The sequence below is a fragment of the Nelumbo lutea genome, chromosome 1 (assembly GCF_056320005.1).
Source record: "Nelumbo lutea isolate HS-2025 chromosome 1, American lotus-T2T, whole genome shotgun sequence".
Lineage (NCBI taxonomy): Eukaryota > Viridiplantae > Streptophyta > Magnoliopsida > Proteales > Nelumbonaceae > Nelumbo > Nelumbo lutea.
Window position 1 is genome coordinate 149,834,774 of NC_142684.1, and position 144,179 is coordinate 149,978,952.

Consider the following 144,179-nt stretch of genomic DNA (forward strand, 5'->3'; position numbering starts at 1 on the left):
CCTTGAAAATATGATTTTCTAAATAGGGAATTCGATTCCCAGTTGAAGGGAAAGAAAAATTTTTGAAATTTGCCCCCTTTATTCCCCAATCTTGGGCGTCCATGTAATGGATTTCCTATCCCTTCAGATGGAAAAGTTTGTCACCTGAAGAAGTCCTTGTGTGGGCTCAAACAGTCCCCGAGAGCCTGGTTTGACAAGTTCAGAAATGCTATCTTAAAGATTGAGTTTGCTCAATCACAGGCTGACCACACCTTATTCATTAGAAGAGTTGATGATAGAGTAACAATGTTGATGGTATATGTTGATGCCATTGTTGTGACAGGTGATGATATCACAAGTATCTCTCAATTAAAGTCCTTCATCGTTTCTGAATTTGAGATTAAGGACCTTGGTGATATCTGATTTTTTCTCGGCATTCAAGTTGTAAGATCCAATAAGGGAATTTTTCTGTCACAAAGGAAGTATGTACTTGATTTGCTTCATGAAGTTGGGAAATTAGGGTGTAAGCCTGCAAAAACTCCAATTGATCTTAACCACAAGTTGAGTTCCATTGAAGGAGAAGTTCTTCCAGACAGGGGGATATATTAGAGATTGGAAGGCTGCTTTCTGTATCTCTACTTGACTAGACCTGACATATCCTATGTTATTGGAGTGGTTAGCCAATATATGCACGAACCCAGGACATCTCATATGCAAGCAGTTAACAAAATTTTAGCCTACTTGAAAGGATGCCCTGGTAAAGGGATGTTGTATTCCAATCACGACCATCTAAAGATTGAGACTTACACAGATGCTGATTGGGCAAGGTCCATTGATGATAGAAGATTTACATCTGGTTATTGTGCCTTAGTGGGAGGCAATGTGGTTTCATGGAGAAATAAGAAACAATCTATGGTTGATCGTTCTAGTGCTAAGGTAGAGTATAGGGCAATGGCTCATGGAGTGTCTGAACTACTCTAGTTGAAGACCTTGTTGACTGAGATGGTTATCTAAGCAGACATCCCAATGAGACTATATTGTGACAATCAAGCAGCCATAAATATTGCCCTCAATCCTGTCCAACATGATTGTACAAAGCATATTGAAGTGGATAGACACTTCTTTAGAGAAAAGGTTGCTAGCGGAAAGATTTGCCTTCCTTTCGTAAGGTCGGAAGACCAACTAGCTGATTGCCTTACTAAAGGTGTCCACCATCCAAAGTTTGCTAAGAACCTTGACAAGTTGGTCATGATTGAAATATATGCTTAGCTTGAGGGGGAGTGTTGAGATTGCTTAGACAGGGGTGTTTTTGGAACTTTTTCTCTTCCTTGTACTCTTTTTGTATTTGGGCGCCCAAGTAGGGGCTTCCTTGTACTTTACTATTTTCCAAGTAGAAAGATTTTTTAGGGTATGAACAGTAACTTGAACACACCTCTCGACACATCTCTTCTTCTTCTTCTTCTTCTTCTTCTCTCCTCTTGCTTCCTCTCTTCTAAACCCTAGATTCAATTTTGTTTGTCAATTAAGAGAAAATATATAAGCACTAAACCACGATCATTTGGTTTAGAATTTGATCAAACTAGATAAAATATGCCTTCTTTGAAGGCTGGATTTGTTTATAATCATACTGGGTTTTATTACTATTACCTTTTGAATAGTTTAAAACTATTGCAATAAGCAAGTAGTCTAAAACTATTGCTATATACCTTTTGAATAGTTTAAGCATAGATCTCTCACTATCTCTGGTTATAAGGGCAATTCTAATTGATCATACCCCAAATAACCAGAAGCCGAGGAAATGTACTGCAGATACTGCAATAATATCTCAATTGATAACAGGAATGCAGAGGAGATGTTGATAAAACTATCATATCCAACACTTGAGTCATGTTTGGTTGGAGGTCTGATTGGACTTGTAATTGGAATATTCATAAGGGGAAAAATTGGTAGCCATTCATAATTGATGGTTGATAACCTAACGGAATTAGCTATGATCCCTGGTTTTGTAATGGACTGTTTAGGTTCATGCTTCCAACTTGGTTGTCTAGTAAACAGGGCTTCAAAAATATTATAGAAGATGTTTTTTAACTATGTTTTTGGGGTATACTTTGCTTACTCTCTTAAGCTGTGTCTTATATATATATATATAACTTGGTTGGGTATGTATTAGACTGTTTGAGTGCATGCTTATATCTTGGTTATGTCTAGTAAATATATGGTATATGGCTCTATCAGGGATTCAAAACATATTAGGATATGCTTCAGTGTGTTAAACTTTGGTAGAGTATGAGCAAAGCCATTGGCCAATCTTGGGCTCCAGTTGAAGAGATATTCATTCTGATTATTATACCAGTATTAGACTTTTCATAATGGAAGGTGTGAGAGAGGAGAATTGTTACAAAAATCAGTTACCTTCCATGGGTGTGGGTATGATACATAGTTTGAGTTAAACCATTTCTTTCTATACAGGAAGGCCCTTCAACCAGTTACCTTACATGAGTGTGGGTATGACTTCTAATATAGTAGCTTTCCATGGTCGGGTTCCCTCTACACTGTTCCTAACTAGTTACTGGATTTACCATTCTTTTTTCCCCTTGTTCTACTTTACTATCATACCCCAACCTGTATCTTGATGACTTTCATAGATTCAGAATTTCAGACCAGGTTATGACAGACGATGATGAACATCTTGTCTTCAGGAGGCTTAGAGGTAGAAATCAGTGAAATTAAACCTGCTGATATTAGTGGTAGGATGCAATTTAGGCCCTTCTTGGTGCGTCTTTCCGTGTGGTCTGTCGGCTATTTACAAGCCCAGCAGACCGCGATTTGGTCTTTTCCCGTTTGGCTCGCGGTAGATCTAGCCGCCAAAAGCCGACGCACCGGAAAGACATGAGAAGCCCAAAACGGGTGATTTTTGGGAAGCTCCAAATGGAGCTTTTGCATTTTTTTTTTCTATTCGTCTTCGCGCGGAAAGACATGCCTTACCAAACGGGCTTCAGGTTGCTCAGATCTTAATGCAAAAGCTCAATGCATCTTTTGACTGTCATAGCTACCAGAAGATCTTCCTAAAAAGATTTTCCAAACAGCCCCTTTGTTAATGCAGGAGCTGTTTGTTAAGGCAAATTTTTTTCCCAGGAAGTTGACTCATGCATTTGGACTTTGGAGTTGTAAAAATAGCTAGATTTCTTATTATAAGTAATATATTTAAAGTAGCTGGGATTTTTTTCCCAAGGAGCACTTAATTATGTGAAGAAAAAGGTATATTAGGTGGTCAGGACTAAATCAATTGGGGTCAGAATTTGGTGATGGTTTTGTTTGGAATCAGGTGTTCAGGACTAATATTTCTTTTCATGGGTCTTTTCGCTTTCATATATGAAACTTTATGCTTTTGGTGTGTATTACTATTACCCACTATGCAATAAATTTCAAGAGAGTAAACTGAAACTCTTAGGCCATGTGAGATGAAAAACCAAGAAGAGCAGTATAGAACCAATGGAGGATGTGAATTTTTATAGGTTAAAAGCTATGTCAATTGGTCTGTTTTAGTGGGCATTAACAAATAAGTTGAGAGTCATGTTACTTGGTTGATATCATGAAGGGAATTTAGTTTGTGATGTTGTTACTTGTGTCAACAAGCAGATTCATAGAAGAACAATGATGTGTAAATATGTAATGGGTGGTAATTAGAAACATAGAAGGTTAAGTAATATTGTGCATTTTTAGTGGAGGGGGAAGTTAAGAAGGTGATCTGTGTTTCAATCGGTAACACTGATGTGTTACTGCTCTTGTGATTTAAACTTTAATCATCGACAAGAATTTGTTTTTGGTAAGAACATATGCTGAGATCTGTTGGTCTTATGATTTAAGTTTGATATTTTATACTCGGGAATTTGTTCATAGGAAAAAAAAAAACCAATATTACATGTTGAGATCGTGCTGCTCTCGTAGCTTTTAAGGTCTTGACATGGGAGATTTCAATCTCATTTGTACCAATTTATATGAAATCATAAATTTTCTAGCCGCCATAATTACTTATTCTCTAATTTGTGACTATATGTAGCAACCAATATCTGATTATTTAACTTGTGCAGCCACTTGATATTTTCTAGCCAACAATGGTTTTGAGGGTAAAAACCATCCCATGCGTTTGTAACGACACTTCTGAAACAAACGACAGCAAACATGTATCGTGTTTTTGCATCTTCTTCCCAAACATGGATGATACAAATGCAATCCTCTGCATGTCTATGTTTTGCATTTTCCTGGACGGAAATAATTTGTATTTGTACCCTATAAATTTGTATTTACAATCTTCGTCTCAAATGGAGCCTCACACCAGAGGCTTATAGCATTGAGTCCTTAGAAGTATATTACAAAAAAGTCGAATTACAAGGGGGGCGTTATCTGCAGAGATCAAGCTACGTAAATGTCAAAATCAATCAATCCTAAAATTTTTTTTTTTTTGGTATTTGATGATACGCACCATTGTTTTTGAACCGTTGTTGACTCAGACGATTGGACCATTCGGTCTGGGATCGTTCAAACAACCAGTTTTGTTTCACCCTTAACCTGTTTCTTGGCAAAAAACCATTGACTTGGTCAGCGACCCACTAGCTTGGGTGGTTGAACCATCGATCTATTTGATTTGGACAACAGTTTTGACCATTTTTTTTATTTTTTTTTAAAATTGGGACAGGCCGTCTATTCAAATCAGATGATCGAACCACTGACTTGGAAACCAGTGGCTAAAGTGGTTCCAATTCCACTGACTTGGAAACCACTGACTTGGAAACCCTTGCAGTGGTTGCAAGAATTGAATCTGCATCTATACTGGAGTAAACCAGCTAATATACTAGTTAAGCCACCCCTCAGTTGGTATTAGGGTTGAGCAAAAAACCAAAAAACTGAACCAAAAAATCAATTAACTGAATCAATGGTTCGATTTCGGTTCAGTGTTTTTAAAAAGCCGAAGGTACTAGTTAGGTTTCGGTTAACCAATATAGAAAGCCAGCGATTAACTGAACTGACCAATATACATATATTTTCATATATTTTATATATTTATGTATATTATATATTTTATATATACTTTTTATATATTATAAATTAATAAATATGCATTATATATATTTATAATATATGATATATTATTTATTATTTAAAATATAATATTTTATATGTTTATAATTTTTATATATTTTTATAATATATATTGTAAAAATTAAAAATCTGAAAAACCGACGAACCAAATCGATGATTAACTGAACCGATCAATTGGTTAACTGATAGGTTTCGGTTATTGGTTTTCCAAAAACCACTACTACCGGTTCAGTTACAAAATATGCCCCATGATTCGGTTAACCGAACCGTGAGCACCCCTAGTTGATATCTAGGGGGTATTGAGAGTGAGAGGTCTAGTGGAGATAACCAACCAAATCAGATTAGACTAAGTTGGACTGGAGTGAATCCCTTCTAGCTCTAGTCCATGCTTTTGTTTCCCTTGTTTCTTATTGGGTAAAAGCAAGGTTCAAAAAATTGTTACGTATCAATCAATACGCATCGTATCACGCCCTTTCCAAGATGCCCCTATAGGGGTTGTATCAAGTCAGGGCCTGGTTTAGAGGGTTGTCGGGACTTAAACGGGCCCCTCTAAACCAAAATCGAAAAAAAAGGTAAAAGTTAAAAAAAGGACTGATATTGGCAATGTATCAACCAGTATCAATATTTTGAACCTTGGGTAGAAGACTTCCACATACCTTAAGTTTTCAGCAATTGACTTAAACATACCCTGCCCTATCCATGCTTGTTAGCTTTTGGCTCCCTTTAATAAAAAAATCCTATCTCGGCCCCTGGCAGCCCTAAAATACATCAAAGATGACGAACTGTGCATACTTAAATTGAAACCTCACAAATCAGCTATCTAAATTCATGGACATCCAAGATAAGGATCGCTTGACTTTGATCAGCATTGACATTTCTCTATGTTTAAGTCAATTTCTGAAAACTTACGTATGTTTAAGTTATTTAATTTATTTTTCTACAGCAATTAAAAATAAGAGTAAATTATTAAAATCTCCTTCCAAGTTTAAGTTTGGCAATTACAATCATCTCCTCTAAATTTTATGATACAGTTGCAAATAGACCCCTTTTCTTAGAATTATCCAACAAAAATATCTAAAATACCCATATAATTATTGAGGTTGGTTTCAATAAAAAAGCAATATAAACTTTTATAAACAAAAGAGGAGAATTTAAAGTTACAACTTTACCTTTTTTGAATTATTAATATCAAGGGCAAATTTAAAAATGGAAGTGATTAGGGGGAGATTTAAGCAATTTACCAAAAAAAATAAAAAGAATGTTCCAAGAAAGCGCTTTTGTTGCTAAAACCAAAACCCGAAAAGGACGACACAGATGAAAATGTCTGATCATCAACTGAAATTTCGAGGAATTTAAACTTTCAGTTAATTAGCTAAGTAAATTTTAAAATCTAGAGAAGAAAATTTGAGAAGTTGGGTCAACTCCACTGTGTTAAAGCTGAGAAGCCTGTGTCTCTGCTTATTTGCTTGTTTCTCGGTTTATCATTTGAGTTCCATCATCTGATGATTAGTCGTAGATTCGAAATTCTAGAGTTGGACTTCAAAGGGTTCCAAATTTCTATCTCTGAAACATGATTGCCGCAGGGACGAGAATACTTGAAATAGGGTTGGGTTTAGTGATTATGGTGGTTATCTTTTTTTGTGTTGGAGCAGAAGGCAGGTGCAAAAGTGGCTGCGATCTCGCGTTGGCCTCTTATTACGTTTGGGAAGGAACGAACCTCACATTCATTTCCAACGTCATGGGTGTTTCAATTAACGATACTCTTAGGTATAATCCTCAGGTACCCAATCAGGATAGTATTCTATCTGGCATCAGAATAAACATTCCATTCTCCTGCCAATGCTTGAATGGAGAATTCTCGGGTCATATGTTTAACTACTCTGTCATTCCTGCCGATACTTATGACAAGGTTGCTAAGAAACATTTTTCCAATCTCACAACTGCGGAGTGGCTGGAAAACCATAACAGCTACTCTGCCATCGATATCCCTGACACTGATGCCCAGCTCAATGTCACCGTAAATTGCTCCTGCGGGGATAGCAGTGTCTCCAAAGATTATGGGTTGTTTGTGACGTACCCACTTCGTCCGAATGATAGCTTGCCGTCTATTGCATCTCAGTTCAATCTCTCTTCCAGTTTGGTGCAGAGCTACAACCCCAATACCAATTTCAGCCTTGGGAGTGGCTTGGTGTTTGTTCCAGCCAAAGGTGATTCATTTGTTTGCTTAAATCACTTTGTTATCGAGTTCGTATCTAGACAATCATAATAACTGTACGTTGTTAGCTAAACTGAAAACACGTAAACAATCAATTAAAGTGAACATAGTTTTCGAATCATGATGAATATTCTGCCTAAAGGCAAATGTATACATGATAAACAAAGAGAAACAAGCAACTAAAACTCATGTTTATTGAAATTGCTCTACTCATTATATATATAAAGTTCTCTATTATAGGATGTTAATTCCATATGTTAGAATAATCTAGAGAAATAAGATTTTGAGGTACGATCTTATCAGTTTCTTATTAAAATTTTAATATTGCTCTGTAGTTGTTAAAACTTAAAATCCCCAAATGAAACACTCATTCTTATTATGGAATAATGATCATATTTTTTGGAAACCCCTGGAATTTAAGAATATGATGAAAAGGACGTTCTAAGAGCATTCAAAAGGTGTCGTCTTATTAGAGAGATTAGCATCATGTTTTTGCAACTACTACTGCCCTGCTTATACAAATCAGTCAATGCATTGGTTGGGTTGCTTTTTCTCTAAAACGGCAAGTAGGTCTCAATTCTCAAAGGTTTCACTTAATTAAAAGCAATAAAGTAACATGACAAGTTATTTACCTTGCTAATACCATTTCTCTCCCTCTCTTTTCTGTTTTGTTTTGCCCAGATCAAAATGGAAGCTACCGTCCCCTAAATTTGAGGTAACCTACAATACCATCGGATCCTCAAAAAAAGTGTTAATCTCTTACCTTTCTATCTTACCTCATCATCCTCTGGAGTTATCTAACATGGGTGTGAAATCCTCTTTTTCTGCAGTGCAGGTGGTTGTCTCTTCCTACTATTTTGGCTTTATTATGGTTGCTGATTTGTCATTTTGGGATACAAATGCGAATGTCAGGGTCACTACTTCATAAATATTTTAAGCAATTAAACTTACGATGTATTGTTGTGAAACTTAAGCAGGAACTTCTAGTGGAGTAATTGCTCGCATATTGATTCCTATAGCAGCTGTAGCTTTGTCTTTGGCGGCAGTGTTTACATATCTTTATAGAAGAAAGAAGGTAAAGAAGGCAATGTTGCTAGCCGCAGCAACAGATGATGATTATTCTCAACATAGACGTGGTAAGCCTTCTTGTTTAATTAACATATATTTAATAATCCATGAATTTTCTCTTCTAAAGGATGCTGCTTCAGGAATTTCTAGACATATACTGTTCTACCTTATTGAAGAGAAAGAGATTTATTTGCCATAGATTTCCCATCTGAGGGTATGTCTTCAGAATATTCTGAGACTAGGAGATTCCATTATTTTCTTTTTTGTTGGAGACAATAGAGACCTAACATAGATGAGGGAACCTCTTTTGCATTGATTAGGATATAAAAGCCCTATTTTTCTTTCATTGGTTTCTAAAATTCTCGTTCTTAATTTTAGTCTGTCTTCTTGATTGTTTTGATTCAAGATGGCATGCCATTTAAGTATCTCCTTTTCAATATTAAGCAACCTTCAGCTTGTTTGTGATGTCAGTTTGCTCTCAACTCTTTCATGGTCTTTACTGTTTTGGCTGTGATAGTAATGATTCCTAAGTTAAGAACTTGAAACCAACATTTAGAATACAAGGTACCAGTGCTGTTTGTGCCTTTACCCTGAAAATAATTTCATGGCACAGAACTTTACAGATACCTATTTTAACATTGTTCAGTAAAAGTCTTCAGTGAGTTTTGGGTTTTGGTTTATTGTGACGTGAAAGGCCATTCTGTTTCTATGTTATGTTATTCCACCCCACTATCATATACTGAAATTAAGATACATTATGGTGTCATTGTTATGGGACCTGTATGATAATATATGATGCATATGAAGGGGGCATTTGGGATACCTTCTAGTCCATAAGTCAGCCTGGTCTTCTGATTTTTAATCACCTGGTACATGGCTTCTTTTCCTTCTTATTATCATGCAGTATACAATTACATATGCAACTTACATATATAAATATATAATCTAAGAAATAAAACATAATAATGGTTTCTATTGTCCTATAGGTGGGTATGCTTAAACCATCTACATAAATGTACTGTACCCCCTCACTTGGTACCACAAGCTAGTTATAATATCCCATCATTTGCCTATTCAATTATGGGTACCATGCTGTAACTTTACATGGGTGGGTGTGAGGGGGTGGGATGGGGATTTTGTAAAATAGAAATTTCTTTCTTATTGAATATCATAACACAATATAACTTAAGAAAGCCTTATCCTCTAAGTATATGGGGTAGGCTACACATATCCTGTTTTACCAGTGCACTTTATTAAAGCACTTCCTGAACACTCTAATCTTCTTGATCAGACTTGTTCTACTTATATTTCCTTTTTTTTTTCTGAAGTTACTATGAGAAAAGAGACATGGTTTACAGTAGTTCATTTTTTGGGTTTAGGTTCTTTGGGTATCTTGGATAATACCCCCGAATCTGTTGCTTTTGTTGGTGGTCCTTCTCCAAGGCTGACAGATATCACTGTGGATAAATCAGTGGAGTTCTCATATAAAGAGCTCGCAAAGGCTACAAACAATTTCAGTTTGGCTAATAAAATTGGTCAAGGTGGTTACGGATCAGTTTATCATGCAGAATTAAGAGGCAAGGTCTGTATTTCTGCATTTTTCCAAATATTGAAGGAAAACTCAGATTGGGTCCTACTATCATATTGTCTTCCACAAACTCTTTCTCTCATGCATAAAATAAGGCTGTTTATATTTTTCTTTACATCTTTATTTTTCTATGAAGGACATAAAATAATAGGGAAATTCTAGTTCTGTGATAAGCTTCTTACAGTAGCTTCTATGTATGCCACATAAAGAATATATGAGGTATATTACTGGTTTCACAGTATTCCTAGTGCATGGTTTTGGTCATTCAAAATAGCTGTTCTAAGAAGCTCCGATAATTACAAGGTTACACTGCTTAGATTAAATTGGTAGTATGCTGTGTTAAATAAAGGAATATATCAGCTGATCTTGATGATATTTCCTTTTCTACTGTGACCATTTTTTGATCATCAGAAAATAAATTCATTAAATTAATTAAAAAGTAGTTAATACAACTTGATGATCAGAGATTCCCAAATTTCACATTCAGGTTACATAGAATCCCCAAAATGCATCAGGTTACAGCTTTGCCCAAAATAAATTAGGCCTGTTAACTCCTTGCTTTGCAAAAACATCTGCCAACCCATTTGCAGTCCTTCCCATCCAGCTAAAAGAAGAACTGAATCTCTTTGCTAGGATATCAATTTCCCTGAAAGCATGTCTGTATTTCCATAGACTGAACTGAGATTTTTGGTCCATGAGATGACTAATTGTGAATCTCCTCTGATTTTCAACTCTCTTACTTCTAGCTGTACCGTGAGTCTCAAACCTTGTAAGAGAGCCAGGGTTTCATCTTGAATTGAATCTCCAAAACCAATTGGTCCTGAGAATAGGGCCAACGCCACTCCTTGTTGGTTTCTAAAAACTCCTATTCCTGCCCTTCCTAGATTACCCAATGAGCTGCCATCAAAGTTCAACTTTAACTTATTTAAAGCTGGAGGTTGCCATACCAATCATACACTTTCAACAGGTCCTGTTTGTGCCACTTCAGTCCAGGATCTTAATGTCATTTGTTGAAAATTCTCGAAAAATATCCAAAGCTTTTACCCAATGTGTCATTCTTACTGTTATGGCTTCAGTTAAATCCTCTTTAGGTTTTCTCTTCTCATCAAAGATTCTCTGATTCCTTTCTTCCCATACAGTCCATATCATCACTGCTTTTGCTGCCCTCCACAAGATTCTTCCTTTTCTATTGTCTTAAGAAACTAGAGTTGAACAAGCCTACCACATTCTATGGGGGTACCCTTCTGCAACCAAAGATAGAACAGAGGTGTTTCCAAATACAAGATACGAAGGAGCAGGAGATTAACAAATGAGGGAGGGTCTCACCACTTTCCTTGCAAAAGACACACATATGAGGAGAGAGGCACATATTTGCCTTCTTTTCTGTAGCAAGTTACAGGTGTTGATCTTCCCAAGGAACACTTCCCAACACAAAGCTTGTACTTTGGGAGGCATAGGTTTGCACTAGATTTCTTTTACTGGGAAGTTCACCCCCAAAGGTTCTCTATTATTTCTTTCCAAGGGGAGCTTGAAGAAACACGGAGTTCCACATTTGCATCCCAACCATTTTCTGCGAAACCATGAATGACCTTGTGCTACAAACTATCTCTTTCTAGAGGAAATCTCCTAAACATTTACCTAGCAAAGCTGTATTCCTCTTGGTTAGATTCCCAATACCAAGGCCTCCTAGTTCTTTAGACTTGCATACCTATTCCCATTTGATTAGATGATCTCTTCTTTCATCGCTTGGTTCCCACAAAAATTCTCTCATAATTCTTCTAGATGGCCTCCTAGTATTTCACTGTGACCATTGCCCAATAATTTGATTGGTTCTTACTACTAAAAAACCAGATGATTTCTCTTTCCAAATTGTAACAAAAGGTGATTCTCTAGAAGGATAAACTAGTTCCACTAAAACAACTATGCATGTATGTAATCATTCATGAAGAGAGAGAGAGAGAGAGAGAGAGAGAGAGAGAGAGAGAGAAAGGGAGATATGATTGAGAAGGAAAAAAGATGCTACTGGCTGCTGCCAGTCTCTATTTATATTAACTTAATAAAAAGAATGGAAATTACAAGTATGCCCCTGGTGGCACACCCTAGAACCAAACTAATAAGAAAAAAAGACAAGTACCTAACTGACAGTATCTTAAGAAGTCAGCCTACTAACATAAACTATAAAGTAACAATTAAATAAGCCTTACAATACTCCCCCTCAAGTTGGGCTGAATATGTCTATCATGCCCAGCTTGTCACATAACTCATTGTGCCGCGAGTATAGAAGCCCTTTTGTGAGGACATCAGCAAGTTGTTCCTTGGAGTTGACATAAGGGATGCAAATTTCCCTTTTTTCCAATTTTTCCCTTATGAAGTGTTTGTCCACCTCAACGTGCTTGGTTCTCTCATGTAGGACAGGGTTGCTGGCGTTGTTTATTGCAGCCTTGTTGTCACAGTAAAGAGACATAGGACTGAATAACAACTCCAAGCTCCCCTAGAAGATTCTTTAGCCAAAGGACTTCAGCCACCCCATGTGCCATAGCTCTATATTCAGCTTCAGCGCTTGACCTCACTACCACACTTTGTTTCTTGCTCTTCCAGGTCACTAGATTTCCTCCCACAAATGTGCAATACCCACTTGTGGACTTTCTGTCATCCACAGTTCCTGCCTTATCAGCATCTGTAAAGACTTCCACCTTTAGGTGATTGCGTATACTGAATAGTAGACCTGTTCTGGGATATTTCTTCAAGTATCTAAGGACTCTCTCCGCTACCTCCATGTGTGGTTTCTTAGAAGAGTGCATGAACTGGCTTAGGACCCCAACGGAATAGGCAATGTCTGGATGGGTCATGGACAAATAAATCAGCTTTCCCACTAACCTTTGGAACTGTTTCACATCTTTCAGAGGTTCACCCACACAGTCACCTAACTTGTGGTCAACATCCATGAGAGTATCTATTGGCCTTGCACCTAATTTTCCTGTATCCTGTAATAGATAAAGGGTGTATTTCCTTTGAGAGATAAAGATACCATTTTCTGAGCGGGCAACTTCAATCCCAAGGAAATACTTCAGGGGACCTAGATCTTTCACTTCAAACTTAGATGCAAGGAATTGTTTCAATTTTTGTATCTCTGAGCTCCAACTTCCTGTAATGATGATATCATCCGCATACACTATCAATACAACAACCTGTTCTTGACATCTCTTCACAAAGAGTGTATGATCAGATTGACACTATTTGAAGCCCATCTATTGAACCGCCATGTGAAACTTACTGAACCAGGCTCTGGGAGACTGTTTTAAGCCATAAAGAGACTTTCGCAGCTTGCACACCTTATTTTCACTTCCCTTGGCACAGAATCCAGGGGGTTGAACCATTTATACTTCCTCCTCTAAGTCACCATTCAGAAAAGCATTCTTTATGTCCAGTTGATGCAATTCCCAGTCAAAATTAGTAGCTAAGGACAGGAGAACCCTAATTGAGTTCATCTTAGCTACTAGAGCAAAAGTCTCATCATAGTCAACCCCGTATACTTGTGTGTACCCTTTAGCTACTGTTAGCGTAGGGGTATTTCTGTCTTTATACCTTGGTTGATGTTGATGATTTGTAGTGTTGTGTTGGAACATGTGCTCTTAACTTAACTAAGGGCACATAGGTCTTTTCAGTCTTGTTTTAATAATAATATAAATACTTACTGGCCGACTGGGAGAAGTCAGGTTGACTCTGTCAGTTCGAACCAGAATTCTCTCTTCTCTTCTCTCTCTCTCTCTCTCTCTCTCTCTCTCTCTCTCTTTCTCTATCACCTTTTCTTCTTCTACATAACTGAACTCAGTCAGGCCGAACTCTAAGGCAGACCTGAATTATAACATGGTATCAGAGCAGGTTAAATCTGCCTAGATTTCTGCTTGCCTAGGGTTCAATCTCAGCGCACCCTATCTAGGGTTTTCCTCTTTTTTTTTTTTTATTTTCTGTGTTCGATTGGAGATAAGGGAAAGGGCTAAAAAGGAGTGATCGCCCTCTTCCCTTGGGGGTCTCTATGCCTCCAGTCAAGTCGTATGTGGTCGGTTGCTGTGATTTCTGGGATCGCCCTCTCCTAGTAGAGGAAGAATAGAGGGCTGAACTGTGTGGGCAGTGGCTGTTGTGTGTGGCGGTTGTGTGTGAAGCGGCTGTTGTGTGTGGACTGCTCTCCTGCTCGTATGGGTGTTACTTCAGCGATAAGGTAAGAGATTTCAGTGCATGATATCTGTTATGGATTAAATAGGAGGTGTGTTTCAGACCATATGCTAGGGTTTCGGCCAGTAAGAGCTAGGGTTTATGCTGGTTTGTTTGTGCTTTTTGAAGGAAAAGATATGATCATATAGTGTTGAGATTTCAGGTAGTTGTAGGAGTAGGGTTTGTGGTGTGAGCACACTTTTCAGCGAACAACAAGTGCTGAAATCAGTGTGACAGGTGTGATCTAGGGTTTGTGGTGTAAAGAGCACACATTCCAGCAACAATTAGTGTTGCAATCAGTGTGACCTAGTGGTGTGTAGTGTGCAAATCTCAGTGATAATAGAATTCAGCAAGTGTGCAGAATTGGTGATAACATAATGGGAGACAATAATGATTATGAACCTAGTGTGATAGTGCCTATAGACTACCTGAATGTTCAGATGACCTCCATTAAGTTAAATGGAGAGAATTATGTGCCTTGGGCTAAATCCGTTGAAGTCTTTCTGAAGGCAAAGAAGAAGGTAAAACACATCAGAGAGGAGAAACCCTCCTTTGACTCTCACGAGTATGAAGACTGGGAGCAAGAGGATGCGCAGATCATCACATGGTTGTGGAACAGTATGGAACCCAGGATTAGTGTGAACTTCATGTTCCTTGATACTGCCAAAGATGTGTGGGACCATGCGAAGAAATTGTATTCGGGGCAGGACAATACAACCAGAGTTTATCAGCTTTATCAAGAGTACTTTAATCTGCAACAGGGCAATTAGAGTCTTGAGGAGTACTATGCCAACATGAGGAACATACGTAATGAGCTGAATGTCTATCATCCTCTCACTTCTGATGTCAATATTCAGCAACAACAGATAGAACAGCTTGATGTGACTAGATTTTTGGTGGGACTAAAGTCTAAATATGAACCAGTACGGGCTCAGATATTAGGGGGATCGGCTCTTCCGTCCCTAGAAGAGGTATTTGCTCGACTTCGAAGGATTTCTATCGGATCTATTGAGAATTCTAATATCTCAGATAGATTTGCCTTTGCTGCATCGAGAGGCCGTGGTGGTAGAGGTGGAGCTCGGGGAGCTCAGTCTGGCCGTAGTGGTGGTAGTGGTTCTGCATATGGCCGAAGTGGCAATGGTGGATCTACTCATAATCGTGGTGGTGGTCGTACTGGGAGTAGAGATTCAAGGGGAGCCTGCGGTAGAGGACGTAGCTCAGGCCCGAGGAAGTGCACTCATTGTGGTATGGATGGACATACCATCAACTATTGTTATGATCTACATGGCCCTCCCTCAACCTGGGCCAATCATGCCGCGACCGGTGACTCAAGTTCCAGATTTAGACAGGAGAATCATTCATTTGACCAGTTGCCTCCTACATCCACAGATGGTCCCATGAAGGAGATGGTGCGTGTTCCCCGTGATGAATATGAGAGGTTTATCCAATCACAGCAGAACACGACGACTTTTGCTCACTCAGGTATGGCTTGTCTGGCATCTACACCCAATCCCTGGATCATTGACTCTGGAGAACCAACAATCTGAATGAACTAAAGAAAAAGGACTAGACACACGGTCTAATCTTATTTAGTTTGTATGTTTATCTTTGTTGGGTCTTAAGTCTTTAGTTATTGGGCCTTAGTTACTGGGCCTAATCTTATTTAGTGTTTATTTTGACTAGGTGTCCCATCACTAATCAAGGGCAGTCTTGTCCATTTATGTAACATTATGTAATGTCCTTATATATAATAGATTAGGGCTGGCCGAACACATTACTGCCGCCCATTTCATTTCTGTTCTTCTTCTTCTTCCTCTTCTTCTCTCATTCGACAGCCCTATTTCAGCAAACATGGTATCAGAGCACTGATCTTTCGACTGGTTACAGCAGCCGCATCTTCTTCTACTCGCAGGTAACTCTCCCATCTTTCTTGTTGGTTGCTGCAAAGAAACCCTAGGGTTGGTCGTAGAACACAGCTAGACCTACATCTAGGGTTTCCCTTGGTTGTAGGGCCCAAGGGGAGTTAGACCCAGAGGCTGATGCCCTAATAGACACAGTACAACAGACTGTAGCCATTTGGCTAAGATAGATCTGTGTAGAACAGATCTAGGCGGAAGGACTGATCTCAGCAGTCCTAGAACTGCTCGTGGGTGAGGTTATAACCTGCGATAGCAGTGCTTAGCACACAGTAGAAGCCAACACAGCAAGTTGCAGTGTAGTACTCGGTGACAGCAGTAATTTGGGTATGGTGTGCAGTGTTTCAGCTCTGTGACTGGTTCTCAGGACTGAGTTTACAGTGTGGTAAGTTCCGTAAGTGTGAAACAGTTCTCTATACATTGCGGTTACAATCTTGACACTTACAAGTAAGTGAAGATGTCTTCGATATCCGGGGAAGTGTCTTCTAGAGATGTTAGGGCTTGTGGGAAGTCTCCTAATCTTGAGAATCCAAATCTGCACAACCTACAAATCACAAGTGTGTTGTTGGATGAGTACAACTTCAGGGAATGGTCTATCTCAACCATGCTTTTCATCACATCCCGTGAACTCACTGGTTACTTAGACGGGCAGAAGAAGGAACCAGAAGTGGGAAGTGCTGAATATGGAACTTGGCGCAAAGAGAATGCTACAGTTATGTCCTGGCTACTTGCCTCAATGACTCTAAGAGTAGCCAGGACTGTTCAACATTTTTCCATGGCTGCCAAGATATGGGAAAAGGTTTCTAAAACCTATGGGCAGAAAAAGAATAATGCCAGAGTTTACAGACTGAATCAAGATATTGTTGCCTTGAGGCAAGGAGATATGAGTGTTGCAACATATTTTGCTACACTAGAAGGACTATGGGAAGAGTTAGATCACCACCTTATCATTGATTGGGAGAGTGCCGGAGACAAAGAAAAGCATGACAAACAAATTGAAGAGGGTAGAGCATTTAAGTTTCTGGCTGGCCTAGATCCTATATATGAGAGCATAAGATCCCAAATTCTGGGAAGGGATGAAATGCCAGACTTACATCATGTTTACTACCTTGTGAGGAATGAAGAGGTGAGGAAAAAAGAGATGCAGGTTGATACTCAAACAAAACTAGCTGAACAGTCTGTGGAGCATTAGGCCCTAATCTCTACAAATCAAAGGGGAAACAGGTACTCTGACAAGAGACATCTGAAGTACACCCACTGTAGAGGGGAAAGGCATGTGAAAGAGACCTGTTGGGTTCTCCATCCGCATCTGAAGCCAGCTGCATTAAGGAAAGATAAGAAGCATCAGAAGGGTCAATCTGCAAGTGTGAATTTGGCTATGGGTCAAAGTGATGATGGTTCAAAACACACATCTACAGTTACTTCCTCTTCCATGGGACGGACTTCTAATTCCCCTCGAACCGGGTCCTTGGGTTTTATTGCCGATGAGGTAGAGGTACTTAGCCGGGCCCTAGCCCGTCTAAGGACCAATTCTCTTCCATCCTCCTCCCTTGCCAGATCAGGTATTGTCTCTGCCTTTAGTGCAACTAGTTCTATTGATCCTGCCTCTTGGATTATTGATTCTGGTGCAACTGACCACATGACACACATGTCTTCTCTATTTTCTTCCTATCATTTAATGTCTGACCAAGATAAAATGAGGGATGCTGATGGTTCTCTCTCTACCATCTCTGGAAGGGAGTGGTTGACCTAAGCAAGGACCTCTCACTAAAATCTGTCTTGCATGTTTCCAATCTTTCTTCAAATCTCTTATCTGTTTCAAAGCTTACCAAAAATTTGAATTGTAGCATAACCTTTTTTCCTACTCATTGTGTCTTTCAGGACAAATTGACGAAGAGAATGATTAGGAGCGGTCATGAGTGTGGAGGTCTCTACTACCTTGATGCAGACATCAGTTCGGCCTTGCAAACATCTGCTACTTGTAGTCAGTCCAATGTGGAGTCATTAGCTAGGTTACATCTATGGCATGCTAGGCTAGGTCATGCAGACATCTGTGTTGCTCCGGTGGAAAAACTCAACACAAAAGAGGTGTTCATGGATCCTCCACCAGGTTATGTCTTTGGCAAGAAGGTATGTAGACTAAGAAAGGCCCTATACGGCCTTAAGCAGTCCCCTCGAGCTTGGTTTGCGAAGCTATGTGGAGTCATGAAGAAAGGGGGTTACACTCAAAGTGGAGCAGATCATACCCTATTCATAAGGAAGAGAAATGGCAAACTTACGGCACTTATTGTCTATGTGGATGATATGGTAATTACAGGGGATGATCAGGAAGAGATTAAAAGACTAAAGGAGTTTTTGGTTGCTGAATTTGAGATCAAAGATCTGGGCCAACTGAGATACTTTCTTGGGATTGAAGTTGCAAGATCCAAAGAGGGCATCTATATATGTCAGCAGAAATACATCCTTGATCTTCTTCAAGAGACAGGCATAATGGGGTGTAGGCCAGCCGATACTCCAATAGAACAGAATCATGGTCTACAGATGTCAGTAGGAGAGGACTACCTTGATAAGGAAAGATACCAAAAGCTGGCGGGGAAGTTGATTTACCTGTCCCTTACTCGCCCTGACATTGCTTATGCTGTACATGTTGTCAGTCAGTTCATGCACACTCCTAAGATCCCTCACATGAAAGCTGTGGAAAGGATCCTCAGATATTTGAAGTCTTGCCCGGGGAAAGGGGTTCTGTTAAGGAAAAACAGTAAAATTGAAGTTGAAGGATATACTGATGCAGATTGGGTTGGCTCTGTTGGGGACAGGAAGTCTACTTCTGGGTACTGTACCTTTGTTGGAGGAAATTTAGTTACATGGAGGAGTAAAAAACAGAATGTGGTTGCAAAATCTAGTGTAGAGGCTGAGTACCGAGCTATGGTTCATGGTGTAGCTGAACTCTTATGGCTGAAGATCCTGCTTGGTGAACTTGGAATAAAGATTGAGTGCCCTCTCAGGTTGTACTGTGACAACAAGGCAGCCATCAACATTGCAAATAACCCAGTGCAACATGATAGAACAAAACATATTGAGATAGACCGTCACTTTGTTAGAGAAAGAATTGTCTCAGGAGAACTCTGCATTCCTTATACTCCCTCCGAGATGCAGATTGCAGATGTTCTGACTAAAGGGCTAGTTACAGTGAAATTCGTGGACTTACTTGGCAAGCTAAACATGATTGACATCCATGCTTAGCTTGAGGGGGAGTGTTGGTTCGGCTGTCTTAGTTTGTATGTTTATCTTTGTTGGGTCTTAAGTCATTAGTTATTGGGCCTTAGTTACTGGGCCTAATCTTATTTAGTGTTTATTTTGACTAGGTGTCCCATCAGTAATCAGGGGCAGTCTTGTCCATTTATGTAACATTATGTAATGTCCTTATATATAATAGATTAGGGCTGGCCGAACACATTACTGCCGCCCATTTCATTTCTGTTCTTCTTCTTCTTCCTCTTCTCTCATTCGACAACCCTATTTCAGCAAACACAGATGTTTGGGGTCCTTATAAAGTGATGTCATATAATGGATACAGATATTGTCATTTTTGTGGATGATTTTTCAAGGATGACGTGGCTCTATTTAATGAAAGAAAGAAGTGAATTGTTTACCATTTTTCAAAAATTTTATGCTGAGATTCGTAACCAATTTGGTACCCATATCAAAGTTTTTCGTTTTGATAATGGCCACGAATATTTATCCTCATCATTTCAGGAATGCCTGGACCAACATGGCATTATACATCAGACCTCGTGTACCTACACCCCACAACAAAACGGGGTGGCCTAGAGAAAGAATCGCCATCTCCTTGAAACAACAAGATCCCTAATGCATCACAAGCATGCTCCCAAACCTTTTTGGAGTGATGCAGTGCTTACTTCTTGTTTTCTGATTAATCGGATGCCCACGTTCATCCTTTATGGTCATTCTCCGTTTCAGGTCTTGTTTCCCACTTTGTCTCTGTTCCCTCTTACGCCGAGAGTTTTTGGGTGTGTGTTTTGTCTATAATTTGGGTCCCGGGAACGACAAGTTTGATGCCCGTTCTCTCAAGTGCATCTTCCTTGGCTATTCTTGGACCCAGAAAGGGTATAGGTGTTACCATCCCGGTTCTCGACAGTCCTTTGTGTGTGCTGATGTCAGTTTCTTTGAGTCTACTCCGTTCTTTTTGGGGTCTGGTGATGCTTCTTCCTCCTCATCACCTCCTCTTCCACTTCCCTTTGTCGATCCTCCTCCCTTTGTTCCAGTCGTGACCAAATCCTTGCCTCCAGTGCCACCACCTGTTGAACGCCCACCTATCCGTCATGTGTATACACATCGCCCACGTACACCAGCTACTACTCCTCCGGCTACATCTCCGTCGACGAATCCGGCACCAGACCCGCACTTAGCATCTGAGATTGATCTATCCATTGCTTTGCGGAAAGGTAAACGTACTTGCACCCTTCATCCCATTTCTAATTATGTTTCTCTTACTCACCTTTCCGCTCCCCATCGCCAGTTTGTTACCTTGTTATTATCAGTTATTGTTCCTAAAGATGTCCAGAAAGCCCTTGCCTCTTCAGGGTGGTGTCGTGCCATGGAAGAAGAACTCTCAGCCCTTCATCATAATCATACTTGGAACCTCACTGCTCTTCCTCCTGGGAAGAAAGTTGTTGGTTGTAAATGGCTTTATACGGTTAAGTATCTGCCTGATGGTAGTGTTGAATGCCTGAAAGCGCGATTAGTTGCAAAAGGGTACTCCCAAACCTATGGCATTGACTACACAGAGACCTTCGCACCGGTTGCTAAGATAGGGTCTGTTCGTGTGGTGATCTCTCTTGCAACCATGTATGAGTGGCCACTATATCAGCTTGATATCAAGAATGCCTTTTTGCATGGTGACTTACTCAAGGAGGTCTACATGGAGCAACCTCCAGGGTTTGTTGCTCAGGGGGAGGATGGTAAGGTGTGTAGACTAAGGAAGGCTATATATGGACTTAAACAGTCTCCTCGAGCATGGTTTGGTAGGTTCAGTGAGGTGGTAAAGAAGTTTGGTATGAAACAGTGCAAAGTTGACCATTCTGTATTTAGTTATGACTCTCCGGGAGGAAAAATACTGTTGGTGGTGTATGTAGATGATATTGTTATTACTGGGAATGATAACATTGGTATTGACAGGCTGAAGACTTATCTGCAGGATCACTTTCAAACAAAGGATCTGGGTAAACTGAAATATTTCTTGGGGATAGAGGTAGCGAGATCCAAGTATGGGATTAACCTATGCCAGAGGAAATATGTGCTTGATTTGCTGGAAGAAATAGGCTTGTTGGGTGCCAAACTAGCTGAAACACCCATGGGCACAAATACCAAGCTAAGCAATGATATGGGTGAAGTGTTTGAAGACCCTGACAAATACCGACGACTTGTGGGCAAACTGAACTACCTAGCCATTACCAGACTAGATATCTCATTTGCAGTTAGTGTGGTAAGCCAGTTTATGCAAAAACCTCTGATTCCTCATTGGAATGCGGTTCTGAGAATTCTGAAGTATCCAAAAGGGGCTCCGGGTCGCGGTCTGATATACAAGAGTGGGGGAAAACTTGAAATAGAAGGGTATTCTGATGCTGATTGGGCCGGTTCTATGTCTGATAGGCGGTCTACTACAGGCTATTGCACGTTTCTGGGAGGTAACCCGGAGACATGGAAAAGTAAGAAGCAAACGGTTGTGGCAAGAAGCAGTGCAGAAGCAGAATATAGGGCTATGGTGCACATCGCTTGTGAATTAGTGTGGCTAAGGAACCTTCTACAGGAAGTAGGGTACAACATTAACATTCCAATGAAGCTCTATTATGATAACCAGGCTGCAGTTCATACCTCCTCTAATCCAATGTTTCATGAAAGAACCAAGCACATTGAGGTTGACTGTCACTTTGTGAGGGAGAAGGTGCTGAATGGAGAGCTAGACACTACACATGTTAATACAGGAAATCAGTGGGCTGACTTATTTACAAAAGGCTTGAGTCGGGGAAGAGTGGACTACATATGTAACAAGTTGGGAGTATATGATATATACTCACCAGCTCGAGGGGGAGTGTTAGCGTAGGGGTATTTCTGTCTTTATACCTTGGTTGATGTTGATGATTTGTAGTGTTGTGTTGGAACATGTGCTCCTAACTTAAGTAAGGGCACATAGGTCTTTTCAGTCTTGTTTTAATAATAATATAAATACTTACTGGCTGACTGGGAGAAGTCAGGTTGACTCTGTCAGTTCGAACCAGAATTCTCTCTTCTCTCTTTCTCTCTCTCTCTCTCTCTCTCTCTCTCTCTTTCTCTGTCACCTTTTCTTCTTCTACATAACTGAAATCAGTCAGACCGAACTCTAAGGCAGACCTGAATTATAACAACTACTAATCTTGCTTTGTACCTTTCAACAGTTCCATCTGCCTTGTGCTTAACCGTGAACACCCATTTACACCCCACGGGGTCTTTCCCCTTTGGAAGATCCACCAATTCCCAAGTTTGATTTTTGTGAAGAGCATTAATCTCCTCCTTCATGGCATCTGTCCATTCAGGGTATTTTAAGGCTTCCGCAACATTTCTGGGAACAGGGATGCAATCAACTGCAGATAGGAAGGCTCGGTATGAGGGGGAAATGTGATCATAGGAGACAAAATGGGTAATGGGGTGTTTGATAGTGCATGACCTGACTCCCTTTCGTTGAGCAATAGGAATGTCAAGGTTATCCACAGTAGGAGTAGGGTTAGGGAGTGGACTTACCTCCTGGGAGTCTAACGGTGTCGGTTGCTCAGTGTTTGGCTGCTCCACATCTCTATCACATAGCTGATCTCTACGACGTGTACGTTGGAAGACACGAAAGGGAGCAAGGTCCGGAATAGAAGGAAGAGATACTTGAACCTGCTTCTCCTCTTCCACACTACTACTCTCCCCCTGAGGAGAAGCAGGGAAGAAAGGCTCAGACTCAAAGAAGGACACATCCATAGACACAAAAAACTTACGACTAACGGGATCAAAGCACCGATACCCTTTTTAAGAGGAGGGATACCCCAGAACGACACAAGGAATGGACCGGGGGTCTAACTTACCTTGAGATGGAGACAAATCATGGACAAAGGCATGACAACCAAAAACTCTCATGGGAATGGAAAATAAAGGAGACTGGGGGTACAATAACTGATGAGGGGCCATGTAGCTCAACACTTTGGAGGGCATGCGATTGATGACATAAGCAGTTGCAAGTATAGCATCCACCCAAAACCTTTTTGGAACATTCATATGTAGCATCATCCCGCGAGCTACCAAAAGGAGGTGTCTATTTTTTCTTTCGGCAACACCATTTTGTTGTGGTGTTCTGGTGCATGAGCTTCTATGAATAGATCCGTGGGAGACAAAGAACTCATTGAGCTCCCCATGGAAGTATTTGTTTGCATTGTTGGATTGGAAGATCTATATTTCAACATGGAACTGCGTAAATACCATCCTCTGGAAGTCTTTCACAATCTTTGGAACTTCGCTTCTACTACGCATAGGAATTGTCCATGTATAGCGAGAATAATCATCGATCAATGTGATAAAGTACTTATATCCGCCCTCAGAGATTACATTAGTAGGCCTCTATACATCAGAATACACAACATGAAAAGGAACATATGATCTTTTATTACTTGAGTGAAAAGTTGTTCTACATTGTTTGCTTAACTGACACGTTTGACACTGGAAATCTGACGCTGAACATGACTTAAATAAAACCAGAAACAAAGACTCTATTATTTCGAAAGAACCATGACCTAAACGACTATGCCACAAAAAAAATTGACTCTTATTTGACTGACTATGTGACTTTGAGGATGAACCGAGAGACCAGCTTTGTTGTTGAGAATGTAGAGACCATCCACTAGGCTCCCTCTACCAATTGTCCTCCCAGAAGTTAGGTTCTGAAAAACACATGAGTTAGCAAAAAATGTTACACTACAGTTTAAAGAGCTTGTAATGCTACTAATTGAAAGCAAATTTATAGGAAGTTGAGAGACATGCAATACACAATTCTGGTTAAGTCCATGTGGAAGAGATATTGATCCTTGGCCTGCAATGGAGGAAAAAGAACCATCTGCAAGTCTCACTCTATCCCTTCCTGACAAAAGGTTATAAGTCTGAAACAAGTTCGGCTTACCGGTCATGTGGTTGGAGGCCCCTTAGTCAATGATCCAAGGGGAATCCGTGGGAGTGACATGGAATGCATAAGCTGTATTACCTAAAGTAGATGCAAATGAAGTAGAGGAAGTACCAGTGACTGAGCTGTCCATTTGTCGCAAAGCCCTACCATAAGATTCCAGGTGCTCTCTGAAGGAATTCATTATCTCTTCCTTGGGGTCAGACTTATTAGGGTGGTCCCGGGTACTACCGGCAACCTGAGTTTCTTGGGTTGCCACATGTGCTGCATCCTGTGCTGTGTTCACCATCTTCTGACCTTGACTTTTACCCTGTTCTTGATTCTTCACTGCCCACTTGGGTTTCCCGTGGATATCCCAACAAGTGTCACGTGTATGTCGTGAACGCCGACAGTGGGTACAGAACAACTTATCTTTATCATCAGTCTTCTTAGTGTCACTTTTCTTCCCTGTGGAGTTATTATTCATTGCAGCCAAAGCAACTTGTTGCTCCCCCTCAACTGTAACCATCACACTCCACCTGCTTTCTTCCGATTGAACAAGGGAGTATACCTCATGAACCGTAGGCAACTCTTTGCTTCCTAGGATCTGAACCCTCAATGGTTCATATGCAGGGTTCAGTCCCAACAAGAAGGCAAACATACGTTGCTGAGAGACCAGCTTCCTGTAGGCCTTAGCAATCATCATCATGTTTCCAATCTATAGCCTTATAATGATCCAATTCTTTCCATATGGAGGTAAGGGCTGAATAATATGAAGACAAACTACGGTTTCCCTGTTTACAGGTTGAAGATTCAGCTTGTAATTGGTAAACCTTGGCATAATGCCTTTACTCGGAATATGTAGTTTTGGCCTGTTCCCAGATCTCACTAGCAGTGTTTGCCCACATAAAGTTCTTCTTCACATCAGGTTCCATGGCTGTGAGGAGCCAAGACATCACCATACTGTTTTCTTGGTCCCACCTATCATGTTCAGCTATCTCACCCTTGGGTTCTTTCACCCTTCCATTAATGTAACCAGCTTTACCCCTTGTCATTACATAGAGTTTTACACTTTTAGCCCACTCCAGGTAGTTCAAACCATTTAAAGGGGTAATTGGCATGGGAAAAATCATGTTTTCACCTCCCATACCAACTGTGTTGCGGGTTGGTGTAACCCCCGATGAGGTTGATTCATAACTCACCATAGGATACTGCTGAAAACTAGTCCAAACACCACACAACTACACAACAGCCACAAACAGAAAACCAACCCTCAAGGAATTTACTTCTAGGATGTGAGGAAGAGAACAAGACACTGCTGAAATCAACTCTGAGATGGTTCAGTCATTAAACCAGCCCGATAATCAGTTCAACACAACCAAGGCAGACATTGCTATCAATCCGACTGCAGTACATATAGTCCAACAATCCAACATCCAAACAAGTATATATAACCAAGGAATAAGCCCTTCATACCACTGGCCAAAGAAGACAAACAAGAGCACACCTGTCCAGCACCTGTATGAAGATGCCAACCCGAAATCAACTTCGCAACATCGAACAGAGACGGAAGAGAGTCTCTATCAACATCGCCCTTCTCTGACTAGGGTTTCCATGGTATTACGACCAAGGAAAAAAACCACAGGAGGTGCCGCCATAAATCTGCTAGGGTTTTCGCTGAAAAAAACTACAAGGGTTTCTCTGTCTTCCACATCCAAGAATTTAAAGAAGGAAACCTTGCTCAAAATAGGAGGGATTGTAGGTCTTTTGCAGCCCAGAAAATCTACTCTGATACCATGTAATCATTCATGGAGAGTGGGAGACGAGAGAGAGAGAGAAAGAGAAGAAGAGGGAGATACGATTGAGAAGGAAAAACGATGCTACTGACTGCCGCCAGTTCTCTATTTATATTAACTTAATAAAAAGAATAGAAATTACAAGTATGCCCCTAGCGGCACACCATAGAACCAAACTAATAAGAAAAAAAGGCAAGTACCTAACTGACAGTATCTTATGAAGTCAGCCTACTAACAACAACTATAAAGTAACAATTAAATAAGCCTTACAACAATGTACATGCTAATAATCTAACTAAAAAGCAGATAACTTGTTGTGTAATATAAAAAAAACAGAAAATTTATTCATGTTTGTTGTAACATGTAATGTACTAGCATAGGGGTACTTTTGGTTTTTTCTCATTTATTTTGTTTCTCAACAGCGATTGTTTTCTTTCTTGTTGGGGATGAATCCTGTTTATGAACCTCCTTGGGTGTAGATTTTAGGAAGTAGGGAACTTCCTTCAGTTTAGGAGGTATATGCCTTAGTTCAATTTGAAGAGAGCAGAAAGAAACTAATGAATACTTCTAAGGGGGAGCAACCTATTGCCCTGGTTGCAAGAGGAGGCAACATTGGAATGAAAAAGGGAGAATTAAAGAAAAATGAGGACAGGGACAAACTGTGGTGCACTCACTGCCAAAAGCCTAGATACACTCGGGAGACTTGTTGGGAGTTAGTGGGAGTAGGAAAATCCGGACTGTAATCAGTTCAATTCTTAATACAAATTAAAAAGAAAAAATTACTGAAGAGAAAGATGAGAGAAGCAAGTATAGTACCTGTCTTGCCCTTCCCTGGGGTTAACTTATATGAGGTAAAATGTGAAGGAATACCAGTCATATGGGCACTGGCCCCAGAATCTAAAATCCATGGGCTAAAGGAGGTGGAACAAGCAAGTGCAGTACCTGTCTTGGCATATGAACTAGATAGATTACTAAGTCCAGAACCAGATGATAAGGATGTACCACCCTTCTCTAGCTGCGACAATATATTCCTGAGTTTGTCCATCACATCAGCGGAGTCAAGCACATCCGAGGGCTGAGCATCATTACCAACTGTAGCCAAGTGAGCATTGCCCGTCTTCCCGGTTTTGTACTTCTTCGGTTTTAGATGAGGATTGAGCTTCTAGCACCTTTCTTTAGTGTGCCTTGGCTTCTTGTAGTACTCACAAATAACATCTTCGACCTTCTCTACAATGGGATGTTTGCTAGTATTTTGCTTGGGTCGAGATGACATAAAGGTAGAATGATCACTCACAGAGGATTGCATAGTGGCGGTTCTTTGGCTTTCTTCCCTTTGTACAAGAGAGTAAGCAGTAGCAAGAGAAACAACGCCTACACTAAGAATGTGTTGTCTAGTGAAATCAAACTCTGGGTTCAAGCCAGCCAAAAAATCAAAGACTCTATTCTCCTCTATGTACTTCTGATACTGCTCACCATCTTCAAGGTTCTTCCAAGCTAGAGCTTTCGAGTGATCAATTTCTTCCCAGATAGACTGTAGAGAAAAGAAATACATAGCAACAGACCTCTCCCCTTGACGCATACTGCAAGCTTCCCTCCAAAGCTAATACACTCTAGCAGTATTGTTAACTTGGGAATAAGTAGCAACTACTCTATCCCAGATATCCTTGGCAGATGGAAGAAACATGTAATTTCTGGCAATATGAGGTTGTATTGAGCAAATCAGCCATGACATAACAAAGGAGTTGTCCTGTTCCCACCTTGCAAATTTCGGGTCTTCAGGACTTGGCTTCACTTCCCTTCCTGTGATGAATCCCAGTTTACCTCTCCTAGTAATGGTAAGTTTAGTAGACTGAGACCACTCTAAAAAATTAGTTCCATCTAGCCTAATAGTAGTTATCATACCACTGGAAATATCTATAGTTCCCGGGAGCACACCGGGAATCATACAAAAATCCTTAGATGATTCCATATTCTAACAAGACACCTTTTTACCAACCAAAAAGGACCCCCAACACTTTAACTGAGGTTCCAAACCCAATAACACATTACCCCACAATTAAGAACCAAAGGAAGACCCAAAAAACTAGGTTGGCGGCAAAAAAATCATAGAAGTTTCATATAACGACAAGAGTCGTACCAAAATTTTTCTAAAATCAGGGCGAATCAAATTGTGTTGGTTTCATTGACTGCCGTTGGCACTTGTACGGACTGCTGACGTCATCAGGCGGTGGTTTGACATCAGCAATTCTCCTCTGGGTAGGAGATCAGCAGAAAACTAATTCCCAGATGCTTCTACCCGCTCTGATACCAAGTTGCAAAAACTAGGGTTTCAACAGAGAGAAAGAAAAAAGAAAAGAAAAGAAGAAGAAAGGAAACTGTCGAGAGGTGTTGAATTCACTGTTCACACCCTCAAAAGTTCACTTTATAATTGAAAATTAATAATTACAAGAAGGCCCCTATTTGGGTGCCCAAATACAGAGAAAGCATAAGAAAGGAGAAAATGACCAAAAACACCACTGTCTAACCATTCTCAACAGAATTTTCATGTCTAGGACCCGAGAAGGAACCCTGTTGATGAGGTATACGGCTGTATGGATAGAATCCCCCCAGAAACGTATAGGAAAATTGGAGTTTAGCATAACGCTTCCAGTTACCTCCAATATATGCCTATTCTTTCTCTCAACAACTCCATTTTGCTGAGGTGTGCGGGGATAAGTGCTCTGATGAATAACCCCATGGTTAAGGAAATATGAGGTCAAGGGTTTTGCAAAGTACTCTTTGCATTATCTGATATAAAAACTTTGATTTTGACTCTAAACTAGGTTAGGACCATTTGATGGAAGTTCCGAGTCAGAGTAGGGACCTCATCTTGAGAGTGCATAAGATAAACCCATAAAAAACGAGTATAGTCATCAACAAACAGTAGAAAGTATCGGTATTCCCCCATAGCAATGACATGATATGGCCCCCAAACATCAGTATGCACAATTTCAAAAGGAATAGTACTTCTTTTATTGCTCAAAGAATAGGTTATTCTACAATGCTTTGCAAGTTCACAACTTTCATATTTTAAACTAAACATTTGGACCGACTCAAACAAACCGGGAAACAAACTCCTTAAAGACTTAAAAGACAAATGACCCAATCAATTATGCCAAAGCATAATTTGACTCATAGACTAAGAAAGAAAAGACTTTCCAACTTCTTTATCTTCCCCATGTAGACACCCTCCAATCAAGTAGATTCCATTCGTCTCACGACCAATTCCAATCACCTTAGTTGGCACCAGATCTTGAAAAACACATCGATCAGGGAAAAAAGTCACTGAAAAATTTTGATTTTAGTGATGCTACTAATTGACAACAGGTTAGTACTATGTTTAGGAACATGCAAAATTGAGGACAAGGAGATGGCTTCCGATAGTCTAATGTTTCCCTTCCCAGAGATGGTAACAAGAGATCCATTAGCAATGGATACTCTATCTCTGCTAGAGGATAAGCAATAAGTAGTAAACAGAGAAGATAAGCCTGCCATGTGGTCAGATGCACCGAATCTTTGACCCAACAAGGTCCATTATTACTTGGGCCTGAAACATGATATGTTGATGTCCGTGTACCTGAATGAGCAAATGCTGAAGTAGGAGTAGAAGATGTAATCAATGGCTGAGATGAGGGAGCTGAAGTACCAACTTCACTTTCCAACTGAGTTAGAGCAGCCCTGACAATAGCTAAAGTGTCTAGGGATGTGGCTCTTGTGCTGGAAGAGGATGCACCATTAGTAGTAATAGCCAGATTGGCATTCCCCCTTTTATTTCTGATCTTTGCTGGCATTAAATGTGGATATAACTTCCAACAAGTGTCCTTGGTGTGCTTCGGCTTCTTACAGTGGTCACAAAATAGGTCCTTCTTATCCTCCTTCTTTATGTCCCTTTCCTTGTCACCGCCGAATTTTGGTTTCACGGCTATCAGGGTTGATTCCATAGGATGAAACTGCAACATAACCTTTCTCTTACTTTCCTCACCATGCACTAAAGAATACTCTTGAGATAAGGTCACACTCTCCCTTGTGTGTAATTGTTGTCTCACAATATCATACTCTGAATTTAGACCAGCTAGGAATTCAAAAACCCTATTGGTCTCAACTTGTTTTCTATAGGTTTTTGTATCCTTCTGACTTTCCCACTCAATAGTTTCCAGATGATCAATTTCATGCCATAAGGATTTTAAGGTGGAAAAGTAAACTGAAACTGGCTTCTCCCCTTGTTTGAGATTATTTACTTCACATTTCAGTTCATAGGCCTTAACAACATTGAGTGGCTGAGAGTAGGCTTCCTTCATCACTTTCCAAATTTGCTTGGCTGTTTTTGCCCACAAATAATTGCGGCTAATATGAGGCTGGGTAGATTTACACAGCCAAGTCATGACCAAATAGTTCTCTTGAACCTATTTGGCATATGAAGGGTCTTCCTTGGCTGGTGTCTTTATATCTCCATTCACATTACCTAACTTCCCTCTGCCCCCAATCACCATCATGGCTGACTGAGCCCATTCCAAGTAATTAGAACCATCAAATTTAACAGTAGTGGTCTGAAAATTGTTTTCTCCCATGTTTCCATCCCCTAAAACATCTTCCTCTTGAGTCTTAAACTCAGCTCCTGCCATTTCTGTAATAGGTGTATCAAGAGAAACCAGTTCTCAGCAAAGGGATTCCCCCTATAAAGGTTCTCAACCCCCAAAAAACAGGTTTGGAAGCTGAAACAAGTCTAGATTTAGGAATCACCCAAAAGGTGATAATAATCAGGTCTGGTTGTAGGGTTAAGAAAAAGTGGGAGAAATATTTGTGTGAACAAAAGCAATTCTCAGTCACACCTTCCAAATTGGTTCACAGTCAAGTCTGGTCGTAGGGTTAATAACAAACCCTTGAAAAAACTTTGAGAAGGTAAAGATCAGCCGCTCCTTCTAGATAAATCCAACCTATCTTTGATTGATGCTGGTCTCAAGAAAAGGTAAAAACTTACCCAGAAAACTCTGCTCGCCACCTCCAATCTTGGTCTGAACCCTAACCTTGATTCTTTTAACCTTCTCTGATTCTTCCTGATGACCAAAATACTTTCTAAGCCTCTACAAGCCTTTGGACAGCTGCTAAACCCTTCTGGTAACCTCCAAGAATCAGCCGACGAATAATTCTTTCTAAGCTTCCAGCCCTAGGCAATTCTTATGTGGTCGGCTGGATTAGACACACATGAGAAACCCTAGATTGGCTATGATACCAAATAGGCAAATCTGGACTGTAATCGGTCCAATTCTTGATGCAAATTAAAAAGAAAAAAATACTGGAGAAGAGAAGAAGAAGAAGAAGAAGAAGAAGAAGAAGAAGAAAAAAGGAAGAAAGAAGAGAGACTCAAAGAAGAGAAAGATGAGAGAAAAGAGTGATTAGCCTTAGTTTTCGCCCCACTCATTTATTTATAATAACATCAAAAAATAAGATAGCAATTACATTAATGCTCCTACTGCTTACATAAGAAAATAACTAATAAACTAACATTGTTAACAACAACCTAACAACAAATATAAAGAGAACTAACTAACAGCAGTAGTGGGGGATCACAATAAACAAAATAACGACAATATAACAACACTAGTTATTGCTCTACATCTCTACAGTGGGGAAGCCCAAGTGGGCAACCAAGAATCAAGACACTTCAAAGAAGCCTTAGAAGAAATTTACTTCTGCAAATCTAGTTGCACAAGATTACTAATCAAATAATCTGATTACTGGAATTTCCCAAGAGCATCATAGTGGTTCTCATCCCAAGGAAGACATCATTAACTCCTTTAGAGATCATTTGGAACTGCATGGTAGGACTCTTGGACAAATGGATAGGTCGGCTCCTACCCCTTCTACTTCATTTGCTTCTACATTAGGTAAAGGTATTTCTGCATTTCATGTGTGCACCTCTGCTCCTGAGTCACCCTGGATCATTGACTCAATGACATCAAAGCATATGATTGGTAAGTCAAATTTATTTCAGACCTACACTCTTCTCTCTGGGAGGGATAACGTGAGACTCTCTATCCACTATTGCTGGTCAAGGATCTGTATCCCTTTCTAATGGCCTTGTTTTACCCCATGCCCTTCGTGTTCCCAAACTTCCTATTAATTTGTTATCCATAAGTAGTACTACTCAATCCTTAAATTGTTACATAACTTTTATTCCTCGTTCTTGTGTTTTCTAGGATTTAACCTCGGGGAGGACGATTGGTAAAGGAGATATGGTTGATGGCCTCTATAGCTTGGATAATAAAGCTGGTCTTGCGGCATCACCTCCTGTTACTCTTATGAGTCAGTCATTGAGTCAGTCTACAAAAAGTCAACTGTGGCTGTGGCATAATTGCCTTGGCCATTTGTCCTTTGAGTCTTTGAAAGTTATGTTTCCTGAACTTTTTAAGTCTATGTCTATCACTAGTTTACAATGTCAAAAATGTCAAGTAGGTAAGCATTGTAGAACAACTTTTCCATCAAGTAATAAAAGATCTACTTTGCCTTTCCATGTTGATGCTGTCTTTTTTGATGTTTGGGGCCTTGTGAATATACCTACTGAGGGCGTATACAAGTACTTTATTAGCTTTATTGATGATTATTCGAGATACATTTGGATATATCCTATGCATTCCAGAGAAGAAGTACCCAAATTTGTGAAAGATTTCCACCGCATAGTTTTTACTCAATTTCATGTTGAAGTTCAAATTTTCCAATCAGATAATGCAAATGAATACTTTCATCATGACTTAGTTGAGTCTTTTTCCTCATGGATCTCTTCATAGAAGCTCGTGTGCCCGAATACCACAACATAATGGTGTTGCCGAAAGGAAGAACCAACATCTTCTTGAAGTTGCCTGTAGTAATGCTTCACATGTATGTTCCAAAATGATTTTGGGTTGATGTTGTGATGGTCGTAGCTTATTTATCAATCTTATGCCATCACACCTCTTGCAATACAAGGCCCCACATCAACTTCTTTTCCTTCAATCCCCCTTATTTTCTATTCCTCTACGTGTGTTCGGTACTTTGGTTAACCGGGGTAAGTTGGACTCCAAGTCAGTTCCATGTGTTTTTTTGGGTTATTCATCTTCCCAGAAGGGCTACAAATGCTTTAATCCTGTCACACATAAGTACTTTGTATCAACGGGCATGTAATTTTTTGAATTTGAATCCTTCTTCCAAGCCTCTCCTCAAGGGAGAATAGTGTGGAGGAGGAGAGGCAAGCTCCACAATTTTCTCTTCCCTCTACTCCTGACTCCTCTCTATTCAGTGTCTTCTTGAGGCGCCGCCGTAAGGGACAACTGAATCCAAAGGCTGTGGAGCAGATGGAGACTATACATCCAATACCGTCTAACTCCTTGAAGGAAAATCCATGTACTCTTGTTCCCCTTGACATTACTGAACCTATTGCTATTGATGATTCTACTAATGATCTTGATGTCCCAATTGCTCATAGGAAAGGAGTTAGATTATGTACTACTAAGCATCCTATTGCTTAGTTTTTGTCCTATGAAAACATCACACCCTCATTTCGTACTTTTCTGGTTGCCATTGATTGCGTTTCCATTCCCAAAAGTGTTGCCAAAGCTTTACCTGTACTTGAATGGACAGATGTAATGAAAGAGGAAATTTGTGCTCTACACAAAAACAACACCTAGGAGTTGGTGAATCTTCCTGAAGGGAAGGAGCCAGTGGGGTGCAAGTGGGTAGAGCAAATGGGTTGGTGAATCAACCGTTGAAAATTGTTTTGCAAAATATATTTATATAGAGATATACATAATATATATATATTATGGTTTCAAAATGTTTGCAAAATGTTTTAACTCTCGAGATCCATGTGAGTAGAGAGTGCAACACTGTACCTAGCAGCTGAGGGAGGGGTCCTCTCTTGTCAGGCAATGTTTGATCATTATGGGCTGAGAGGTTAAGTGTAAGACCATTGAGAGTAATACTTGATCGACTAATCTTGCATCTGCCCACAGTCCTTGGGTTTTTATAAGATGGCTTGACCCAATGACCATTTAGTGTAAATGTTGGGCCCATTAAGAGCCCATGGTGATGGACTCAGGTGTTCACTGTTTCCTACAGTGAATTCGACCAAGCCCTATTATGTTTTTATGATGATAATGTTTGGGTCCCACGCGATACAAGGATAGCCAACTTGGCAGCAGTTTGGAGGTTAAGTGAGCACATAGACTTAATGGGCCTAAAGCCCAATTCGAACTGACTTAATGAGATTAATTAAAAGGGGGCGGTTTTGGGATTTAGATCAGCAGATAGGATAAGGGATTATCCCTATCCACTCAGAGAGCCCAGATCCAAATAAAGATTTGGATCAGGAAACTCCTAGTTTGATTAGGAAGGCTGATCTTTATCTATAGATAAGATAAGGGATTATCCTTATCTCCTAAAGAGAGTCCAGATCCAAATACAAGATTTGGATTAGGAAACTCCTAATAGGATTAGGAGATGCTCTCTTTAAAGCCTATAAATAGAGGAGTAGGGCGAACCTCCAGGACACAATTCTTAGTTCAGAGATTACAAAGAGAGAAGAATCTACAGTTCAATTGCTTTTGTCTTCTGCTCTTTCCTGCTCTTGCCGCCATATCAGTTCGATCTCCACCCGTGGGAGCAATTAAGAAGGGTTCTTGATATTACCTTTTGGCAGAAAAGGTAATTTGAAGTCATGCTCACTAGCCCTCCATCAGATTCTTGCTGAAGAATTCAGTTCTTGCTGAAGAACCATCCTGCTGATTCTGCTTCATCCTACACCGTGTCATCTTCGGTGGAAGCAGTCTTTGGATTTTTCCTTGGGTGTGAACACATTCATTGGAGGTTATTACTACTTCGTATCAGATATATCCCTCCAATCCCTTTTAATTTCAGATCTTGTCTGGTTTGGGTTCAAGATTGATCATTGAAAATGCAGTTTTCTAAAATAGAGAATGTGATTCCCACATGGGAGAGAGAAATTTTTGGAATTTCGCCCAACCTTCTTGCAGGGTTCGACCATCCATATGATGGATCTCTCATCCTTTCATATTGTACCCTTGTTGGTGGAAATTTGGTCACTTGGCAGAGCAAAACAAAGTGTAGTGGCCAAATAGGGCCATGGCACATGGAGTTTCTGAAGTGCTATGGGTAAAATATTTGATTGGATAGTTGGGCTTCTTTGTTGATGGTCCAATGTCTCTCTATTGTGACAACAAGGCAGCCATTAATGTTGCAGCCAATCCAGTTCTTCATGACAAGATAGTAGAAATCTACTGAATTAAAAAATATGAAAGAAAGTAGTTTCTTGAAGAGAGAAGGAAGAGAGAAGGAGAAGAAGAGAAGAAGAGAAGTTGAAAGAAAAGAGAGCAATAATCTGGCTGGCCCCTTCACTTATTATTTATACTAAAATAATATAACAGTACAAAGACAACTATGCCCTTATAGGGTGGCAAAACATAAAACAACATATATAACACTCAAAAGACATAATAAAATTTGGACTCACATAACTACTGTGGTCCCCACCTCTTATCTAACAACTAACATAAAACATATACTTAGAAAAACATCATAAAACTATTTAATCTTCAACACTCCCCCTCAAGTTGGGAGTAAATGTCACACATTCCCAACTTGCGTAGATCATGTTCAATCTTGTTCCTTGCCACCCCTTTAGTGAGAACATCAGCCAGCTGCAACTCTGAAGAGACATAAGGCAAACAAACTTCTCCGGTTGTTACCCTTTTCTTATAAAGTGTCTATCAACTTCAATGTGTTTTGTCCTATCATGCTGAATTGGATTGTGGGCAATATTAATTGCAGCCTGATTGTCACAGTATAACATCATAGGTTCCTCTGCTTTTACCCCAATCTCACTCAAAAGAGATCTAACCCAAAGAAGCTATGAGACACAATGAGCCATGGATCTATACTCAGCCTCTGCACTTGACCTTGCCACAACCGCTTGCTTCTTTCTCTTCCAGGAGATCAAGTTTCCACCTACAAAGGTACACACTCCTGATGTAGACCTCCTGTCATCTAAGCATCCTACCCAGTTTACATCTGTATAGGATTCTAGCTTCAGATTCTCATGATTTAAGAAAAGAATGCCTCTACCATGGTGCATGCATGTACCGACTCACAACACTGACAGCATAAGAAATATCTGGTTGTGTCATACACGAATACAGTAGTCGGCCCACCATTCTTTGATATCTTCTCACATCCTTTACCAATTCACCATCCACATCATTAATTCTGTGATTTGGATCAATAGGAGTGTCTGCGGTTTTGGTCCCCAACTTCCTAGTCTCTCGCAGTAGGTCAAGTACATACTTTCTCTGTGAAATGAAGATCCCATGCTTGGATCTTGCAACTTCAATCCCTAAGAAGTATTTGAGCTCACCAAGATCTTTGATCTCAAATTCTTGCTACAATGATTTTTTGAGATCATTAATCTCCTCCAGATCATTTCCTGTTGAAGGGATGAGAGATCCATCCCATGGACGCCCAAAGATTGCGGAATAAGGGGCGAATTTCAAAAATTTTTTTCTCCCTTCAACTGGGAATCACATTCCCTATTTAGAAAATCATATTTTCAAGGATCATTCTTGAACCTTAAACTGAACCAGATCTGAACCAAAAGGAATAGGAGAGAGTTATACCTGATACGGAGAAGTAATATCTCCCAACGAAGGTGTTCACGCCCAAGGAAGGATCCAAAGACTGCTCCCACTGAAGATGGCGCAGTGTAGGATGGAGCAGAATCAGCAGTGTTCTTCCCCAAGAACTCAGTCCTTCGCAAGAATTAGTAGAATGGTACGTGAGCACAGCTTCCTTCTCAATCCTTTCTCAAAGAACTGATGTCAAGATCCAATCTTGACTTCTCCCACAACTGGAGATCGAACTGGCAAACAGGGCGACAAGAACAGGGAGGCGACAAGAAAGTATTCGCAGGGTGCAGAATTCTCTCTTCTTGATTTCAGCACTAAAGAGGATCTGATGTATTTCTTCCAAAGGCTGTCGCCCCCTCCTTCTTTTTGTTAACTTAAAAGATCAGCTCCTAATCCCATTAGGAGCTGCTTATCCAAATCATATTTGGATCAGCCTTCTCTTCTAGTGATAAGGATAAACCCTTATCTTATCTACAGATTATATTAGTTTTCTCCTAATCCCATTAGGAGGTTTCTAGATCTGAATCACATTCAGATCTGGACTCTCTGAGTGGATAGGATTAAGACCCTATCCTATCTGCTAATCCATCTCAGAATTCACCCCATTAATTAACTAAATAAATAGCCCAGTTTGAAATGGGCTTTAGGCCCATTAAGCTTATGCGCTCACTTAACCTTCCTAACTGCTGCCCAGTTGGGCTTCCTTATATTGCGTGGGACCCAAGCATTGATCTACACATCAGCCATATGGGTTCGGCCTAGCCTCTGTTACAAGGCCTCGTCGAATACACTATTAAAGACAGCGCACCCCCTGAAACCCATCGAATGGGCTCTATGGGCCCAACACTTACCCTAAGTGGTCCCTGGGCCAAGCCACCTTGTAACACCCAGGGACTGTGGGCAGATGCAAGATTAGCCCATCAGGTATTATCCTTAATGGTCTTACACTTAACCTCTCAGCCCTTAAAGATCATACACTGCCCGACAAGAGAGGACCTTTCCCTCGGCTGCAAGGAACAGTGTTGCACTCTCCACTTATATGAATCCCGGGAATTAAAACCTTTTGCAAACATTTTAGAAACCATAATATATATACTTTTATATCTCATATAAAATATATTTTGCAAAACAAATCTCAACGGTTGAAATCGGCTGCCGGCAGTCTTGGTTTCCAACAGTGAGAGTGCATCCCCGATCATTACCTTTGTCCGACAAAGGGGCTGATCCTGTCACTATGATCACCCACTCAGATGAATTCTTGGATTGTCCCAACATACCCAGGTTTTGACCCCCGCTAAAGATCTCACTGATTGGTACATCAAAGACAGCCCGATCTGACACCTAGTGCAGTATCATAATCGAGTCTAGGGGTCGGGTGTAACTTTTCAGTTTTGCCCATCAATCTCCAAGGTCTAGGGCAATACTGGAAATCTGGTCCAGTTCAAAGATTCAATTAATCCCACACTGTATGTGCCTAGGGTCTCACCCCGGTAGCTGAGACAAGCCACCCCAACCGACTTGGTGGCACCACAGTGTCAGCCTTGTCAGGATAGGTCTCCCCAGACCGACCCACTGGTTGTGAACATTCTAAACTAACATAAGTGTCAATAAGTGTCCAGTTTAAGGGTATTACACAGAAACATACCAAGGGAACGTGAATCAAATATGCACTTTTATTCATTTACAATAAACTCATAAAGTACATCAATTTTGATTGAAGCTAAGGGCATACAAAACTGCCTAACAGCTCCCACTTGCACTTAGGTCCAATCAGGTACTAGCCGGAGTCCCATGCTTTCCACGTGTTTCTCAAACACTTTCTGTGATAGTGGCTTTGTCAATGGGTCTGCTACATTTTCCGCTGACGCTAACCTTCTGAATCAGGACGTCCCCTCTTCCAACAATCTCCCGCAGTACGTGGTACTTCCTCTCGATGTGCTTCGACTTCGAGTGGGCTCGTGGCTCCTTAGCCTGAGCAGTGTCTCCATTGTTGTCACACAACAATGGGATGGGTGATGTGTCAGACGGAACTAGTCCCAACTCATGAATGAACTTCTTCATCCATACGGCTTCTTTGGCAGCCTCACTTGCGGCAATGTACTCGGCCTCGGTCGTGGAGTCTGCAGTGGACCCCTGTTTGCTGCTTTTCTAGCAAACAACACACGATCCTATCGTGAAAACATATCCAGATGTAGACTTTCTATCATCTGGGTCTGATTGGAAATCGGCATCTGTATACCCTTGGATCTGTAGTGAGCTACCGTCGAATACTAGACAAAACTCTTTTGTCCTTCGAAGGTACTTAAGTATGTTTTTCACAGCAGTCTAATGCTCCTGCCTTGGATTGGCCTGAAATCTACTTACTACACTCACTGCCTGAGCTATGTCAGGACGAGTGCACAGCATGGCATACATGATGCTCCCTACGGCAGAGGCATAGGGAACGTCTTTCATGCCATCAATCTCCTCAGAAGTCTTGGGAGACATCTTCTTGGAGAGAGTGACTCCGTGCCTGAAAGGAACATTTCCTTTCTTGGAGTTTTCCATGCTGTATCTTTTGACTATTTTGTCAATGTAGGCAGATTGGGATAATCCTATTATCCGCTTCGATCTATCTCTATAGAGTCGAAGACCCAATATATAGGAGGCTTTTCCAAGATCTTTCATGGAGAATTGCTGTGATAGCCATACTTTCATCGTAGTTAACATACCTACATCATTCCCAATGAGTAGAATGTCATCTACATACAGAACCAAGAAGGTAACCTTATCTCCACTGTACTTCCTGTAAACACAGGGTTCATCCGGATTCTGTTCGAAGTCAAACGATTTAACGGCAGAGTCAAAACGGATGTTCCAACTTCTAGAAGCTTGCTTAAGTCCATAAATGGATCTATTAAGTTTACATACCATGTTTTCCTGACCTGCAGCAATGAAACCTTGCGACTGCTGCATATAGATATTTTCAGTAAGATCTCCATTCAAGAATGCAGTTTTGACATCCATTTGCCAAATCTCATAATCATGGTATGCTGTTATAGCTAGCAGGATCCTAATGGATTTAAGCATGGCCACAGGCGAAAAGGTTTCCTCATAATCGATGCCCTCTTTCTGAGTGTACCCTTTTGCCACCAGACGAGCCTTGAAGGTCTCAACCTTACCATCGGGGCCCTTCTTCCTCTTGTAAATCCATTTGCAACCGATTGCTTTTACCCTGGAGGGCGGATCTACTAGAGTCCAGACTCCATTGGTCTCCATTGAGTCCATCTCAGCTCTCATGGCCTCCACCCACTTCTGGGAATTTATGTCCAACATAGCTTCCGTGTAAGTCACGAGATCCTCCTCACTAGTCAAGGTTTCCACCAGGTAACTATCCTGGCCATAACCATAACGGACTGGTGGCCTGGATACCCGAGTGGATCTTCTAGGTTGGTCACTACCCGGAACTTGTGGGACATCTCCCACTGCTCCTGAGCTCTCCTCATCAAGAACAACTTCCTGACGATGGGTGTCCAGGATATAGTCGGTTTCCAAGAATTGCGCATTACGACTGCAGAACACTTTCTGCTCACTTGGGTCATAGAATAGGTAACCTACAGAGCCTTTTGGGTAGCCTACAAATAGGCAACGACTGGTCTTGGATTCCAATTTGTCTGCACTCGTTCTTTTAACGTGTGCTGGACAACCCCAAATCTTCAAGTGTCTGACACTTGGTTTCTTTCTGGTCCAAAGTTCATATGGAGTATTCAGAACCGATTTGGTTGGAACCCGATTCAGCACATAAATCGCAGTCTCTAATGCATAACCCCAAAAGGATGTGGGTAACTCTGAGTGTATGAGAAGCGACCGGACCATATCCAATAAGGTCCTATTCCTCCTCTTCGAAACACCGTTAAGTTGTGGTGTAGCAGGAGGAGCTAATTGTGATATTATCCCATTGTCCTTTAAGTAGTCCCTGAATTCGTCAGAGAGATACTCGCCACCTCGATCTGATCGAAGGGCCTTAATTTCTCTCCCTAACTGTTTCTCGACCTCTTGTCTAAACTCTTTGAACTTTTCAAAGGATTCAGACTTGTGTCTCATTAGGTACACGTAACCGTATCGTGAAAAATCATTTGTGAAGGTGATGAAATACACGTGTTGATTTCGTGTCCTAACACTCAGGCGACCACATACATCAGTATGTATTAGGTCAAGTGTGCCTGTACATCTTTCAGGCTTACCGTTAAATGGTCGTTTCGTCATCTTGCCTTGTAGGCAAGGCTCACAAGTGGGAACATCTTCTATAGTTAGAAAATCCAAAGGACCATCCTTTACCAGCCTTGTGATTCGGTCAACACCGATGTGGCCAAGTCGATAATGCCACAGACACGTGGGATTAACTGTATCACGAGCTCTCTTCTTAGGGATTTCAGCCGACGTAGTTTCGGTTATGTTAGTTTCTAGAGAAGGATGTAGAACATAGAGACCGTTCTCCAGTTCCCCGTATGCGATGTATTAGAGTGAGCTGAATAAGGGTAATTTAGTAATCTTATGTCAGTTAAGTACTTTGCTTATGTGGCTGTTTTATTAGAGTACTCTGCCCCACACTTAAGTGAGGGCAGTTTAGTCTTTGTAAGTGTAATTAGAACCTAATAAACACAAGGGGGTCGACTGAATGGGGGACTAATCAGTTCGACTAAACCCTCCTGTTCTCTCTTTCTCTTGTCTTCTTCCTCATCTTCTTGTTCCTTCTTCACTGGTTCGGACTACTGTAGCTGCTCCAAAACATGGTATCAGAGCCAGGTTTCTGACCTGCTTCCGCTTGCAAAGCATCTCAGCTGTGTTCGTGACACCCTCCTCTTCGTTTCTAGTTGGTTAATGGAGAGAGCTGGTTCGCCCTAGGTCTGAGACATCACAGTTCGTTGCTCTCTGCTGCGCACAGTTTTCTTCATCAAGGAAGGTGATTTCAGCAGTGAATGGTTGGCTGATACTTTCAAAGGAAGGTTGGTTATTTAGTCCTCTTGTGTTGCTGGTATTTCTGGGTAGGAAACCTTCAAGAATCAGTTAGTACTGATTAGAACCTAGAGAACTAGGTTCATTGTTGCCCTAAAAAGGGCTGTGTGTGCAGTAGCCAAATGGTGTAGGGCTGCTGTGAGTTGTTGAGTGGTGTTAGGGCTGCTGTAGGTGGCCGAGTGGTGTAAGGTGGAATGCAGTGACCTTGCCAAGCTCCTTGTGGTCGTGTAATGCCCTCTTAAGTGTGTTAAACAAATCTGAACTGGGTGTAGCAGTTTGACTGTGTTGTGGTGCTTGTGATGCGCAATTTTTTTTTTATTGAGTGGTTGTAAGAGGGCCTATTGTTGTGTTGTGGTGCTTGTGATGCTTATGTGGGTCGTAGGTGTGTGAAGTCAGCTGTAGTGTAAAGAAGAACAAGTGTGTGTTCCCACTGTTGTGTTTAGGGGCTGCAATAGGTGCTGAAGTATCAAACTGTGAACAACATCAATCAGCTTGTAGCTGAGAAGTAAGGTTAGAGGCAACTGTGAAAGAGTACAATGGCAGCAATAGGAGATGGCTACAATGATCAGAAACCTAATGTGGTAATTTCCTCCGACTACCTAGGGGTACAAATGACCTCAATTAAGCTGAATGGGGAGAACTATGTTCCATGGGCCAAATCAGTGGAAGTGTTTCTCAAGGCAAAGAAGAAAGTAAAGCATGTAAGAGATGAAAAGCCATCGGAGGACTCTCCAGGGTTTGATGTTTGGGAGCAAGAAGATGCTCAAATCATGACTTGGCTGTGGAATAGTATGGAACCTAAAATTAGTGCCAACTTCATGTTTCTTGATACGGCTAAGGATATATGGGAGCATGCTAAGAAGCTATATTCTGGACAAGATAACACAACAAGAGTGTATCAGCTTTATCAGGAGTATTTTGATTTACAACAAGGAACCAAAACACTAGAAGAGTACTATGCCAACATGAAGAATATAAGGAATGAACTCAATGTCTATCACCCCCTTACTCCAGATATTAAAGTTCAGCAACAGCAAAGGGAGCAACTAGATGTTACAAGATTTTTAGTGGGGCTGAAGTCGGAATATGAACCAGTTAGAGCCCAAATATTGGGGGGCTGTACTCTTCCTACACTTGAGGAAGTATTCTCAAGGCTTCGTAGAATCTCTTTGGGACAGACAGAGAACTCCACACAGTCTGATAGATCAGCACTTGTGACAGCTCGAGGGGTTGGATATAGTACAAGAGGGGGAGGTCATGCTCCCCGAGGAGGCCGTGGCAGTTCCATGATTAGTCGGGGTGATCGTGACTCAGGGGGAGGCCGTGGCAGAGGGAAGAATAACTCTACAAGGAAATGCACTCATTGTGGTAGAGAGGGACACACAGTGAATTTCTGTTATGATCTACATGGCCCTCCCTCTAAATGGGCTAATCATGCTGTAGCGGGTGAGGTTGATATCAGTGACAGTAAACCGGCAGACCGAACTCATCCCACATCTACATCTACCTCTAGGAGGGAAATGGTGAGCGTACCGCGTGATGAGTATGAACGGTTCCTTCAAACTACTTCACAGCATACCACTGCCACACTTGCCCAATCAGGTATTGCTTGCATGTCATCTAAAACCTCTCCCTGGATTATTGACTCTGGAGCCTCAGATCATATGACCGGGACTCCAGGTGTGTTCTCTTCTCTCTCTGAAACCTCCACATCACAAACTGTTACACTTGCCAATGGGTCATCATCTCCCATATGTGGTGTTGGTAATATTGACATGGCTCCTGTGCCCTTATCATCTGTTTTATATGTCCCTAAGTTTCCATTCAATCTTATGTCTGTTAGTAAAATAACCAAAGCTCTTAACTGTTCCGTTACCTTCTTTCCTTCCACCTGTGTTTTTCAGGATCTCAAGACGGGGAAGAAGATTGGTGGGGGGCATGAAGCTGGTGGACTGTACTATCTTGACAGTGGTGGATCTTCAATTGCTCTTCAGACTTCGCTTACTCCTCTACAATGGCATTGTCGACTGGGACATCCATCTCTCAAGGCTCTCAAGATTTTGGTCCCGTCATTGAGTCATTTGTCAGTTTTGCAATGTGAGTCATGTCAGTTTGGTAAACATCGTCGTGTGTCCTTCAGTCCAAGAGTTGAGAGTCGTATGTTGAGTCCTTTTTCTTTGGTTCATTCAGATGTTTAGGGTCCAATCAAAATAGAGTCTTATAATGGGTACAAGTATTTTGTCTCCTTTATTGATGATTGTTCAAGAATGACATGGATTTACTTAATGAAAGAAAGAAGTGAATTGTTTTCTATTTTTCAAAAATTCCATGCTGAAATATGCACACAATTTGGTGTTCCAATCAAAATTCTCCGTTCAGATAATGGTCGTGAATACTTTCTTACTTCATTTCAACAGTATTTAGAACAGCATGGCATTATTCATCAGACATCATGTGCATACACCCCTCAACAAAATGGGGTAGCTGAACGGAAGAACCGTCAGCTTCTTGAAACTGCTCGGTCTATTCTTCACCACTTGAATGTTCCTAAACGTTTTTGGAGTGATGCTGTACTCACTGCATGTTTTCTCATTAATCGGATGCCCTCCTTCATTCTTCATGGTCGGTCCCCCTTCTCTATCTTGTTTCCCACTTTATCTCCATTCCCATTAATTCCTCGTGTCTTTGGTTGTGTGTGCTTTGTCCACAATCTGAGCCCTGGAATAGACAAGCTAGATGCACGCTCAATTAAATGTGTCTTCCTTGGCTACTCACGGACTCAGAAAGGGTACAAGTGTTATAATCCCATTACCCGGAAGTGCTATGTCTGTCCTAATGTCACCTTTTTTGGGTCAGTCCCCTTCTTCTCAAGTCCTGAAGCACCCTCGTCTCCACCCGCACTTCCTCTTCCTCTCCCTGTCAGTGATCCAGTTCCAGATGTTGTTGTTGGAGTAGACTCATCACCTCATCCCATGCAGATCACCACCGAACGTCCACCAATCCGGCAAGTGTATACACGTCAAACGACACCGGCCCCTCCTCCAGCTTCTACCTCATCTGTGGATCCTCTCATGGCTCCTATTGTTGAACCCTCAAACCTTGATCTACCCATTGCCTTACGGAAAGGTAAACGCAGTTCTACCCTCCATCCCATTTCCAATTTCGTTTCATTATCTCGTCTTTCTACATCACATCGCCAGTTTGTTTCCCTTTTATCCTCTATTTCCATACCTAACAATGTCCAAGAAGCTCTCAGTTCACCTGATTGGCGGTAGGCAATGGAGGAGGAACTTTCTGCTTTTCAACATACTCAAACGTGGGAACTTACTACTCTCCCACCTGGTAAGCATGCTGTGGGATGTAAATGGGTGTATACTGTGAAATACTTGCCAGATGGTAGTGTAGAGCGTCTGAAGGCCAGACTTGTTGCTAAAGGTTACTCCCAGTTGTATGGAGTAGACTACATGGAGACATTCTCTTCGGTGGCTAAGATTGGTTCTGTTCGTGTACTAATTTCCCTGGCAGTTATGTATGATTGGCCTCTGTTTCAGCTTGATATCAAGAATGCCTTTCTCCATGGTGATCTTGTGGAGGAGGTATATATGGAGCAACCACCTGGGTTTGTTGCTCAGGGGGAGGATGGTAAGGTATGCAGATTGAAAAAGGCAATTTATGGGTTGAAACAATCGCCGCGTGCTTGGTTTGGGAAGTTCAGTGAAGTGGTGAAGAGTTTTGGAATGAAGCAGTGCCAGGTAGATCACTCAGTGTTCAGCTATGACTCAGAAGCTGGGAAGATTCTATTAGTGGTCTATGTGGATGATATTGTCATTACTGGCAGTGATAAATTGGGGATTGGCAAATTAAAGGTATTTTTGCAAAACCATTTCCAAACAAAAGATCTTGGAACATTGAAATATTTCTTGGGAATAGAGGTTGCCAGGTCAAAACAAGGTGTAAATCTGTGCCAAAGAAAATATGTTCTTGATCTATTGGAAGAAACAGGACTGTTAGGTTCAAAACCGGCTGAGACCCCTATGGAACCAAATGTTAAGTTGAGCAGTGATACAGGAGAAGTATTTGAAGATCCTGGAAGGTATAGACGACTAGTGGGGAAGCTGAACTATCTAACTATCACGAAACCCGACATATCCTTTGCAGTCAGTGTGGTGAGCCAATTCATGCAGGACCCTCGTATACCTCACTGGGATGCAATTCTTAGAATTGTGAGGTATCTGAAAGGAGCTCCAGGCCATGGACTATTGTATAAACCAGGAGGAAAACTTGAAGTAGTGGGGTATACAGATGCAGACTGGGCAAGCTCAGTGAATGATAGAAGATCTACTACGGGCTATTGCACATTTCTTGGAGGAAATCTTGTGACGTGGAAGAGTAAAAAGCAGACGGTTGTGGCCAGAAGTAGTGCTGAAGCTGAGTATAGGGCCATGGCACATACTACCTGTGAGTTAGTGTGGTTGAGGAATCTTCTACAAGAAATTGGGTTTCACATGGATAAACCTATGAGACTGTATTGTGACAACCAAGCTGCACTCCATATCTCATCCAATCCTGTATTTCATGAGAGAACAAAGCACACAGAGGTTGATTGCCACTTTGTGAGGGAGAAGGTCCTTGCTGGAGAGATAAACACAGAACATGTGGGCTCGAATGATCAATGGGCAGATTTGTTTACAAAAGCTCTAAACTCAGGGAAAGTGAATCATCTATGTAACAAGCTGGGATTATATGACATATATTCTCCAGCTTGAGGGGGAGTGTTAGAGTGAGCCGAATAAGGGTAATTTAGTAATCTTATGTCAGTTAAGTACTTTGCTTATGTGGCTGTTTTATTAGAGTACTCTGCCCCACACTTAAGTGAGGGCAGTTTAGTCTTTGTAAGTGTAATTAGAACCTAATAAACACAAGGGGGTCGACTGAATGGGGGACTAATCAGTTCGACTAAACCCTCCTGTTCTCTCTTTCTCTTGTCTTCTTCCTCATCTTCTTGTTCCTTCTTCACTGGTTCGAACTACTGTTGCTGCTCCAAAACACGATGAATCTGTTGTTTCTTTTAATAGTAATCGTATTACTAAAGAAGACAGAATAACCATCTGCACACAGTTTTGAGACGGAAATCAAAATTCTCCTTAAATTTTGCACAAAAAGATAGTCTTTCAGTACAATTGTTCCTTCTCTAAAAATTAACTCCACGGTTCCTATTGTCGCGGCTACAACAGTTGCAGTAGTCCCCAAGTAGAGTGTGACTTCTCCTTCACTCAGCCTTCTGCTTACCTTGAACCCCTGCAGTGAGTTACAAGCATGAGTTGAAGCCTCGGAGTCAATACACCAGGATGCAGAAGCTACCAACAAATTGGTTTCTATAACACAAGTTTCGAAGTTACCTTTCTTGGATTCCAGGTAGGCAGGACAGTTCCTTTTCCAGTGGCCGGTCTTCTTGCAGAAGTGACAGGCATCCGATGCTTTGTCTTTTTTCTGCTTCTTGCTCTTAGTGGCTTTCTTCTGATGCCTTCCTCTTTCTCTTGCCTGTCTTGCCAGTTTCAATAAGCATGGCTACAGGCTCATCCTTTCTAATCAGTTCTTCAGCTCTTTGCAACATATTGCTGAGCTCTTGTAAGCTGACACTCAGCTTGTTCATGTTATAGTTCATGATGAACGGTCTAAAGGAAGGAGGCAAAGAGTTAAGGATAGCATCTATCTGGGTTGCAAGGTCCAGCCTGGATCCAAGAGCCTCCGGTTCGTTGATGTATCCCATCATCCGAAGACAATGGTCATGAACTTGTTGACCCTTGGACATTTGTGCGGTCATGAACTGTTTCAAGACCTTTTGTTGAGTAGAACGATTCTGCTCTTCATACATTGTCCTAAGACGGTCCAATATGTCTTTGGCAAGTTCGATCTAATCGAACTGCCTCTGTATCGGGTTGTCCAAGGAGGCAATGATGTAACACCGGGCAAGGGAGTTTTTCTCCTCCCATTCTTGATAGTCTCTCCTTCGGGCCTCAGAAGCCCTATCACCCGGACTCTTCGGGGCAGGATTCTTTGCCACTTTGTCCAGCTTTTCAGAAGCTAGGACCAGCATAAGGTTCCTGTACCAGTCAGCATAGTTTGGGCCCTTCAACTTGTTGTCATCAATCTGTTTTGCAAAAGATCCGTTTGCCATTTTCTGATAAAAGAGCAAACATCAGTCCACAACCTAATTTGATTCATGTTCATTTCATAGATATGGATTTTAATCTACGATCCATTTCCATTTATTCGTCTCTGAGATTTCCCTCCTTTCTCAGTGACGGAGACTACGGGTTGTCTCTGGAAATGTGGGAAATCACATAGGGTGCATGGAGCCAACTGTTTCAGCTGCATAACCCCACCACCTTTCTGTGAAGGATCATATCCACTCATCATATGAGTTTTCCCTTTGGCCTCTATCAGACAAGGTTCAGAGCCGTTTTCAAGTAAACCTTTCTGTCCAGTGAGTGCTTACCCATCATATTCGTGAACGCCAAGGTACCGTGAGAGAGTTCCCATTTTCTGGTGAAGCCCCTCCCACATCGGTCTATGACGCCCTTATCATCTTATGAAACACTCAGACAAGCCCAACAGCAAATGGATAGACCATTTTCTGGTGCGTTTCTTCATTACTGAAGGACCCATCCTCATGCTAATGATGGAAGGCCTTTAGAGAGTTCATCATATGAATCTCCCTATCACATGCACTCATATTAGCTGGAGGGAACAAAATTACGCCCTAGTTTGATTTAGGTCAAACCAAAGTGGCTCCCACTGACTTTCATAAAGCCAGATGTCGGTGGGCCTTGAATCGGCTAGGGTTCCGCACGCAACCTCTTGATGAGGTGTGGGGCCCACCACTGAGGGAAGTCATCCAATGACCAAAAGGGACACCATGGCAATGATGTGCATTCAGCCATGGTGTGCGCAAGAACCACTGTCGAATGAGCATGGGCCAAGTACTTATGGCTCATGTACGCAGCACATCACACATCCATACATCACATGCAGGGATAAATTAATTCAATCAATTAATTATCTGTAAGGCCCGTTGGAAGCCCGTTAAAATTCCATAATATTATCTAGGTATATGGGGTGAATTAGGGTTACCCAGTTCGGCCCATATAGCTTTATCCTTTAAAATGGGCTTTTGCAGTTTTAACTATTTAAAACTGGGCCTTTACAGGCTGGGCCGAATTAACCATTTAATTAAATATCAATCCTTAGGCCCATTAGTGGGAAAATAGGGCTAACTTTCAGCCTTGATTAAACCCTAGAATTGGTCCAAACAGTTTTGAACCAATCTCGGTTCGAATAGGTCTAGGGTTTGATTTTTAATTAAATCCTTAATTCAAGAAAATAATATGAAATTAAATACTGATAAAAGGAAAAACAAGAATCAGTCAATCAGGGCTGTTCGCACAATCCTTCCTGCAAAACAGAGGTTAGATCACAGAATGCAGTTTCACAAACTGCAAATCGCAGATAGCATTTCTCTTATCTGCGAAATCTCCTTTTCTGCGCCGCCATCTTGATCCAAAATAAAATTAAATAGAAATCCTATTTCTATTAATAATTACATCAGATCGAATACCTATACATTGAGTCTAGAAAATAAAAAAAATATTTACAGACCCAAAATAATTCAACAACTGCAAAATCGCAGGCTCCCTACGCAAACCAAGAATTCGATCTCCTCTTGTACGAACAACCCATAAATCAAGAAAATTATAAAGAACAATTCTAAATAATAGTCATATTTATTTAAAATTAATTTCAGATTATTTGCCCATCTGTTTTGGGAACAAATTTCCCAAAAAAAACATATCTGCGCAAATTGGGTAGAATGCCTTCTCCCTAATTGCGCAGGTTCAGATCTGAAACAGAATGGTTCAAGATTTGAACCATGGCTCTGATACCACTGAAGGGATGAGAGATCCATCCCATGGACGCCCAAAGATTGCAGAATAAGGGGCGAATTTCAAAAAAAATTTTCTCCCTTCAACTGGGAATCACATTCCCTATTTAGAAAATCATATTTTCAAGGATCATTATTGAACCTTAACTGAACCAGATCTGAACCAAAAGGAATATGAGAGAATTATACCTGATACGGAGAAGTAATATCTCCCAACAATGGTGTTCACGCCCAAGGAAGGATCCAAAGATTGCTCCCACTGAAGATGGCGCAGTGCAGGATGGAGCAGAATCAGCAGTGTTCTTCCCCAAGAACTCTGTCCTTCGCAAGAATCAGTAGAATGGTACGTGAGCACAACTTCCTTCTCAATCCTTTCTCAAAGAACTGATGTCAAGATCCAATCTTGACTTCTCCCACAACTGGAGATCGAACTGGCAAACAGGGCGACAAGAACAGGGAGGCGACAAGAATGTATTCGCAGGGTGTAGAATTCTCTCTTCTTGATTTCAGCACTAAAGAGGATCTGATGTATTTCTTCCAAAGGCTGCCGCCCCCTCCTTCTTTTTGTTAACTTAAAAGATCAGCTCCTAATCCCATTAGGAGCTACTTATCCAAATCATATTTGGATCAGCCTTCTCTTCTAGTGATAAGGATAAACCCTTATTTTATCTGCAGATTAGATTAGCTTTCTCCTAATCCCATTAGGAGGTTTCTAGATCTGAATCACATTCAGATCTGGACTCTCTGAGTGGATAGGATTAAGACCCTATCCTATCTGCTAATCCATCTCAGAATTCACCCCTTTAATTAACTAAATAAATAGCCCAGTTCGAAATGGGCTTTAGGCCCATTAAGCTTATGTGCTCACTTAACCTTCCTAACTACTGCCCAACTGGGCTTGATCTACACATCAGCCACATGGGTTCGGCCAAGCCTTTGTTACAAGTCCTGGTCGAATACACTGTTATAGACAGTGCACCCCCTGAAACCCACCGAATGGGCTCTATGGGCCCAACACTTACCTAAGTGGTCCCTGGGCCAAGCCACCTTGTAACACCCAGGGACTGTGGGCAGATGCAAGATTAGCCCATCAGGTATTATCCTCAATGGTCTTACACTTAACCTCTCAGCCCTTAAAGATCATACACTGCCCGACAAGAGATGACCTCTCCCTCGGCTACAAGGAACAGTGTTGCACTCTGCACTTATATGGATCCTGGGAATTAAAACCTTTTGCAAACATTTTAGAAACCATAATATATATACTTTTATATCTCATATAAAATATATTTTGCAAAACAAATCTCAACGGTTGAAATCGGCTGCCGGCAGTCTTGGTTTCCAACAGTGAGAGCACATCCCCGATCATTACCTTTGTCTGACAAAGGGGCTGATCCTGTCACTATGATCACCCACTCAGATGAATTCTCGGATTGTCCCAACATACCCAGGTTTTGACCCCCGCTAAGGATCTCACTGATTGGTACGTCAAAGACAGCCCGATCCAACACCTAGTGCAGTATCATAATCGAGTCTAGGGGTTGGGTGTAACTTTTCAGTTTTGCCCATCAATCTCCAAGGTCCAGGGCAATACTGGAAATCTGGTCCAGTTCAAAGATTCAATTAATCCCACACTGTATGTGCATAGGGTCTCACCCCGGTAGCTGAGACAAGCCACCCCAACCAACTTGGTGGCACCACAGTGTCAGCCTTGTCAGGATAGGTCTCCCCAGACCGACCCACTAGCTGTGAACATTCTAAACTAACACGAGTCTCAATAAGTGTCCAGTTTAAGGGTATTACACAGAAACATACCAAGGGAACATGAATCAAATATGCACTTTTATTCATGTACAATAAACTCATAAAGTACATCAATTTTGATTGAAGCTAAGGGCATACAAAACTGTCTAACACCTGTCACCACTATATCATCCACATACACAATCAGAATTGACACCAAAGCATCTCTCCTCTTCACAAAGTGGGTGTGATCAGACTGTGTCTGTGTACATCCAAAACGGATGAGTGACCCTCTAAACCTACCAAACCAAGCCCTAGGTGACTATTTCAGTCCATACAGAGATTTTCTGAGTTTGCACACCTTTCTTTTACCAACATTTTCATAAAATCCTGCTGGAATGTCCATATATACCTCCTCCTGTACATCACCATTGAGGAAAGCATTTTTGACATCAAGCAGGAACAAGGGCCATGAATAGGTGGCTTCTGAGATAAAAGTATATGAACTGAACTCATCTCAGCTACTATGCAAAGGTTTCCAGATAATCAACACCATAGGTTTGAGTATACCCTTTTGCTACCAACCTTGCCTTGTACCTCTCTATCTTGCCATCGGCCTTATACTTCACTGTGAATACCCATTGACATCCGACTTTCCTTGTCTGGGGGGAGATCAACTATTTCCCAAGTTTGGTTTTTGACCAAAGCATCATTCTAATCTTGCATGGCTGTTTTCCAGTCAGGTTTAGAGAGAACCTCAATAACATTCCTGGGTATAGACACAGAATCCAGGGAAGAAAGAAAAGCACGGTAGGAGGGTGATAAGGTACTATAGGAAAGATGGTGCAAAATGCAGTGGGTTTTACACTTTCTCTTCCCCTTACGAAGTGCAATGGGAAGATCAAGGTCAGTGGGATCAACTGCAACAATGGTGTTAGGGACAGAAACATTATCATCAAAAAAATAACAGGCTCAGGCTCAAGAGGAATACCTGGAACTGTATCTTCCGAATCTGGAGTTTCAGAAGGACTGACAAAGAGTGATGTGGGCCGAGGATGTGTGGAGTCAACCATCATCTGCCGGCACTGATATTGCTGTGAGGCTACCCGTAGTGGCTCAGGTAATGAAACTGGAGGTGTAGGTGCTGGCTGAACTGATGATGCAAGTGGTGGCTGAACTGTTGGAGGCACCACAGAAACAAGAAGAGGAACAGATTATGAGTTCTCCTCCCTAAAACTCTTCCCCTGAGGAGAACCACTCGAGAAGAAGAATGTGGATTCAAAAAAGGTAACATCCATAGTGACAAATCTACTCCTCGACACCGGGTCATAATGGCAATACCCCTTTTGGTTCTGAGCATACCCAAGAAAAACACATTTCTTGGCCTTAGGATCCAATTTCTTGCGATGAGGGCCAAGAATGTGAACAAAAGAAACACAACCAAAAACCCTCAGAGGTATATGAAATATCTCTCCATCTGGAAAAACAAGGCTAAATGGATAAAGTTTGTATCTTGAGGGGAAGAGTCTGTATCAGGTTTCTTCTCCTCCCTAGTGAGATACCTGCTTGCTAAAAGGTTGTAGCTGAAGTAGTAGAAGAGAGGTGAAGGCAAACAAGTGTTGAGAATGTCGAACTGAGTAACCCAGTTGACAGTACTATTATTTATAGTAGATTACAATACAGTGTTACATGAAATATCTGGAATGCCCCTGATTAGTGATGGGACACCCAGACTGCTTAAAACACTAAACAGACATAGGCCCAATCACAAAGGCTCAGTACCTAACAGCTTAAAACCCAATACTAACTAACATGTACACTTATCAACCGAACCAACAATACATAAAAACAGTTAACTTAACACTCCCCCTCAAACTAAGCATGTGTGTCAATCATGTTTAGCTTGCCAAGAAGGTCCAAGAACTTTGTTGCAGCCAACCCTTTAGTCAACACATCTGCAATCTGCATCTCATATGGAGTATAAGGAATGCGGAGTTCTCCCGAGACTATTCTCTCTCTAACAAAATGTCGATCAATCTCAATATGTTTCATCCTGTCATGTTGCACTTGGTTATTTGCAATGTTGATGGCAGCCTTGTTGTCACAATACAGTCTGAGAGGACCCTCAGCTTTAATGCCAATCTCATTAAGAAGGGTCCTGAGCCATAGGAGTTCAGCAACCCCGTGAGCCATAGCTCGATATTCTGCTTCCGCACTTGATCTAGCAACTGCATTCTGCTTCTTACTCCGCCATGTAACCAGGTTCCCTCCAACAAATGTACAATATCCTGAAGTTGATTTTCTGTCCCCAGCAGAACCGACCCAATGTGCATTAGTATAAGCTTCAATTTCAATTTTATTGTGTTTTTTGAATAGAATTCCCTTTCTTGGGCAAGTCTTCAAGTACTTGAGAATCTTTCCAACTGCTCTCATATGAGGGATCTTTGGAGAGTGCATGAACTGACTGACAACATGCACAACATAAGCAATATCTGGTCGGGTGAGAGATAGATATATCAGCTTCCCTACCAATTTTTGGTATCTCTCTTTATCACAGTAGTCCTCCCCTACTGATTCCTGTAGACCATGGTTCTATTCTATTGGAGTATCTGCTGGTCTACACCCTATCATGCCTGTCTCTTCTAGGAGGTCAAGTACATACTTCCGCTGACATATATAGATCTCTCTTGACCTAGCAACTTCAATCCTAAGAAAGTATCTCAAATGGCCTAAGTCTTTGATCTCAAATTTAGAAACTAAAAGCTCCTTTATTCTTTTGATTTCTTCCAAGTCATTCCCAGTAATCGCCATATCATCCACATAAACAATGAGTGCTGTAAGTTTGCTATCCTGTCTCTTTGTGAACAAGGTATGGTCTGCACCACTCTGAGTGTACCCCACTTTCTTCATGGCCCCACAAAGCCTCTCGAACCATGCACGAGGAGACTACTTTAAGCCATATAATGCTTTCCTCAGTTTACGCACCTTTCTATCAAAGTCGTAGCCTGGTGGAGGGTCCATAAATACCTCTTCATGAACATCACCATTTAGGAAGGCATTCTTCACATACAGCTGATGGAGTTCCCATGAAAAATTTGCTGCTAATGACAGTAAAACCCGAATTGTGTTGAGCTTCGCTACTGGAGCAAAGGTTTCTTTGTAGTCAATCCCTTCTTTTTGAGTAAACCCCTTTGCTGTGCAGTATTCTTTTGGGGCCATCAGTCCTCTTGCCTCTCCTCTCCTCTCTTCCTCTCTTCCTCCTCTCCTCTCTTCTTGCTCAACATTTTGAGTTCTATTTTTTTAACGTCTTACTAATTCTTTGGTGGACAGTAAGTTGTCTACTTGCCTTTTCATCCATATTCTTTATCTTTAATCATATGAATCCCCTCCTTCACCCCACAAAACTCACCACCAGGTCTGAATTTTGTAGGACCCCCATCCTACCTTACATCAACGCCACCCCCACCCACCCCCCCCCCCCAAAAAAAAAAAAAAAAATAAACTGCATTAAGAGAGGGAAGTAGTTATTATATGGGATCATTTGGGAGGAGAGATATCAGGATTTTTTTTCCTAACAATTTCTTCAAAGATTGTTGATCTAAGGCCTTGTACCTTTCAATGGACCCATCCTCCCTATGCTTTACAGTGAACACCCACTTGCATCCGACAATGCTCTTCCCTTCTTGCAGATCCACTAATTCCCAAGTCCTTGCTTTCATTAAAGCTTTCATCTCTTCATTCATAGCTTCTTTCCACCTTGGGTCAAACACAGCCTTTGAGTACCTAGAAGGAATATGTACAGAGGAAAGAACAGACACGAAGGAGTGATAGGATGGAGATAAACGTGAGTAAGAAACAAAATCAGCAATGAGGTGCCGAGTAGTATAAGAGTGGATAGACTTACGAAGAGCAATAGGAAGATCCAAATCAAAAGTATGTGTGTTGGGATTACCTTGGATTGCGGAGACAGATTGATCTGAGTCCAACTGGTTGCTATCATGAGTTTGAGGGCCCTTTTTTCTTTTGTTGTAGGTGATTCTTATATCTTTCTGTTGCCTACTAGAGCCCTTAGGAACATCTGCAGTATCAGGAGAGGTAGTAGGCACAGTGGGAGCCTCACTAGGTTCACCCGGGATGCCACAACTAGGAGGAGTAGAAGGAGAGGATGGAAGGCCCGAGGCAGATAGAGGAACAAAAAAGAAGGGAGAATAAGAATCCTCTTCCATTCCACTAGTCTCCCCCTGAAGAGGATTCTGGGAAGACTGAAAGTAGGGTTGAGACTCAAAAAAGACCACATCTCTGGTGACATACTTTCTCTTGGTGACAGGATTATAACACTTGTAACCCTTTTGTGTAGGAGAGTACCCCAAAATAATTCCTTTCGTAGCCCTAGGATCCAGCTAGTTATTCTTTGGATCCTTTACATGTATAAAACATACACAACCAAAGACCTTAGGAGGAAGAGGAAAGTGTGGAAGGGTAGGACACAAAACAGAGAAAGGGGTTTTCGTACCCAACACCTTAGATGGCATCCGATTTATCAGATATGATGCAGTAAGTACTGCATGAGACCAGTAGTGCTTGGGAACCTTGTGCTGGAATAGTAAGGCTCGATCTGTCTCCAATAGATGTCTATTCTTGCGCTCAGCAACCCCATTCTGTTGAGGGGTATTAGCACAAGATGATTGATGTAGCATGCCAACATCTTCCATGAACAAGCTCAAGGATTTTTCAAAATATTCAACAGCATTATCTGGCCAGAATTGCTTAATCTTCTTGTCAAATTGTGTTTCAATCACTTTGCAAAATGCCATGGTTATCCGTGGCACTTCATCTCGTCCTTTTAATAGGTAGATTCATGTGCATCGAGAGTAGTGGTCAATAAAACTGATAAAGTAACAAAAGCCATCAATAAAACATAAGAATGAACCAAGTCAAAAGGAGCTTGGATTTCATTACTGGAAACTGGATAAACAGTTCTACATTGTTTTGACAGTTGACATACTTCACAGGCTAAACTCTAACTTGAAATGTTGAAGTGATGTAGCTGAAGTAGTAGAAGAGAGGAGAAGACCAAGAGATGTTGAGAATGTCGAACTGAACTAACTCAGTCGACAGTACTATTATTTATATTAAAGTACAGTACATAACAACTTAAAACACTAAACAGACTTAGGCCCAGTACATAACAACTTAAACTCAAATATAGGCTAATAAGAACTCTTAATAGTCGAACCATCAATACATACAAAACCTTCAACCTAACACTCCCCCTCAAGCTAAGCATGTGTGTCAATCATGTTTAGCTTGCCAAGAAGGTCCATGAACTTTGCTGCAGCCAACCCTTTAGTCAATACATTTGCAATTTGCATCTCATATGGAGTATAAGGAATGCAGAGTTCTCCCGAGACTATTCTCTCTCTAACAAAATGTCGATCAATCTCAATATGTTTTGTCATGTCATGTTGCACAAGGTTATATGCAATGTTGATGGCAGCCTTGTTGTCACAATACAGTCTGAGAGGACCCTCAGCTTTAATGCCAAGCTCATTAAGAAGGGTCCTGAGCCATAGAAGTTCAGCAACCCCATGAGCCATAGCTCGATATTCTGCTTCCGCACTTGATCTAGCAACTGCATTCTGCTTCTTACTGCGCCATGTGACTAGGTTCCCTCTCACAAATGTACAATATCCTGAAGTTGATTTTCTATCTCCAACAGAACCAGCCCAATTTGCATCAATATAAGCTTCAATTTCAATTCTATTGTTTTTCCTGAATTGAATTCCATTTCCTGGACAAGTCTTCAAGTACCTAAGAATCCTTTCAACTGCTTTCATATGAGGGACCTTTGGAGAGTCCATGAATTGACTGACAACATGTACAACATAAGCAATATCTGGCCGAGTAAGAGATAAGTATATCAGCTTCCCTACCAATTTTTGGCATCTCTCTCTGTCACAGTAGTCCTCCCCTACTGATTCTTGTAGGCCATGATTCTGTTCTATTGGAGTATCTACTGGCCTACACCCCATCATGCCTGTTTCCTCTAGGAGATCAAGAACATACTTCCGCTGACATATGTAGAGTCCTTCTCTTGACTTAGCAACTTCAATCCCAAGAAAATATCTCAAATGGTCCAAGTCTTTGATCTCAAATTCCGAAGCTAAAAACTCCTTCAGTCTTTTTATCTCTTCCAAGTCATTCCCGGTAATCACCATATCATCCACATAAACAATGAGTGTTGTAAGTTTGCTATCCTGTCTCCTTATGAACAAGGTATGATCTGCACCGCTCTGAGTGTACCCCACTTTCTTCATAGTCCCACAAAGCCTCTCAAACCATGCACGAGGAGACTGCTTCAAACCATATAATGCTTTTCTCAGTTTATACACCTTTCTACCAAAGTCAGCCTGGTGGAGGTTCCATAAATACCTCTTCATGAAGATCACCATTTAGGAAGGCATTCTTCACATCCAGCTGATGAAGTTCCCATGAAAAATTTGCTGCTAGTGACAATAGAACCCGAATTGTGTTGAGCTTTGCTACTGGGGCAAAGGTTTCTTTGTAGTCAATTCCTTCTTTTTGAGTAAACCCCTTTGCCACAAGTTTGGCCTTGTACCTTTTAATAGACCCGTCCTCCCTGTGCTTTACAATAAACATCCACTTGCACCCGACAGTGCCCTTCCCCTCTGGTAGATCCACTAATTCCCAAGTTCTTGCTTTCATTAGGGCTTTCATCTCTTCATTCATAGCTTCTTTCCACCTTGGATCAGACACTGCCTCTAAGTACCTAGAAGGAACACGTACAAAGGAAAGAGCAGATACAAAGGAGTGATAGTCAGGAGATAAATGTGAGTAAGAAACAAAATCAGCAATGAGGTGCAGGGTGGTACAAGAACGGATAGGCTTACGGAGAGCGATAGGAAGATCCAAATCAGAAGTATGTAAGTCAGAATTACCTTGGATTGCAGAGACAAATTGATCTGAGTCCAACTGGTTGTTGTCATGAGGTTGAGGGCCCTTTTTCCTTCTGTTGTATGTGAGTATCTCTTTCTGTTGCCTACTGGAGCCTTTAGGGACATCTGCAGCATCAGGAGAAGTAACCGGCACAGTGGGAGCCTCACTTGGTTGACCCAGAATGCCACAACTAGGAGTAGCAGAAGAGGATGGAAGGCCTGAGGCAAATAGAGGAACAAAAAAGGATGGAGAATGAGAATCCTCTTCCATTCCACTAGTCTCCCCCTGAAGAGGATTCTGAGAAGACTGAAAATAGGGTTGAGACTCAAAAAAGACCACATCTCTGGTGATATACTTTCTCTTGGACATAGGATCATAACACTTCCCATTCTGTGTAGGAGAGTACCCCAAAAATATTCCCTTCGCAGCCTTAGGATCCAGCTTGGTCTTCTTTGGATCCTTCACATGTAGGAAACATATACAGCCAAAGACCCATGGAGGGAGAGGAAAGTCTGGAAGAGTGGGACACAAAATAGAGAAAGGGGTTTTCATACCCAATACCTTAGATGGCATCCGATTTATCAGATATGATGCAATAAGTACAACTTGAGACCAGTATTGCTAGAATAGTAAGGCTCAAGCTATCTCCAATAGATGTCTGTTCTTGCGCTCAGCAACCCCATTCTGCTAAGGGGTATTAGCACAAGATGATTGATGTAACATGTCAGCATCTTCCATGACTAAGTTCATGGATTTTTCAAAATATTCAGCAGCATTATCTGACCGGAATTGCTTAATCTTCTTATCAAACTGTGCTTCAATCATCTTGCAAAAAGCCATAGTTATCTGTGGTACTTCATCCCGTCCTTTTAACAGATAGATCCATGTGCATCAAGAATAGTGGTCAATAAAATTGATAAAGTAACGGAAGCCATCAATGGAAACAATGGGTGAAGGGCCCCAAACATAAGAATGAACCAAATAAAAAGGAGCTTGAATTTCATTACTGGAAATTGGATAAACAGTTCTACATTGTTTTGACATTTGACATACTTCACAAATTAAACTCTGACTTGAAATGTCCTTAAACAATTCGGGAAACAACATTTCTAATGAAGAGAAAGACAAATGACCTAGCCTAGCATGCCACAAATGCAACCTAGCTATTGACTCCACACTCTCTGGACTACTAGCAGCAGATGCTTGTAAGGCTGAACCGATGTCTGCATCAAAATAGTAGAGGCCTCGATACTCATGACTGCTCCCAATCGTTCTCCTCGTCAATCTATCCTGAAAGACACAATGAGTAGGAAAAAATGTTATACTACAGTTCAAATTTTTGGTAAGTTTTGAAATAGACAAAAGATTTGAGGTAAGATTGGGAACATGTAGAACTGATTTAAGAGAGAGGTCCTTGCTTAGGTCGACCATTCCTTTGCCAGAGATGGTGGAGAAAGACCCGTCACCAACTCTCATCTTATCGTGACCAGACAACAAATGATATGAAGAGAATAAGGAGGACATATGTGTCATGTGGTCAATTGCACCGGAATCAATAACCCAAGAAGTAGAATCAATAGAGCTAGTTGCACTAAAGGCAGAGACTGTACCTGATCTGGCAAGAGAGGTGGAAGCAAAAGAATTATTCCTTAGACGGGCTAATGCCCGGCTAAGGACCTCTACCTCACTAGCAGTGAAGCTCAAAGCACCAGCTCTAGAGGAATCAGCAACCTGCCCCATAGGAGAAGAAGACATTGTTGGTATATTTTGTGAGTTGTCACCATTGTTGTTGGTGACAAGATTCCCACTTGCCGCATGACCCTTTTGTTGTTTCTTCTCCTTTCTCAATGCAGCTGGCTTCAGGTGAGGATACAGGACCCAACACTTTTCTTTTACATGTTTCTCACCACCACAATGATTGCACTTAAGGTGCTTCTTGTCTAGATGTCTGTTTCCCTTAGTGGAGACCAAGGCTGAATGTTCTCCAAATTGTTCAGTTGGTTGAGTCTAAGAGTCAACTTGCATCTCCTTTCTCCTGACTTCTTCATTCCTCACTAGATAATAAACATGATGTAACTCGGGCAATTCATCTCTCCCTAGAATTTGTGACCTTATACCCTCATACACTGGGTCCAAGCCAGCCAAGAACTTAAAGGCTCTGCTCTCTTCAATCTACTTATCATGTCTCTCCTTGTCCTTGGAATTTTCCCAATCCAATATCAAGTGATGGTCAAGCTTCTTCCCAAAGGCCTTCCAGGGTTGCAAAGCATGTTGCAACTGTCATATCACCTTACCTTAAGGCCGCAATGTCTTGATTCAATTTGTGGATTCTAGCATTGTTTTTCTTCTATCCATAGGTCTTAGATACCTTTTCCCAAATCTTGGCTATTGTAGGAAAGTGATGAACAGTCCTGGCAACCCGAGGAGTCATAGAGGCAAGCAACCAGGACATAACTGTGGCATTCTCCTTGCGCCACACAGCATACTCAGCACTGCCAACCTCAGGTTCCTTCTTGTTCCCATCTAACTAGCCTGTGAGATCATGGGAAGTAATAAAAAGCATTGCAGACACGGATCACTCCCTGAAGTTGTACTCATCCAGCAACACACATATAAACTGCAAGCTGTGCAGATTAGGGTTTTCCAGATTTGAAGACCTTGCAGCAGGTCTGTTGTCCCTAGAAGAAATCTCTCTGGATACTAGACATCTTGACTGCAGCCTCTGTGTAGATGGCACTGTTTAAGACTAGACGAAGTGATCACAGTGCTGAGAGAGAGACTAGTTGCAGAGCTGAAGAAGGTTCTGACAGCTCGCAACACTGTTTCAGATTTGCCGAGACTGTCACAGTTCTGAAGCAGTTCAGTTAAAGCAGCAAATGAGGTGTTATGGGCTGGTAACCGACCTGAAACTAAGGGCTCTCCACCACTGTGCTATGCAGACTTCACTTGAGCTTCGAGTACTGCAACTGTAAAGGGAGTTCTCCCAACTGTGCTATGCAGACTTCACTTGAGCTTCGAGTACTACAATTGTAAAGAGAGTTCTCCCCCTTACGGCTACTGCTAGGACTGCTGAAATCAGTCCTCAACCAGGTCTGTCCTATACAGACCTCTCTTAGTAGCCGAATAGCTACTATCTACTAGAAACAGTCTAGTAGGACATCAGCGTCTGGGTCTTACTTCCCTTGCGCCCTACAACCAAGGGAAACCCTAGGTTCGAACCTTGTTTTGTTCTCCTACAACCCTAGGGTTTCACAGCAGCAACCCAGAAAAAAAAAGGAAAAGAAAGACAGCAAGAGAGAAGGGATGGCGTCAGCTGTAACCAGGAAGGTGCTTAATGCTCTACTACCATGAAAGCTGAAGTGTTGTAGTTGAAGCAGTAGAAGAGAGGAGAAGACCAAGAGATGCTGAGAATGTCGAACTGAACTAACTCAGTCGACACACTTATCATCCGAACCAACAATACGTAAAAACAATCAACTTAACAATACCCTAATTTTCCACGGGCACCAATAGCCATCTTAGCTGATTGTGCTCACTCCAAATAATTTGTACCATCAAGTTGTATTGTAGTAATGATCTCAAACCCAAAAATATCACTACTACCTCCAACACCCAGTCCCACAGTACCAGTAGATTTCATCTCGGTATTCTAACTCTTCATTTTACTTCAAACAATTCAACAGTAAGAAAAAAATAGATTGGAGACCTTCAAAAAATAATTTAATACCACACACACAGAAACCAACCCTTCTGGAAGAAGAAAACCCTAGCTAGAGGGAAATCTCTCTCCTCCCCACGCCTTCCAACAGAGAGAAAAGTGAATCGATCACTCCGAGAGGCCTAGAAAATTTTAGAAACCAAACCGCTCTCTTCAAAAAATCAAAAGAAAACTAACAATACCTGGGCACCCAAGATCAGATAAAAAACAAAGAGTCCAACTTTTTTGGGACTCTTCCCTGTACTCCAGTTCTTCCTGATTTTGATGTCGAACAGTAGATCACCTTCCTGATGTTTAGATCCCACCAAAAACTCCAAGAACTGGGCAATCTATAGCAGATCGATCAGCCCTTTACTACTTCATGCAGTCGGCTGATCTAGGGCTGCATGAGAATGCTTCAAGAAACCCTAGCCGATGCTCTGATACCAAGTAGAAATCTGCTGAATTAAAAAATATGAAAGAAAGTAGTTTCTTGAAGAGAGAGAGAAGGAGAAGAAGAGAAGAAGAGAAGTTGAAAGAAAAGAGAGCAATAATCTGGCCGCCCCCCTTCACTTATATTTATACTAAAATAATAGAACAATACAAAGACAACTATGCCCTTATAGGGCGGCAAAACATAAAACAGCATATATAACACTCAAAAAGCATAATAAAATTTGGATTCACATAACTACTATGGTCCCCACCTATCTAACAACTAACATAAAATATCTACTTAGAAAAACATCATAAAACAAATTAATCTTCAACAAGGACCAAGCATATTGAAGTTGACAAGCATTTCATAAGGGAAAAACTTGAAAAGGGGGAAGTCTATACTCCTTATATCAGTTCGAAGGAACAATTAGCTGATATTTTTACAAAGGGTCTTCACTGTTTGCGACATAATGAATTGTTTGACAAGTTGGGCATGATTGACATATATGCTCCAACTTGAGGGGGGTGTTGTAACATGTAATGTAATAGCGTAGGGGTATTTTTGGCTTTTTCTCTTCTAATATGTTATAAGTCGTCGCCCTAAGGCCCCATTCAATTTTCGATAAGTTACTTACCCAGGTAGATGCAATTATCTGGAGTTTACTCATGTTCTTTTATTTCCCAGGTAAATAAGGCAATGATCATTTTAGCCATAGAAATTCATTATTAAAAGGGGCATTTTTGTCCCATTCAACTGTTGGCAACTTTCCCCCTATGTGGGAAATTATTTACCCATCTAGGAGATGGGTATCACTTTCCTGGGTAAGGAGTACACAGGAAAATAAACTTTCCCCGGTCCCCACATTAAGCTTAAAAAAGAACATGGGATTCTTGGTCAATGGGAACCAAAATCCCATTGACCAACTTTCCCCCCTCTCAAAATCCAAAAAAGGAATGCCCCCTAAGTATAAAAAAACTTAGGCGCCACCAGCCTAGAACAATAGAATAGAACTCTTCTTCTTCTCTCTTTCTTCTCTCTTCCTTCTTCTATTCTCTCTTTTATCTTTGCTGGACTACAATGTTTTATTGGGCAGTTGCAAGAATTTGTATGATGATGACTGTAACATATGTGAGCTCAAATAGGATTGCTATAGCTGCAAAAGAGGCACAGAAGTAATATAAGAAACCAGGATTTAAAATAACAAATCATAATTTACTATAAATAATAATGGGAATTACTATATATAGTAAATCTCCACTCACAAAAAAGAGATAATAAATTCTAATTCAAAATAAAAATATGTGGAATTGTGTGGGTCCTGCTCTAACTCTAAAATCATGTTGTTTCCTAGTTCAAATTAAAAAAAAAAAAAAATCCAGCAAAAATGCTTTCAAGATGTTCCATTGGTGTGGGTCCCATTCTTCTAGATTATGTTATTAAATCACAAATCAAGCATAATTTAGTCTCCTAAATCAATTAGAAACCCAGGTTACCCAGCCTAAATGCTTACCTCATGGATAGTGGATCCTAAGCAAAATATGCTTGTATTGTTTCCTGTCCTGAGGACTACGTTATTTACTAGTTACTATAAAGTAAGTTCTTAGTAAAAAATAGTAAATCTGTGGAAGACTGAAATTTAGCACTCTGCCAGTACCCTAGGTGTCTAGGACCTTCTAATGAACTTCCTTTTATGGGCTTATGAACTTGTGGACTGCATTGAATCTCTATGGGCCCCAATATGTAAACTCCTGATTTCCCATTAACTTCCCAAAATTGCAAATAGTCCACTTTTCTTCTTTTTAACCTGCATCAACAGTGGAGGAGGAATTCTTTTAGATCTTTCTTTCAATCAGTGCTTTTCTGGTAAGGAGTTGCCACAAAAGCTATGAGTTCCTATCTCTGCCTATCAATCCATCTTTTTACGATTGCAAAACGAAGACTGACTATTTTTTTGTCAATTCTTTTATTGCATATTTGAAGTCTATATTAACTGGTGTTAAGATTACGTTCAGTATCTTAAATTTAGACTGTATCTTTTTTGTGATCAGTTAGTTTAGCACCTATGTATCAACTAGTCATTGCATTAGCTAGGGAGGCAAAATGACTAGTCACCACTTTATTCAATTGACAATGCTGATGGACACTGCTTCATGTTTTCACATTCTCCATGCTATGTCCTTGCCATTTTCTATGTGACATAGTTTGATTCTTTTGTTTTTACTTTAAGAGTATAGAAATATAAGCATTCTTCACATTAAGAAAGGTAAATATACTAGTCATGTTTCTGTCATTGTGATTCTAACCATCAACAGTTAAAGGATCACCAAGATTCAATATGAGAAGGGACATTTTGTTCTAGCACTTGAATTGGATCTAAGGGTGAGCAAATATGATTTTGGGCGGAATCTAATATTCTTATTCATGGTACACGGAGTGCCTTTTGTTGGATGTATTTTTAATTTTCGTTTACACCATTATATAAACTTCATGACTTTGCCTTGTGCCCCTCTGTTTGAATTTTTGGGTTAAAAAAAGAAAAAAGGGAATATGTTTTACCCTCCTAACTCTTTTCATAGTTCATTTTCTCTCTGTCATGTGGGGAAATCTGATAGGTCCAATATTAGATTATCAGCCTCCAAAGGATCTTGCTTGTACTGATTTTTCTTGAAGCTGAATATATTTGCTTCCTGCTCTTTTCTTTTTCTCTGACAACTCTTTTTTGCAGAAAGCTGCAATCAAGAAGATGGATATGAAAGCAACAAGGGAATTCCTTGCTGAATTGAAGGTTCTGACACATGTTCATCACTTGAACCTGGTATAGGATTCCCCCAGTGGTTGTATAAAATATTCTTAATGTTATGCCATTGATGATTTACACAAGAAAATCCCACAAGTCATTGTAGTTATGTTGTGAAAATCTGGCCAAGTCATGCTGCAATGTTACAATAGCTTAGTTCTTAGCAAGGAATCATAGCTGACTGAAAGCAACATACATTCATCTGTAATCATCTGACCTACATGGACACCTAAACTAATTAGTCAATTCATCATTCTGCTTGTATATTTCTTATCTTTCCCACTGAATAATGCATTTGACTTGGTAAAGTTTCCTGTCTTCATGTGTCAGGCATCTATTCTGAAAGATAACCTTTTCCCTTTTGGTTCGCCTCTTTCTTATCATTTAACCTTTGTTGTTGCAAGCCTCTTAATTTATATAGCTGCCCTATTTTAGTACAGTCAATTCAACTTGGAATACTCAACCATGGAGGACCCTTGTCATTCCAAATCAAGAAATCCAATATTTGTCAATACACTGCAAAACTTAGTTCTTCTTTGGTTCATTAAATTTTAACTTACCATTCTATACAAATTCTTTTTTCTGAACAATCAATAGTGTTTGTAACAAAAGGTACAATGTCATTTTGCCAAACTTGATTATTGGACAAGTAGTCAATGGCTAGTTCTTGCTGTCAAGGCAACTAAAGCATTTAGTTTTCTTTTCAGAAGCCAAAATACCATATTTTTTATGTGAAAAATGAAAAACTGGTAAAATGTGAATTTCAGAATTGATAAATAGATGTGCATCTCACATGGTTGAACTTAGTTGAAAAGTTTGATTGATTTGATTTGCATGGTTGTACGGAAGCTATTTTGCATTGATGATCCTTAAGACGTCTAGTATTTATTAATAATTTGTTAAATGATTCAATGCAGGTGTGCTTGATTGGATATTGCACTGAGGGTTCTTTGTGCTTGGTCTATGAGTTCATTGAGAAAGGAAACTTGAGCCAAAATTTGCATGGATTAGGTGAGACTCAATAGTGCACAACATAAAACCATTGCCTCAAATTTATGTTTTCTCAACTGCCCATGGTGCATTATTTTCTCTGCTTTTAGGGAAGGAACCACTATCATGGTCTACTAGAGTGCAAATTTCCCTTGATTCAGCAAGAGGTCTTGAATATATCCATGAGCATACCGTTCCTGTGTATGTCCATCGTGATATTAAATCAGCAAACATTTTGATAGACAAGAACTTCCATGGAAAGGTTTGCATGATCCCTTTCACAATCTAGCTGGATGTTTGATAGTTCATATATTTTATTTTTACCAATACTTGTTTATTTTAGGTTGCGGATTTTGGACTGGCAAAGTTGACTCAAGTTGGAAGTGCTTCATTACAATCACATATAGTGGGAACATTTGGATACATGCCTCCAGAGTGTGTTTTCTCCTGTTTTCTTGTTTAATCTTATTGGTACTTCTATCAGCCAGTTATTATTTTTATCGCCTTGTTTTTTCCTGAGTCTCTTGTTCTATCAACCATCTGAATGTTCTTGGTTGTAATGGCCATCAAGTCCGTTGGTATATCTTTTCTCTCTAAATGGGAGGATATGCCATGATTGTCAATATCTAATGATCTAAAGGTTCATGGTATAGATAAGTATGACTAAGGCTGCAAACAATAAACATTTGTCCAAATATGAATCTGAATCTGATGCAGTTAAGGGTGATCTGAATTTGATCTATCTATAATTGGATCAAAGATAATGTTTAAGTACATGTGCTTATATCTACATGAAGCTTATATTGTATCTATTAGTAAAATTGGTTTGAATTTTGTATGTTTAGTAAAAGAGTCATAAGTTCAAGTCTCATAGAAGTTATTTCTAGTTCATTTTATTGATAATGTATAATATTTTGATAATTTTAGTTTAATTTATTAATGGTATTTAATATAGACCATGTCCCTTAGTGGAGTCCAGCATTGGGTAATGTCCTTTTATGTCAACCAACTTAAAATAGAATAGCAAATCAAGAAGAAAATAAGAAGAAGAAATAGAGAAGACACCAAGATTTAGTGTTGTTCCGCTTGGTAGCCTACATTCACGGGAAAAGAGGAAAAATATCTACTATGACAACAAGAGATACATAGCTTATCCGCAAGCAGAAGGGGGGAGAGGACTCAGGCAGGGCCAAGATGGTGGGTCGGATGATCTTAGCCCAATGGGGAGTTTTGGGGTTAGTGGTACGGGCCAGTGGGGCTCGGGTGACCCGGTAGGAAATGGTAGTCAACATACGCCTACCCAATTTCAGACATAACTTATTAGAAAAAGAAGTTCAGGGGACGGGAGCTCAGAAGGGGCAAGCAGAACAAAGGCGGCAACTCCCAGAAGGGAGAAAGGTCGAATGGAGCTTGGGAAAGAGAGGAAGACGGATCAGGGAGGAAACAGCCAGCTGTGTGCAGCTATCCTTCCTTCTAGTACAACTGAGTTTTCAACGCCCAGGCAAACTGTGGGAGAGGAACAGGGAGAAGTGGCGAAAGAAAAGGAAGTTCTATCCTCAGAAGAATCTGAACTAGAGGAGATCATCCCTTGGCGATAATTGAAGAAAGGGAGTTAGTCACTCTGCCGATGCTACCTCCGGCTAAGACCCCAAGGAACGGGCATGGGATGTACAGAGGAGAGGGAAGGGACAAAAGAGGGCGGGAAAGGAGGGGGAGGAAGGAGTAGAGGGTGGAAAGGAGGTGGAACCAACCTCTGCATGGGTAAACTCAAAATTGCTGGGGTTAGGAAAATTTCTGGGAATTTCGATGTCAGGAATGGAAGAAGAAACCATTAAATTTTTGGAGGAGAGAGAGAATAGAGTTCTGTTTGAGAGAGGAAAAATGAATGCTAAAAAAGGGGGAGTTCGATGAAAAAAAACAGGGAAATACTCCATCTGGCCTGGGGTTTAAATGATAGGGCAGGAAAAGGGGAGGGGGGAAATGGTTAGGAGGAAAGGGAAGAGAAGGGGGTTAGGGAGCTTATTGTGTTAGAGTTATGGAATTAAAAGTTTCGACTTGGAATGTAGGGATTGGGGTCGGGGAGAAGAAGAATGGTAGTGTGCGATTTGTTGAAAAGGTTGAATTCTGATGTGGTGTTCATTCAAGAATCAAAGTTGGAAAGGGTGGAGGCAATGGTAATTAGAAGTCTTTGGGGACAAGGGGAAGTTAGGTGGATAAGCAAGGTGGCAAGAGGTACCGAAGGGGAACTGATAACAATGTGGGATCGATCAAGATGTAAGCAGTGTTTTAAAACGTGGAGGCGTGACGCGAGGCGTTCCACTACCTAGAGGTGTGAGGTGTAATTCAGAATGCAAGAGGCGTAAGCCTCCCAAACACAAGGAGGCGTAAGCTTCCTTAAGAGGAGGGAGGTTATGAGGAGGATGGAAAGGAAGGGGGGATCTCATTTTTTCTTTATTTTTAATAAAAATCTTTTATATTAAGAAGAATAAAGATGCATAAAAATCTATATTTTTATTTGTATTTTTAATAAAAATCTTTCCCTTATCTTTTCTTCCCTTCCCTTACTTTTCTTTTCTTTCCTTTTCTCTTTTTTTCTTCTCTTTCCTTTCCTTTTCTTTCCCTTTCTTTTCTTTTCCTTTCCTTTCCCTTCCTTTTTTTTCTTTTTCCTTTTTTTTTCTATATTTTCATATCAGATGTGCATGAGGTGCAAGAGGCGTATGCCTCTAGCACGCCTCTTGCACCTGAAGCATATGCCTCAGGGCGTTTTGGGAGCACCTCGCCTCCAGGCGTACGCCTCCCACACCTTTTAAAACACGATGTAAGTTTGTTGACTCTCATGTTGGGGCTTTTTCAATATCAGTTGTTTTAGAAATGGAGGGGTTAGGGGTCTATTCACTAATGTCTATGGGTCATCAGAAGAAGCGGAGAGGAGAAAACTTTGGGAGGATCTAGCTGAGGCGAGAGGATCCTCCACCCTACCCTGGGTGCTGGGAGGTGATTTTAATGTCACTAGATTTTTAGAGGAGAGGAATGGGGGCAGAAGAGGGACTAGGGAGATGGAGGAGCTTTTCTGATTTTGTTAACCAACATGATCTGCTGGATTTACCATTATTGAGAGCTCATTTCACTTGGACGAACAACCAAGAGTCCCCAACGTTAGTTAAGTTAGACAAGTTTTTGATGAATACGGAGTGGGATTCGTTGCTCCAGACTTTTTAGTTTAGGAGGCTTTGCCAGACTGGTTTCAGATCACTCTCCTATCCAGCTCAGGTGTGGTGTGTTGGGTCAGAGAAAATCTACATTTAAGTTGGATCATGCCTGGTTTGAGGAAGAAGACTTCCCTTCTTGAAAACTACTTGGATGGAGACGGGTAGAGGGAACAAGCTCCTATGTCTTAGCCAAGAAGTCGGGAGCTTTTGAGGAAGCAGTGAAAATCTGGAAGGAAAGGTGGAAAGAATCAGAGGCAAAAAAGAAAAGGTGTCTAGAGGTTATTAAAGAAATCGATTCAGCTGAAGAGAAGGATCCCATCTCACAGGTTTTGTAGAAGTTGTTGGGATGTGATTAAGGCTGATGTGATGCAAGTTTTCCAAGATTTTCATAGGAATGCATCTCTGGAAAGGAGTCTGAATGTCACATTCATCTCCCTGATTCTGAAGATTGAAGGAGCTACTAATATTAAGGATTTTGGGCCAATTAGCTTGTTGAATAGCTTTTACAAAATATTAGCCAGTCTTAATGAAGAGAATGGAAAAGGTCCTTGCTGATGTGATCTCTCAAAATCAAATTGCGTTTGTCCCAGGGTGCCAAATTTTGGATAGTGTCTTGGTGGCAAATGAGATAATTGATTCTAAGCAAAGAGAGGGCTCTCCAGGGGTGATTTGTAAGTTGGATCTGGAAATGGCTTACGACAATTGTTAATTGCAGGTGTTTGGACTTTGTCCTAGAGAGGATGAGTTTTGGCCAAAAGTGGAGGAATTGGATAAAAGTCTGTATTACCTCTCCTAAATTCTCTATTCTGGTTAATGGACAGTCAGTGGGTTTCTTTAAAAGCTCAAAGGGACTTCAGCAGGGAGACCCTCTCTCCCCCCTACTATTCATGTGTAATGGTCTTACTATGTTCATAAAGTCAGTGGGGGAGGGGGGACTTTGGAAAGGATTTGAGGTGTCTCCAGGTGGGGAAAAGGTACAAGTGTTACAATCAGCAGATGATACATTATGTTTTGTAGAAGCAAAGGAAGATCAAATTGAGATTTTGGCTGGGGTGGTCAGTTGTTTGAGGTAGTATCAGGTTTGAAGGTAAATTGGAACAAAAGCTTGCCTGTCAGGTGGGATACTTATCAACTAAGTACTCAGTCTCCCTTTAGGAGCTAAATGTACTTCTGCTTTGATTTGGGAACCAGTTCTGAAGTGTTCGGAGAAAAAATTGGTCTCTTGTAAAGCTAAGTACTTGTCATTAGGGGGCAGAATTACACTTCTGAAAAGTGCTCTGACTAACCTCCCTGCTTTCTATCTTTCTCTTTTCCCTATCCTGGGGATAATAGCCCAAAAAATTGAGAAGTTACAAAGGGAATTTCTGTGGAGGGGGTGGGAAGATAAGAAGAAAATTCACTTAGTAAGCTGGGAGCAGGTGTGTTTACCAAAAGATAAAGGAGGTTTGGGTATCAGAAAAGTAAGGAACTTTAACACTGCACTTATTGGGAAATGGATCTGGAGGTTTGGATTGGAAAGAAAAGAATGGTGGAGAATATTAATGGCAGCCAAATATAATACCGACAGGGGAGATTGGATCACTAGCCCTCACTTCAACTCTCTGGGCTGTTCAATTTGGAAAAAAATCATGGACACTCTTCCTGCCTTTAGCAGAGGTTTGAGACCCAAATTGGGGAAAGGGGATAGATTGCTCTTTTGGAAGGATCCTTGGTGTGGGCAATTCTCTCAGATCAATTCTCACAGCTTTTCCAGATCGCTGAATCCCATGATGCATTTACAAGGGAGTGTTATGAGGTGAATGAAGGTTCTGTGATCTGGTGCCCTTCCTTCAGAAGGAATTTTCAAGATTGGGAGATTGAAAACTTCACCGAGCTTCTGGAAATAATCTCACTTCAGTCCCTGGATGGGCTTGTAGAGGACAGTTGGGTTTGGAGTTGGAGTTCGGATGGTCAATACTCTGTCAGATCTTTTGTTAGACACTTGTATAACCTTAGACCAGTGGAGTTTCTGGCTGCTAAAGTGTGGAATTCTGTAGCCCCCTCAATGGTTAATGCTTTAGTTTGGACTGCGTCTTTGGACAATGTTTAACTAAAACACATTTGTTAAAAAGAGGTATGCAGATCCAGGATTTAGATTGTGTGCTCTGTGGACTAAAACAAGAGGATAGCAGTCATCTGTTCATCCATTGCCCTATCTCATCAAAAATCTGGAACCACTTTCTTGCAGCTCTGGGTACTAATTGGGTCATGCCAAATACTGTGAAGGAACTGCTGAATTGCTGGGAATTACAAGGACTTCCAAGGCTTGCAAAAATCATATGGGAGGTCATTCCAACTTCTATTATACAAATATATCCTTGTAACCTCCAATGCCCTCTCTGAAAGAAAACCCACATACAACCAAATACAATATATTTTGTCTACATTTTAGACCATGGTCTTCTTGTTCCTACTTGGGCAGGATCTCTTGTTACAATTCATTGAAGGACATCTAATTAATTTTATGAAACAAATTAGCTGACTTATATATTTTTGATACAGACTAGTTGAATCATTAAATAACTGATAAATCAGGTTGGGGGTATTCACATGAATATAGAGAAAATTTGAAGGGTTAGGAAGTAGATAACTCCAATGGGGAAGTCACACTTTTTGAGAAGAACAGATAGAGCTAACTTAATAAAGATTTGTTTAATGAACCCAAAAGGTTTTGCTAGTAAGATAATACTGAGCAATTTAGCCAAAGGGGGTTAATGGTTTGCCAATTCTTCATATTTTTTTATCTTCTTGTCCTTTGTTTTCTCTTTTTTTTTTAAGGAAAGTAACAGATAAATTGTATTAAATATGGTGAAAGATTTGCATGATATGGTTTATAGAGGTATTCAGACAAAGAACTAGAGCCCCATCCCCAAAACAAAAGGCTATTAAGGCATAGAGCTGTCTCTATGCAAAAAGACTCCATCCCCTTGGATAAACCATTTGCAATTGATCTCCATTGATGTTTAAAAACACAAAGGTATGAAGAGAAGCATCAGTATTTTTTGGTGCGTGAAGCATAAGCCTTGAGGCATACCATTTTTTAAGAAAAAACATAGAACTAAAATGAGAAAGATTTGACAACATACAGAAGAGGAGCATATTTTTATTATAGATGATCACATAAAAACGATCTAGAGAAAACCATTATATTCTTACAGTCATTTAATAAATACTTAAAAGCTTGGAATGTAAAATACTACCTTTACAAATATGTTGAATCATGGATACAAGCACAAATATATAGATATACATACACATAAATACAAAAGGCAATTATCCAATGTTAGTCTATCTATTTGGGGTCTTGGGAGGGTTGATTGATGCCGACCTAACCTTGGCTTTTATTTTTCTGGCACAAAGTGTGAGGAATGTGAATGTCCCTTGTACACATATACATGTAAGTTTACACATGAATAGGGCTTCTCAAGGTGTGAGGAATGTGAATGTCCCTTGTACCTTGAGGCATGAACATCAAGGTGTGAGCATCATATGCTTTTCTTAAAATACTGGTATCTAGGAATCCATGTAATTTGGTCAGTAAGGGTCCTTGTTGCCTTCTATGCTGTTTGGATCTTTCTCAAGGAACAAAAGAAAAAGAAGAAAAGAAAGGCATTGTTGTTATCACAAAGAAGAAACCAAAGTTAGTTTTTATTAGAGAACTAAGAAGACAATACTCAGTCTTGTGAAAACAAAACATGATTAATTGATATATAGAGCCCCTAAGCACCAATAGTATCCTCTTGCTTTTCATCACAGATTCAGTATCTTGGGGCCTGTGCACTTTTCTGTGGTGGATATTCTCTGAGAATAAACAAGTTCTTGTTGGTGCAACATAGCTTTTTCTTGTGGGTTGTTTGGTTGCCACATCTTTCTACTTGGAAAGTAGGATAATAGTGATAGATGTAAAGATGTTATGTTTGCTCGGTATAAGCATATGCTGTAGACTAGGCCCAATCTAAGCACCCTGGTGTGGTATAAAATAAACCCAGGATTGATGTTATTTCAACAAAATATGAACTTACCAGTAACTATCTGTGCTTACATGTAGGTATGTTCGATTACGTGATGTTTCTCCCAAGATAGATGTTTATGCTTTTGGAGTCGTCCTTTATGAACTTATTTCAGCTAAGGAAGCAATAGTCAAGCCAGATGGATCCAGTGCTGAACCAAGGACTCTTGTTGCTATGGTTATTTTTCCTACTTTACCCTAATTTATAAACTAATAGCCAATGATTCTACTATTACCTAATGCCAAAAAAAATAATTAAAAAAAATCTACTGAAGCTTGACACTTAATTGTATACTTCGATAATACTATGCAGTTTGAAGATGTTCTTACCCAACCAGATCCAAAAGAAGATCTCCGCAAACTTGTCGATCCAAGGCTTGGGGATGACTATCCACTTGACTCAGTTCATAAGGTGGAAGCATTACTTAAGAAAGGTATTTCCAAAGTTAACTAGTTATAATAAACTATTGTGGCTACTTTGGATGCAGATGGCGCAGCTTGCCAGAGCTTGCACACAAGGGGATCCAAAGCTAAGGCCTCGAATGAAGTCCGTTGTTGTTGTACTGATGACACTTTCATCCTCATCTGAAGACTGGGATGTTGGCACCCTTTATGAGAACCAAGCTCTGGTCAATCTAATGTCAGGAAGGTAGCAGGTGTTCCATCCTTGTTACTGATGCCTCTGCAGGTACGTATATCTAATTGTGGTAGAAATCAAATGTATCTGCCTTGAGTTCATCCCCTTGTAGATGTGTTTCAGCAACAACTTTAGGTGAATTTATAGGTTGATTCATGTGAAAAGTTGCTGGATATAGTCGTGCCTGAAAAGAAACAGATAAGAAAATGGATGAAAAACAAACAATATGCTTATTCTGTATCATGAAGTAAATGGAATAATTCCAGAGGTTTTATTGTGCTGTCATCCATGATGAAGTTTTTATTGTAAAAAGATAAAGCTGTTCTTCCTGTTTATCGATTTATATTCAGGGCTACCAGTAAACAAAATAGTACAATCTGCAATTTTGGTTGGGTATGGTTTTCTAGGAATGCAAATGGGTCGGATTGGATTTTTATAAGGGTATATTCGAATAGGATCCGACACTATTCATGTTGGAGCCTATTCAATCCGAAAATTCGATCGGATCTGATAGGCCTCGATTTGAATTTGAATCCTGTCGGTAAGTCGGATCTTCAGATCTGATCCGATCTGACTTGTTTTTTTTAATTAATAAATTATTAAAATAAAAATAAAATATACCAATTTAAATAAAGAAAAAACAAAAATACAAGCCTTTTTTTAATTATTTTCATCATATATATACATGTTTTTTATAAAAAATAAATAATATAACAAATTTATAAAAATATAATATAAATAATATATTTATAAATAAATAAATAACAAACATATACCGGATTGTATAGGGGTGATCTGAATTCAACCAAGATCAAATTTCGGATCAGATAGGATCATGATCCGATCCATTTGCACCCTTATGGTTTTCTTTGGGGTGTGGACGGATTGGCTTCTGGCCTAAGGAGGATTCTTAGAAACCTCATCTCAAAATTGTTATGGAGAAGTCATATAGTTCGCACCTTCCTTAAGCTTTAAGAGTTGGCGTTGCCAGGATTTCCACCCTCACCGGGCTTCCGGGCCAACATATTACTTTTCAATGTATCATAATTAGATTTTTTTTTAACCAATTGATGCTGCTATATAAACCCCCTTACTCCCGCCAAATAACAAAACTATGCTATTGAATCCCATTTTAATCACAGTTTCGGAATTATAATACATGGTTTTGAAACGTCCCAATAAAAGAATGATTCTGCCCCTCCATTAAATTCAAATCTGTGCCCCGTGTCCATTTGGGAGGGCTGTAGCACAGCGGCTTCTGGCAGTCCGTATGGGAGTCCAAAAGATCGGCTGTCTGTTCAGCGAGTTGAACTGTTGAAGGGTTACCTGCTTCAGCCTCTTTGAATGGCCAAGATTATCTGACTTAAGCAGCTAATCCAGTTGTCAACAAATATGGCTTATGATGGCTTATGTTATTTATGAAGCTGAACCAATGCTTATCTTCAGTTCAGCTATCCCAAACGAGCCCTATATGCATTTAATTGACTTACCTTTACAAATGGATCCATTATCCATGCCCGTGGAATTGCTATGTTTTTCTTTACAATTGGACTCTGTTTCCTCTTTTAGAGAAGACTACACATACTGCAATGGTTTTCAGGCTTTGAGCGAGTTTGTAAAATTCTCATGGAGTAGCTTTTTCTTCTTTTTTTTTGGTTTCACAACTAATTGAAGTTGGCAAGAGAGCAAGTGGGCCTAATTCTACAAGTAGGAATATAACAGTTTAATAGATCTTTAACAAATTCCAGGTGGAGTTAACATTCCCTCTCAAGTTGGTGTGGGAGGAGGCCAAATGTCCAACTTGGGTAATAGGAAAGTAAATTGGTCCCGACCTAAAGCCTTAGTTAAGATATCATCCAGTTGAAGCTTGGATGAGATGTGAGCTGTAGTAATGGCACGGGTTTGAAGATGAGTGTGAATAAAGTAGCAATCAATCTCTATGTGTTTTGTTCATTCATGAAACATTGGATTAACAATAATATGAAGAGCAGCCCGATTATCACAAAAGAGTTTCATGGGCTGAGGATGTTGAAGGTCAAGGTCTGCAAATAAACATTTGAATTATAACAGTTCACTAGTAGTTGCTACCATAGATCTATATTCAGCTTCTGCGGAGGAGCGTGAAACAGTTGATTGCTTCTTGGACTTCCACGATAAAGGTGAAGTCTCCAAGGCTATAATGTATCCGGTAGTAGAGCGGCATGTTGTTGGGCAACTAGCCTAATACGAATCATAGTAAACCCGAAGCATAAGATCAGATGACGAAGGAAAAAATACTCCATGGTCAAGAGAAGACTTGAGAAGAATGTGCATAGCTTCATCTAGATGACATTGTCATGGATCACTTAGGAATTGGTTAAGGATGTGAATTGAGTATGTGCTCTCCAGCCTGGTGATAGTCAAATATATGAGGCGTCCAACTAATCTCTTGTACTGATCAGGCTGAGTTATTGGTGGACCAGAATCAAGTCCAAGGTGATATTGTTGTTCCATAGGAAAAGAACTTGGGCAACAACCGAGCATGTTGACTTCCTTAAGAATGTTGAGTGTATACTTTTGTTGGCTTAAAAAGATGCCTGAGGAAGATCGAGAAATCTCAATGGCCAAGAAATATTTAAGGGGTCCCAAATCTTTGATGGGAAAACAATTGTTGAGATATTGTTTGATAGAAGCAATGTCACCAAAATCACTATTGGCGATGATCAAGTCATCTATGTAGGCGAGAACAATAAAAATGCTAGAAGTCCTTGTAAGAGTGAAAAGAGCATCATCTATAGAAGATTGAGAAAATCTTCGCTGCTTAAGAGCATGGGCCAAAGTTTCTAACCAATTACAAAAAACTTGTTTGAGCTCATATATTGATTTATGGAGTTTACAAACACGCTTATCGCCATTGGGAAGGAGGCCCAGAGAAGGTTGAATATAAACTTATTCATGAAGAGCACCATGGAGGAAGTCGTTGTTTATATCCATTTGGTGTAAATGCCAATTTCATGTTGCAGCTAAAGCCAAGAGGCACTTACATCCAATTGGTGTTTTGTCCGGGGAAGATTTGTCAAAGTCTAAGTCTTAGTGGACTCAAGGGTGGCTAATTTAGTTGCCTTGGCCTCCAATAGGAGTGTTGTTGGGCTTGTTGGTAGGTGATGGGTTCAGAAGGTGCTATATGGTCAATTGGATTTAATGATGGGTCAAGGTGAGAGAAGTTACAAATGGGATGTTGTGTGCTACAAATCAAATATGGTCTAGCATTTGAGCCCATCTTTAAGGTAGGACACACAAAGTCATTTAGTTTGGGTGGTAGTCGACACACTCTGGTAGGCCTGGGCTCAATGATGGTTGTGTCAGTATTGTGGACAACATCTTGCAATGGAGATGGGTCTAGAACATAAGGCTCTATGTTCTGACTCTATGTATCATAGATAGAATTTGTCAAAACATTGTCTAAAATCTAAGAATTAGTTTGAGCCTGAAGTGGGCCCAAAGTGGAGGATGACTGATCATCTATTGGTCCTGTGTCATGTAATGTGGTTGATTCTTAAGGGAGATGACTGGTCATCTATAACTGGTAGAAGGTACCATAGCTGTAGAAGTATTTTCAAAATTCAAAAGAGGGAATTTATCCTCAAAAAACACCACACCGCGAGATACAAATATCTAAGTTGTGTTAAACTTGTAGACACGATAAACTTTTTGGCCTTGTGGATAAACATGTTCATGGGTCGGGTGGCCTGACCCGACCCTCGGATGGGCTTGAACAGGCTTTTTGCCCATGGGCTTAACCTCAGGCCAAAAAGCCTGGCCCGCATAAAATTCGAGCTGGGCTCGGGCTTTGCCAAAATAGCTCGGCCTGACCTATAGTTAAACCTAAGTAAACCCGGCCCAACTTATAGTTAAACCTAAGTAAAAATCCTATGTGATGTCCATTTGAATAAATTTTTTGATTTGAGAAAGTTGTTGATTCACTTGTAGGCCCATTGTTCATTTAAATAGGGGAAAAAACATCTAAATTAAAATAGATAATGTCTATGTGAATAGGGAAAATTTTGAATTTCTTTTATTAGGTCGGGCTTTGGGCTCGGGCTCGGGCTTCGGGCTTTTTATCAGGGCCGGGCTCGGGCCCAAGTTGTAGGCCCATTGGTCAGGCCGAGCTCGGGCTCGGGCCTAACATTTTTCTGTTAATAAAGAGTCAAAGCCCGGTCCGAGTCCGACCTGGCCTGGCCCATGAATAGGTCTACTTGTGGATACCCTACAAAAATGCAATGTTGAGAATGGGAGTTGAATTTGTCCCTTCCATGCTTTTGTGCATAAGATGGAGGTTTCTGAAACAATAATTTGTATGGTGACTTTCTTGAGAGATTTGGGGTAGGTAGGTAATTAATTAGATATGCCACTGTTAGGACACATTCACCCCAAATTTGGATAGGAAGTCCAACATGAAATCGTAAATCTCTAGCCATTTCAAGAAGATGACAATGCTTACGTTCGATCACTCCGTTCTATTATGGAGTGTCAATGCAAGATCATTGATAAACAATGCTATTTTTAGTGAAAAACTACTGCATAGGTCCAAAGAGGAATTCCAACCCATTGTTGGATCGTACACAAATAACTTGGGAACCAAACTGAGTGTGTATCATAGAAAAAAATATGAGCAAATAACCATAAGCATCTGACTTACATTATAACAAATAAACCCATGTGGCATGAGAGTAATCATCTACAATGGTGAGGAAAAAGCGAGCTCGAGAAAGATATGGAGTATGATACCCACTCCAAATATCAATATGCACTTGTTCAAAATAACTACTAGTGTGTGTAAGGCTATGGGGAAAGCATAAATGTGTTGTTTATCTCTCATACAAATGTCACAACAAGCATTATTGGGAATGCTAATATGTAAGTCAGAAGTCAAAGCCAAATGATGATAAGAGGCATGTCCCAGTCTAGAGTAGCATAGCTTAGATTCAATTTCATGCACAATATGTAAGGCCACTGATGATGTACCAACTATGAGATGGTATAGTCCATTATGCTTCTTATCATCAATTGGCTTTGATTTCTGATTTTGGTATAGTCCATTATGCATCGAACCGAGTCCAATCACCTTCTTGTCGCTCAAGTCCTATATTACACAAAAAACTCGAAAAGAATATGACCACACAATAAAGCTCTGAGGTTATCTTACTTATGGATACCAATTTACATTTGAAATTTGGTATGAATAAATCATCCCATAAAGGTAAGCTAGAAGGTAATTTTAGATCATTGCATGATTGGACTGGTAACATGGTACCATTAGGTAAATGAACTAGCTTAATAGATGTGGAAGAAGTATGAGTGATGTGATCTGCAATGGAAGGCGCCATATGATCTGATGCTCCACTATCTAGTATCCAAGATCTTGATTCCAGTATCGAATGTAAGGGAGAAGCCTTACCAACAAAGTTGGATGAAGCTATAGACTTATCCGAGTTGAGAAGACTCAAAAGTTGTTGTATTTGTTGATATTGCTCCATTGATAAACCAGCTATTGGAGACGAATTTGTACGTAGCTACTGTTGAAGTTTGTGAAGAAGAAAATTTCGGTGGATTTGGTTTCTCTAGAGCACCACCGTTCTTGGAATTAGTACTACCTCATATCCTAGCCAGGAGGATAACCAACAATTCCATAGCAGCATTCTTTAGTAAGTCTTGTCTTTTTATAGTGGTTACATCATAATTTTGGTCGATCTTTAGAATTCTTGGTTCCATTCTTGGATTGACCTGTCACATGAAAGGCCATTGCTTCTATTGAAGGGGAATGTTGACCAGCTACCAACTGGTGTTTTTCTTCTTGTAGAATAAGGTTGTATTGAAGGGATGAGAGATCCATCATATGGATGGCCGAACCCTACAGGTAGGTTGGGCAAATTTTCAAAAATTTCTCTCTTCCATGTGGGAATCACATTCCCTGTTTTAGAAAATTTACATTTTCAATGATCAATCTTGAACCTAAAACCAAACCAGATCTGAAACTAAAAGGTAGGAGAGGGATATACCTGATACAGAGTAGCAGTAACTCCCAATGAAGATGTTCACACCCAAAGAAAGTTCAAAGACTGCTCCCATTGAAGATGACACAACGTAGGGTGGAGCAGAATCAGCAAATGGTTCTTCACAAGAACCGAATCCTCCAGCAAGAATTCGATGGAGGGTATTTGAGCATGACTTCAGATCAGTTTTTCTCCAAAAACTGATATCAAGAACCCTTCTTGATCGCTCATACAGTGGAGAACAAACTAGCAATGGCGGTAGCAAGAGGAGGGCGCAAGAGCAGAAGATGGCACAGTCTTACTGTTACTGTCTTCTCTCTTTCTGCGATCTGAGATCTGATTGAGTTGAGTGATTGAAGGTTTGCCCTCCTCCTCCTTTTATAGCCTTAAAGAGATCAGCTCCTAATCCCATTAGGAGTTTCCTAATTCAAGTCCTTATTTGAATCTGGACTCTCTTTAAGAGATAAGGATAAGCCCTTATATTATCTGCCCTCCTAATCTTATTAGGAGCTTCTTGATCCAAATCTCTATTTGGATTTGGACTCTCTGTGTGGATAAGGATAATCCCTTATCCAATCTACTGATCCAAATCCCATATCCGCCCCTGTTTAATTAATCTAACTAAACAAGTTCGAATTGGGCTTTAGGCCCATTAAGTCCATGTGCTCACTAACCTTCCAAACTGCTGCCCAGTTGGGATTCCTTGTATAGTGTGGAACCCAAACATTGATCTACACATCAATCACATGGGTTCAGTCTAGCTTCTGTTACAAGGCTTGGCCGAATTCACTGTAATGGACAGTAAACCCTTGAGCCCATCACCATGGGCTCTTAATGGGCCCAACACTTACACTAAGTGGTCCCTGGGCCAAGCCACCTTATAAAAACCCAAGGACTATAGGCAGATGCAAGATTAGCCCATCAGGTATTACCCTCAATGGTCTTACACTTAACCTCTCAGCCCATAATGATCAAACACTACCCGACAAGAGAGGACCTCTCCCTCGGCTACAAGGAACAGTGTTGCACTCTCTACTCACATGGATCCCAGGAATTAAAACATTTTGCAAACATTTTGAAACCGTAATATATATGTATATCTTAATATAAATATATTTTACAAAAACAAATTTCAACGATTGAAATCGGTTGCCGACAGTTTTGATTTCCATTAGATAGAGTGCATCCCTGATCATTATTTTGTTCGACAAAGGGGTTGATCCTGTCATTATGATCACCCACTCAAATGAATTCTCAGGCTGTCCCAACATACCCAGGTTTTGACCCCCTCTAAGGATCTCATTGGTTGGCATATCAAAGATAGCCCAATCCGACACCTAGTGCAGTATCATAATCGAGTCTAGGGGTCAGGTGTAATATTCCAGTTTTTTCCATCAATCTCCAAGGTCCAGGGCAATACTGTAATTCTGGTCCGGCTCAGGGTTTCAAGAAAATCTACACTACATGTACCTCGGGTCTCACCCTGGCAGCTGAGACAAGCCACCCCAACCAACTTGGCGGCACATCAGTGTCAGTCTTGACAGGATAAATCTCCCTAAACTTACCAACGACTATGAACATTATAAACTAACACGAGTCTCATATGTGTCCAATTTAAGGGTATTACATAAAAACACACCACAATAACATGAATCAAATATGTACTTTATTCATTTACAATAAATGTCATAATGTACATCATTCTGATTGGAGTTAAGGGCATACACTGTCTAACATGTATACCTTGCTAAGTGATGGAAGATGATTCATTCCAATGATGTTAGCGCAAATGGTGTTGAATTGATCACCAAGCCCCATAAAGAATTGTTAGACACGATCCCTTTCACCTTCTGTGACAAGATCTTTAGCCATACGGTAGGAACAACAAGAACAAATTGGTGTTGGTGCACAAGCTTCAAGTTCATCCCAAATAGCTTTCAGCTTGGTGTAGTAAATTGAGACAGAGATTGTTCTGTTTGAGCAGTGCTAGCTCCTATTTTAGTTGAAAGATACGAGGTCCATTTCCTTGTGAGAATCGCTCCTCCAAGACCAATCAGATTGCCCGAGCATCATCCATGTAAGTTACACTATCATGCAATTCCTTAGCCAAAGCGTTGTAAATCCAATAAATGACCATTGAGTTGCATTTCTTCCAAGCAACATGCTCTATTTTCTTGGCTGGATCAGGTTTCAGGATCGTGCCATCAACGAATGCTATTTTATTCTTTGCCCAGAGCGCATTGATTATCGCTCTCCTCCATGTTGGATAGTTCTCACCGGTTAATGGTGACGAAATGAGAAACTCCGGGATTATCAGAGGAATCAAGGAAATACGGAGAAGAAGAATCAGAGACATTATCAGCCGCACTACCAATACTTGCTTCAGCCATCAGCCACCATCTTGCAGAAGTAACGAAAAAAACGAAGAGACCGAGTTAAAGAGAGAAAACACAAGGAGAAACCAAGGATCTAAGCGAACCTGTCGCTTTGTTACCATATGAAATCTTGACGAAGAAGAAAATCCTTTTGTATTTTATTAATGAGTGGAGAGGCATAAATAGAGATTACATAACAGAGACCCAACTCAGATCTTTAACAAACTCCATGGGGAGTTAATAAATATGTTTGCTGCTTTCATCACGGCTTGCTCACTAACCCATATTCTTCAGCGGTTCAGGTGCTGTCACGCGGTTAATTGATAATTTCCCATAGAGATGTATTATTGTTCCTACCTACATGCTTCACAGGTTACACATGTTAATTAATGACTTGCTAATTTATGAATCCATCGGTCGAACACTGGGCCACCTTTTGATTTTAACGGATTAGGTATCTCCAACCAACTATTTTTATGCAACATCAAATTGAATCAACTGAGTCCACCTCCATGGCAGTTCGATGTTTCAACAGTTCAACCTGGTTCTGTCATTCTTGGCTGCAGAATCGTGGCGGCAGCCAAAGACCAAAAGTTGGATGTTTCTCCTTCCACTATGAGAAAACTACAGCAAAAGATGCCAAATTGATAAGAAGAAGAAGAAGAAGAAGAAGAAGAAGAAGAAGCACAAGAAGCATACTAATGATACTAGAACAGATGAAAGCATACAGTTATTTCACACAAACTAAACTGATGTGCAAGACATCCATGACACTCCAAGTACAATAACAACAACGGCCAAGAGCAAACACTGTTTGCTTTATTTAGGGCAGTTTATTGGTTGGCCAAGACACAAGACCATATTCACTTAATCAACGAACAAACTTAACTGCATAAACCATCATCAAACAGCGTCACCCTATTATTCGCAGAAAGATCAACTAGCTAGTGCAGACCGCAGAGCTAGGCATTCTTGCTTCCCAGGAACCATCATGGGGTGGGTGCCACTTTCTCCCTCTGCTTTCTCTCCCATGCCCAGAGCCGTATTTCCATTTGCATCAATCTTGCAAGCAATGGCTTCAAAGATTAAACCCATCACCTCCTGGAACCTCTCTTCAGAGAGAGACACCTCTGCGAGGAGTCTCCGAGCATTTTCCACGGATGCTTCTTCATAGTCCTGTTTCCTTTTCAACACCATGTGCCCACTAATTTCCCATACAGCCGGGTTCACTTGGGTGTCCAGAAGCTCTGCGCTTACTTCCCCAAGAGCCTGTTTCTCGGCATAGCACTGTGTATTTGTTCCAAGCAAGAAGGTAGAACAAAATGACAGATAAAATTTGTTAGAGAAGATATCAATGGAGCAAAAGACACAATTTACGACTGATCATCGACTGAACCAAAGTCATATTAGAAATAAATACAAGGGTGGCAAATTTTGTTACCTGAGGGAAGAGGAAGATCCGCTTCCCGGAATCAGAGATAAGGACATTGTAAGGAATGTTGTTGTCTTGAAGGCAAATGCAGGAGTCTGATACGGCATTTGATAAACCGATCAGAGTATTTCCGCCCTCGAAGACAAGACCCCTGACCGGATAATTTGACAGTTCAGAGATCTTCACGCCCTCATCAGTTGTGGTAATTCTTCGGGTAGGAGCCTTCTCAATGGGAAACGGCACAGCCAAATAGTAAGCCTGTAACCATAGAACAAGAGGGCTTACAGTTAAAGGGTAACATAAACAACCACAACCAAAACTTGAACTACTAATCCAGTGTAAGATGAACAGAGTTGAAGCAAGCAAGGACAAGGACCTGGAAGTGAAGGTGATTGATGGTCGCAAATGCACCCAAACTGTTGTAACCCAACCTGAAGTATGGGTTCCCTGCTTCTGCTGCCATATGGAGGGCAAGCAAGAAGCTCTCGCGATCAATCCTTTGTGGCAAGCAGTCGAGAATCCGCGGGATTAGCAGTACATGCCCATACTCAATTGGGCTCACCTGTTTTAAAATCAAAGTAGAAGTTAGAACAGAAATCAAGGTTATCTCAAACTCTGTAAATCACCATCTAATTATCACAACAAAGGAATGGAAGGAGACTCGGGGTATCTGCTTACGTTAATTGCTACAACGCTGGGGGAGTCGCCAACGTCAATTGGAGCGTAGGGGAAGAAATTAGCCTCATCGTCATCACTGGCTCCGAATTGGAAGAGCACCTCCTCCTGCCCGACTTTTGTGAAGTTGAATTTGTTGGCATCGAAGGGCTGGAGGACCTTGTCGACTCGGAACTCTGTAGGGCGCTTCTTAAGGTGGCGTCCCTCGTTCAGCTGGGCAATGAATCCGTACTCTCCCGGGATCACCTGCAGAGATATTAGCAAAAGAAATCGGGGGTAGAACCCATATCCCCAATTGGACAAAACACTCTGCTGCAACCCTGAGGTCACATGTTTCGATCCTAACTTACCTACAGATAAAACCCAAAACAGAACTAGTGAATGAAGAAAAGAATCAATGGAAAGAACAGAGATGAAACCTTGGTTTCGCAAGCAGTCACGTCATATCGAAAGAGCCCTCTCTGCATGCGATCCTCCCACTGCGATCAAGGAGTAACAGTTGTTGAGGAAACAACGGAAGAGGCAGAAGAAAGATTTTTATGAAGAAAATGTACCTCTCCAAGAACGAGGGAGTCCAGAAAGGCAACGGGTGGCTCTTTCTTCTCATCACCGACCAAGTCCTTCTCATTGACGTTCTTGTTCACGCTCTTGAAAGTATACAAAGGGAGCCTTGCCCCTGATCAGACATTCAGACCCAACCAAAGAAAACCCAGTGAAAAACCAAGCTCGTACACTCCATGGAGAAACACACTTAAGGTTGAAGAAAGACAAAAGTGCAGAACTAAAAAAAAAGTACCTTGAATGCAGCATTTGTTAAGGCAATTCCGGCCGCACCCCCCTCCGTTACGGCGGGCCTTCTCCTCCTCCTCCCTCTGATGATTGGAAACCAAAGTAGGAACCCTTTTTATCCTCAACATCATGATTTAATTCAGAACCTCCCCTAAGCACCGGATGATGGAGCAGCTAACAATCAAAGTAGTCTTCTTTTCTTGGCTAATGGCTAGTCTATCTTCTACTATTATTTGTCTAATTAACAAATACTATCCTAGTAAAGGAAGAAATTAAAGGAAAGAGGAGGAGACGAAGCGAAGACCACCACCAGCGAGGAAGAGGAGATCGGAAGGGCTACCGCCTTCGGAAGGCAAAGCACCACGTCCGCCGTGCAGCGAAGGCTTGCTCTCGGCTACACAGCCGCCCTTGCGTCGCACTGCTCGGACATGAATGAGAGACCGGTTAACTCTATGTATAGCCGTGATGTCTACAACGTGACGACCCTGGGTTTTACCCCTTTCCTCTCTTCCAGTGTATCGCCGGGATCTCCCTCCGATCAGTCAGAGGATATCAACTGTAACGAAGCTGAAAGCAAAACCAAACGCTGCGAAGAAGAAGGGCTTCTGAATTTTTTTTCTTTGTCTAGGACGACAATGAAAGAGTGGTAGGGAGGGTATAAATAGATGATAAGAGGAAGGAAGGACGAGTGGTTGTCGTGGTGCGGAGTTGAGGGACAAGGTGATGACTAGCATCCAGGGTGAAAACTGAAAAGAGTGATGGAATCCAAGAGTCTTGGATTTGAATCTAACGGTCTCAGATGGATGTACTGTTGTTACATCCTTTCAACTTTCCGCGAAATTGGTTGGTTTAGTAGGGACCAACCGTATGTACGGACGGATGAAGTGGACAGAGGAAGAATCAAGTGGCTCGTGTCCACTGCCGACTGGAAGTCCGGCCGAGACAACACCAATGGCTCGTCCCTTTCTATTATAAATAAATAAATAAATAATAAAGTTGCAGTAAAAATTAAAAAAAAAAAAAGAAAAATTGACCGAGCAATGAGGACCTTTTCTCTTTCTTTTTTTATTATTTTATTTTTAATTTATTTTATATTTATGCATATCTCATGTATAGCATGATTGGCAATAGGAACTGTTTTTGATAACGACTAAAGAAAATATTTGAGGGAGAATGCCTGTTCAGCCCACCCAGAATTCTTAGCATCACGGTACAGGTGGGATGAATCCCAACTGTGGATGGATGCTAAGCAGTTTATAAGGAGGCTTATTAGTAGAATATAGGGCTGTAATTTTAGCTTACAGCAGTGGCTTCACAAATATTTTATTGTTTTGTCCTTTAGTAAATAGGTAGGGAGAATGATCAATCAGCCCATGTGAATTGATGCCAAATTCAAGGGGTGGATGTGGTTTATAGGGGAGAGGGGGTTTGGAAGGAGTACAAATGCAAATATATAGTGTGTAAAACCTTATATTTTGTATTATTTTGTATGTATTTGTATTGTATATATTTATATTTGTATTCTTTCCAAATTAAGCTTAAATAGATTAAGGAAGAGTGCAAACATCCATTGCATATACGTGTTTGAGTACTGATTCAGTTTTGCTAGTTTTTGGTAAGAATGTATTTGTGTTTTGACAATGATAACGCATGGATTTTAAGACAAGTTTGCATTTAAAATGAGAGAATTTTGGATCCAAGAATGAATGTATTGAAAAGAGTACAAAGACAAATATGTATGGTACAAATAGATGTAAAATAATATAAAATACAAGGATTTACACTCTACATATTTGTATTTGTACTCCTTCCAAATTGAGCCTAAACTTTGCTTACAAAGTTGATCAATGTTAAAAATGTATATTCCAGTCTTGGGGTTCATGCTTGCATCTATCACAACTAAAAATCGTTTGGTAAGAAAGTAAATTTATCAATATGTTAAATGAGCTTTGCATTTGCACTCTCCATATTTGTATTTGCACCGAAAATGCTGGTATAGTGAATATATGCACTTTGGTTCAGTTTTGGTGATCTTTGGTAAGAATGCATTTATATATTAAAAGTGCAAACTTTCACAAATTTAAAAGCATGTTTGGGAAGAGTGCAAATGTAGATTTAGTGAATATATGCATTGTGGTTGGTTTTGCTGGTGTTTGGTAAGAATGCATTTATGCACCAAAAGTGAAAATTATCACAAATTTCAAAGCATGTTTGCATCCAAAAACTTTGTACTCAAAGTTGGTCAAGGTAAAAAAAAGGGGGAGAAATTCCTTATTAGTACCTTGTACTTTAGGGGTTGTGTCAAGTCATCAGTTCCCAAACTTCAAAATGTATCTTTACAATATCTTGAACTTTCAAATTGTGTCTAATGGGTCCTTATCCATTAACAGGTGTTAACGGATAAGTGAAATGATAGAAATACCTATTAGGTGTCATCTAATTTTCTTTATTTGTTACATCCACATAAGCCAATTCAAGAGATAAATAGCTTGAAATGGTAGTGCTTCAAATGTAACAATTGTGGCGGAGAACCATTGTGTTCATTAATGTTGAGTTCTTACAACCTTCTTTTGCACATCCGAGGAGTGAGAGCTTCAAAAGTTAATCGGTGTCTGATTTCATAACCCTTCTTCATTTCCTTCTTTTAACAATTAACACTTAGACGAAATGGATAAAATGGTTAAAAAATACCATAAAGGAAAATTTTGCCATTTTGAAATTATTTAATGCACACCTAATGTCACGTAACGGTGTTGATTGATAGTCAATTAAAGGCAGAAACCTATTAAACACAATTTTAAAATTCAAGGTACTATAGAAACACATTTTAAAGTTTGGGAACTGAAATAAATCCTAAACTCATGCTCCTTCACATTTGCCACCCATTTTAAAAGGCCACCTGTCTAATTCTTAGACGAAAACATAAATGGTTTTTGACAGGTGGTATTAAGTAATGTGGTCGGAAAAAAGTGTGGTCAGAAAAAAGTGTGGTTCATCTTAGAACACACCACCCCAGCATAGTGCGTAACATGCTTGGTGTTCTACAAATTGTGGTACGGTATTTTTCAGAATTTGAAAAATAATTAAATATGATAAAAAATGACTGTCAATTATAAATATTAATAACAAGTAGAGCTGAAAAGTACAGAATGAAGGATAACACAACTATTGAAGTATGGCTCACTCCAGGCCATGATATTTTACGAAATGCAAAATCCTCGTGGCTTATTCTAAAACCAAACGAATTATATACAACGTTACCAAAACACCCCCAAGTAAATGTTATTAGAAAAAGATAAATATCATATTCACCCATCACATCAAACTTTATAAAAAAACTCTTTCCTCGTAGAAAACATTAACGCCCAGTTTGGTTGCTGAGATTAATTAAAAACCTAAAACCGGAATCAGAATGCATCATTCTAAATTCAACTGTTTGACTGCAGTAGAAGTATAGAACCTAAATCCAACTCCTATTTCTAATGGAATGATTATTCCCTCAAGGAGAGGTGTGCGTTAGGCATATGTTAAAGATGCTAAAATAAGAGGTGTGCATTAGCATGGGGATTGGGGGCCCAGCATGTGAAATGCTGCATACATGAAATATGTCCCTTGTTGAAGATAAAAAAACAAATAAATAAATAAATAAATAAATAAATAAATAGAAAAAATTCTGAATCAATATCCTGTAACTTGGTTTGAGCGATAATTTGGTTTCTAAACTTTAAAATGTGACAATTCAGTATCTGAACTTTTAAAATGTAACAATCCAGTACTTAAAGTTTTAAAATATGATAATCTAGTACATATCGTTAGCTAGTCTGTTAATCAGTCGTGTCAATGTTTGGATGGTTGATATAGAGAATTAGATGGTATTCGAAAGACATTTTTGACTTTTTAAATACCACTTAACGGATTGGTTAACAACAGGTACTGGATTCTCACATTTTGAAAGTTTGGGTACTAAATTGTCACATTTTAAAAGTCTGGATACTGTATTATCGCATTTTAAAGTTCAATGAACAAATTGTCATTAAGCCAAAGTAAGGTACTGATCAGGAATCTTCCCAAAAGTAAATCCAAGAACCTGCATAAATAATGGATGACTTTGATTTTACTTTTTATACAAGATTGAAGCTTGGGTAGTTGAATTCAATATTATCTTTACTCTGAGAGGAACAAATAAAGCCATATCATTACCCATGGTTCAAATTATCACCTAAGAGGGTATATGAATCATGATTTTTAAAACTAGACCGGATCTAATGGTCAGATTGAAAAAACCAAGAATGAGTTAGGTGACTGGTTCCGTTGTATCTTAAAATCATTATTTTCCCAAAAATCATTCATTTGATTAACAAACCACTAACTTAGGCAATTAAATCATTCGAACCATCCAACAATTTGGTCTTTTTTTTTTCTTTATCAGAGTGGGCCATCAGTTCGATTAGAACGATGAGACCGTTCGAAGGAGAAACCAGACCCTAACCGATTCATTATCCAATACAGTTTTAAAAACCTTGATATGAATCTTATCATATCCATGATGGGAAGCTCTTGAGTAAGTGTCATTATCGGCTAGAGAACATGCATGTAATGGGATATCTCTCTTACGTACAGAGGACGAAAAAAGTACATCATATTTCTAAATGGAGGAATGTTGCTAAGCTGCTGTTTGACAATATGACTGAATCTGCTCAACTAAAAGACCTATTGCTTTATCTATTAATTCATAAAATAATTAAAACATCATTTACTAAAATACCTCCTATACTTTGCCAGAAAATTAAAATACCCTTTACTTAATTAAAATACCCCTTTAAATTGCATATAACCTTTTTTTTTCTTTTTTTGGAAAAGGTCACGTGACTCGTAAATGGTGAAAGGTCATTGGCTCTTAATTTTTCATCCCTAAATTGTCCCTATCAGCTACATATTATGATTTTGGCAAAAAACCATCTTCAAATTAGTTCCAGTATGCTACCTGAAAGATGTGATATCTGAAAATTTTGTGATGAATCAACAGGTATCATAAATGTGTTACGCAATAAGGTGAAGTTTATCAAAATTCAGAGGCAGGTTTTGATTCGTCAAAAACTTTGGATACCATGTCTTTCCAATATCATAGATTTTCTCTCAATTAAATAACTCAGTCAGCCGCTCTCATTTCCTCCTATTTCTTTTTCTATTGGGCATCATCTGCACATCGAAGCCACATCTAGTAAAAGCATCGTTACAGTTCCTGTTTTTTTTTTTTTTGTTTTATTTCAGCTTTGTTTTGAATTCAGTGTAGTCACCATGGTTTTCAAAACCGGACCAGACCAGACAGTCAGACCAGAAAAACCGGAAATTGGTCACCTGACCAGTTCCATTTTCCTAAAAAGTTGGATTTTCCCCAAAACCATTGATTTTGATCAGAGAACTGCTGAATCGGGCAATTAACCATTCAAACTGTTCAAGCGGTTTTGACTGCTTTATTTTATTTTTATTTTTGTTTTCTGTTAGAATGGGTCAAACATTCAGTTTAAACGGTCAGATCGTTTGACCCAATAACCAGACCCCTGACCGGTTCGATCACGAGGTTGGTTTTACCATGGTAGTCACTATTAGACCCTCCGAACCTCACTCTATTTAATATTTATAGATGGTTGTTTGTTTCTATAACAGTAGACTATTGTCTTTCTCAATTTCTTCTACTGTTTCTCACTCCCAGGCCCAATCCCCCTCTTTAACTCTAACATTCTGCTCTTCCCCTATTCATCTATTGTTTTCTTACATAATCTCTCATCACATCACCATTTCCCACTTAATTTGTCACCTACTTAACCACCCTCTCAACAGTCTCTCCTCTTTTTATTATCCCCTATTGAATGCTATTCTTCAATGTCTCTCCCATCATCTCTCATCTCACGACTCCCTCAAAACTTTCTCTTCTTAACACCCCGGCCGGTGACATTTTTCACTCACTTTGTCCCACCATTCCCTCTATTATTAACGTTTTCGTCACATGCAACATCTAAGTGGCAGCCCTCCCACGCACACTCTTCTTCAATCCCTTATTTTCCCTCCATTTGTCTAGACCAAACCACTCAACTCCACCGTCTATTCTCCATGTCCGTTTTTAATTTTGTTCTACTCTTAATGCTACCTCATAACCACATCCCACTGTGTATTAGGTACATTTCCCATGAATAATAATATATAGATATGGGAGATGTTTCCAACCTGTGGCTAATACATGCTGTGAGATTGGTGTGAGGAGCAGATCTTTGGATTCTACACTTCCAACAAAAGAACAAGTTGGTGCTTCCTCCTATTCATTCAAAAAGGAATTTAGATTTATTCCTCACACCAACCTCAGCCCATTGCAACCATGCATTGGGAACATCTTTTTATGAATGATAACATAAATAGTAAAAAAGATGTTTTCAATGTACGTTTATGATGCTCAGTAAGGTTGGTGTTAGCTAGGCAGGCTCTCTCACTAATCTCTTCAAAAAGGGGCAAAGTAGGCATTTTAGTTTTTCATTTTTTTGGGCAAATAAGATTGAATAGATAGATGTCTAAGGTTAAAATTGTCAGATTTTACTTCCCTCGAGGCTCAGTTTAGAAGGAATATAAATACAAATATGCATGATTTTAAAAACCGAATCAGAAATGAAACCATTTTAGCCACCAGTTCTTGGGTCAAACAGTTTGATTGCAGTCCAAAGTCATGTTGGATGGTTTTGGGGTCCAAAACCGGACTAAGAGCCATGACCGCTTCCTAGATCAACCAGTCCTACTGTAATACGGTAAATTACAGTGTCTTAGCAAATGACTCATAATTACATATAAAACTTTCATTACCCAATTTCAATTTTAGCTATTAAGAACCCTACAAATTCCTTAAAACTTATTCGCTAAAACACAAAGCAGCAATAAGCTATTTAGTTCAGCATCTTCGGCTATTATTAAACGGCCCTTAACAAGTTAAATTTACTTTGGTATTAATGGGCTTCCACCAACAATACTCAGTTCAGTTGCCTCTCAATGTTATTAGAGTTGAAAATGGCATATATACCTTCTATTGATTTTGATTTCGCCATTAGCGTGCAAGTTGTGTTGCGTGGCGTTATTTCAAATGAAACTCATAATAAATAAAAAAACGATGGTCCCAAAATCATTTGGTGTTTTTGTAACTCTCCATCTTTCGATGGGACTGCAGGAAACAAACAAACAAGGAAATTGCTTCGAAATTTCCTGCTGCAACAACAATTGTTGCATTCATTTCTACAAGAAAACAAGCTGATTCCGGATAGTCATTGTCATTGAAGCTATCGTCCTTCACAATGGATTCATTTCCCCTTCTCTATTAATATAACGCATTTTTTTACAATCCATTTAATCAACAGTGAGTTAAGTTTTACATTAAAAATAAAACTTTATACATATAAAAAATAAAAAAATATATTTTTTATTATAAATATAAAAATTAAATAATATTATATATAATAAAAGTTCAATTAAATTTGCAAGTTTTACTAGTTGAGCTTTATGGGCTCAAAAATGATTTATATTTTGGTTAAAACAGATTGAATGAACTTTTTATGAGCCGAATAACTTATGAAATGCTCAATTCCTGTTCACCCCTAGCAACTGACACAAACACATCATAGTAATTAAGAAATTGAGGTGGTTACTATTACGAGTAAAACCGTAGGCCATTAGTACATGCACTGTTGCATTCAAACGGTCATACTCACAAATCACAGCCCACCAGACCGGCCAACCCCATTGTCCTTGTGTTTATCGTGGCGTGGTGTGGTCGCGTGGAGTGGTGTGGACTGTATACTGAGTAATGACCAAGATATACAAACCGGCAGATCTATGTGCGTGAGCTTGGATCTCTTGTAAGTAGAACTATTCATGTGCCGGGCTGGGCTGGGTTCGGGCCCGTGCCTGAGCTTGCTTTGATCATCGGGATCTAATCTTGAGCTTGAATTCGAACTCGAGCTTGAAATCTGATATGTATATAAAATCTCTTATTTTCAATGTATATTTATAAATTAATATTATATTAATTTAATAAATAATTTATATTTTCTAATATTAAATTAATATTTATTAATAATTTAAAAAATAAATATATATTATATGTTTATTATATATAAGATAAATGTTTTTTTATTATATGTAATATTATCGGGCTGGGCTTATTTGAGAAAACCTGAGCCAATAGACCTGAAGTTTTGTCCATTCCTAAAAAATAATAGATCGAATCGGGTCGGGCCTTCAAACTATCGGACTCATGAACAAGTCTACTTGTAAATAGGGCTGCATGTACTTGGGTGGGCTTAAATCAATCCATTTTATATGGGTTGAGTTTGAATTTTTGGTCCTCGATCAAATTAGGCCCAAAAGTTAGGTTTTTTTTTTGTTTATTTTCATGCTAGGCCCAGGCCTAACCCTTACATATATGCATATACAAAAATATATATGAATTTTTCTTATAAACCATACACATTAACACATATACATACATGCATAAATATAAATATACCATTTATATTAAAATTTAGTGTGAATTGAATGAGCCTGGGTCCAAACCCAATTCAAGTACATTAAATTTCAGATTGGGCTTGACGTTAGGCTTGAGCCTTGGATATAATTAGGCTTGAGCCTTATATATATATATATATATATATTCACAATATGCTGCTGAATTCCCATCATTAATAATTAATAGTGTGTAATATATATATGTATATATATTCACAATATGCTGCTGAATTCCCATCATTAATAATTAATAGTGTGTACTGTGTATAGAACTTTCAGTAGGGAGAATCCCGTCGCATCATCGTGCATATGTGCCTGTTGGCCTCACAATACAATGCTCCTTGCGCCTGGACATCTCCAAAGGCCACATCCACGTTAACTGGGTACCCACCACTCCAAGTGAAAGAAGTCAATCATGGATCGGGTAGGAAGTTCAAATATGTGCGTCCTGATGCTCTTTCACTCGCCCGTTTCAGTGGGCCCACCGCCCATCCAACAAAAAGGACTACCGCCTGTTCTAAATTAAGATTTTGTTTTTTTTTTGGTACAGATAGTTTGTGATGGAAGCTAATGCAACGATTTGGATAATGAAAAACAGAACCGATGAGATGTAGCCTGTAAAAGGATCCAGATGAATCATCAGATGTCCAAATTTAATTGGCTCTTATTTGAATCTTATTCATTGGATTCAGATATGATTTGTACTGAATTCGGATGTTGACTTTTTTGGTATTCGGTGTTATGCTCTATTAATAACCTTTTTTTCTTTATCATCTGTATAAAAATATATTGATAATGTTTTACACTGAACTGTAAAAGTGAGACAGTTACTTTTTAAAAAACACAACGGGTGAAAGAGTGTAAAACTTTATATTGATAAAGTTGATATAACTTTTTATATACAAAACTTTATGTTTAATGTGGTTTTACATGGATTATTAACATAAAACTCTATTCCATCCAAAGGCATGTAAAACTGAATCAAGATAAAATTTTACATCGATTATAATCATACCCTCCTTCCAAATGACTACAAAACTAAACTGTTGTAAAATTTATATCAATTTTTGATTTACATCACATCCAAATGTAGCCCAAGTATTAATTTGATTTGATTTCGTATCAACACTGAAACGAACCAATTAAACACCAACGATCCAACCCTCGATTGAATACTTCGGATGTTGAATTGAATATTTAGAATCTCCCACCCCACTTTTGGTGAAGGCGGGATTCCATGTCAAATCTCCAATGCAACCGGCAAGAGGCCTTATCAACCAACCATATGTTCCGCCAGCTGATAAAACTCTACGCTAATAATAAAATATATGGACCATAATTATTTAGTAGGTTCCACATAATCTATAATTGGGGTGGGCCGTGGGCATTATTTTTGCTACTCTTTTTATAAATAAAGTAATACATCATTTATTATTGAAGAACAAATATGAGGCTGAATTCAGTTATCACATCATGCTCACAGCTTTTTACATTTATGTATTAGGAACATTTTCATATTTATAAATTTTTATTTATGGGGAGATATTTCTAATACACAGCCACAAGTAGCTGTAAACACGGTATGAAGACAGTTTTGTGAGGACTTGATCCAATTTCAACAAACACTAAACAGATACAAAAATAAACAGCTACAAACAAAAGAAAATAAAATAAAGACCACTATAAAGAAACAAACAAAGAAACAGCCAAGCAACGAGTTGAGGATGAAGACATGTACTACCCAACAGCTTCTCTTGATCCTACTTGAGAAGAGCTAGCAACCACTCAAGAGGGTTAGTCAAGACAGCAGAACTGTTAAAACCTCTTCTACTAATTTCAAAACTCAGAAAACTTCCATCAACATTTGCTTTAATAACACTCAAACCTAAACAGCTCCACTTCACTTGATCTTGAACCATGCTATGCTCCTAAACAAGAGCCTACTGTTTTTGGTGGGGAAGCTTTTCCTCACTTCCTTTGTCAACCTGTTCAACATGTAGAATAGATAGACCTAGATTAGGATCAAATCAGTTGAACACAAAATTATTTGGAGTTTTCCATAAACACCACAATTAATAAATTATTAAGATCATTTTATTCCTATTTTAGTTTCCAAGGAATGTTAGCCAACCTCCAATATACATATATACTATAAAGCTATATTGTCTTGACTTTGATGCAAGTCATCAAAAGTTAAATTTGATTATATAATGTAATGTTTTCAAAATTAGACTGAAAATTTTGAGAATTGGTTCTGTTTCACCCCAAAACAGTATTTTTTGCCAAAAACCGTTGATTTGGTTAACAAATCGCTGACCTGAGCGGTCAAATCATCGACCTAGACAATGATTTTGGATCGTATTTTGTTTTTTTTATGTTTTTTATTTTTTAATTTTTTTGTCAAAATGGGTCATTCATTCGGACCTGACAGTCGGACCGTTTGACTTGGGAACGGTCCCCGGAATGGTTCCCTATCTGGTCTGGTTTTAAAAAACTTCGTATAATGTTAACTTATATTTTTATCTATTAATTGCACACATGCCCTTACACTAGCCTTTTAGAATCAGAAATACACTTGTTGCTTGATGTTTAGTAATCAGGTCTTAATATGTTTTCCGCCTTTCTGGTATCGTAGATTTTTTTTCTAATATTTAGACCCTGTTTGGTTCATGGGAATAGTGGTCTGGAATCGGAACTGAAATGGTTCCAATTATTTTCTTGGGCGAAATCGAAATCCTAATCCCATTCCTGTTGTAGTGCCATTCCCCATTTGAGGGAATGTCCATTCCTTGACCCTCTCTTGAGATTTGGGAATGAAATCCCATTCATACTAATTTCAATTCTCATTCTCATTCCTGTTTGAACTAAATAGACTATAAAAATAGAACATTCTGATTCCGATCTCTTGAAGAATTCCAATTCTCTTTATGAATCAAACGAACCCTTATTATTTATTACTGTAAAATAGATATTTACCTTAGTTTTGGTGCATATCATAAAATTTAATTTTGATTATATAATATTACTGATGAAGCGCAATCCGGCCGGTCTTAGCTGTCATCGACCTTGCTTCTGAACTTAATAGCAGGGAACCTGAAAACGGAGGAGATGAGGAAGCTCCGGGGGGAACCCGGTGTAACGACTCCAAAGCTTAAGTTAGAATCCTTCAAAAGCAAGATAAAACCAGATAGCGCAAAGTTTGCATACCTCGTTTGTTGGGGGCAGGGGGCTCTTATAATCACTTCGCGCACTCGCTCCGAGGCCCTTGTCAGGTCGGGTATGATTACCCTTGCGCTTGTCAATTCGGCTGTCGTCCTTTCTGTTGGGACAGAACCGTCACTACCTAACCGTCTCTCTAACTGGAGATGGCGGTGTCAGTGGGGGTGGCAGGTGGCTGTTTAGAGTGCGGCTGCCAAGCGTCAAATCCCAAGTCAGTCAGGTGCGGCGCCCTCGGGCACGGACTTCCTCAGTGTTAGGCATGGTACGACTTGTTTGGTTTTGGTGCCCAAAAGGTGATGCGGAGTGGTGAGCGAGGCGAAGTCTTGAGTTCGGAGGTATCTATAGGGCAGGTCAGTTCGGCGAGGTGTATCCCGAACTGTTACAAGGTTGGCCAGTTCGGCGAGGTATACCCCGAGTTGTTATAAGGTTGGCTAGTTCGGCGAGGTATATCCCGAGCTGTTGCGAGGTTGGCTAGTTCGGAGAGGTATACCCCGAGCTGTTACAAGGTTGGCCAGTTCGGCGAGGTATACCCCGAGCTGTTACAAGGTTGGCCAGTTCGGCGAGGTATATCCCGAGCTGTTGCGAGGTTGGCCAGTTCGGATTACTTTCTGGTTTTGGGCCAAGGGTGAGTTCGGGCCCCCAACAGAGAGTTCGGTCCGCTGGTGTCCCCTTGGTGTTCACGCCTTAGGCTTGCTTTTTTACCGAGCTGTTGTTTTTGCCACGTATTGCATAACTATGAGGTCGGGCCAAATTTTCCTTCATCAATTACCTTTTATTTGCACATGTGGCCTTACTATTGCAATAATGGGGCAATAATGGAGATTCTTTCTCCACTCTCTTCACTTCTTCTGTTTGTTTGTGTTTTTTCATATGTAACCGTTATTATTATCAATCATCATATGTGAAAAGAAATTATCTCATTTTACACATATACAGGTGCCATTCAGAACTCGCCATCAGATGGTCCAACGAGAAAGATCAAATCACATCATTCAAATCGATGGACAAATATTTCTCCTACCTCATCTCAGTTGGGTCCTATTCAATGTATGGTCTTGACTCATCACGAGCTAACTCAGATCCTCCGGCAGTTCACTGGGTGAGTCGAGTTTCATGATGCTTTAAAACACTGCCGACAGTTTGGTTGATGGAGCCACATAAACTGGGCTTAAAAGTTGGTCTTCTGGTCTGTAAGGGATGGTGAGGATATTAAGTTTCTATTTTGGGCGCGTTGGACAAGGAATTAAGAAACTTGGGATGAGTTGGGCCTTGGCCCAAAATGGGTTAACATAGAGAGTGGCAACGGGTATACATGGGCCCTTGTGTCCTTTCAAGTTTCAACTAATCACCCTGGCCCAATAAAGGTTGAACTAAAAATATTGGATCCAATCAACATCCATTTCATTAAACTTTGTGAATCTGATCAAACTCAAGAGTAGCGATCATCCTATGGATTATGGTGATGCTCTCACTGAGTATACTTCTACTGCTTTTGGTTGTGTTTAAATTCGGTGTTGGCATTCATGGTAGAAATATCAAATTTAGCGTTTTTTAGATAAACATCAATGATACTAAATATTGTATTGATATTTTAAAGCATTTATAAAAAAAAAATATTTTCATAAAATTTAGACCAACCTAAAACGTTAGTAAAAATGATAATGGTATCAAATACAACATTTTATGACCGATTGGCCCAAATATCAAAATAAGTAAACTAAATAAAATCTTACTGACTCCCTTGTCGGAAGTTTCAAACCCAAGAATGATTGAGAATAGTATTAGTTCTGATCTAATTGACTCTTATGGATTTTGTGCATTCATTAATTATGGTTTTTTGGTGGCTATGGGTGGTGTAAGATAGGAAAGGTAACGGGGCAAGTTCGGGGTGCATGGGACTCTTATTTTCAAATTCCGATTCTTAAATTAATTCCCAATGCCATTTTTTTCTTTGGTACTAAGACCATTTTTTTCTAATGATGATGATGGGCCTTTACTTGGTTTGGATTTTAGTTACCTCAAGAGATAACTCGCTTTTCAGTGAGTTCCACATCCCTAACACCCACATTAGAAAAGGAAGAGAGGGACATCGCTGAACTTATTTGGAGATGTTGGCACGACCACGTGGCCTTGGTGCAATGTAGACGTTGGAGAAAGTACTTTTTATGTTTTTAAATCAAATAGAATATCGCCTTCTACTTGCTTTGCTTAATAAAGACCCACAATTCAAAAGACTCGCTCTTTTTTCGTATATTGTGTTTGTTCACTACCCCACCCCCATCCCCCTCTACGTGGCTTTGAGTAATTAAAGAGACTCAAAATCCTTACCACTCACAAATGGATCTGCAAATTAAAGCATATCTCTTTTTCATCACTACTATGTAGTGTGTTGATGAAGAGGGTTGTACAACTGAAATGAAAATACCATGAAAGCAGATTGAAGCTTGCTCCAATAAATTGGAAGAGAAATGCAAGAACACCGGTACGTTTCTTTAGATGTAGAGCTGGCCCATCGGCCATTAGATCCTAGACTACTGTTGTGTGACCATTTACACACTGCTTATGAGGCACAAACGCAACCATCTTTGGTGTTGTGCTTTGTCCAGCTAGCTTTACCTTTTCGCAAATGCTAGTTCTTTTCCTGGGTGTGATGTATGAATGTATCTCAACAAAAAAACAATAAAAGAAAAAAAAAAAAAACTAGTTAAAACGTTTTCTTTTGTGCACTACGAAAAAGCCATAAAGCTATCTCACTTCCTTCAATCTTTACTAGAATGCATTTCTGAGTTGTTCACATGGTACACCATATATTGCCTTGTAGGAGTATGGTGGAGATGAGTTGTTTGTTAAATCCTGAAAGTAGGACGCCAGTAAACCATTTTGCCCCCAGATGGGTTGTTGATTGTTGACAAGCCTACAAAGGTGTGTAGGCTATACAGTACACACCTAAATTGAAAATGACAAGTCTACTTGGCTTCTTTTTACCACAAGGTGCCCATGCTCAAGACGGGATCCCAGATGGGCGCCAAATATGTATATCCACCGTGTATTGAAAACATTTCCCAAAAATAATAATTAAAAAATTCGGAAGATGTTTCATGTACGTGTGAGACGCCAAATGTGAAGAACAAATCTGGTCTCGCCCATGCTCTCTTGCAGTTTGGATCCCATACCCACAAAGACGCTATCCATACTTGAGATCTGTTAAATAGCAAATAAATAATTTGAGAAATAAATACTTATTTTATAATTACTTATTAGTGTTTGAAGGTTCCTATCCTAATCACTTGCATACACTTATTTTAAGTAATTATTTGGGCTACAGACCTACAGTGTTTGTTGCACCATGTAACCAATAAATATTTAGTTTTACTGAAATAACAATCGTAGCCTTAACAAATACATATTGTATGTTATTTTATAAATATTATATTAAAATCCTTTGATGAAAATGACAATTCTAACTCTCATGACACATATGGGCCGACATGACACTATTATAATAATAATAATGATATTAATAATACAAAATGGGTTTAGAACCCACCAAACCAGAGATATGTCCACATGGAAAAGAAACATAAAAGAAAATGGGAGGTTTTGCATACCTGGAGCATGAACGGGTTGCGGTTTGCAGAATTTTCACCTGGATTGCACACCACCACCGCCGTTGGAGCTTCTAGTGCAAAAAAGTATCTCTCTAAGCAGGGGAAATGGTAGAATTCTTGAAATATTGTGGGGACAGTTTTGTCTCACAAAAAAAAAGAATTAGCACCTATTGAATAAATGCTTAAAATAAGCTGGTCCAAGCTATTTTTTTAAGCACTTATTTTCAAAATAACTATTTATTCTGGGTTTTTTTACCAAATATGAATAAGTGTTTATTTTCCACTTATTTTATTCAAATAAGTAATTAAAATAAGTGATCCCAAACAGAGCTTAATCCATAGAACACCACAGCAACACATTGGGAACATCTACCGCCCTATATGTTGTTATTCATAGAGAGATATTCCTATAGGTAAGTGTGAGTAGCGTTCTTGTGGGTATCAGATCTGAATACATTTTTTGGGGAATGATTACATTCAATTTTTTGATAAAAAAGGAAATTGGGGTGGCTGTAATTAAGTTTAAATGGTGGCATGTTTCATCTTTTAATTTTTTTAAATAAAACAATGACAAACTTCTAAGGTTGTTGGAAAGCAACGTAAGGAGGAGAGAGAATAAGCCAATCGATGTAGAGTTGTAGACAAATGCATTCTTTGGGAGTGATTATGTTAAAAATAAGTGCTTATTTGAATAAGCACCTATTTGCATTTGGCACCCAATTTTTTCAAGTGCTTATTTTAAAAAATAAGCAATTATTTCATATTGGGTGTCTGGTAGTCTTTTTCTCCAATAAGTACTTAAATAAGCATTTGTGACTATTTTATCCTTCATTTTTTTGTTAAATTTTATGAAAGTACTTTTATGATAGCACTTTAATAAAACCACTTTTATGAAAGCCTTTTACAAAAAGACTTTTATGAACTTTTATTAAAATGCTTTCACAAAAGTACTTTTATAAAAGTGTTTTCATTAAAGTGCTTTCATAAAAGTGATTTTATAAAAGTTCTTTTAAAAAGTTCTTTTACAAAAGTGCTTTTACGAAAGTACTTTTATATAATTCAACTAAGGATAGTTTTATAAGTGGTATTTTATTAATTCAACTAGATTGTGGAAGAAAAAATGAATAAGTGCTTATTATATAAGTACTTAATTGTGGAAGAAAAAATGAATAAGTGTTTATTATATAAGTACTTAAAAAAAGCTGGAAACTTGGGCTTAAAAAATAAGCCCTTATTTTAAAATAAGCACTTACATTGGGCCTATTTCCCAAACACCAATAAGTGCTTAATAGTGTGGTCCTCGCCTAAATAAACACTTATTTCGAATAAGCACTTAGGGTCTGTTTGGTTTGCAGCCAAATTTGGAATTAGATTAGAATCGAAATCTTTCGGAATCGGAATTAGAATGGTCTATTCCCATAGTCTATTTGCTTCAAACAGGAATGGGAATGAAAATTGTAATGAACAAGAATGAGATTTCTCCCAAGGGAAGGGTAGGGAAGGCCATTTCAGCAGGAATGAGAATGGGATTCCGATTCCACTCAACCAAACAGTTGGTTGAAATTGGAATAGCCCATTCCACTGACCTTATTTTTAAGCACTCCCAAACATGACCTAAGTATATAGAATATATTTCAGTTTTTGTGATGTTTAAATTTTTTTTTCCATTTACCTTTATTTCTTTCTTTGTTTTATCTCTACTTCTATTCCTCTTTTTATTTCAGTTTGTTCAATTAATTTGTTAATCTAAACCAATAACCCATAATCCAATGTACATAGCTTGATTCGAGAATATTAACCATCAAATAAATGGATCATTTCAAAGAATATCATTTTTTTTTTCTGCAATCATCCTTCTTGTTTGACCATCAACTTTTAGGTTGTATTTGGTTTGAAGGAAAAAGTAGGAAAAGGGAGAGAATATTAGAAAAACCTTTACAAACCTTAGATTTCCTACCTTTTCCTTTAAACCAAATATAGATTGATTTATTCAAATAGACTGCATAGTTTGATTAATAGATTTCATGATTTTAACGGTGGTATCTGAAGTTTAGTTCCCCAGGCATTACAAGAAGCATGCATCGTGCATACCTTATTATAATAATAATAATAGCGTGTGTTAGGTAACCCGGTTATCTGCACCCACTATGAAAAAATATAGTTAATAATAGCGTGTGTTCTGTATGTATCTTTTTTTTTTTTTTTGAATTTTTAACTATAAGAAGTTGGATGCTGAATTATGCAAAAATACCAAAAAATATGGAAAGTTTTATAAAAAAAAGTGTGTAATACGTGAATAATATAAATTTTAACAAAATATGAGACAAAAATAGAGGAAAGCTTTATTTCTAATATCTTTTTTCAATACTAGTAAGTGTGTACATGCTTTTTACATGGCAATTTTTTATGATAATAGTAAATAATATGTTTCCAATTTTTTTCTATATCTAAAAAAATCAAATGGGATGATACATTTGGCCTAATAGGGTGAATTGTTGACTCGCCACCAAATAGGAAAACAACTACATTTCTAAGTTAATTTTAAATTTGTATTTTATTTATATTGTCAATAAAAATATTTTTTCTTTAATATGGTTAATTAATATAGGATTCTATGAAAGGATGAGAATTAACACCCTAAAAATAAAACTTAATGAGAGAGAATTGAATGAGGAGAAATATAGTAACTCAAATTACATTTTGTGCCCTCACAATTAAAATGGACTAGGGGTGCAAATTAGGCAGGCCTAGCTTGAGCTTGAATCGGCCCAACCCAAAATTTTACATGGGCTAGGCTTGGATTTTTAGTCCTCGGCCCCAACAAGTCAGGCTTTTTAATTTTTTGGGCTTAGGTAGCCCGAACCTGGCCCAATCCCAACCCAACTATACACAGTCATACATACATATACATATACATACATACATATATATATATACATATATATACCCACTATCTAAGGTTTAATTTGGAGGAGCAATGGTAAAAATGTAATTTTACTTTATCATTTAATACTTAATAGGAAATGACTCATTTCTCATTTAATGCTTATCCATATACCTCCGTATATACATATAATAAAAATATCAGTTTCACATTCTTTAGCTTTTCTTCCATGGTCGATTTTTTTATTTCCACTCTTTACCCCTATTAATGGTATAATGATACTTCTTTCAATTAAGGATCTTCTTAAATCCCTAAACACGCTTGAAAAGAAATGAGGCAAGGTACGTTGAACGCTAGCTGCCACATACCTATTTCGGTGATTCCATTTCCATTTATTTATTTTTTATCAATACTAAAAGATAAATAGTATAAATGGTCATTTACTAAAATACTCCTTATAGTTACATGGATTTATTAAAATCTACCCTATAGTTAAAATTTTACTAAAATACCACTTATAATTTACAATAGATTTAATCAATCTTCCAACAGTGGAAAATGACAATGTTGACCCTAATGTTCATTTAAATAAATTTGATCAAAAGAAAATAAAAATAAAAATACCATTTTTGCCCTTTATAAGACATGAGCAACCACTCTATTGGCTATATTTGGTTAATTTTGTTTTTTGTACAAAAAAAAAGTGTTAAGGGTATTTTTGGAGTAAAAAATCATGGGCCTAATGGCAAAACAAACACTCCTTAATGAAATGTTAATTAAGTAAATAAGTTGTAAAATATATGGGATGTTTTAATAAAATGAAAACTATAAGGTAGTTTTAAGTAAATATGTAAAACTATAAGATGTGTTCTAATAAATGACCCTAATAGAATCACATAAGAGTATACAATTGTTTTATATTTTCAACTTTTTAAATAATTAATAATTAATCATATTTTATATACTTATAATAAATTTTTTATTATACAAAAATAACAATAATTAATTTCAGTTAGGTTTATTCATCAAACTGATGAAACCGACCAACCCAATCAACTTGACCCAAGTTGGCCGGTGTTCTAATATTTTAGGTTGGCTTTGGTTAAAAATTTCTCAATTCGACCAAGTTGGATCAATTTTACTTTGGCCATTTGTAAACCAATCAAAATCGAACAACCTAACTATGGATATATATTAATATTTTATATTTTAAATATAATTTTTAATATGGAAAAGTGGGAAATTTCCCATATTTTTTAGTCTAAAATGTTTTATATCATAAATCTAATTTTTAAATTTATATTTTAATAATTTCACTATAGTTTTTAAAATTAAATTAAAATTTTAAGTTTAAATATTTTCAACCGACTGACCAAAAAAAAAATCGACCCAAACCGATACAACTTGAGTGGGTCAATTTTCACAAAAGGCCAGTCAGTTTCAACTGACCAACTCCCCAACCTGACTAGGTCAATTTGGTTGGCCAAATAGCCTACGACCAAACCAAACCAAGTCATGAACACTCATAATTTCAGCTAAATTAATAGTCTCATCTTTGATATATAACAATAGTTTAATCTCCAATAATTATTGAAAATATATTGATAATGAAAAAATACAATAAGTACTAAAAATATATTAACTTAGTCAATAAATATTATAATCTCAAATAATAGTTTAATCTCTAATAAATATTAATCAATGTTATAACAAAAATACAATGAATACAATAAGTACAATAAATTAAATTTAAAATCTTCACTAATAGTAGTTTGATTTCCAATAATTACTGAAAGTTTGAATTAAATAACAAAACAAAAAAATTTATACATAATAATTGAAAATACATTTATTGCAAAAACAATGAATAATTATTGAAATACAATAAATATTAACTTTAGTATATATAATTACATAATAAATATAGATTAAGAGTTTAAATTATTATTAATAAATATTATTTTTTTGAAAGTCATTTTCTCGAATTACTACTTGATATAAGTGAAATTAGTTAGTTACAATATTATGTAAAAATATTAAATTATTATTAATTTCAATATTATGTTCTAATTATTTTTCTACTTTTCAGAAATTTTTAAAATTTATTACATAATTTCTTTATTTTAACTATTTAAAATCTAGTTATGTTAAATATTTTGTTATTTAAAATACCAAGTTATTTAAATACTTAAATAATATGTAAAATATTTAAATTTTAAAATTATAGTTATTTATGGAATTTAATTATCTATAAAATCATAATTTATACTATTATTACATAATTTCATTGTTAATTTTGTAATATATTAAAATATTATTAATTTCAATATTATGTTATAATTATTTTTCTGCTTTAAAGAAGAATTTTAAATTTATTACATAATTTTGTTATTTTAACTATTTAAAATCTAGTTGTGATAAATATCTAGTTATTTAAATATTTAAATCATCTATAAAATATTTAACATTTTTTGTTATTTTAATTTTATTTTTTTAAAGCCATTACATATTATTAAATATTTGAAAAACATTTAAATTTATGATATGGAAAAACATAATTTAAATTGTTAGTACATAATTTCGTGATATATTTTGTAAAAATGTAAAATTATTTATTAGATAATTTTTTTAACTATTTAAAATATAGTTATGATAAATATTTAGTTATTTAAATATTTAAATAATCTATAAAATATTTATTTTTTTGTTATTTGAATTTTATTTATTTAAAGCTATTGCATATTATTAAATATTTGAAGAGCATTTAAATTGATAATACAGAAAAACATAATTTAAATTGTTAGTACATAATTTCATGATATATTTTGTAAAAATGTAAAATTAGTTTTGTGCTTTTAATAAATATTTTAAAGTTATTATATAAAATTTTCAGAATATTTAAATTATTCTTAAATTTTTTAATCCAAACATGTTTAGATAGATATAGATAAAAAGTAGGGGAGAGGATAAATAGGAATCAGAGATAATTTAGGAGAGAAACTCTGTACTAAATTAGAGATAATTGTAGATATAAATAGGAATTAGAGATAACTTAAAAAATAAATAGGAATTAGAGATAATTCTGAAAAAGTGGGGAAGTTAGTTTTGGATAAATTTTAGAAAAATAAATTATTTAGGTTATTGAGAAATTACATTTCATTGATTGTTTAAAAAATGAGATGGAATAAAAAAATTAAAAAATTAAAAAACAGAAAAAAAAATTATTAGATAAATTAATATTTGTGATTGAGAGATCTGTAGAGTGAAACCGAAAGAACTGTGGATTTCTATCTACATGCCCAGAGACGTTTGATTTAAACATTTTAAAATGACGTGTCAAAATCAATGGATACAACAACTTGATGTACGAACACGACCAAAAGCGAGGAGGTCCTATAGAGAGACGTTTATTGGTTTTGTATGAAATATGGATGAAGTGGTTGAACGACACCGTGACTCCAGACTCCTCTAGGTGATTAGATCGATTTTTCTGGTGAGGATGGAATCGATAAATGTAGGTTGATCAAGCCCATCTTCAAAACTGGTGACTTGACCACCGTGGATCTATTGAAATCATGCGGACCCCGGTTTTTTTCATCAAAATTGTAATAAAAAATTATGATATAACATAAATAATATAATATATATATAATATAAATAATATATAATATTTCATAATTAACGGATCAGATTGGTTAATTTTAGATTGGATCGGGGTATATCCGGATTTGATCTATTAATTAAATGGATCAACTTTTCCGTCCAAATTTATTAGGATCAAGGGAGATATTCAAATCTGACTCTAATCGGATAGGATTTGGATTCAAATTAGATCTTATCGGACTTATTTGCAGCCTTACACAGAATTTCCCAAAAACAAAGTCATCCGAATTTTCCAAAAAACATGTTTATTCCATATATCCATGTCTATCTACTTACAATCTATCTATTATTCATGATTTTGGAGTTTAACGCTCTCCCTCCTTTTAGTCAATGTTTTAAAGTTCCCTTAAATTTGTTAATACTCTACTCTGTTATCTCTTTTCTTTTAAGACTATAAATGTATTTGATTCAGCAAAATCCAAATCTGATCGTATTGGATTCAAATTTGAATCCTAAAGAACTTAGATTGAATTTGGATTTAATCTAACTCCATCTTAATTTTAAAAACACAAAAAAAAAAAGTTGAATAATTTTCAACTTTCTGACATGTAATTGGATTTGAAGACTGATTTGAATTCAAGTCGTAATGTAATTGGATCGGATTCAAATTTAATTGGACTCTGCTTTAATTGTTTAAAATACATACGAAAAATAATTTTTTTCATCAATTGTCGACTTTTTATTTCCTTGAAGTGCCCCTTTTGACTTTGTTAGTACTCCACTTTGTTATTTCTTATCTCGTAAGGCTATAGATGAGTTAGATTTGGATCAGATTAAAAAAAAAAACCAAATTCAATCCAATTATTGAATTCGAATTCAAATCCTAACAGATTACTCTGCTTCATTTTTTTTTTAAATACAATAAAATTAAAAAGTTAAAAAAATTAGTTAATTACTTTTCATTTTTCAGCTTTCTAAAATCCAATTGGATTTGAAGACCTTAAAATTCGAATTCTAATCCTAATAGACTTAGATCAGATTTGGATTTAATCCAACCCTACTTTAATTTTTAAAAACACAAAAAATATAAAATTTAATTATTTTTTAATTTTTCAAAATCTGATTGAATTTGAAGACTTCGGGTTCAAATTCAAATCCTGATGGACTCAGATCAGATTTGGATTTAATCTAACTCTGTTTTAATTTTTAAAATACAAAAAAATAAAAAAGTTAACTACTTTTATGTGTAATAAAATAATGCAAATGTAATATATTGAATTTGTTATATGTTTATATTCACATATCTATCTACTATATAAATTCATATATAATACAATATATACAAATGTATTTTTTATTATTTTAAACATAACCATATAAATTTAATCAGATCAAATGGAGTCGAATCCAAATCTCACTCAATTACATAAACACCTCATTCGAATCCAATATAATTGAAAAGTGTGTTTGAATCGAGCAATGCATCTAAATCCATCTAAAATCCAATTGGATTTGAATACCATGGATTCGAATTCGGTTCAGATTGGATTCAAATTTAATCTGACACCCCTTCAATTTTTTAAAATACAAATAATTAAAATATTAATTACTTTTTAACTTTCTGAAATCTGATTGGATTTAAAGACCTCAATTTTGAATTTAAATTAGAATTCACCTAAGTTTTGGACTTTAACAATCCTCGCATTGGGATTGATTATTGGTTTAATGTTTAATAATCCATCTACTTTCTAAAGATGAGAATCTTTTTCACATTTTCTTTTGATATAGAAAATAATTTTATTTAATTTTTTTACATAATAAACTGGTCAAACCTAGAACGCATACAACATCAATATATTTTTAATGTTATGTACACGTGCAAAGCACGTGCTCTTCTGCTAGTACATGTGTGTGTGTGTGTGTGTGCGCGTGTGTGTGTAATTTTAGAGTGGATTCATTGATTAGCCTAACCCAGGCTTGAGCCCAAGTCCAACTCGAGTGCATCAAATTACATTGCAGGCTAGGCTCTGGTTGAGAAGATCAGACTTAACCTCAAACTCAGGCCTTAATCTCAAATTTTAGGGTCGGGCCTAGGTTGACCATAAACTCGGCCCAACCCGCCTGACTTGCACCCCCAAAATGGACCAAATTCAAAAATATAGTATTCTAGTTTAGAATTTAATGAATGTTAATAGGACTTAATACCTTAAACATTAAAGAGTTAATGAGAGGAATTTTAATGAGAAAAAAAAGTAGTCATTCAATTTATATTTTTATCTTTACAATTAGAGAGTAACCAAATTTAAAATTAGGGTATTTTAGTCAAACATAATTTCAATACTCTTATAGATTTTATTGTGTAGACTTTATAATGGCAGGATGAGGTGACTCATATATGTGACTTTTACAATGATGAGTATTACGGCCTTAATCATCTCAATTAAGGTTTCCTTATTAATATACAAAATTACCCTTAAAGAGACCTTGATATGAAGAGGCAAATCTTGTCCAATAAAAATTCTAGAAAAGTAAACCCTATTTGCACTTTATAAATAGTATAGATATAAATAATATGCATACTTTAAACTTGAAAGGATTATACATACATTTCATATAATTCATATAGATACACTATAGTTGAAAATTGAGAGAAATTTAAATTATTAAATATTCAATAATCAGACACGGGGATCCAGATTAAGATGGTGTTCGGAAGCGTGGGCATTTATTGGAACCGATTTTAAAGAAAAAACACCCATGCTTCCAAGACCCGTTTTTCACAAAAAAAAATGTTTTAGTTTTGTTTGGGAGTGTTTCTACCATGTTTGGTAAGGTGAATTTCATAACCGTTTTTCATGTATGTACTAACAGGTAAACACCACATTGGGGGAAATGATTCACCGGTACATGAAACGGTTCCCAATTTATTAGACATGCCCGATTTTTTAATAAACGCCTAAACAAAACAATGAAATATATGGGTATTTGTTGAAATACTTATGTGAATCTGATGTAGCACCATTTTTTTGAAAAACAGCCATGATTCCAAACATCCCTAATATTGTGGGTTTAAGGAACCTACCTCAAACTCACAGTTCAAAGTATTAGACGTACGAAACATAAACCTACCTCACACACTCACATTCAAAGTATTAGACGTACGAAACACAATTTCAAAAGGGCCATATGATACTATTTTTTTAATAATTTGAATATGCAATTTAGAGTTGGACACGTTAGGAGCGACTATTATTAGGCAATGTTTGGTTTGAAGGAAAAAGTAAAGAAAAAGTAGGAAAAATAAAGGAAAGATAAGAAAGTTTTTCTCTTTCTTTACAAACCTCCATATAATTTTGGTTTTGATATCTTTCTCTTCCTTTCCCTACCTTTTTCTACAAATCAAACATAATCTTATTTAAAAAATGATCGTATCACGATATGCATTAATATATTACAATTTTTTGAATTTTATTTCAAAGGTATTAATAAATAGAGTCCAGAAAATATGAAATTCAGTAAATCTCTAAAATGGAATATCAACAAAACACACTTTATATAAATACGTATTATTACATTAATCTTATTAAATGACAAGGGAATATCACGTAGAAATTATTAATTTCTAAATTCATAAAAAAACAAATCAAGAACTTCTTTCTTAACAGCTCTCTCTTGCCCCTTTCAGTGGTATATTGCAAGTAGAATTGCCACCTCGTAGCCCCTAATCACATTTATGGAAGCTTAAATCCTTGAATTAACTAACTCACATACTACAAGGTATTATACTTTTAAGGACCCATAATTATATTTCTCAATCTGCACAAAAAAGAGATTAAAAGCAATTAAACCAATAAGTCAACTTCATACAACCAAACGCGGAACTGACTTATTCTCCAAGTTTCCGCTTGTCAAGTTGTCAGACTCCTATATCTGTTATATCATAAAATAAATTAAGTTATGTTTACTATAGACACCGAAGATTATGTTCCCTAATCTCAAACGTAGTACACGTGTCCATCCAAAGATATTCAGCCACGGAGCCACTGTTGGTAATTAAGTGGGCCATAGTAGTTCAATGATCCATGTGACACAGCGGTGAAAGCACTATAGTTTGATGATCCACAAATTATTTGGATGGTTATTTTCTTTTTTATTTTTATAAATATGAATAATTTAAGACATATTGTAGATGGGAGTGGAGACAAATTGAACCAACCTTATAAAACGCCATTTAAACTTCGGAGTTCAGAGTTCATAAGGAGCGACCACTCGGACCAGTGTTTCCGTGTTTCCATCTCCCTCGCTCTATATTCTCTTTCTTGGAAGCGTCTGAGTACTGTTTAGGAGTTGTTGAGAAAGAAAAGGATAGTTATTAATTGTTTCTTCTCTAATCTCTATCCATTGGTAAAAGCTTGATTCGAGTGAGAAGGATGAGATTAAAAGAGGAAGAAGGAGAAGGAAAAGAGTCGTCTACTTCCCTCTGTTCCCTGTTAGAAGAAATTTGTTTGGGAAGAATGGAAGAAAAGGAAGGAACTGAGTCGGAGTCTCTGCTACCGAGCCTCGATGGTGTGGAAGATATTTTGCGTTACAAGTTTAATAACAGGAGCCTATTAGAAGAAGCATTCATCCACCCTTCGTACCACTATCCAGAGAAGCCGTGTGTATCCTACGAGCGGCTGGAGTATGTGGGAGACTCCGTGCTCAACTTGCTAATGGCGAAAGAGCTGTTTCTGTTGTATCCCGACCTATCGCCGGGGCCGTTAACAAAGCTACGAGCGGCGAACGTCGACAACGAAAAGCTTGCACGGGTGGCGATCAAGCACGGATTTCATCGCTATATACGCCACAAATCGCCTTCTCTCGAGGAACAAGTAAAAATCCTACCACCTGTAACTCTTTCGTCCTCTCGATTTGTGTCTTTAGTTTTCTTTTCAAACCTTATATAATCAGCTAACTACCACCCTGCTTTCTTATGTTTTTTTCTTCAATCCGATCAGTTCAGAAAAAGTAATCAAGATTTCTGGGTTTTCTTTCTCTGGGTCGTGATAAGTGAACTCGTGATGTTTCAGTCGAGAGGGGGGTGTTTGTTTTAGTTACGATTCGATCGATAAAAGTATCCCTCGTCTCAAAAGCTAAAATCTTTCAGAGGGGACCACTGGATGGTGGGCCCTTGGCCATTAATATATGAAACGTGGCAAGTTGGAGACTTTAATCTGTGGGCTTCTGCCTGGGCTGCCTATCTTCGGAACCACCGCCTAGTTTAATTAATCGTCCATTCGTCCTCACTCCTCACGTTCAACCTTCAACCGTCCAGACAGTTCTATAAAGCAACTTGAAAATGCCGTCTCTCCGGTTTGTCAATTTATTAGCGTCAGCCGTAAGCCCATGCCATCAGGCCCATCAGTCCATCCCCCCTCGAATAACGAATTGGCTGAGTTTATTTTCGTTCATTCTAGGAAGGTAGTTCTCGTCCTTAATTGAAGTAGCGATTTTTTTTTATCCTTCTTCTTCTGGGTGGACACCCAATCCATGATCATATAATCCAAGTTTGAGCTTGGAATTTGAAGAATTGTCCAACATCTGTGTCTTAATTAAATGCAACTTTCATCGGTTCCATCCTTGGATCAGTGGGTTCTCACCGACCACATAAAAAAAAAAAGAAACATTTGATGTTGCTTTCCTCTTTCCTTTATCAAATCAATATCAATTGGTATGCATTGAAGTTGAAACTTGAAACGTCTCAGCATGCAGACGTAACTATTATCTTCTCTTCCACATGGAGGTGACTTGTAAGGTGGGCAAAAATCAAATAGTTTTTTCTTTGTTTTTGATAGAAAGCCCAATTCAATTGGTTGCATAGACTGTAGACCCATTTGGTTCATATGTATGAGCTTCTTTTTTTTTATTACTTGGTCATTATCTTGCTGGTTTCATGTAGTATAAAGCTCCAAATTTCCTTTTTGTTATTTACTTTGGTAGGTATCTAGTGGTTTCATACAATAGAAAGCTGCAAACTTAACTATTGTTTGATTTTCGATGGACTTGTTCAGATCCGAGAGTTCAATGAGGCAATTTTGGCATACCCAGTACACTCCAATGGCCTTATTGACACACCCAAGTTCCTTGCAGATATCGTCGAGTCTGCAATTGGGGCTGTTTATCTTGACAGTAATTTCTCCCTGGACAGTGTGTGGAAGGTATCTCTATCTTTCTCTTTCTCTCTCAAATTCATTTGGGTTTTCTTGTATCTATCTGTTCAAATGCGTTGTTGGAGCCTCCCTCTCAAATTCATCTGGATTAAAAACAGGTGTTCAAGGGTTTGCTGGAGCCGATGATTAGTCCACAGACATTAGGTATGCATCCAATGACGGAGCTCATGGAACTATGTCAAAAGAAAGGAATGCGGGTACGGTTCGTGGATGCGTGGCAACAAAATACAACCATCGATGTTTTAGTCGATGGCATTTTGGTCGGGAGTGCCAACTACAGCTTAAAGAAAGAAATTGCCCAAAACCGTGCTGCCAAAGCTGCCCTGCACAACCTCAAACGTACATTATTGAATTAGCTCAAATAACCACCACACTCACCGTATAATATTGCATCCCCCATTTGAATCTTCTTTTGTTTTGTTTTGTTTGTTTGTTTGTTTTTTGTTTTCTTTTTTCATGTACTTTAGGCAACAAAGGAAGAATTTGATGAAATTCTAATCTTATGTATATCCATATTGTAATTACATATGCTTCTCTACAACGGTGACGCGATAAACCCGCATCCATCACGGCATGGTTTTCAAACTGCCATTGATCCGGACGGTCGGATCATTCAGTCTGGAAACTATCTAGGCAATCAGTTTCGTTTTACCCTAAATGTGGTCTTTGGAAAAAACCGCTGAATCGGTCAACGATCCATTGATCTGGGCAATCAAATCGTTGACTTGTTGACCCGTTTAATGGTTTTAGTCATTCATTTTTTATTTTTATTTTTATTGTCAAAACAGATCATCCGTTCGAATTGGACGATCAAACCGTCAACCCGTAAAGCAATGGCCAGAACAGTTCTGTTTCCAGGTTATTTTTTTTAAACCATGCATCACGGAGGCCATCACAAACTTGTCATACACTTGCAATGAGCTTGAAGCCATTGCGGACACCTAGTGGACTAGCAGAAAACGTCATATTAGCTCTGATGCACCCACGCCATGTCGATGCAAGAAACAAACGAAGGGAAGTAGTGCATGTGCACTATGAGAATCCTTGGATGAAAGGAAACTATCCTAGGAAGATCTTGCATGACGCGTGGTGAACCCTCAACAATGTCTACTTAACAACTGACATCAAATTGAAAATCTCCTTTTCAAATAAGAGTCAAACCATTTTTGGCCCCTTCCCTTTAGGGCCTTGGGATCTTCCCTTATAAAAGGAGCATAGATCATAACAAACATACAATTCTAACAATATATAGAAGATCCTTGCCTACCTCTACTACTAAAGACCTCTAGTCTTTTTTCATCCTTCAAGGAGACCATTGCACTCCGCTTTACCACACCACTTATGTTAGAATCTCTGGTTCTTGCCCTTGATCACGAAGAATGGCCACCCGAAGAATCGATCTTTCCCCTATCCCAAAGGAGCAACACATAAACCCCAACAATTCTAACATAGAGCTTGAGGACCAAGACAATCAAGAGATGGCATAGCAGACAAACATCTCCATCCTATCTCATAAGGTCTATAGCATTGAGTCCCACTCTGATCGAATGGAGCAAATGCAAGCAAAGATGCGAAGAACCTTGCAGCTACGATTGCAAAGGTTGACGACTCCCCAACACCCTCCTTTTGTCTCTATAGAACCATCTGCATTCACTCCTTCCAGTCGTCATGTGGCTTCGGCTGAGATATACTCACTCAAAACCGACCACCCATCTATGCCCATCATAGTACAGAGAACCCAGTGCTCTACCGCCAAACAAGCACAAACAACAACATGCAGCCATCATTGTTGCACCGGTTAGCCAGATGGAGATCAGAGAATACATGCAAGGCCTGAGATTCATGAGCGGAGCTCAAAAAGAAGTTTTTATCCAAATGGTTCACCCTAGAGCGAAGGCTAACCATGGCTGACCTTCGCAACATAGAGCAACGTGCCGAGGAGGATCTCTTGGCCAGAATTGACCCGAAAAGGACAGGCTCGGACCCTGCTGGTGCAACTTTCATCAGTCACCAAACCATGGATCTCATGGACTGTTTCACCCTATGACAATTTTTTGTACAAAAGGTCAAGTTAGACAACTACATCAACAAGAAACCCACTCAAATGGAAATCGATCCCCTCCCATCGCACTCACTAGGGCAGCATTAACATGGTCGGGGCAACCACTAACGGAGACAAGGATATGTTGATCCAGCTTTTTGAACAAAGCATAGAACTACAACAGTTCTTCAGCAAGCAAGGGGTGAACAACACAATTCAAAGACTCACTGTTAGGGCACTTTCAAAAGCATTCAAAAGGCCTCTTGAGCCACATCACATGGATAAACTCAAAGTGGAGTTCACACCAGAGGACATGCTTGCGATAGACCCACACTACAATCATCCCCTATACATAACAACCAAGATAGGGGCTACGAGATGGGATGGTCGTTGGTTGACCAGGGAAGCTCCGTCAACATGATCTCTGTCCATACATTGTGACTGATAAGCATACCCCGTGACACTATGAAGGGCCTACCTATAGAAGTCATTGATTTTAACAGAAGCGCGTCTGTCACAGAAGGCTTACTGATGCTGCCAGTAGTCATCGGCCCTTTCTCTACAGAACAGGAATTCCAGGTTGTGTTAGGAAAGACTTTGTATCATGCAATACTCGGCTGGCCACTAATACATGGCCTGGCACTAGTCCCCTCTACTTGCCACCAGTGCGTAAAAGCAAAATACAAAGGAAGAATGTCAGGATCCCTACCACCAGTGTCCCATTTGAAAGGTCCGCAGTGCACCTACAAGACATGACTTATTACACCGAACTCGCTGTGAACAGAGAAATGGAAGTGACTAAAGTTGAAACACTGCAATTACAGGAGCATCAGAGTGGGCCTCACATGACAGTAGAGCGGAAGAAGCGATCCGTATGCATCAAGAAAACCGATGAGTATGGGAAAATCTATTACACAATTATTGAGGAATATGAAGAGGTTGGTCCTTTTGTCACAAAGAAAGCTATCCTGGATGTCTGATTTACAAAGCAATTTGTGTACAATAATTGTTGTTATATCTCTTTTTCCTATCAATGAATCCACCACATTCTTGCACTCAAAACTACTCCATAAACATCATACCAATTGAATCACAATACAACAATGTCACAATGCTCACATCACAAATAGAACACAACAAAACAAGAGGTACATAATGCAATATCTACTCTCACCAAAAACAAACAATCATGAATAAATAACTAAAACCTCACCCACAACAAGAGCAACATGAAGAAACAATAGAATATTATGATGAAATCCATGTGCCTCCTAAGCACATGCAAGACTCACATAGCACAGTAGAAGAATCGTTAGAAGAAATCAACATGGCCACAAGAGAAGGAGATAAATAACCATTATACATATCTACCAAATTAGATCAGAAGGAAAAGACGAATCTGATCAACCTTCTGAAAGGTACTAAACTTGTTCGCCAATTGTAGATTTAGCAATTCTATTAAGAAACTTAGTAAACCATCTCCTCCTCCACGATTGATAGAATTTTAGGATGTACTCGCATGGTCATTTAACCAAATGCCAGGACTAGAACTGACACTGGTCAAGCATTTACTCTGCATCGACCCCAAATCCAGACCAGTAAGGCAGTCACACAGGGTGTTCAAATCAGAAGTTGCCCTAAAAATCAAAGAGAAAGTTGAATGACTCCTAAAAGTAGGCTTCATAAAATCCATCGCACATCCACAATGGTTGGCTAATGTTGTCCTGGTAAAAAAGTAGAATGACTAACTAAGGTTAGTACACACACCTAAACTCTACTCCATTAGCACTACTATATCTAGTACATGACAACTCCTCACCTCCCGAGTTCCCTAGGTACTGTATGGACTTCAAAGACCTCAATAAGGCTTTCCCAAAGGATGAATTCCCGTTGCCCAACATGGAAATTCTCATTAATGCCACAATTGGGAGTCAATTGTTTTCATTCCAAGATGCCTATAGCAGTTACAACTAGATCTACATGGATCTCGTAGGTGCATCCCACATAGCGTTTAGAACGCTGATAAGCAACTTTTACTACAAGATGATACCCTTCATCCTAAAGAACATTGGAGCCACCTACTAGAGAGCCATGATAAGCGACTTCTACGACATGATGCATAAGAAGATATAATGTTACGTGGATGGTATTGTCGTGAAAGCCATGTAAAGAGAGGACCATAGTGAGGTACTGAGGATAGTGTTCATATGGTACCGATCCTTAAACCTGAAACTCAACTCCCTCAAGTGTGCATTTGGAGTGTTATTGGGAAAGTTCCTAGGATATTGGGTCAACCACAATGGAATCCACCTAGATGAAAGCAAGGTGAAGGTTGTCCTAGACCTACCCCCCCAAGAAATGAATCACAACTCAAGACATTCTTAGGGAAGGTGTCCTACCTAAGGAGATTCATTCCTGGTCTCGTTCATGCTGCATCTCCCCTCCTAAAACTAACCAAAAAATCTGTAGAATATAGATGGTCATTACAGCATCAGAACACCTTTAACTAAATAAATCAGGCCCTACCTAAAGTATCAGAAGCCATAGGGTGCCTGCTAGCACAAGAAAATGACGAGAATGTGGAATGCCCCATTTACTATGCTAGTAGGACATTGGAGCCAATAGAAAAGAACTATTCACACATGGAACAATAATGCCTATCACTTGTCTTCACAACCTAGAAGTTCAGCCACTACATACTAGGTCAAAAGGTGGTCTTGATAGCAAGAAATGACCCTATCAGATACTCCATGGACAGACCACCGCTCTCCGGGTGGCTAGCCAAATGGATGATGCAACTGAGTGAATACAGTATTGATTACACCCAGCCCTGAGCAATCAAATGCCAAGCCATTGCTGACCTACTAGCAGCTTTCCCATCCAATAGTGATTTCCCCATATATAATGAAATACCAGGCAACCTTCCCCTGATCACAATAGTAGAAGATTTCGAATGGACTCTTACCTTCAACGGTAGTAGCACCGACTCCTCTGTAGGTGTAGGAGTGACTTTAACCTCACCCATTGGCGAAACCTCAGCATACTCTTTAAAACTACAATTCCCCTGCTCCCACAATATCATAGAATACGAGGCATTGGTGTTAGGTTTAATAGTCATAAGGAAATCTGAAGCGAGGAAAGTGGTGATTAAAGAATTAAAGCTAGTAATAGGACTAATGAGGGAGACACTACAGTGAAGGAGTTGATGATCCTTCCATATAGAACCTTGATCCAAAACTTGACCAAGGACATGGACATGATCTATGAGCACCAAAATAGAGACAAAAAATAGGTATACAAATGCCTTAGCCACACTAGGTTCCAAAATTCAATCAAGTGAAAACCCAGTTAGCATAATCATTCAAACACAAGGCGAACCATCAACAGAAAGACGGGCACACTGAGTCAAATCAAGGGATACTATCGAGAAGGATGATTGAAGATAGGCCATTGTCGAAAAACCAAAAAATCCCACAGTGCAAGATAATAGGGTGCTATTACGATACCAATTAGTAAACGTGGTATTATATGACAAAATGGTAGACAGAGTCAGAGCTAGGTGCTTAGGACCCGTAGAAGCAACTATAGTGCTAAAAGGAATGCACAACACCTACTGCAATGGCATTACAACCCCACTGTATCGTAGACTATAGAGACTAGGGTACTACTAGCCTAATATGAAAAAGGATGCGGCCAAGGCACATAACAACTGTGGTTAGTGTATATCGGAGACTGACAAAAATGCCTTACCATAGTCGATGTAGACTACAAAGAAGCAAATATAGCCTTCCTCAGAGATGGAGTCCTACTTCTTGATCTCCCATCGCGGAAAAAGATCTTGTCCAAAATTATAAGGTTCTATTTATAGGATGACCTGCTTTATAGAAAATCTTACATAGGAAATCCTTTGTGATGCCTAACAAACAATGAAATAGAAGAGGCCCTAGAAGCAACCCACAACTCTGAGCTAGTCGCCCATCAAGGGCAAATGGCCCTGCACAACCACCTACTACATTTGGTGGACACTTAGAAACATGTAAGGCGATGCCATACAGGCCAAATACATGGCCTGAAGATACATTGGCCTGCCAATATGCTCCACCCCATCATTGCACCATAGCCCTTTCACACCTGGGGTGTTGACCTAATAGGAAAAGTTCACCCGCCCTCTAGGGGGTACTACTTCATAATAGTTGCCATAGACTACTTCACCAAGTGGCCAAAAGCCATACCCTTAAAGATGATTTGTACAAAGAATGTGGCCAATTTTCTAAGGCAACACATCATCCATAGGTTCGGAGTCCCAATAAAATTCCTCACGGATAATGGGTTATTAATAAAAACCAGGAAGTTTGTGACTTATTAGGACAATATGGGGCATGTTTGGGAACCTCAACAACTTATTACCCACAAGGAAATGAACAGGTAGAGGCAATTGACAAAACCCTGTTAAAGATGCTTAACAAAATGGTCATCGAGAATAAAAAAGACTAGGCTGACAAGTTATCTGAAACACTATGGGCCTACCGCACATCGCTCAAGAAGAGCACACAGGCAACGCCCTATTTCTTAGTTTACCGATACGAGGCAGTCCTACCAACAGAAATACAGGTAGTTTCAACTAGAGTAGCTTATGCGATGGGAGAAAACCGTTTCATACCAAAGAAATGAATCAACAACTCCGCGATAAGTTGGAATTTGTAGAGGAAGATCAAGAAAAGTCCCTCCAAAGATAGATTGTGTTATGGGATCCATGCACCAACGAACAAGACGAAACAATGAATGGTCACTGGCCCAAACTGTATAATGAATAATGTCTTCTTTTGTACAATGAACCATCATGCAATTATTAATGAAATTTTCTCTCTTCTCCAATGTGTGCATCAAATCACTAGAATTTGCTCCCCTTTAGTCATATGAAACTCCACTATTCATCTGTTATACTTGATTCATTAGGTCATTGTTCTTTTATACTAATTATTTAACATTTTTGGACTTACAACCATCTTACATAACCTAGCAACCCCAAGAGGGCCCTAGCAACCCCAGGCACGATCTTACATACCTTAGCAACCATAGGAAGGCCCTGGAAACCCAAGATGCAATCTTACAAACCCTAGCAACCAAGGAAGGCCCTAGAAACCCAAGATGCAATCTTACAAACCCTAGCAACCAAGGAAGGCCCTAGAAACCCAAGATGCAATCTTATAAACCCTAGCAACCAAGGAAGGCCCTGGCAACCCTAGGAGCGATCTTACATACCTTGGTAACCCTAGGAAGGCCCTAGCAACCCCAGGTGCGATCTTACATACCCTGGTCCAAGGAAAGCCCCGGTAACGCCAGATGCAATCTTAAGCACTCTAACCCCAAGAAGGCCTTGGCAACCCCAAGAACAATTTTACATACCTTGGCAACCGTAGGAGCAATCTTACATACCCTATCAACCCTAAGAGTGATCTTACATACCCTAGCAACCTTAGGAAGACCCTGACAATCCTAGGAGTGTCCTGCATACCTTGGCAACCCCAAGAAGACCCTGACAACCCCAGGAGTAGTCTACATACCTTAGCAACCCCAAGAAGGCCCTAGAAACTCCATGAGCGATTCTACATACCCTAAAAATGCCAAGAAGGCCCCGACAACTCCAAGAGTGGTTTCACATACCTTGGCAACCCCAAGAAGGATTTGGCAATCCCAGGAGCAATGTAACATACCCTAGCAATCCCAAGAATGCCTTGGAAACCCTAGGAGTGGTTCCACATACCCTAGCAACCCCAGAGCGATCTTGCAAAGCCCTGACAATCCAAACACTACACATTACTTATGAAGCTCAAGGTAACTAATCCCAGGTGCTAGTAATCTACCTTATCTTTGTCTATATTGCAAGTAGACACAAAATAGTAGACTGTAAAACTTACTATAATCAAACAGTTGCACAAGAATAAGACACTAGCAAGCTTCGACACCACCCATCTCATGCCAAAACCAACAAAGAAAGCACTCTTTCCGTTGACTGGTAATCTTTTAATACATTAACCAAACTACATGACTATATATCTTGCATGTAGTGCAAATAAAATTGTGACTATATAACTCTGCAATATTACCGTATGTTGTAACAAAACAATTGCAACAAATGCTCAAATCACATCAAAAGAGTAATATTGTGTTCCTTCCAAAATTCTACACACTAAATGAGAGGCTTCCTATCACCACTGTACCTTATACTCATTGATAGTGTTGTGCAACCATTTTGGAGTTCTAGTGATTTTAGGCACGTATCCACGCAATTGAGGTTCTATACATATACACCTCAACAAAACATGCTTACCCAACCCCAGGAAATTTAACTAGGGGCCACAAACCGGACTCAACCTTCCCCTTCATCGTCTGAAGTTTCCTATTTTCAGAAACTCACCAATGACTCTACCAACAACATCGTGAATAGCTACACAACATTTACTTATTCAACGGAGACGTTCAATCATTTAAGTATTGAGACTACTCATGACAAACAGAGTTGTTTACAAATTTTGGAACAAGCGCAACACATCAAGCAGTATAGTCCCATCCTATGCGAATCACCCATCGTAAATATATATATATATATATATATCAAAGCATAATCGATGACATCATATAGGTTACGACTTGACTAGTGGGGGGGCTTAAGTCATAGCCCAAGACAGCGAGTTGATCCGCTTGAGACCACTCTGATCCGACGCTCACGCACCAAGTTTGTCATGGACTTACAACACTACTAAACACTTAGCACAAGGTTCATGCAATGATCACAAACACTAGTACTCTGCATTTCTCAAGTGCATTACCACATGATACCTACCTTAGTTACCCCTTTAACTTATAAAGCACCACTCACATAATCCGAGACTATGACAAGTTCCCATCAAATAACAAACCTAATCAAGGGGAATAACAAAATACATATTAACAGGAGAACAAGATGGTCGCGTAAAATGGATTACATTCATTAATATTATTAATGGTTGAACATTTACATAGCAAAACAATACACAAGCCCTCTATTCATTAAATGACTCTTTACACATTTTGGTGATCTTCTCCAAACTCTCTCTCTACTCTTGAACCCCAATAATCTCCTAACACTCTTCTTGCAGCTATGATAATACCTTCTGCTGACGAACGACTTCATCAAGAAGAGCTGCTACCTTCTCTTCAATCATCGAGATACAGGCGTCTACAACCTTTAAATGCTTGTGAAGATCATCCAAAGCCTATAAAGTTAACGGACTAGTCTCCTTATGTCTAGTCTTCCAAAACATGTAAGCCATGCAAACCATGTGATCTTGAATCATCTCCATCGCAAAACCCATTGCGGCAAATGAACACATGTCTTCAGCTAGTGAGCAAAAGGAGACCACGATAATGTTTTGATAGGTTGGTACATCACAAAATTCATCAAGTTTGCCACGATGTTCAAAGAAGCACTCTTAACCATGGACAGGAACTTGACTGTAAGAAAACACCCTTTCTAGATAATCAAGGACACTATATCCGCGACATTGCAGGAAATAATGAACTACTCTTGCATATGAACACCCTGAATAGTAACAGGATCAAACACCACAAAGCCAATAAGCACCATGCCCTCCTAGTAATAGTTCGTTAGGTCCTAGTGCACTACCGCGAGTTCCACAGAAATATCCAATTCGTCGCAATGAGTCTTAGACACATCATCCCCTACATGCTGAACATTTGCCACAGATCCTTCTGAAATGTTGTCATCTTCCACGACCAACAAGGACTTATGAGAGAGACAAACTTCCCCTTGTGCCAAACCAGAGGGAGTGACAACCTGTGCAGAAGCGTTAGGAGCCACACAATCTACAAAGACACCAGGGGGCCTCGAGGGCTAGATAATAGGATTGTCAACAGACCCAACACCTTCTTGCGGTTTACCAACTTGAGACCTTGACACCTCTAATGGACGTTGTACCGGATGAATGTCACCACCAACTCCATTCTCCTCTATAGCCTCAAGGCAGAGAGCACCCAACTCCACAGCCAATTGTTGGATAAGTGGTGATACAACGACAAATGAGGGGATGGAGCCAAAGGACACCTGAAAGAAACACAAAGTCAGAACAACCATAATACGTAGCAAACACACACTGATAACACAAACATACCTCATCACACTTAACGCAACCTTTGGTCAACCATGGGCCTATGAAATCAAGACACTTGTCCTCCACCTCCACGCTCTTCAAGACAAAAGATTGTAAATAAACAATAACGATCAACTACACAACAAATAATCAAGAAGTGACATACGAAACATAGTAAGAATGAAAGTTTACTAATTTGGAAGTCTTTGACTCCTTCTTCTGGATGTGAGGAGCTATCTTTTTAACCCCCACTACACACACATGGCACCTCGGAACAAATAGGTGACACCTAGAACTGATGAGGGTAGATTTGGCCCTCCAATGATATTGTGACACATGGCACCTCAGAACAAATAGGTGACACCCAGAACCACTTAGGCAACAACTTGCCTTAGCCAAATTGATGGTTTCCCACCTAGCGGCCTGGCCCAGGCGCGACCTGGCGGCCTGGCATGGGCGCGAACTGGCGGCTTGGCATGGGCACGAACTGGCAGCCTGGCCCAGGCATGACTTGGCGGCCTGGCCCTGGCACGACCTGGCGACTTGGCACGAGCGCCGAACTAGCAGCCTGGCATAGGCGCCGACCTGGTGACCTACAAGACGTGCTCGCCAACAAATTCGGCATGCACATCCTAACACTCCTATGATTCTTGGAAGTTGGCCCACGTGTCGAACGATCCGGAGGGTGGTCAGCGTGCATGGCGGTTGCCTTAGGGAATCTCAGACCACTTAGACGACTTCTCAGAAATCTCGGATGAGGTGCATGAAACCCACACCTAACAATGCCTATATACAGGTACCAACCCCAATGGCATAGGGGGCAAGTAAGCATATTCTAGCTCTCATACTTTGTGATTTTTAGTTTGCAGTCTACTATGAGAGTACTGACTTAAGCATCGGAGCGACCTCACCGGGTTAGCCACGCCGGGTCCTCTAACATTGATTCCTTGCATGTCTCTAAAGAACTACCAAGCTCAACAATCAATCCAGCTCACCACCAGGCAGCTCGGCCCTCTGGTCAGCTTGGCAACTAATAAGCAGCTTGACACTCTAGTAAGCTCGGCAACTAATAGGCAGCTCGACAACTAATAGGCAAATCATCCCTCTGGTCAGCTCAACACCTAATAGATAGCTCAACACTCTAGTCAGCTCGTCACCTAACCTGCCTAGCTCGGCCCAGTCAGTTCGACACCTAACCTGCCCAGCTCAGCCTAGTTAACTCGGCACCTAATTTGCCCCCAACTCGACCTAGTCAGCTCAGCATCCAGGTCCTCATCCAGCAAAAGTTCACTTCGGCCTCTAAGTCATCGGCCACTTGGAAGCAAACCAAATGACGAGGTACTTAGCACAAAAAATTGATTCATCAATTGGTGCCGTTTGTGGGAAACGCTACAAAAAGCTAAGTTCTCATCCTCCGAAAGGCTAAGTCCTCTTCTTCCAGAAAGCTAAGTTCTCACCTTTTAGAAAGTAAAAGCTCTCACTTTCTAGTTTTCATTTTTTATGAACTCAAAGACTATGCAGAAAGTTGATGGCCAACAAACTAAGCAGCTTTACCAACTTTATTTCAACTCGGATAAAACCTCATCAATCCTCTTTGCGAGGTGCCCTCTACAAAGATGAGCTCTTCATGGCTTCCGCGGGAGTAGGCAGCCAATAGACTACATGGACGCCCCTGTCGGTCGAGCCTTCCAAGGCTCCTGTGCGAGCTGGTGACCTAAAGTCAGTAATGCTTCCCTCATAGGTTGAGCTCCTAGTAGCTTCTTATAGGAGTGGGTAACTGACGTCACTAACGAGGCTGATGCAGTACAACCGTAGCTCTAAGGTGCCAAGCTGATAAAAGACCTCGGCACCACATAAGACCCAGTCGCCTCTTTGGCATGGGCAAAACCAAAATCAAGGAGAGTGGACTACGAGTCGCTCCCAAAGCCTAAGGGCTAAAGTGTCAAACTGGCAAAGATTTCGGCACCACATAACACCCAGTTGCCTCTTCTGCATGGGTAAAATCAAGGGTAAGAAGAGTAGACTACGAGTTGCTCCCAAAGCCTAAGGAATTGAATTGATGCTTACGAGCTCATCGAATTAGTCATTTCAGGCCAAAAGGAGCAATCTACTCCCTTTGCCGAGTTACTTTCAGCTCGGGAGTGGGGGGCAAATGATGAGGGCAGATTTGGCCCTCCAATGATATTGTGACACATGGCACCTCGGAATAACTAGGTGACACCCGGAACCACTTAGGCAACAACTTGCCTTAGCTAAGTTGATGGTGTCCCACCTAGCGGCCTGGCCCAGGCACGACCTAGCGGCCTGGCACGGGCGCGAATTGGCGGCCTGGCCCAGGTGTGACCTGGCGGCCTGGCCCAGGCGTCGAACTAGTGCCCTAGCCCAGGCGTCGAACTGGCAGCCTGGCACAAGCGCCGACCTGGTGGCCTGGCACAGGCGCCAACCTGGCAACCTGCAAGATGTGCTCGTCGATAAATTCGGCATGCATATCCTAACAATTCCACAATCCTTGGAAGTTAGCCCATATGCCAAATGATCCGGAGGGTGGTCAACGTGCATGGTAGTTGCCTCAGGGAATCTCAAACCACTTAGACGACTTCTCGAAAATCTCAGATGCAATCCGTGAAGCCCACGCTAAACAATGCCTATATAAAGGCACCAACCGCAATAGCATAGAGGGGGCAAGTAAGCATATTTTAGCTCTCATACTTTATGATTTTTAGTTCGCAGTCTACTATGATAGTACTGACTTAAGCATCGAAGCTACCTCATCGAGTTAGCCACCCTGAGTCCTCTAACATTGATTCCTTGCAGGTCTCTAAAGAACTACGAAGCTCAACAATCTATCCAGCTCGCCACCAGGCAACTTGGCAACTAATAGTCAGCTCGGCAACTAATAGGCAGCTCGACCCTCTGGTCAGCTCGGCACCTAATAGGCAGCTTGGCACTTTAGTCATCTTGTCACCTAACCTGCTTAGCTTGGCCCAGTTAGCTCATCACCAAACCTGCCTAGCTCGGTCCAGTCAGTTCAACACCTAACCTGCCCAGCTTGGCCCAGTTAACTCAGCACCTAATCTGTCCCCAGCTCGGCCTGATCAGCTCAGCACCCAGGTCTTCATCCAGCAAAAGTTCATTTCGGCCTCTGAGTCATTGGCCACTTGGAAGCAGACCAAATGACGAGGTACTTAGCACAAAAAATTGATACATCACCAAAAATTGATTCATCAAAAACCACCCTCAGTAGATTTCCTCAAGATAGAGCATACACATGCAAGTCATTAGAAGGAGAAAATACCTCACCAAGATAGAAGGGGGTTGAAACTACTGTCCCCAGATACATAGACACTCAAGGCATTTCCCAATAGAAAGCACTTTGCCAAAACATAGGGGGGCTGAAAATCCAAATGTAACCCAATTTGTCTTTGGACAAAATGCTTCTTATCGAGAAGTAGGGGGCTAATAATAACCATACAAAAATCAATCGATCCTAATAGCAACTAACCCTGAATCATGCACCCTAACAACAACATCCTTTCCCAAGACATGATCAAAATTTCACGACCCCCCTGAACAACTATAGTCAACAGAAGCATGCATGCAACACCAAACCCCAAGAGATAACCAGCGAATAGACGAAAATGAGCTCAAAGTCACCTTCCCCCATGTGTTGACCATAATAATCTAACTAATACTAAAACGTGCGATGAAAAAAGCAACACGCGATAAAGAGAGCAAAGAAATTACACCAATCACAAAAATGCTTATTGATAAGATACTCTTACCAATAAGCAAGGGTTCTAATTGTAAGTACATATGTTTCTCTACAATGGTGACTGGAATAAGGGCATCAAAATTGCCTTGCGATGGACCTACAACCATCACGAAGGCCATTGCGAACCTGCGATGAACCCGTAACTCAACATACACTCGTGATGAGCTTGAAGTCATCGCAAACATGCAACGGACGAAAGGACCACCACACAACAGCAATGAGTCAAGATCACCCATGGCAAGACACCTACCAGACTAAGTGGAACACATCAGATTAGCTTTAACGTCACCTACGCCACGTCGATGCAAGAACCCCACAAAGGGAAATAGCATACGTGCTCTATAAGAATCCTCGGATGAAAAGAAACTTCGTCCTGAGAAGATCTCGCATGACACATGGTGAGCCCCCAGCAATGCCTTCTTGACAACTAACATCAAATCGAAGATTCCCTTTCTAAATAGGAGTCAAATCCCTTGTGGCTCCTTCCCTTTATGGCCTCGGGGTCTCTCCTTATAGAAGGGACATAGACCATAACAAACACATGATTCTATCAATATATAGAAAATCCTTGCCTACCTCTACTATCATAGATATCTAACCTTTCTTCGTCATTCAAAGAGGCCACCACACTCGGCCTTACCATACCACTTACACATACATACTATATAAAGCGGATCCTTGTCTTGGTTTTTATTCATATTATAATATGACAAATGTTTGAAAACTGAACCATTCAACAAATTACTCACATGAAATTCCAAATAATGAATCAGAAAGTTAGGTGCTATAGAGGTGAATTACAAGATAAAAGCAAACTAGGCGAATCGATGAACAACCCGATTACAAAGACGGGAGTAAAGAAAACTAAATAGTATGTAAAACTCTCTTGCAATCCATAGTAAGTGTGTAAACACTCCAAGGAAAAAAAAGGGTTATCATCAAACAAGCGATAAGTCAAGACTTGAGCATGGCTTTCATTAACACACAAGTAACTCCAAGAGATGAGGCAAATAGTAAGGTTTCAGTGATATATATATAATATATATATATATATATATATATATATATTGCAATATAAACTCAAATTACCATTACGCCCAATATTTCAATTGGACGTATTGTAAATGGCAACACATGAAGCTTATGGCGTTAGTTTCTTGAAGATGGCATCAAGTACTTTGAAAATGATCAAATACCATGGACCAATGGGATCATGCCACATGGTGCACTCCAGAGGGCATTTTTGACAATTCAGACCTTGGAGGGCACTCGTAGGATTTTCTTTGGGTAATTGAGGATGATAATTTACTCCCGCAAGGTTTAGTTGAAGTGTTCAACGCTTTAACTGTTCAGGGAACCGATGATGAGGTTACACGTCAGTATTAAATATATGGGGCTCGAAAACACCTGGAAACAGGTATTTCAGACTGTATCTTTTTCAAAAGATACGATACGATATGCTATCAATATTTTGAACCATGCCTTTAACTGACTCGAGTGTTGGAATGACTGCCCCTGGGATCACACTTCACACCATGAGGCCTTTAACGTGTTTTTTGTATTTAAAGGTTGTGGACCAACCTCAACTTTGAATTCCAATTTTACCCTTGTTACAAGATATAATACTAACAATAAAACTTGTAACATTTCTAGAGCATTTTATGGAAAAGACTTGAAAATTTGGTTTGGTTTTGATGGGATGATCTAAATCATAAAATAAAATATAAATTGGAGATGCATGCACTCATGAATCAGCTACGTGTACAGATTAGTTCCATTCCATTGGTTTGATACTATCAAAAGCCAGCTTGCTAATCCTACCATTATTAAATATAAACTTCTCCAATTTTAGGGACTATAGGATGAATCTGTGCTTCTGCAACATCATATATAATATGTTTCTAATTTTAGGATAATATTCAATTTTTTAAGAATTAAACAATGTGCCGCATTATTTCAGACAATTTCCTAAACTCCAGTGTACTCCAGTTTAATGTATTTGCAACTGTCAATGTTATAAATTTTTTCTAGAGTCCCAAAGTGCATTAATTCTCAACATGTGATGTGATACATACTTGTTAGTGTAACCAACACTTGTTTTTTTAAGCCAACTCACACAATTATTTTGCTATAGGCATTAATTATCAACTAAAATCAGAAAATCTTCGTGGGATATCAGACAACAAGACATAAACAAATGGTAATTAATTAGCTAATGCATGCCACACGTCCCGACTTCCGACAAATAGTTTGGCATCGCACAGGTTCAATTTTGCACTACAAAATATAAACAAATGGCTCGAATGTCAAAGCCTCCTAGTTTAATTTTAGTTAATAAAGTACATGCATCGCACACACACGATTTCTGATTTTAACAGTTCTCTAAAAAAATTCCCAAAAGTTTACATAGGTTGGGCCAAAGCCACTTATACCATATACAATCTACAATCATACATATATAACCCAGGCTTGAGAAAAATCTAAATACATCAAATTGTAATGATTACAGGCTGAACTCCGATTAAGAAGATAGGGCCTGATCCCGGGCTTAATTCCGAGTTCGGATTGACTATAACCTGATTCAATCCACCCAATTTGCACCCTTAGTCTTAATGCATACGTTAGAATTCAAGCGTATATCCAAATTTCAAAAGGGCTTGGTTAACAGCCCAATATATTTAATATATTATGGGTAGGGGTGGATTTGAGTCGAGCCAAGCTAAATACTTGGATATTTGAGCTTAGAAATAGAGTTAGATTCAAGTTCAGTTCGGTTTGAGTTCAACTGTAAGATAAGATTTTTCTAAGAAATAAAAATTATACATATAAAATAATTTTTATTTAGCATATAAAAAATTAAGAATAATAAGAATTATTTATTATTTTACATACAAAAAATAATTATAAAAATTATTTACTATTATACACAAAAACTAAATACATAAAATATTATATATATATATATAATAAAAATGATTTATTTATTATATTAGGCTCGATTAAGCTAGCGAGTCTCACAACCCAAGCTTCACTGGGCTTGAGTTTGGCTCAAGCCTATATATCAGACTCGATCTTAGCTTAAAAGTCAATTTAAACCAAGTCAAATTGAACTCAAATAACTCATGAAAAGCTTAACTTGTGACCACCCCTAATTATGGACTAGGGTAAAACTATTGGACCAGGTATAGTCCAGGGCAGGATGGACCAGTCCCAAACTGATTGGTAAGGAGTTCTTAAAATAGATTCATAACTGAACCCATTATTAATGAGCATGATTGTTGGGTCTGGCTCATTTCACACAATTATGTTTTATACCTAAACTTGCCTATGATACTAATAATTTAGAACTTCATTTTTCTTAATATAATTTTAATAAAAATGGAGTAAATGCTAAATTGTTTAGAAGTTGATAAAACAAGTATTTTCAAGCAAAATTATCTTAAATACTATTTATTAAATTTACCCTTTTAAATATAAAATGGCCTCAATCCAATGATTAATTGGATCATTCGGACACAAACCGCATAATCATAGTCAACATAATCCGTTTGGTCAGTTTGGCTCTATGGGCACACCAAATCCAGTTACTCTCGAAGTAAGGGTATACACATGACATACAAAAAAAAAAGTGATATTAGATAATTATTCACAGTTTTTATGTACTCATTATCAGGCAGAATAATTATTGTATATTATTAGGACGAGCCACCCCTACACTCTATAACTAACAAGAAAGGAAAAAATGGAAAAACAAAAAATAATGTTGCAAAAATGCAGATTTTTCTTTTTTTGTCCGATCCAACGGGACTATATAATGGATTCGATCCCAAGTCTTCGTTACAACTAGCCTGAAACCTAACGGCTAAGGCTGTATTTAGTTTGATGGAAAATAAGAGAAATAAACAGCTGAGGCTTAAACTTTAAACTATGGGCCCTCAGTAATGCTTGTATTTAGGCAGTAGACGAACATCAACCAAAATATCTTAGTACATTTTTGGGGTATCAACGGTATTTAAAATTTTGATTTTGAATACGAGATTTGATATAATTGAATTGAATTTGGATAATTTAAATATCGAATCAGTCAATTTCGGATATGATCTGGTTCAATTCAATAAATATCCGAATTCAGCCGATTACTTAATTCTTATATAAAATATTTAAATGTTTTATATAATTTATATATATAATAATTAAATTATATAAATAATTTATATTCATATACTTTATGTAATTAAAATATTTATTACCTAAAATGATTAATTGATCAAATTCGAATCAAATCGAATATTAATTTGGGTATTGCCTTATTCTATTCGAATTCAATCTGTTTACACCGCTAAGCCCAGCCCACATCCATATTGAAATTGAATCAAATCAAATAATGGGTCGGTTAAGTCGGATGCAATAGAACCAAAAATAAGGCCAACGTAGAACAAGGAAATAACATTGAACAAAATGCTAGGTTCAGGCATTGAGTCCAGATCTCCTGTCAACAAAATGCATTTCAACATCCTATCAAAACGATCTCATACCATACATTCTATATACAATGGGTCCCATTTTCATAGTGAGATGTTTTTACTAGCAGGAAATCACAACTCTCTCCAATTATGTTTCATTGTTTTTTTTTTTTAAATCCATATTAGTACCTAGTACTTTATGAATAGTCTCACTTTAGTATCCCAACTTTAAAGTGGGTCACTGCATACCTGAACTTTCAAAAACTATCAATTTAGTACGTATCATTAGCAATCCGTTAGTTATCTAATGCATGTAATGTCACATGCAATTTGAAATATTTCAAAATTCCAAAAGTGCCATTTAGAAGAATACACTGTTCATTGTCTTATTCTTTGAGATTAAACCAAAGCACCAAACTAATGGTGAATAGAAACCAAATTATAATCTCTAAGGCTGCGTTTTAGAAATGATGCAAATATGTAGAGTGTAAACCCATATAAATTGCAAAGTTGGGTTAGTTTTGCACTGACAAATTTATCTTCGTACCAAACAGACTTTTAACTGTAATGGATGAAAACACAAATTCCAATAAAACATATGCCTTTTTTTTATCAAAAATTCACTTGAATGCAAATTTACTTCTTTTGTTGATGTACTTTTACATTTTATTATCAATGAAAATATCAAATATGTATTAAAAAATGTGTTTTTTTGTCATTTATCAATATATAAATGTAATATTGCCAAATACATACAAAAATGAACCAGAATACAAATTTACGCTGAACCAGAATTTACACTCCGTTTGCACAGTTTCCAAACGCAGCCTAACGAAAAATCAGGCCCTAAATACGAATGTTAAATTCTCGAGCAATAGAGGAACAGGAAATCAATCCCACACATCCTCCACCGATATTGACTTGCATAAACGTCTGAATCTGACGACGATAATTTTTTGCACCTGGTTATTTGAGATATTGTTTGATATTATTGTCATGGCATGGCTACTTTTTCTAAGCAACAACGTCGAACTCAAGTGGAGAAGATGATTTCCAGTGGTTGTCATTTGAGGCTTTCTCATGTTATTCTTAGATACTTTTTTGTTGATTATAATGTGATTTTCAACATGAAAATAGAATCCAATGCTGATTTCTCCATGATTCCCAATCCATGTTGGGGACTTCAAGGTTCAGGAATTTGCTCAGAGCATCTTTATTATACCAGCCCACCACCTGTTTAGCTTTATTACTGGACAAAAACATAGCAGAAACATTTCTCTAGGAATTAAGCCTGATTGATGGGTTGGTTCTATCAGATCATAAGAGGATTAAAAGGATTCTTAGTTGAACGAAGACACAAAGGAGACCAAAATGAAGAAGGAAACTGGTATGAAAGAGTGTGCCAGGAGAAAAAGGAGGAAAATAGGAATGAAAGAAAACCGGTACCTTGGGGAACTCATCCCTACTTTATGATTCTTTCGCTTACTTGCTTCTTGCTATGTTACGATTTAGGAAAGACGAATTTCAAACTTGAGGGAAGGCGGTGGTATATTTATAGAAGGTGTTGCTGCTAACGATGGGGCTGAGGGAAACACGGTAAATCTGTTTCTCCTTAGCCGAGTCCGATGTATCCAATCTGTGAATAAGAGAGTATGCGTCAGAGGCCCCGGGTGTCATTTCAGGGACGGAGACTCCGACAGTCAAGTTAGTTAAGCGTTTTGAGAGGGGTGGGATGAGGCCTGAGACAAGGGCTCAGACGAAGTCACTTGAAAGCTAATAAGTAGGAGAGCAAGAGTAAGCAAGATGGTTTTACCTGGAGAGGGGCACCCCTATTTATATTTGACCTTGCTTTGAGAGTAGTTGGAGGTGGTTAGCAGTGGGCGGCCAGGATTGCATCTGGCTGATGCCATGTGATGCCATCTTGGGTCTTGCCACGTGCACTTATATCAAAAGGAAAAACCTAGGAGAAAGAGATCAAGTGTAAGAAAACTTACTTTTGTATTTGGGAAAGAGAGGAGAGTTAGGATCAAAGTTTAAAGTATCGGAAATGTCAAGTGTATCGAAAAGGCAATTTTAAGAGATGTATCGAGATACGCCTTGGATATGCGTGTATCGGAGAAAAACTAAGATACGTTTGAAAACACTATAAATACTTCAATAAATCACAAAAATGCATCAATAACACTAAATATAAGACCTCAATGAGGTGTACATAATTAAATTAATATATTTTAATGGTTTTATGAAGAAATATATTTGATGGTGTGCAATCCGGTCACTCCTAGCTGGCACTCGCATGGCTCCCGAGAGGTACCTAAGATGAGGAAGGAGAAGAATCCCCCGGGGGTTCGCCTGGTGGGAACGCTCCGGCGATTAAGTCAGTATTCTGAGTAAGAAGCAAAGAGAAGATAAAAGCTAAGAGTGAGGTAGCGCAAGAGATTTCAAGATACCCGTCTTCTGAGAATAGGCTCCTTATAACAGAATTCCGTTGCACCGGGCCTACTGGCCTCTGACAGGGCAGGTACAACCACCATTGTCAGCCTACCACAGCCGTTACAGGCAAGGCTGAGGTGGCACGCGCGGAGTTGTTACTGATGGGTCTGTGCCTGTCAGGTGTACGATACCCTCTAAAGGTGGCAGGCACGACCCTCTCTGGCAAGGGACATGGCAGCTGTCCCAGATTTGTTGGGTACGGTGGTTGGGTAGGAGATCTTCCTGCGGTACGCCGTACTACCCCTTCGCAGGTTACCTTGTGTCAGGTTATCCTGTAAGTAGTGAGTTTCCTGTGGCAAGCTATGCCGAGCTGTCTAGCCCGAAGTGTTTTCACCCCAGGGCATTTAGAGATGGGTCGGTGTGTTCCCGTCTAGGGGTGGCCCGAGGTCCATCAGGAGGAGCTCGAGCATCAAGAAAGGTCAGGGTACCCCGAACTTGGGGCACCCCGAAGTGCCTTAACCCCAAGGAGGAGGTGCAGGTAAGGTGGCTCCCGACGAGTAGTTTATTCGCCCAGTTGCTGAGCTGAACTCGATGGGACCTTCCCTCCGAGTTGTGGTTGCATCCGTTGCACTGTCACGCTGAGTCACTGTTTGAGCAAGGTCACGCCCATGTGTACCCGTGCTGCGAGGTCGGGCCAAATCCACGCGTTGGGTGGATTTGGCGTCGGTACTTATGCCATTCCATTGCGCGCTCCATCCAGTTGGACCGATCTAGTGCCCGGTTCGATCAAGAGAGACCCGAGTCGCATCCAGTTTATGCGTAGACCTCACGCGGTTTGGACTTCGTGGACGTCAAAAACATGTTAAACCGTTTTCACCTTGAGGAGCCCGCAACTGTGGCTATAAATAGGGGGACCCTTGGCCATTTCTTCGCCACAAAGCTTTCGTCGTTAGTGTTTGAGCTCACGCCAGAGGTCTCTTAGCTCGGGTCTTCCAGTTCGTCCCGTTCTCCCAGTCCGGTCACGTTCCTTTGGTGAGTTCTCCCGAGCTTCCTTTTCCCTTCCAATTTGTTTCTTCCCTTCAGCTCGTTATGTCGTCTAGTGTAGATAGTCTCATCGACAAGCCCGAGGTGGGTACCTCGGCTTAGGGTGGCTCTTCTGCCGCCCATCCGTCCGATGTACGGGTGGCTTCGGGTCATCTGGCATCCACCTCCTACCGAGGTCGGGTGCCAAATCAGTTTGACCCTTCCACCATGACTCTGGAGAGACTCTAGGACTTCATATAGTGGTTTCACCTTCCTGAGGAGTACTCTTACAGTCTTCCTACCGGCAGCTTTCCATGGGAGAATGGTCCCGATGAAATCGTGGTCTTCAGGGAGCAGTTAGTAGCCGGACTCCGACTCCCTCTCCATCACTTGATTACCGAGGTGCTGGTGCACTTCAACATTACTTTGGACCAACTTCACGCGAATTCCATACAGAATATAGTTGGAACCATTTCTCTTTGCTTTGACCGATCTCTCCCTATCGACCTGGACATTCTTAGCACCATTTTGGCCATAAAGAAGAGTGCTTCGGGCACTCTCCCCGGGCACAGACGGTCTTACTACCTGTCTCCCCGCCCGGGTTTCAAGCTTATGCACAGACTCCCGAGTAATGTCTCAGCCTGGAATCAGGATTACTTCATAGTTCGGAGTAGCACGGGGTGGCCCTTCCCTACTGACTGAAGGGTGATTGTTCAAGACCCCGGTGTCATCTTAGATGGGAAGACCAAGAAGGCACTCCAGATGTTGGCTCAGCTCGGGTTAAATTATAAAGACTTCACATCCGAAGAGAAGCTCGTCCAGGCCGGTTTGAGCTCGGGTAGGTTTTGCTTTACTTTGGCTTTTTGTATGTATGTTTACTTCAGGATTGCTAATGCCATGCTTTACTGCAGGTCCCATGGAGGCGGAGAGGATAGACAACCAGAGACTCTTCTACCAGATGAAGAGAAAGAAATGTGTAGCCAAGAAGGCACATGTTGAGTCTCCACAAGCCTCAGCCGAGACTCAACCTCCGCAGGCTTCAACTCCGGAGCCCGAGATCCTAGGCACTCCACCTAGAAGGAGAGATGGTGCCTCAGGGGCCCAAGGTGGTAGCGGAGCCCTCTGCTAAGCCCATCGAACTTGTTGCTAAGAGCGCTGCCGAGGCTTGTGCTATAGAGGCTGCTACTAGGGCTCATCCTACTGAAGCTGCCGCTGAGGCTTCTGAGGAGTCCACTCATGATGTAGAGATGACAGCGTCCAGCTCGAATGGGTCAGGGGAGCCAAACTGTCTTGAATCCCCAGTGCAGCCTGAAGAAGAGCAAGCTGGCTACATACCCAGGGGAGGTCAATGAGTGGGCTGATCTCACTCCTGGTCAGCTCGGGGCTTGAGCTGCCACCCATACTATGGTGGTGAGTGTTTTTTTTAACTGGTTTCCCTTTTGCAGGTAAACTCCGCCATTCACGCCTTGACCCTTCAATCAGATTGGCATCTGAGGCGGGCTCTGGAGGTTGAGAAGTCATCCTGCGCAACCTATACCGAACTGAGGGCAGTTCGCGGTCAGGTCCACCGCCTAGAGAGTGACACCTTGGCTTAGAAGAGTTTCATCGAGGTGCTAATGGCGGAGAAGGGCAAGTTGGCCCGAGATAAGGACAAGTTGAGGGCCGAGGTGAATGGGCTCAAGGTCGGCCAAGAGGCCTTGGGGCTCGAGGTGGACAGCCTCAAGGCTGATTTGTGTTTATGCATAGTTTTGATGCTGATTTGTGTGAATTCTTACCCCAATTTAGCTTGATTTCAAGAAATTGTCAAAGGGGACAAGTCTAGGGAAAAAGAGAATAAAACCATACTAAAGGAGGCCAAATAGAAGGTGATACAGCCCAGCTAGGAGCAAGGCCCAGCCGAGAGGTCAAAGGAGGGCCATTCGGCCCATGCAGCACATGCTGCACTCTTTGGGAGAGCCCAAAGAGAGAGCACAGCCGAAGCTCTCTAATGGAGCCTATTCGGCCCAGCAATGAGGAGGCCCATTTGCAGCTCAAGAGCAGCCCAAAGTGCAACCCAAGGAGCCTAAAGGTGGGAAACTTTCTAGAAGAGAGAAAGGAGACGTTAAGTAAAAAACAAGGCTAATTGGATAATTTTGGACAATTTCGGCACTGCATAGTAATTTGGGCATAACTCTCTCATCCGAACTCCGATTGAGATGATTCAAGATGACTTGAAAAGAGAAGGAAAAGTTCTATAACTTTCATGCTTTGAGTTTTGCTAGACACAGACTGAATCAGGGTCAAAATCGATCCCAAATTATCTAAAACCGCATTGTAGAACTTTCTAGATTAGAGAACTTTCTAGAGGAGAGAACTTTCTAGAGGAGGAAAGGGGCTAAGGAGAAGGCTATAAAAGGAGAAGAGAGCCAAGGGAAAAGGGGTCCAACACCTGATTTCAAACTCTCCTTGAGTTCTTATTCTAAGAGAGAAGAAGAGAGAGATAGGCGCAAGAGAGGAGAAGAGAGGAACAAGCAGCTTCAAGAGACGAAGAAGCTGAATTTGGAGGGGGAGAAAGCAATTGGAGATCAAGGTTTCATCCTCACTTGATTTCTGCATAAATTGGTAATCAAATTCAGCTAAGATTACATCAAAGTTTCCTTTCTTGCTGTAATCAAAGAATGTATTATGCAAATTCAATTTTGTAATTTGTTTTCTAAGTTCATTCGAGTAAAGTAGATTCAATCTTGAAGTTTTTTGTTTGGAAATCAATTGTGGATTGTTGGCCGAACCGCTATTCTGAAATCTCATATTTGAAATTTCAGATCATGAATTTACAAGGTCTGAATTGCTATTTTCCAATCTCAGATCTGTAAATTCAGATCATGAAATAGTGAGATCCAAACTGCTATTCTATAAAATCAGATCTATGATTTCAGATCATGAACTTGTAATACCTGAATTACTTGAGAAAGAATTCAAGTAGCTTTAATTCAGTCTGGTCGAATTGTTCCTCTTTCTTGGAATTCCTAGAGTGCTTGAGAAAGACTCTAAATTTTCAGATCTGCCAATCAAGAGCCGAATTGAGTGCAATGTTAGAGATAACTTGCACAATTCGGTTGGTGTTCATTCAGCTGAGTTGATGATCATCCAAATGAAATGAAGCCCTAGAATTGCTAGATTTGAATGCATGCATGGTGATTAGATCATTGATAGAGATATAAGGACTATCACTCATGCATAGATTGAACATGCGCTCGAGAGAGGCAGTTCATTGCTTTGGGATTCACCAAACCAAGGCTGAATTCTATTCTACTCGAATTGCCTAGAAAACTAGTTGTTGAATTTATTTTTCTATGCATCTTTAGCTTGTCTCCTCACTTGCATACAAGGTGTTTGGTCCAATGTGTTAGAAATAACTTTGTAGTTAGAATTTCAGATTTTCATTAGTTTTACATTTTGGCTGATTAGATAACAGTAGACTGATTTATTACTAATAGTTGCTACATAAGTCCTCATGGGAACGATACTCTACTCACTACTCTATTACTTGAGTGGCTAGTGCCCTTGCTAGTGTCACAATGAGCCATACATCAAGTTTTTAGCGCCGTTGCCGGGGAATTGTTGTATCAATATTAGGAAATATTAGTCACTGCTAATCTGATTTTCAATTCTGTGCATTATAGTTCAGATTAGTATGCATGAAACTCCATTGTTGATCTAGTTAGTTCTCTTTCCCATTGATGATTTACTTCATCTTCGATTGTTGATTTAGTATTAGTAGTAGAGCTACATTCTAGTTTACATATTTCATAAAAATAGTGTGGATCAGATCTGTATACATTAATTGTCATGGCTAAAATAAAAAAAAAAATCAGATTTGAGCGCACTAAAAAAAATATGATTTTTGATCTTCATTGATGATTGTTGTTTTAGTGTCAGTAGTATAGTCTTGCATATTTCATAAAATAATGTTATAGTTTCAGTAGTGGAGTTGTATTTTCTTTTGTTCCGTATACTTCATAAAAATTGCGTGGTTCAGATATGCATACACTCACTGTCATTAGGCTGCTCTTCTTGTTTCAATCTTGTATATCAATTTGGTAGTGTGCAATATTCTTGATTTCAGTCTTGTATATCAGATTTCAGATCTGTCTATATTAGTTTTCAACCGACTGATTGTTCTTTTTCTTGAAGCTTTTCTTATTAGGTAGCATTCAACTTTCTTTGCTTTTTTTATTTCTACTCTCTTAGTGTTTAACAGTTCCTCTTTCTTAGGATTGCTACTTGTTTGATAGCTTACATTCCTTGATTAGTGTACAATAGTTTCTTTACTATTTTGATAGAGGAGATGGAAGCAACCAACCATCAATGGCATTCCAAAAGAGCACAAGTTAGAAGGCAGCAAGGTCTTCACAATGTGGACACATATAGAGCTTTATCTGCACAAATAGGTGCAATTAGAAGGAAAATAGATGAAATGCAGATGGAAGCCATGCATGTGCAGTCCATGACTTGTGATTGGTGTGGGGGAGGCCACATCAGCATTTCATGCCAAGTTGGCAATCAGTTTATGCAACCTCCAGAACAAGTAAACTTTGTTGGCCACTTTCCAAGGCAGCAATACAATCAATATCCTTGTGCCTTTAACCCTGGATGGGGAGGATACCCGAATCAGTCATGGCCAAATCAACATGTTTCGAAGCCCTTCCCCCAAAACTTCCATCAGTCATAACAGAAATTTAACCTAGAGGAGCTAATGACCAAGTTCATAGCTAGTGCTAAAACCAAATTTCAAAATAACGAAGCAACAATAAAGAACTTGGAGAAGCAAGTTAGGCAGTTGGCACAATTGTTTTCAGCAAGCATACCGGGCACTCTACCAGGGAGTACTGAAGTAAAGGAGAAGGCAAGGGCTGAAAACAAGGTTAGCAGGTTGGCCAACACCCTTGAGCTTTGCATATAAGAGGGAGGAGCTGCAAGGGAAGAGAATGAAAAGATGCAAGGCATGGTAGCATACTTGAATGCCAATCCACACATCAAGGAAAAGAGTGTCTCAAATTGGATGGCTTGGATACCCCGCCAATACCCATAAGCAAGCCTTTAACCCAAGAGCCACCCTCCCTTGAGCTGAAGCAACCCCCTCCACCTCTAGAGTATGCTTTCTTAGAGGCTCCATCAGCACTATCAGCAATCATATCAGCAGATTTGAGCCCTTTGCAAAGAGAAAAGCTGTTGAGGGTGTCTCGGGAACACATGACAGCTTTAGCTCGAAAGTTGTCATTGATGATGAGGTTGGTGGATGTTTTTAGGCCAGCAGTCAGCACCTCACTGGAAGGCTGAGCTTTAGACAAAAAACAAGCACTTGTTGGAAGGCCACCAAATTCAGATTTTTAGTCATAAACTCTCTTGTTTTTGTTTCTGCTTTTCTTATTCATATCAGTTGAGTTTATTTAGTATTTATGTAAGATGTTAATTAAATAAGTTGTTGATCTCTCTCTGTAGTTCTATGTGATTCTTAGCAGCTAGAGGATTCCCATCACAAGAGCTATTGCAGTATTCAGAAGAAACTTCAGGGAAGTCCTCTAACCACTCTCATTGATTGATAATGCTCTTCATGCAAGTACCTTCATTGCTGGATTTTTTTTGTTACTCTCTAATACTAGGAACATTGAGGGCAATGTTTATCTTAAGTGTGGAGGAGTGAGGCTGTAGCCATGCACCTCAATCATCCCAACACACACATGCTTGCAATGACATAACCAAATAAACTGGAAAGCCCCTTAAGATCATTGTTGTTTAATAGGTGAATTCAAAGAGAGAATACAAAGGGAGACCACTGTATGTGTTTGCATTTATTCCTGTGAATGATCCAACTTAGCACAATGCATGAGGTTAAGGGAGCTGAATATGACTTTCAACATGATCGACCCTAGCTACCCTCATGTGTAGAATGCACTTAATGCACTATTAATGCACTTAATGCACTTAATGAATGATCATTCGAGCTAGTTCACATCTGAATTGTTAATGCATGAGGATCAATAGCTGAAAAAGAAAAAACAAAAAAAAAAGTGTGAGATGGAGCATAAAATGCACTCACACCAAAATTAAAAATAACAGTAGTTAGAATTTCAGATTTTCATTAGTTTTACATTTTGGCTTATCAGATTACAGTAGACTGATTTATTACTAGTAGTTGCTACATAAGTCCTCGTGGGAACGATACTCTACTCACTACTCTATTACTTGAGCGGTTAGTGCACTTGCTAGTGTCACAATGAGTCACACATCACCAGTGTGTATGCTAGCTTTTCTATCTCTGGGTATCTCATCTCTACTCCCTGCAACACTTTACTAACATAATAGATGGGTCGTTCAACCCGATCTACTTCCTTTATTAGTACCGAACTGAACACTTCGTCGCTTGCCGAGAGGTACAGTTCTAAAACATCACCCTCCTCAAGTTGGGTTAAGATCGGCATACTAGTAAGGTATTTCTTGAGCTCGTCAAACGCGAGCTGACAGTCTTGGGACCATTCGAACATTTCGCTCTTGAAGCGGCTCAGGGCGGCTATGCGGCCATTCAACCTCTGAACCTCCTTCAACTTCCGAGGTGGTTTCATATCTTAGATGGCCTTAATTTTGTCCGGGTTGGCCTCAATGCCGTGCCGATTAACGATGTATCCTAGGAACTTGCCCGAGGTCACACCGAATACACACTTATTTGGGTTCCGACTCATATTAAACTTACGCAAATTTTCAAAAACAGAATGCAAATCTTGTATTAATTTATGTGAAAATTGAGTTTTGGCGACCATGTTGTCTACATAGCATTCTACTTTTCTACCTATTAATGGCGCAAAAAACTTATTCACAAGTCTTTGGAAGATTGCCCCTGCATTTTTCAACTTGAATGGCATAACCTTGTAATAGTATAGATCGAACTTCGTGATGAAGGCAGTCTTTTCTTCGTCCACCGGGTCCATCTTGATTTGGTTATAACCTGAATAGGCATCTAAGAAACTTAGCAACTCGTGCCCTGAGGTTGCATCCACCAAGCGGTCAATTCTGGGGAGCGGGAAGCAGTCTTTTGGGCAAGCCCGGTTCAAGTCGGTGTAGTCGATGCACATGCGCCACTTGTCATTGGCCTTCTTTACTAGGACGGGGTTAGCCACCCAACTAGGGTAGTGGACTTCTCTTATGAAGTCAGCTGTGAGGAGCTTCTTGACCTCCTCGTCGACCGCCTTCCACCGCTTCGGAGCTAGGTTGCGTTTCTTCTATCTAACGGGCCTAACTACAGGATCAATATTCAGCTTATGAGTTATAAGGTCAGGGTCTATACAAGGCATCTCTACCACGGACCATGCAAAAATATCTAAATTTTGAAGTAAGAAGCTTACCAGTTCGGATCATAGAGGTTCCTGGATGGAAGCACCGATCTGAAGCGTCCGAGCTGGGTCGGGACTGCGACTGTTTCTTCCGTGGGAGCGGCTCATTCTTCGCTTTGCTCCATAGGTCGCTCCAGTTCAAGGTCGTCGGCCACCTTGTCTTTCCCTTCAGGTGGCGACATAGCACTTGCGGGACTCGAGTCGGTTGCCCCGCGCTACCCCCACACCGAAGTTTGTTGGAAACTTCATAGACAAATGATAGGTGGAGACCACCACTCGTAGGACACGGGTGATCGGCCGGCCTATTATGGCATTGTAGGGGGAGGGGGTTGTGACCACCAGGAAGTCATGGTTGAATCTGACTACGCAAGGCAATGTATCGACTTCCACAGGTACTGTTATTTTCCCAAGGGGCCGGACTTCTTCTCCGATGAAGCCCACCAAAGGAGTGTCCGTGGGCTTCAAGTCACTTCTCTACAACTGAAGCTGGTTGAACGTAGCTTTGAAGAGGATGTCGACCGAGCTGCCCGAGTCAACAAGTACGTGCCTGACTTCAAAGTCGTTGATTCTCAACTTTATCACGAGTGCGTCATCGTGGGGGTAGTGGATCCCTCGCGCATCATCTTCTGTGAAGAAGATCGGCTCTCCTGTCCTCAGCCAGTTTAGAGGATTCTGTTCTTCCCGGGTAGCTTCATGAACTAATGTCCGAGCTGTTGTTGAAGTACAACCCGTGATGATCGAACCTCCCACTATCATGTGGATGGTGCCCCGAACCGGTCTCTCTTCCGGAGGCTGCCTCTGCAACTGTTCGGTCGGCCAGTTGTTGGACTCGCGCGCCTCCTTACCATGCTCCCCTTGCCGACATGCTTTATTACTATTATTATTTTGTACAAAGTTCCTTAAATATCTGTGATGGATGAGCTCCTCAATCTCATCGCGGAGGTTTTTACAATTTTCGGTGCTATGACTGTGATCTCTGTGAAAATTACAATACAGATTCTTATTTCTCTCATTGGGATTTCCCCTCAAACAAGGTAGCCACTTCAAGTACGGGGCGTCCTTGATCGCCATCAGGATTTCGGCTTGCTTCTCGTTCAGTGGGCTGTAATCAGTTCGGTCCGCTATAGGAGCTCGAAACGACTGACCTAGCTTTGCCCCTCAAGCTGCATCTTTTTTCTTTCGACTGTCCCCTTGACTGGAAGGCTCTCCTTCCCTTTTCCTCTTCTCGGGCGCGTCCTTGCCCTTCTGGTTGATCTCTTCCTCCGTAGCTATAAACCTATTCGCAAGCTTAAGAAACTCAGTTATGGTCGCCGGTTGGTGGACGACCATGTGCCATTT

At 39.5% G+C, this 144,179-nt stretch overlaps 3 protein-coding genes across 3 annotated transcripts; 2 read left to right on the top strand and 1 right to left on the bottom strand.

Annotated features, from left to right (window-relative positions):
- The first annotated feature begins 6,339 nt into the window (after positions 1 to 6,339).
- Positions 6,340 to 74,510, top strand: LOC148878324 (chitin elicitor receptor kinase 1-like). Its single transcript, XM_088952976.1, has 12 exons — positions 6,340 to 7,286; positions 7,976 to 8,009; positions 8,125 to 8,129; positions 8,269 to 8,430; positions 9,742 to 9,944; positions 65,270 to 65,359; positions 66,259 to 66,352; positions 66,442 to 66,593; positions 66,675 to 66,766; positions 73,628 to 73,766; positions 73,902 to 74,000; positions 74,077 to 74,510. The coding sequence occupies exons 1-12, from the start codon at positions 6,650 to 6,652 to the stop codon at positions 74,239 to 74,241; spliced, it is 1,872 nt and encodes a 623-aa protein (XP_088809102.1). The 5' UTR covers positions 6,340 to 6,649; the 3' UTR covers positions 74,242 to 74,510.
- An 8,804-nt stretch (positions 74,511 to 83,314) lies between these two features.
- Positions 83,315 to 86,159, bottom strand: LOC148878325 (GDP-L-galactose phosphorylase 2-like). Its single transcript, XM_088953010.1, has 7 exons — positions 85,536 to 86,159; positions 85,294 to 85,415; positions 85,159 to 85,218; positions 84,743 to 84,985; positions 84,441 to 84,626; positions 84,074 to 84,322; positions 83,315 to 83,919 (listed from the first exon to the last, which is right to left on the bottom strand). Exons 1-7 carry the CDS (start codon positions 85,657 to 85,659, stop codon positions 83,569 to 83,571), a joined length of 1,335 nt encoding a protein of 444 aa, XP_088809136.1. The 5' UTR covers positions 85,660 to 86,159; the 3' UTR covers positions 83,315 to 83,568.
- Positions 86,160 to 111,519: 25,360 nt separating this feature from the next.
- Positions 111,520 to 114,099, top strand: RTL1 (RNAse II-like 1). Its single transcript, XM_088952999.1, has 3 exons — positions 111,520 to 112,254; positions 113,434 to 113,580; positions 113,691 to 114,099. The coding sequence occupies exons 1-3, from the start codon at positions 111,814 to 111,816 to the stop codon at positions 113,946 to 113,948; spliced, it is 846 nt and encodes a 281-aa protein (XP_088809125.1). The 5' UTR covers positions 111,520 to 111,813; the 3' UTR covers positions 113,949 to 114,099.
- Positions 114,100 to 144,179: the final 30,080 nt, after the last annotated feature.

Coding starts and splice junctions, on each gene's coding strand:
- LOC148878325 (XM_088953010.1), bottom strand. CDS start 85,659: ATGATGTTGAGGATAAAAAGGGTTCCTACTTTGGTTTCCAATCATCAG. Junction 85,219..85,293: donor ACTCCCTCGTTCTTGGAGAG/GTACATTTTCTT, acceptor CCTTGATCGCAG/TGGGAGGATCGCATGCAGAG. Junction 84,986..85,158: donor TGACTGCTTGCGAAACCAAG/GTTTCATCTCTG, acceptor ATATCTCTGCAG/GTGATCCCGGGAGAGTACGG.
- LOC148878324 (XM_088952976.1), top strand. CDS start 6,650: ATGATTGCCGCAGGGACGAGAATACTTGAAATAGGGTTGGGTTTAGTG. Junction 9,945..65,269: donor ATGCAGAATTAAGAGGCAAG/GTCTGTATTTCT, acceptor TCTTTTTTGCAG/AAAGCTGCAATCAAGAAGAT. Junction 65,360..66,258: donor ATGTTCATCACTTGAACCTG/GTATAGGATTCC, acceptor GATTCAATGCAG/GTGTGCTTGATTGGATATTG.
- RTL1 (XM_088952999.1), top strand. CDS start 111,814: ATGAGATTAAAAGAGGAAGAAGGAGAAGGAAAAGAGTCGTCTACTTCC. Junction 112,255..113,433: donor CGCCTTCTCTCGAGGAACAA/GTAAAAATCCTA, acceptor GGACTTGTTCAG/ATCCGAGAGTTCAATGAGGC. Junction 113,581..113,690: donor CCCTGGACAGTGTGTGGAAG/GTATCTCTATCT, acceptor GATTAAAAACAG/GTGTTCAAGGGTTTGCTGGA.